The sequence below is a fragment of the Coregonus lavaretus genome, assembly GCF_964263955.1.
Source record: "Coregonus lavaretus genome assembly, contig: HAP1_SCAFFOLD_851, whole genome shotgun sequence".
NCBI classification, from domain to species: domain Eukaryota; kingdom Metazoa; phylum Chordata; class Actinopteri; order Salmoniformes; family Salmonidae; genus Coregonus; species Coregonus lavaretus.
Genome location: NW_028158128.1, coordinates 77595 through 221684, shown reverse-complemented (window position 1 = coordinate 221684; position 144090 = coordinate 77595). Strand labels below are relative to the sequence as shown.

The following is a 144090-nucleotide window of genomic DNA, read 5'->3' as shown; positions in this document are numbered from 1 at the left end:
GGGGGAAAAAAGTATTTAGTCAGCCACCAATTGTGCAAGTTCTCCCACTTAAAAAGATGAGAGAGGCCTGTAATTTTCATCATATGTACACGTCAACTATGACAGACAAATTGAGAGAAAACCCCCCCAGAAAATCACATTGTAGGATTTTTTATGAATTTATTTGCAAATTATGGTGGAAAATAAGTATTTGGTCACCTACAAACAAGCAAGATTTCTGGCTCTCACAGACCTGTAACTTCTTCTTTAAGAGGCTCCTCTGTCCTCCACTCGTTACCTGTATTAATGGCACCTGTTTGAACTTGTTATCAGTATAAAAGACACCTGTCCACAACCTCAAACAGTCACACTACAAACTCCACTATGGCCAAGACCAAAGAGCTGTCAAAGGACACCAGAAACAAAATTGTAGACCTGCACCAGGCTGGGAAGACTGAATCTGCAATAGGTAAGCAGCTTGGTTTGAAGAAATCAACTGTGGGAGCAATTATTAGGAAATGGAAGACATACAAGACCACTGATAATCTCCCTCGATCTGGGGCTCCACGCAAGATCTCACCCCGTGGGGTCAAAATGATCACAAGAACGGTGAGCAAAAATCCCAGAACCACACAGGGGGACCTAGTGAATGACCTGCAGAGAGCTGGGACCAAAGTAACAAAGCCTACCATCAGTAACACACTACGCCGCCAGGGACTCAAATCCTGCAGTGCCAGACGTGTCCTCCTGCTTAAGCCAGTACATGTCCAGGCCCATCTGAAGTTTGCTAGAGTGCATTTGGATGATCCAGAAGAGGATTGGGAGAATGTCATATGGTCAGATGAAACCAAAATATAACTTTTTGGTAAAAACTCAACTCGTCGTGTTTGGAGGACAATGAATGCTGAGTTGCATCCAAAGAACACCATACCTACTGTGAATCATTGGGGTGGAAACATCATGCTTTGGGGCTGTTTTTTTGCAAAGGGACCAGGACGACTGATCCGTGTAAAGGAAAGAATGAATGGGGCCATGTATCGTGAGATTTTGAGTGAAAACCTCCTTCCATCAGCAAGGGCATTGAAGATGAAACGTGGCTGGGTCTTTCAGCATGACAATGATCCCAAACACACCGCCCGGGCAACGAAGGAGTGGCTTCGTAAGAAGCATTTCAAGGTCCTGGAGTGGCCTAGCCAGTCTCCAGATCTCAACCCCATAGAAAATCTTTGGAGGGAGTTGAAAGTCCGTGTTGCCCAGCGACAGCCCCAAAACATCACTGCTCTAGAGGAGATCTGCATGGAGGAATGTGCCAAAATACCAGCAACATTGTGTGAAAACCTTGTGAAGACTTACAGAAACTTTTGACCTGTGTCATTGCCAACAAAGGGTATATAACAAAGTATTGAGAAACTTTTGTTATTGACCAAATACTTATTTTCCACCATAATCTGCAAATAAATTCATAAAAAATCCTACAATGTGATTTTCTGGATTTTTTTTCTTCTCATTTTGTCTGTCATAGTTGACGTGTACCTATGATGAAAATTACAGGCCTCTCTCATCTTTTTAAGTGGGAGAACTTGCACAATTGGTGGCTGACTAAATACTTTTTTTCCCCACTGTATATATATATATATATATACACACATACACACACATACATATCCTATAAAAAAATATATATTCCCCTTTATTACTTTCCAACCCCGCCACCCTTTCCCTACGTGGAGTAAACTAATGAACAACATTTACATTTACATTTTAGTCATTTAGCAGACGCTCTTATCCAGAGCGACTTACAGGAGCAATTAGGGTTAAGTGCCTTGCTCAAGGGCACATTTACGTCATTTAGCAGACGCTCTAGTCCAGAGCGACTCACAAATTGATGCATTCACCCTATAGCCAGTGGGATAACCACTTTACAATTTTTTTTTGGGGGGGGTGGGGGGGGTAGAAGGATTACTTTATCCTATCCCAGGTATTCCTTAAAGAGGTGTGGTTTCAAATGTCTCCGGAAGGTGGTGAGCGACTCCGCTGTGTGTGTGTGGGGGGGGGGGGGGGGGGGGGGGTAGAAGGATTGCTTTATCCTATCCCAGGTATTCCTTAAAGAGGTGGGGTTTCAAATGTCTCCGGAAGGTGGTGAGTGACTCCGCTGTCCTGGCGTCGTGAGGGAGCTTGTTCCACCATTGGGGTGCCAGAGCAGCGAACAGTTTTGACTGGGCTGAGCGGGAACTATGCTTCCGCAGAGGAAGGGGAGCCAGCAGGCCAGAGGTGGATGAACGCAATGCCCTCGTTTGGGTGTAGGTCTGATCAGAGCCCGAAGGTACAGAGGTGCCGTTCCCCTCGCTGCTCCAAAGGCAAGCACCATGGTCTTGTAACGGATGCGAGCTTCAACTGGAAGCCAGTGGAGTGTGCGGAGGAGGGGGGTGACGTGAGAGAACTTGGGAAGGTTGAACACCAGACGGGCTGCGGCATTCTGGATGAGTTGTAGGGGTTTAATGGCACATGCAGGGAGGCCAGCCAACAGCGAGTTGCAGTAATCCAGACGGGAGATGACAAGTGCCTGGATTAGGACCTGTGCCGCTTCCTGTGTAAGGCAGGGTCGTACTCTCCGAATGTTGTAGAGCATGAACCTGCAGGAGCGGGTCACCGCCTTGATGTTAGCGGAGAACGACAGGGTGTTGTCCAGGGTCACGCCAAGGCTCTTCGCACTCTGGGAGGAGGACACAACGGAGTTGTCAACCGTGATGGCGAGATCATGGAACGGGCAGTCCTTCCCCGGGAGGAAGAGCAGCTCCGTCTTGCCAGGGTTCAGCTTGAGGTGGTGATCCGTCATCCATACTGATATGTCTGCCAGACATGCAGAGATGCGATTCGCCACCTGGTTATCAGAAGGGGGAAAGGAGAAGATTAGTTGTGTATCGTCAGCGTAGCAATGATAGGAGAGGCCGTGTGAGGATATGACAGAGCCAAGTGACTTGGTGTATAGGGAGAAAAGGAGAGGGCCTAGAACTGAGCCCTGGGGGACACCAGTGGTGAGAGCACGTGGTGCGGAGACAGCTTCTCGCCACGCCACTTGGTAGGAGCGACCGGTCAGGTAGGACGCAATCCAGGAGTGAGCCGCGCCGGAGATGCCCAGCTCGGAGAGGGTGGAGAGGAGGATCTGATGGTTCACAGTATCAAAGGCAGCAGACAGGTCTAGAAGGACAAGAGCAGAGGAGAGAGAGTTAGCTTTAGCAGTGCGGAGAGCCTCCGTGACACAGAGAAGAGCAGTCTCAGTTGAATGACCAGTCCTGAAACCTGATTGGTTTGGATCAAGAAGGTCATTCTGAGAGAGATAGCAAGAGAGTTGGCTAAAGACGGCACGCTCAATAGTTTTGGAAAGAAAAGAAAGAAGGGATACTGGTCTGTAGTTGTTGACATCAGTGGGGTCGAGTGTTGGTTTTTTGAGAAGGGGAGCAACTCTCGCTCTCTTGAAGACGGAAGGGACATGGCCAGCGGTCAAGGATGAGTTGATCAGCGAGGTGAGGTAGGGGAGAAGGTCACCGGAGATGGTCTGGAGAAGAGAGGAGGGGATGGGGTCAAGCGGGCAGGTTGTTGGGCGGCCTGCAGTCACAAGTCGCAGGATTTTATCTGGAGAGAGAGGGGAGAAAGAAGTCAAAGCATAGGGTAGGGCAGTGTGAGCAGGACCAGCAGTGTCATTAGACTTAACAAACGAGGATCGGATGTCGTCAACCTTCTTTTCAAAGTGGTTGACGAAGTCATCCACAGAGAGAGAGGAGGGGGGGGGGGGGGGGGGATTCAGGAGGGAGGAAAATGTGGCAAAGAGCTTCCTAGGGTTAGAGGCAGATGCTTGGAATTTAGAGTGGTAGAAGGTGGCCTTAGCAGCAGAAACAGATGAAGAAAATGTAGAGAGGAGGGAGTGAAAAGATGCCAGGTCGGCAGGGAGTTTAGTTTTCTTCCATTTCCGCTCCGCTGCCCGGACCTCTGTTCTGTGAGCTCGCAATGAGTCATCAAGCCACGGAGCTGGAGGGGAGGACCGAGCCGGCCGGGAGGATAGGGGACACAGAGAGTCAAAGGATGCAGAAAGGGAGGAGAGGAGGGTTGAGGAGGCAGAATCAGGAGATTGGAGGGAGAAGGATTGAGCAGAGGGAAGAGATGATAGGATGGAAGAGGAGAGAGTAGTGGGAGAGAGAGAGCGAAGGTTGCGGCGGCGCATTACCATCTGTGTAGGGGCAGAGTGAGTAGTGTGGGAGGAGAGCGAGAGAGAAAAGGAAACAAAGTAGTGGTCGGAGACATGGAGGGGAGTTGCAGTGAGATTAGTAGAGGAGCAGCATCTAGTGAAGATGAGGTCAAGCGTATTGCCTGCCTTGTGAGTAGGGGGGGACGGTGAGAGGGTGAGGTCAAAAGAGGAGAGGAGTGGAAAGAAGGAGGCAGAGAGAAATGAGTCAAATGTGGACATAGGGAGGTTGAAATCCCCCAAAACTGTGAGGGGTGAGCCATCCTCAGGAAAGGAACTTATCAAGGCGTCAAGCTCATTGATGAACTCTCCAAGGGAACCTGGAGGGCGATAGATGACAAGGATATTAAGCTTAAATGGGCTAGTGACTGTGACAGCATGGAATTCAAATGAGGAGATAGACAGATGGGTTAGGGGAAAAATTGAGAATGTCCACTTGGGAGAGATGAGGATTCCTGTACCACCACCCCTCTGACCAGATGCTCTCGGGGTATGCGAGAACACATGGTCAGACGAGGAGAGAGCAGTAGGAGTAGCAGTGTTTTCAGTGGTAATCCATGTTTCCGTCAGCGCCAGGAAGTCGAGGGACTGGAGGTTGGCATAGGCTGGGATGAAGTCAGCTTTGTTGGCAGCAGAACGGCAGTTCCAGAGGCTGCCTGAGACCTGGAACTCCAGGTGTGGGGTGCGTGCAGGGACCACCAGGTTAGAGAGGCAGCAGCCACGCGGTGTGGTGCGTTTGTGTAGCCTGTGCAGAGAGGAGAGAACAGGGATAGGCAGAGGCATAGTTGACAGGCTGTAGCAAATGGCTACAAAAATGCAGAGGAGATCGGAATGAAATGAGCTAAGCATCTGGGAGAGGAGAGAGCAGGGCCTCCCTCACCAAAAACTTCTACCTCAGAAACTAAAATTGTTTCACTGAACCACCCGAACAAAAACTCTCCCAACTTCCACCTTTAGAAATCAGAATTGTTGTGAACCACAGCGGTTCAATGTTTAAAGGAATAGACTCAACCCACTTTATTCAGCTAGCTAACTATGACACCATAGCTAACTAGCATGATAGCATCCAATAACAATAACACACAGTTTAGCACCAACACTTGGTCACAACAAACCACCAATAGTGTGTTAACTAGCTAACTAGCATGCTAGCATCCAGTAACACACAGTTTAGCACCAATACTTGGTCACAACAAACCACCAATAGTGTGTTAACACACTAAACAGATCATTCGTGTCTATGTCAAGTTCCTTTCATGACGCAGCAATGATTAAACGTTGGCTAGCTAGGACAAGTATATTGTATTTAGCTACTACAGTACAGTTAGCTGGTCGTGTTGGGTAGCTAGCAATGGCCACTGTGTTGACTTTGTTTGAAGAACGGCTAGCTAGCTAGCTTCGTGCTACACCCGGCACACAATGGCTACTGTGTTGACTCTGACTCTGTTCGAAAAACGGCTAGTTAGCTCGCTTCGTGCTACAGCCGGCACGGCCGAAGACACTGCCAACCTACAGTAACTACCCACAACAACCCACGATGCCTAGCTATGACGCCATAGCTAACTAGCATGCTAGCATCCATTAACACACAGTTTAGCACCAATACTTGGTTACAACAAACTGCCAAGAGTGTGTTAACACACTAAACAGATAATTCATGTCCGTGTCTAGTTCCTTTCATAACGCATAACGCAGCAAAAATTAAACGTTGGCTAGCAGCACATTAACATTGGAAACAGCTCTCCACCGTTGCTAAACGTTACCAGTAGCTACCCGCTAGCTAGCTAGCCTCGTGCTTCGATACTAACCTACAATAATTACCTACGGAAACCTACAATAACAACAATACTAACCTACAATAACTACAATACCTAACTACAACTAACTACCTACCTACGATCTAATACATGGTTTAAGCTTTACTCAACACCATATGAGAAGCTTACCTCCTGCTAGAGAAAACCACAACCTCTCCCGATGGCTCTCATGTTCCAAATGCTTAGGCCTCTACTTCCAGCTTATACTTACTATCTACATTTTATGGACATAGTCAATTTCACAATAATTATATTTTGTTTCCTTTTTCTCCTGAACTTCTTCTACTCTCAACCTCTCCGATCATTTTCATGATGTCCATCCGGTTTGCTTCTATATGCCATATCTTTCTAACTGTGCTCTTTCACAAAAGCTCCCAACCTACAACCTATATACTTATTATGGACACCGTATGCTTACATTATTAGTTATCTTGTTATTATTTGTTGTTAGTTGTTATTAGTCCCATCCTTCAATTCCATTCAACACCTCCCATCTATCTCTTAACACCATCCATATATGATTTCTATTTGCCATATATATTTAAACTGAACTGTGATGTCTTACAAAAGTTCTGAACCTTTCCATTCTCATTGTTTCTACAGATTGTGAATTGAAACATATTTTTTTTGCTAAAAGTAGTATTATATTATTGATCGATTGACTGACTTTTCAGATCACCCAGTAATGCTATCTGCAAGGTTAGCTCCAGGTAAATATTGCAATCTTTTAGCCATTCCTAGACTTGTGTCCAAAAACAAGCTACAAATGGACAGTACCAAAACAAATGATCTAATGATTCTGTCTCTTCGCAGCAAAATCTGCAGCGGTGGGAAGATTGTATCCCCCATATAAATAACATTCTAGTGGTAGCAAGAATTTTATATAATAATTTAAATTTAAAGATTCTAAGTTTTGAATCCGGTGTCTTTTTGCGTATCAGTTCATAAACACTATGCCATGGGATCAGTACGTCAAAAATCTCTTTCCAACTATTTTGCAATCTATATGGGACGGCTGTCAATCCTTTGGTCCTTAAATGAAACTGATATACTTTTTTATTTATCACAGTTTTCCTTAACCAATTATGTTCTTTAATGCAAGGCCGACATACAAGTTCCTTACTTTCTCCCCTCCTCTGCTAAACAGCGGAACCGCTCTATCGCGGCCTCCTGCTGCCTCGTCGTCCACGGCGTGAGCCCCCACCTACATTTTTTTGGGGATTGTCTCTCCCCCGTGATCATGGCCTCCATCCCTCTTGCCAGACTCTCGCTCATCTCCTCCCAAGTCCATCCTCTCTCCTCGTCACGCTGCTTGATCCAGGATTGGTGGGATCTTCTGTCACGATCGTTTACGGACGAGACGGACCAAGGCGCAGCGTGATATGCATTCTTGTTTATTTAATGAGTAAATGCACAACCAAAACAACAATGAAACGTGAAGTCCAAGGTAGACAAATAACATACCTCACACGGAACAAGATCCCACAACCCACTAGTGCCAACAGGCTACCTAAGTATGGACCCCAATCAGAGACAACGAGCTACAGCTGCCTCTGATTGGGAACCACCCTGGCCAACATAGATCTAAACGATCTAGAAACTAAACATAGAAAACACAACATAGAAACTACACACCCTGGCTCAACATTTAAGAGTCCCCAGAGCCAGGGCGTGACAGAGTTTAACCACAATATTTGATGCATTATTTGTTCTGTCGTTTCTGGAGGATTAAATTGAAATTGCAACCAACTTTCTATGGCTTGTTTTAGAAATATTGATATTTGGGAGATAATGTCCTTTTCAAATAACTGAAAGTGAGTGGTTGTAATCTGAATAAAGGGAAAAAGGCCATTCTTGAACATTGGGTGAGACAATCTTACTAATTTGCTAGAGAACCAGTTCAGATTTAAGTATAACTTTTGTATGACTAAAGCTTTTAGTGATAGGTCTAATTCTTTAATATTTAATCATTTCTGTCCTCCGAATTCATATTCATTATATAAATAGGCCTGTTTAATTTTGTCTGGCTTGCCGTTCCAAATAAAATTAAATATTTTTTTCTCATATAATTTAAAAAACTGTTCGCTAGGCGTAGGCAAGACCATAAGCAAATAGGTAAACTGGGATAATACTAAAGAGTTAATCAGGGTGATTTTTCCACAAATTGACAGGTATTTACCTTTCCATGGTAGCAAGATCTTATCTATTTTTGCTAACTTTCTATTAAAATGTATTGGAGTGAGATCATTTATTTCATTTGGGATATGTATTTCCGAGTATATCCACATCACCATCAGACCATTTTATTGGTAAACTACAGTGGGGAAAAAAAGTATTTAGTCAGCCACCAATTGTGCAAGTTCTCCCACTTAAAAAGATGAGAGAGAACTGTAATTTTCATCATAGGTACACGTCAACTATGAAAGACAAAATGAGAATTTCTTTCCAGAAAACCACATTGTAGGATTTTTTATGAATTTATTTGCAAATTATGGTGGAAAATAAGTATTTGGTCAATAACAAAAGTTTCTCAATACTTTGTTATACACCCTTTGTTGGCAATGACACAGGTCAAACGTTTTCTGTAAGTCATCACAAGGTTTTCACACAATGTTGCTGGTATTTTGGCCCATTCCTCCATGCAGATCTCCTCTAGAGCAGTGATGTTTTGGGGCTGTCGCTGGGCAACACAGACTTTCAACTCCCTCCAAAGATGTTCTATGGGGTTGAGATCTGGAGACTGGCTAGGCCACTCCAGGACCTTGAAATGCTTCTTACGAAGCCACTCATTCGTTGCCCGGGCGGTGTGTTTGGGATCATTGTCATGCTGAAAGACCCAGCCACGTTTAATCTTCAATGCCCTTGCTGATGGAAGGAGGTTTTCACTCAAAATCTCACGATAAATGGCCCCATTCATTCTTTCCTTTACACGGATCAGTCGTCCTGGTCCCTTTGCAGAAAAACAGCCCCAAAGCATGATGTTTCCACCCCCATGCTTCACAGTAGGTATGGTGTTCTTTGGATGCAACTCAGCATTCTTTGTCCTCCAAACACGACGAGTTGAGTTTTTACCAAAAAGTTCTATTTTGGTTTCATCTGACCATATGACATTCTCCCAATCCTCTTCTGGATCATCCAAATGCACTCTAGCAAACTTCAGACGGGCCTGGACATGTACTGGCTTAAGCAGGGGGACACGTCTGGCACTGCAGGATTTGAGTCCCTGGCAGCGTAGTGTGTTACTGATGGTAGGCTTTGTTACTTTGGTCCCAGCTCTCTGCAGGTCATTCACTAGGTCCCCCCGTGTGGTTCTGGGATTTTTGCTCACCGTTCTTGTGATCATTTTGACCCCACGGGGTGAGATCTTGCGTGGAGCCCCAGATCGAGGGAGATTATCAGTGGTCTTGTATGTCTTCCATTTCCTAATAATTGCTCCCACAGTTGATTTCTTCAAACCAAGCTGCTTACCTATTGCAGATTCAGTCTTCCCAGCCTGGTGCAGGTCTACAATTTTGTTTCTGGTGTCCTTTGACAGCTCTTTGGTCTTGGCCATAGTGGAGTTTGTAGTGTGACTGTTTGAGGTTGTGGACAGGTGTCTTTTATACTGATAACAAGTTCAAACAGGTGCCATTAATACAGGTAACGAGTGGAGGAAAGAGGAGCCTATTAAAGAAGAAGTTACAGGTCTGTGAGAGCCAGAAATCTTGCTTGTTTGTAGGTGACCAAATACTTATTTTCCACCATAATTTGCAAATAAATTCATTAAAAATCCTACAATGTGATTTTCTGGATTTTCTTTTCTCAATTTGTCTGTCATAGTTGACGTGTACCTATGATGAAAATTACAGGCCTCTCTCATCTTTTTAAGTGGGAGAACTTGCACAATTGGTGGCTGACTAAATACTTTTTCCCCCACTGCACATGGTAATGTAAATTTTTAAGTTTTTAGTGATCCAATACGTAATATAGTACATTTGTCATAATTTGGTTGTAATCCAGAGAGGTCAGAAAATGTATCTAGATCCTCTATGAGGCTGTGGAGGGATTTTAGTTGTGGATTTAAAAGAAAACATGAATCATCAGCGTACAATGACGCCTTTGTTTTTAAGCCCTGGATTTCTAATCCCCTGATATTATTGTTGGATCTGATTTTAATAGCTAACATCTCGATGGCCACAATAAATAGATATGCCGATAGTTGACAACCTTGTTTCACTCCTCTTGACAGTTTAACACTTTCGGAGAAATAGCCATTATTTACTATTTTACACCTAGGGTTACTATACATGATTTTGACCCATTTCATAAGAGATTCTCCAAAATAGAAATGCTCCAGGCATTTATATATAAACCCCAGTCGTACTTTATCAAATGCCTTTTCAAAGTCTGCAATGAATAGCAGGCCTGGTTTCCCAGATTTTCCATAGTGTTCTATTGTTTCCAATACTTGCCTTATATTATCTCCAATGTATCTTCCATGTAAAAAACCTGTCTGATTAGAATGAATAATATCCGACAATACCTTTTTAATTCTATGCGCTATACATTTTGATAGAATTTTTGCATCACAACACTGAAGTGTAAGGGGCCTCCAATTTTTTTAATTGGATCTTTATATTTTCCACGTGTATCCTGTTTCAGTAACGAGATCAGACCTATCTGCTGTTTTTTGTTTACCATCAGTTCCTGTTTTTATCCAAACACACACTGTGGGAGATTGGTATACACCCATAACATGTGAGAGATTGGCATACAACCACTAGTAGTATTGCTTTTGTAGTTGTGTCTGCTAGGTTGTGACCGTATTAGTATAACAAGAACTCTCACTAACATTACTGACACAGGGTGACACAACCCTCATTACCCCCCCTCCACACACACACACACTCCAGCTACCATCCCTACCCTCCAGTCTCAATGTCTATGCAAATCACTCCTCTTATGCCATGGGCTAGCACCATCCTTGAGCAGTGAGTGGTCTGGTCACACAGACAGAACACACACACAGTGTGCCCCCATACACACGTACACACATACACACACAGCATGCCAGGGGGGTGTTTCATCCTTGAGTGGTGTGTGTGTGTCGGTGGTGGTCTGTGCACAGTGGGGACCCGGGGCCATTAATTCCTGGAGATCGGTGGGCAGGGCCGGCAGGCAGAGATTTATGGGAGAGGCAGACAGCTGTGGATGATTAATGTATGTGTCATCAAGGGCCCCACTCAGCCCAGACGCATACAAACACACACACCAATGCAGGGGCCAGGAGCACGATATGGTGTGTGTGTGTGTGTGATTGTGTTTGAGGGCCAGAAGAGGGCCAGAGGAGAATGGAGTCCTTTTGGAAATATGGAGGCAGTGCCTTAGAATACACACATACACACACGATTGCTTTAGTATCCTTGTGGGGACCAAACAATTGATTCCCATTCAAAATCCTATTTTCCCTAAACCTAACCCTAATCCTTAACCTAACCCTAACCTTAACCCCTAACCCTAAATCTAACCTTAACACCTAACCATAACCCTAAACCTATCCCCTAATTCTAACCCTAACCCTAATTGTAACCCTAAACTTAACCCATAAGCCTAAAATAGCCTTTTTCCTTGTGGGGACCAACTTTTCCTTGTTTTACTATCCTTGTGAGGACTTCTGATAGTAAAACCCAAAAAAAAAACACACACATGCCCCTGTTAGTAAAGCTGTAATATGAATACTGTGAGTTGTATGGAGATGTTTGGCCTTGGTTATACCCCTGTGTCATTTCTCACACAGCCAGACAGTGTGTTGATGTCCGTCTCTCTCTCTGTCAGTCAGAGAGAGAGACGGACAGTTGTGTTTGTGTCACCCCCCATCCCACACACACACACACACACACACACACACACGCCTCTGAATCAGTCGTGTGGGCATACCTACAGTATGTCACACAGACGATTTTGAATAGACAGAAGCTCAGTCTGTGTTTGTGCCTTCTGTCTCGGCACAAATCAGAGACCACTCACTTACTATCAGTTTGATTCACTTCTAATGCTTTATTCAGCTGGGAAACCTGCCCTCTGCATCTGTACTACCCTGATAAAACACCTACCGTGTGGTGAGACCGGCGAGACGTGTTACTATATTGTTTGTAGATGCCTTGCTAAAAGTGACTTGTCATCTTGTCAAGGTTTTCCCTCCGCGAGCTGATCGTTATTTGTATCCAACAGTAATATATTCAGCATTTTATCAGGAGGCAATTGGAGGAATGGGATTATTAATGTGTAGCTATTGTACTGGTAAAATCAACTGGTCCCCAAGTGCAGGTAGCCTATTGTGCTGCGGCTCAGTTTCAAATGTGCCTGAACAGATTGTCTCATAGTAATTTCTCTCTGTCAACCTCTGTAATCAGTCATACAGACGGGTCGGATGTTAGAATATGAAAGATTGTAGGGAAGGGTAGTGCTACTGTGTATCATATTGCATAAATCTCAAATATTTCCGTGTGAGACAGGTGGTACCAAAAGAGAAAGCAGTCTAAGGAGAATACTAAAACAGAGGATCCTTGTGTTTTTAATAATACATTCAGAGAAGTTACCAAGACAGACAAACAGACAGAGAGAGAGAAAGAGAGACAGACAGAGAAAGAGTGAGAGAGGGGAGTTGAAATGTCACCGGGCACTGCCTGACGCCTCATCACCGGCTCGGCAGGAATTAGCTAGCTGACATTTTACGTAGACGTCCGCCACCACTCCAGATGACAACGTCGCCTGGCGACCAAATTGCAAAGTGTCACTTTGTGTCAGACACAGGGAGATGTCTGAGTGTCTCACGGCTTGTGATGTCTGGAAATTACAGAGAAGCCGGCGGTTGAAACTTGATTTAGATAATGAAAAATGCTTCAGGTCGACGTGACAATGCGGATAAACGACGACAAATGACAGTGATAATATCACAAATAATGATAATCACTGTCCAATCAGTGCGGGGGGATTTGCAGTGCTCTAGCTGGGGATCTTCAAGGTCGCAGTGAGAGGGCCGCGGGTGACAGCTACAGATATCTGACTGAAAGGGATTTAGAGGGAAGCATATGTTGGTTGTTTAGTCTGGGGACTTCAGGGGACAATTTGATAGATTTATTGTTTGTATCTGTATTCTGTGTTGTGATTTGTAGCACAGTTTGTGTATTATTTGATGTAGCATGTTTATTAGGTTATAGAGTTTGTCTATTGTTTCGGTAACACTTTACTTGACACCCAGCGTCATAACATGTTATGACACGGTCATAGCCATGTTATAATGTCATAACAGCTGACATAACTTGTCATAACCTGTCATAATATGGTCATAACACTGTCATGACCCATATATTTACACCTGTTGTGACATATATTGTGTTATTTTATGGCTGGTTATGACACCTACAAAAGAGTGTCAAAACCCACATTTATTCAAATGTATTTTTTAACTACTGTGGTAGGTTTTGTGCGTTTTGACACTCTTATGTAGGTGTCATAACCAGCCATAAAATAACTACCATGATATGTTTTGTGGGTTTTTACACTCTTATGTAGTTGTCATAACCAGTATACGCAGTATATGTCACAACAGGTCTAACTATATGTGTCATGACAGGTTATGACAAGTTATGTCAGCTGTTATGAAATATTATGACACGGTTATGACCGTGTCATAACATGTTATGACATTGGGTGTCAAGTAAAGTATTACCATTGTTTCATGTCTATACATCTTCATATCTGTGTATTTCATCGAGTTGTGAATTGGTAAGCTGCTGCTCATGCCTTATGTTGCTCCCACCTAGCTTCCATCTATGAGAAAGCTACATAATGTCTGCCTGTGTACAGCAGTGTACCATGAATGTGTCGGCATACAGAATTCTAGCGGGGGTGTTGCATTTTTCATGCTCCTGTCTCGTCTTTGTGTGTTTGTTCTCTGACCTGAACTAATCTCACAACAATTACATTTTACCTCTCTTTCAACTATCAACCACTGAAACTTTAAACAAGTTACAGTGAATGTGTCATGGCTCATATCAACTGAGGCTCATGAAGGAAAAAAGAGAGTTTTACATTTGATTGCACCAAATATCGCAGTGAGTTTGTGAGATAATGATGGTTCTGAATGAAAGTATAGATTACTATATGACATAGTACCATCCAGATTTAGCCTTAATGCCAAATCTGACCTCGACTTCACCTGTCAACACCACCGACTTTAAACAACTCACTGTTCTTATAGTGACTCTTACGGAGCAACTCAGGTCATGCTTTCTCACCACGGAGTTGTGAAGGTTTTCCAACAAAGCACATTCTCAGTGCATTGATGAATGGCTGAGGCCGAGGTGTTTTGGGATGAAATCCTGGCCGGTGGCAGTAACGTATGAGTGTATTAGGAAAGAGAAAATCAGGGTGGGGGGATGGAGAGATCGATAGAATTTCAGGTGCGGAGGGCAGCAGATAAAAACCTCGGAACCCAGGAGGAGATGAAGAGGTCTGTGGGCCTCATCTGAAGATCGATAATGGATCTATGCTGGCATATGGGACATTTTATTTCACTTTTTTATTGGAATATTTCTGTGGGATAAAACCTCCTTGAGATTAATCATCTTATTACCAGAGACAACAATAGTTATACCTTCATAGAGTCATTATAGCCAAAAGTTGGATTACATTCAAAGGCCCTGTTTCGTGATCTAACTACAATATCAATACTGTATAACAGGTCCTAGGGATGGAGAAAATTATATATTTTAAAGCAATGTCATGTTACTGTGTTCCTTCGGTCAGATTAATCTCCACATTGAACTGTGTATCGACAGATAAGTCAACCTAATATCCACCATACATGCACATCCCTCTGCATCCCACTGTCTTTCTATACAGTTAATAAACAGACACTATGGTTCTACCAACTCCTTAGTGAGAGAAACAGTCTGCCTCAGCAGTATTTTACTGTCAGCCCTGGTTAGGAAATGACTGTAGGGACGTTGTCATGTCTGACTGCTAATAAAAACATACCGGGCATTAACTTACAGCAGCACTTACATAACTTACACAAACTCCATTAGGATGTGAAGGCGTGAGCGGCACAACCACTTATCTTGTGTGTGTATGTGTGTGTTTGTGTGTGTGTGTGTGTGTTTACGAGCTATAGGAGCGGAGACAGAATGAGAGCAGCAGAGTAGCCACAGTAATCTGCTCTCTGTCCCTATACGTTCCTCTGGAATGGGGACTGAGGTAGGGCAACTAATTTGGACCAACTTAAAGCCTTTAAGCTAACATCATCACAAAATGGCCACTGTTTACAGTTGATGACACACAAACATGCACACTACTTAGGTACTAATTAGATAACCTAGTGGTTAAGAGCGTTGGGCCAGTAACCGAAAGGTCTCTGGCTCAAATCCCCGAGCCGAGTAGGTAAAAGGTCTGTCTATGTGCCTTTGAGCAAGGCAATTAACGCTAATTGCTCATGTAAGTCTCTCTGGATAAGAGTGTCTGCTAAATGACTAAAATGTTAAGACTGTTTCAGAGGCAGTGTTGTCTTATTTTAGTTCCTTGGGTGCTATATACAGTGGGGAAAAAAAGTATTTAGTCAGCCACCAATTGTGCAAGTTCTCCCACTTAAAAAGATGAGAGAGGCCTGTAATTTTCATCATAGGTACACGTCAACTATGACAGACAAAATGAGAAAAAAAAATCCAGAAAATCACATTGTAGGATTTTTAATGAATTTATTGGCATATGATGGTGGAAAATAAGTATTTGGTCAATAACAAAAGTTTCTCAATGCTTTGTTATATACCCTTTGTTGGCAATGACACAGGTCAAACGTTTTCTGTAAGTCTTCACAAGGTTTTCACACACTGTTGCTGGTATTTTGGCCCATTCATCCATGCAGATCTCCTCTAGAGCAGTGATGTTTTGGGGCTGTCGCTGGGCAACACAGACTTTCAACTCCCTCCAAAGATTTTCTATGGGGTTGAGATCTGGAGACTGGCTAGGCCACTCCAGGACCTTGAAATGCTTCTTACGAAGCCACTCCTTCGTTGCCCGGGCGGTGTGTTTGGGATCATTGTCATGCTGAAAGACCCAGCCACGTTTCATCTTCAATGCCCTTGCTGATGGAAGGAGGGTTTCACTCAAAATCTCACGATACATGGCCCCATTCATTCTTTCCTTTACACGGATCAGTCGTCCTGGTCCCTTTGCAGAAAAACAGCCCAAAAGCATGATGTTTCCAACCCCATGCTTCACAGTAGGTATGGTGTTCTTTGGATGCAACTCAGCATTCTTTGTCCTCCAAACATGACGAGTTGAGTTTTTACCAAAAAGTTATATTTTGGTTTCATCTGACCATATGACATTCTCCCAATCCTCTTCTGGATCATCCAAATGCACTTCAGGATTTGAGTCCCTGGCGGCGTAGTGTGTCACTGATGGTAGGCTTTGTTACTTTGGTCCCAGCTCTCTGCAGGTCATTCACTAGGTCCCCCCGTGTGGTTCTGGGATTTTTGCTCACCGTTCTTGTGATCATTTTGACCCCACTGGGTGAGATCTTGCGTGGAGTCCCAGATCGAGGGAGATTATCAGTGGTCTTTTATGTCTTCCATTTCCTAATAATTGCTCCCACAGTTGATTTCTTCAAACCAAGCTGCTTACCTATTGCAGATTCAGTCTTCCCAGCCTGGTGCAGGTCTACAATTTTGTTTTTGGTGTCCTTTGACAGCTCTTTGGTCTTGGCCATTGTGGAGTTTGGAGTGTGACTGTTTGAGGTTGTGGACAGGTGTGTTTTATACTGATAACAAGTTCAAACAGGTGCCATTAATACAGGTAACGAGTGGAGGACAGAGGAGCCTATTAAAGAAGAAGTTACAGGTCTGTGAGAGCCAGAAATCTTGCTTGTTTGTAGGTGACCAAATACTTATTTTCCACCATAATTTGCAAATAAATTCATTAAAAATCCTACAATGGGATTTTCTGGAAAAAAAATTCTCAACTTGTCTGTCATAGTTGACGTGTACCTATGATGAAAATTACAGGCCTCTCTCATCTTTTTAAGTGGGAGAACTTGCACAATTGGTGGCTGACTAAATACTTTTTTCCCCCACTGTAAATTACTTTAATTGTCAGTAAAAAAAAAATGTTTAGAACTACAGTGCATTCGGAAAGTATTCAGACCCCTTGACTTTTTCCACATTTTGTTATGTTACAGCCTTATTTTGAAATTTATTGAATAGTTTTTTCCCCTCATCAATCTACACACAATACCCAATAATGACAAAGCAAAAACAGGTTTTTAGAAATTTTTGCAAATGTATAAATAGTAAAAAACGGAAATATTACATTTACATAAGTATTGAGACCCTTTAATCAGTACTTTGTTGAAACACCTTTGCCAGCAATTACAGCCTCGAGTCTTCTTGGGTATGACGCTACAAGCTTGGAACACCTGAATTTGGGGACTTTCTCCCATTCTTCTCTGTAGATCCTCTCAAGCTCTGTCAGGTTGGATGGGGAGCGTCGCTGCACAGCTATTTTCAGGTCTCTCCAGAGATGTTTGATCGGGTTCAAGTCTGGGCTCTGGCTGGGCCACTCAAGGACATTCAGAGACTTGTCCCGAAGCCACTCCTGCGTTGTCTTGGCTGTGTGCTTAGGGTCATTGTCCTGTTGGAAGGTGAACCTTCACCCCAGTCTGAGGTCCTGAGCGCTCTGGAGCAGGTTTTCATCAAGGATCTCTCTGTACTTTGCTCCTTTCATCTTTGCCTCGATCCTGACTAGTCTCCCAGTCCCTGCCGGTGAAAAACATCCCCACAGCATGATGCTGCCACCACCATGCTTCACCTTAGGGATGGTGCCAGGTTTCCTCCAGACTTGACACTTGTCATTCAGGCCAAAGAGTTCAATCTTGGTTTCATCAGACCAGAGAATCTTGTTTCTCATGGTTTGAGAGTGCTTTAGGTGCCTTTTGGCAAACTCCAAGCAGGCTGTCATGTGTGTTTTACTGAGGAGTGGCTTCCGTCTGGCCACTCTACCATAAAAGCCTGATTGGTGTAGTGCTGCAGAGATGGTTGTTCTTCTGGAATGTTCTCCTATCTCCACAGAGATACTCTGGAGCTCTGTCAGAGTTACCATTGGGTTCTTGGTTACCTCCCTGACCAAGGCCCTTCTCCCCCGATTGCTCAGTTTGGCCGGGCGGCCAGCTCTAGGAAGAGTCTTGGTGGGTCCAAACTGCTTCCATTTAAGAATGGCTTGGTTTTTGCTTTGACATGCACTGTCAACTGTGGGACCTTATAAAGACAGATGTGTGCCTTTCCAAATCATGTCCAATCAATTGAATTGACCACAGGTGGACTACAATCAAGTTGTAGAAACATCTCAAGGATGATCAATGGAAACAGGATGCACCTGAGCTCAACTTTGAGTTTCATAGCAAAGGGTCTGAATACTTATGTAAATAAGGTATTTCTGTTTTAAATTTTTTATACATTTGGAAACATTTCTAAAAACCTGTTTTGACTTTGTCATTATGGGGTATTATGTGTAGATTGATGAGAAAAAAACATATATTTCATCAATTTTAGAATAAGGCTGTAACGTAACAAGATGTGGAAAAGGTCAAGGGGTCTGAATACTTTCCGAGTGCAGCTAGTTGCCGATACAGTGGGAGTTGCAGTGTAAAACTGTAACCCTGGGAGGATGGCATTTATGATCACTGGGATAAACCCTCTAGATTCCGGAAAGGATGGGAGCATTACACACACACACACACACACACACACACACACACACACACACACACACACACACACACACACACACACACACACAGAGCATAGGGATTTTTGACATCTCTTGGGCTCCTTTAGAGAGAGAGGAATAGGAAATACTATCTCCTGGTCGGTGGGTCGGGTGGTGGGACGTATCTCCTTCAGGCACTTGAGGGATGAGTTGATTTACTGTCAAATCTGCCGGATTATCAAAAGTTTCAAACAGACCCCAATCTACTCACAGAGAGCTGTATACACACACACCCAGAGAGAGAGAGAGGTTGTGTGTGTGTTTGTGAGCGTTTGTGTGTGTACAGTCGTGGTCAAAAGTTTTGAGAATGACACAAATATTAATTTTCACAGTCTGCTGCCTCAGTTTTTATGATGGCAATTTACACATACTACAGAATGTTATGAAGAGTGATCAGATGAATTGCAATTAATTGCAAAGTCCCTCTTTGCCATGAAAATTAACTTAATCTCCAGAAAACATTTCCACTGAATTTCAGCCCTGCCACAAAAGGACCAGCTGATCATGTCAGTTATTCTCTCGTTAACACACGTGAGAGTGTTGACGAGGACAAGGCTGGAGATCACTCTGTCATGCTGATTGAGTTAGAATAACAGACTGGAAGCTTTAAAAGGAGGGTGGTGCTTGAAATCATTGTTCTTCCTCTGTTAACCATGGTTACCTGCAAGGAAACATGTGCCGTCATCATTGCTTTGCACAAAAAGGGCTTCACAGGCAAGGATATTGCTGCTAGTAAGATTGCACCTAAATCAACCATTTATCGGATCATCAAGAACTTCAAGAACTTCAAGGACAGAGGTTCAATTGTTGTGAAAAAGGCTTCAGGGCGCCCAAGAAAGTCCAGCAAGCGCCAGGACCGTCTCCTAAAGTTTATTCAGCTGCGGGATCGGGGCACCACCAGTGCAGAGCTTGCTCAGGAATGGCAGCAGGCAGGTGTGAGTGCATCTGCACACACAGTGAGGTGAAGACTTTTGGAGGATGGCCTGGGGTCAAGAAAGGCAGCGTGGAAGCCACTTCTCTCCAGGAAAAACATCAGGGACAGACTGATACTCTGCAAAAGGTACAGGGATTGGACTGCTGAGGACTGGGGAAAGTAATTTTCTCTGATGAATCCCCTTTCCGATTGTTTGGGGCATCCGGAAAAAAGCTTGTCCGGAGAAGACAAGGTGAGCGCTACCATCAGTCCTGTGTCATGCCAACAGTAAAGCATCCTGAGACCATTCATGTGTAAGGTTGCTTCTCAGCCAAGGGAGTGGGCTCACTCACAATTTTGCCTAAGAACACAGCCATGAATAAAGAATGGTACCAACACATCCTCCGAGAGCAACTTCTCCCAACCATCCAAGAACAGTTTGGTGATGAACAATGCCTATTCCAGCATGATGGAGCACCTTGCCATAAGGCAAAAGTGATAACTAAGTGGCTCGGGGAACAAAACATCAACATTTTGGGTCCATGGCCGGGAAACTCCCCAGACCTTAATCCCATTGAGAACTTGTGGTCAATCATTTACATTACATTTGACATTTTAGTCATTTAGCAGACGCTCTTATCCAGAGCGACTTACAGTTAGTGAGTGCATACATATTTTTTTTATATATATATTTTTTCATACCCCCCATGGGAATCTAACCCACAACCCTGGCGTTGCAAACACCATGCTCTACCAACTGAGCTACATCCCTGGCGGCCATTCCCTCCCCTACCCTGGACGACGCTGGGCCAATTGTGCGCCGCCCCATGGGTCTCCCGGTCGCGGCCGGCTACGACAGAGCCTGGCCTCCTCAAGAGGCGGGTGGACAAACAAAACCCCACAAATTCTGACAAACTCCAAGCATTGATTATGCAAGAATGGGCTGCCATCAGTCAGGATGTGGCACAGAAGTTAATTGACAGCATGCCAAGGCGGATTGCAGAGGTCTTCAAATATTGACTCTTTGCATGAACTTAATGTAATTGTCAATAAAAGCCTTTGACACTTATGGAATGCTTGTAATTATACTTCAGTATACCATAGTAACATCTGACAAAAACATCTAAAAACACAGAAGCAGCAAACTTTGTGAAGACCAATACTTGTGTCATTCTCAAAACTTTTGACCACGACTGTATGTGTGCAAATGTGTGTACGCATGTTCGTACTTTGCTCCAAATAGGCTACCCAAGAAAGACAGAAGGGCTTCTGCCCAGAGAACCAAAAAAATGCTTCAATTTTCCACTTGAGCAGATTTCAATTTACACACACATCTCTCTCTGTCCTCTGGGTTATTGACAGCATTAAGACTGCTGTGATAAAAGATTGGCCACTTAGTGGGACTCAGACTTTGTTTTTCTCTGCTAAGGACACTCACTCACAGAATGGCGAGGGTGGCTATAGTGAACTGTCACTTTTGTCACTGGTGGGTGTACCTCTCCGATGAAGGATCTTATGCCCAAATAGGTTGGTTTTTAGTTGATGAAGAAACATTTTCCTATTTAATTTATATTTCTGGATATTTCTTAAGGAGGTGTGGTGCCTAGAATCATTGTGTTTATGTGTGGCAGACATACTGTGTGTAGGGCCAGAGCATTACAAAGCAGCCAAGGGCAGCCAGCTACTCTATCCCCTAGCCTTTAAAACAAAGAGTGTGTGTGTGTGTGTGTGTGTGTGTGTGTGTGTGTGTGTGTGTGTGTGTGTGTGTGTGTGTGTGTGTGTGTGTGCGCGCGCTCTCCTGCATGTGTGTGTGTGTCTGTGTGTGTGCGGGCGCTACTGTGTAGTTGTGTGTTTGTGCGCTCCTGTGCGTATGTGTGCGCGCTCCTGAATTCACATGTCTGTGTCTCCCACCCTTTTGTGGAGCCATTAGCATTGCTATCAGGAAGAGCAGACCCAGATGCATATGTCAGGCCACTGAGAGTCAATTACCTCAGCCAGAGACAGCCATTGTGTTTGTCTGTGTGCCCTGGCCTATTGGTATTTAAGACAGATATATTAATATAGCCGACTCACTGATCAACATGAACTTTACCTGGCACTTTATGGAGAGACGACACCACCCCGAAAGTCTGACATTAACAAATTGTTATCTTTGAGTGTTTTATTATACACTGAGTGTACAAAACATTAGGAACACCTTCCTAATATTGAGTTGCAGCCCCTTTTGCCCTCAGAACAGCCTCAATTCATCTGTGCATGGACTCTACAAGGTGTCGAAAGCGTTCCATAGGGATGCCCATGTTGACTCCAATGCTTCCCACAGTTGTGTCAAGTTGGCTGGATGTCCTTTGGGTGGTGGACCATTCTTGACACACACGGGAGACTGTTCAGCGAGAAAAACCCAGCAGCATTGCAGTTCTTGACACACTCAAACCGGTGCGCCTGGTACCTACTACCATACCCCGTTCAAAGGCACTTAAATATTTTGTCTTGCCCATTTACCCTCTGAACGCCACACATACACAATCCATGTCTCAAGGCTTAAAAATCCTTCTTTAACCTGTCTCCTCCCCTTCATCTACACTGATTGAAGTGGATTTAACAAGTGACATCAATAAGGGATCATAGCTTTCACCTGGATTCACCTGGTCAGTCTATTTCATGGAAAGAGTAAGTGTTCTTAATGTTTTGTACACTCAGTGTGTATTTGTTTAGATCTGTTAAAGATAGCAGTGGTATTTATTTACAGTGCAGGTGATGATGAAGACTGGATACAGAGGTTGAAGACAAAAAAGGTTTGCAGTAACTTACTTGACCATACCTTGAAAATGACCATAACTTCTGCCTCCCTTCTGACAATCTCTCCGTCCAGGTGGTCTACAAGAATAACGACATCCGTCTGGAGCTCTCCCGTCTGGCCCGCATCGTAGACCCTAAGATGAAGATCCAGGGGGACGTGGTGTTTAAGTGTGAGAACGTGGCCACCCTGGACCCTATCTCCTTCGAGACCCCCGAGGCCTTTATCAGCCTGCCCAAGTGGAACACCAAGAGGATGGGCTCCATCTCCTTTGATTTCAGGACCTCGGAACCCAACGGACTCATCTTATTCACCCACGGCAAGCCCCAGGAACGCAAGGAGGCCCAACGCAGCCAGAAGAACACCAAGGTAAGCCAATGAATGATGAATGGATCAAACAAACAATTCACCTTAGCCTTTAGGCAAAGCTGTGTCTAAACTTGTAAAGAATCCATTCAATAGTGTAATAAGAAACCAAAGATCTGTATTCAAGGATTTTGTAAAGTCTTGGATTTATATATCCTGTTTTGTAAAGATATCTGTTGTACCCCTATGATGAACTGAACACCTTGACGATCTCCCTTAGGTCGACTTCTTTGCAGTGGAGCTGCTGGATGGCAGTCTATACCTACTGTTAGACATGGGCTCTGGGACCATCAAGGTCAAAGCCACCCAGAACAAGGTCAATGACGGGGCCTGGTACCACGTAGACATACAGAGGGATGGACGCTCAGGTGAGTCCTCTTACCTAATACCCTGTTCCTGCTGCCCCACTCTCTACTTCCCTATCCCCATCTCTCTATCACTCCCTTCTCTCGCTCTCTCTCCTTCCCCTTTCTCTCCATCTTCAGGACCCTTTATCTATCACTCTTGCCCTTGAGTGTGTGTGTGTGTGTGTGTGAGTGAGTGTCTGTGTGTGTGTGTGTGTGTGTTGTTGTATCGATGTGAGTGCAGCGTATCACTCTCTGCCCAGTGCTGGGCCTGTGGGGGTCTCAGAGTGCAGACAGCCTGTTAGACAATGCTGGGATGGCATGGCCAGGTGACTCACTGCAGCACATATTACTGCTACTGATATACCACTGCCGCCATACACACATTGGCATACACACACTCACACACACACACATGGGTGCACACATACACACACATGGGCGTACACATAGACGAACACAGAAGCACGTTTACACACTGTTCAAGCGCACTCTGGATCTGAGTGAAGGACACACAGAGAGGCCACAGACACACTCTGCTGCTTGGCTTGAGACATAAACAGAGATAAGCCTGTCATACAGAAGTGTCTGCGCTGTAACTGTCTCAATGTTCTCTCTCTCTTGTTCTATCCCTCTCTCCCTCTCTCTGAGGGATACTTACAATCACAAATCTCATATATCTTCTCTAAGCTGTGAGACTCTATTTGAGTGAGAGCATCAGGAAACCCTGTGCCCTCTATCGATCCCTTATACAGACAATGGCTTACCAATACGTTATGCTATACTCAATATCTTCAAGGCTGTCAGCCTTCAAAACTCTACCATCATTGTAGATGAGTGTGGAAAAGTAAAGCTACGCTGGCCTAGTAAAGTACAATTTTTGAATATATTTATTGAGCACACAGATTCCAATTGGGCCCACATAGGCTAGAGCAGGGGTATTCAACTCTGACCCTACGAGGTCCGGAGCCTGCTGGTTTTCTCTTCTACCTGATCATTAATTGCACCCACCTGGTGTACCAGGTCTAAATCAGTCCTTGATGAGAGGGGAACAATGGAAAAAAAGCAGTGGAACTGGCTTCGAGGTCCAGATTTGTGTTTGAGGGTGCTAGTTTGGAAATCCCTGTCCTACAGTGCAAGGGAGTACTGTCTTATCTAACAATGGTAGAGATACAATGTAAAAATGTTTGATTTAATAATGTGGTTTTAAACCATCTCCTCTCCCTCTCCAGGCACCATCTCAGTCAACAGCCGGCGCACCCCGTTCACAGCCAGCGGTGAGAGTGAGATCCTGGACCTGGAAGGAGACATGTACCTTGGGGGTCTACCCTCGGACCGTGCCAACCTCATCCTGCCCACCGAGCTGTGGACCGCCATGCTCAACTACGGCTACGTGGGCTGCGTGCGCGACCTCTTCATCGACGGGCGCAGCAAGGACATCCGGCAGATCGCTGAGGCCCAGAACGGGGCGGGCATCAAGCCGTCGTGCAACAAGGTGGTGGGGAAACAGTGCGAGAGCTACCCATGTAAGAACAGAGGCGTCTGTAAGGAGGGATGGAACCGGTTTATCTGTGATTGTACCGGCACGGGGTACTGGTCACGCACCTGCGAGAGAGGTAGGTGGAAGCGATTGGTTTGTGTGTTTTGCATGCATGCTTGTGTGTGTGTGTTCCAACTGTGTACAGTGCATTCGGAAAGTATTCAGACCCCTTTACTTTTTCCACACTTATTCTAAAATGGATTAAATAGTTTTTCCCCCCACATCAATCTACACACAATACCCCATAATGACAATGCAAAAACAGGTTTTTAGAAATTTGTGCAAATGTATAAAAAAACAAACAGGAAATAACACATTTACATAAGTATTCAGACCGTTTACTCAGTACTTTGTTGAAGCACCTTTTGCAGCAATTACAGCCTCGAGTCTTCTTGGGTATGACGCTACAGGCTTGGCACACCTGTATTTGCGGAGTTTCTCCCATTCTTCTCTGCTGATCCTCTCAAGCTCTGTCAGGTTGGATGGGGAGCGTCACTGCACAGCTATTTTCAGGTCTCTCCAGAGATGTTCGATCGGGTTCAAGTCCGGGCTCTTGCTGGGCCACTCAAGGACATTTAGAGACTTGCGTTGTCTTGGCTGTGTGCTTAGTGTCGTTGTCCTGTTGGAAGGTGAACCTTTGCCCCAGTCTGAGGTCCTGAGTGCTCTGGAGCAGGTTTTTAACAAGGATCTCTCTGTACGTTGCTACGTTCATCTTTCCCTCAATCCTGACTAGTCTCCCAGTCCCTGCCGCTGAAAAACATCCCCACAGCATGATGCTGCAACTACCATGCTTCACCATAGGGATGGTGCCAGGTTTCCTCCAGACGTGACGCTTGGCATTCAGGCCAAAGAGTTCAATCTTGGTTTCATCAGACCAGAGAATCTTCTTTCTCATGGTCTAAGAGTACTTTAGGTGCTTTTTGGCAAACTCCAAACGGGCTGTCATGTGCCTTTTACTGAGGAGTGGCTTCCGTCTGGCCACTCTACCGTAAAGGCCTGATTGGTGGATTGCTGCAGAGATGGTTGTCCTTCTGGAAGGTTCTCCCATCTCTACAGAGGATCTCTGGAGCTCTGTCAGAGTGACCATCGGGTTCTTGGTCACCTCCCTGACCAAGGCCTTCTCCCCCGATTGGTCAGTTTGGCTGGGCGGCCAGCTCTAGGAAGAGTCTTTTTTTATTTAATTTAATTTTCGTATTTATTTAAATTTATATAAAAAAAAAATAATAATCTGCTTTAATATTGCAGATAGATTGTTACTTCCATCGATGTAATTGTCTGCATCACTTTCAATTCCACATTTGTTTTTTTCCCCCTCAAATATATATACAGTGGGGAACAAAAGTATTTAGTCAGCCACCAATTGTGCAAGTTCTCCCACTTAAAAAGATGAGAGAGGCCTGTAATTTTCATCATAGGTACACGTCAACTATGACAGACAAAATGAGAAAAAAAAATCCAGAAAATCACATTGTAGGATTTTTTATGAATTTATTTGCAAATTATGGTGGAAAATAAGTATTTGGTCACCTACAAACAAGCAAGATATCTGGCTCTCACAGACCTGTAACTTCTTCTTTAAGAGGCTCCTCTGTCCTCCACTCGTTACCTGTATTAATGGCACCTGTTTGAACTTGTTATCAGTATAAAAGACACCTGTCCACAACCTCAAACAGTCACACTCCAAACTCCACTATGGCCAAGACCAAAGAGCTGTCAAAGGACACCAGAAACAAAATTGTAGACCTGCACCAGGCTGGGAAGACTGAATCTGCAATAGGTAAGCAGCTTGGTTTGAAGAAATCAACTGTGGGAGCAATTATTAGGAAATGGAAGACATACAAGACCACTGATAATCTCCCTCGATCTGGGGCTCCACGCAAGATCTCACCCTGTGGGGTCAAAATGATCACAAGAACGGTGAGCAAAAATCCCAGAACCACACGGGGCGACCTAGTGAATGACCTGCAGAGAGCTGGGACCAAAGTAACAAAGCCTACCATCAGTAACACACTACGCCGCCAGGGACTCAAATCCTGCAGTGCCAGACGTGTCCCCCTGCTTAAGCCAGTACATGTCCAGGCCCGTCTGAAGTTTGCTAGAGTGCATTTGGATGATCCAGAAGAGGATTGGGAGAATGTCATATGGTCAGATGAAACCAAAATATAACTTTTTGGTAAAAACTCAACTCGTCGTGTTTGGAGGACAAAGAATGCTGAGTTGCATCCAAAGAACACCATACCTACTGTGAAGCATGGGTGTGGAAACATCATGCTTTGGGGCTGTTTTTCTGCAAAGGGACCTGGACGACTGATCCGTGTAAAGGAAAGAATGAATGGGGCCATGTATCGTGAGATTTTGAGTGAAAACCTCCTTCCATCAGCAAGGGCATTGAAGATGAAACGTGGCTGGGTCTTTCAGCATGACAATGATCCCAAACACACCGCCCGGGCAACGAAGGAGTGGCTTCGTAAGAAGCATTTCAAGGTCCTGGAGTGGCCTAGCCAGTCTCCAGATCTCAACCCCATAGAAAATCTTTGGAGGGAGTTGAAAGTCTGTGTTGCCCAGCGACAGCACCAAAACACCACTGCTCTAGAGGAGATCTGCATGGAGGAATGGGCCAAAATACCAGCAACAGTGTGTGAAAACCTTGTGAAGACTTACAGAAAACATTTGACCTGTGTCATTGCCAACAAAGGGTATATAACAAAGTATTGAGAAACTTTTGTTATTGACCAAATACTTATTTTCCACCATAATTTGCAAATAAATTCATTAAAAATCCTACAATGTGATTTTCTGGAGAAAAAAAATCTCATTTTGTCTGTCATAGTTGACGTGTACCTATGATGAAAATTACAGGCCTCTCTCATCTTTTTAAGTGGGAGAACTTGCACAATTGGTGGCTGACTAAATACTTTTTTCCCCCACTGTATATATACATACATACACATACATATACACATACATACATATAAATACATATCCTTTAAAAAATATATTTCCCTTTATTACTTTCCAACCCCAACACCCCTTCCCTAATTTGTGTAAACTAGTGAACAACAATGCTTAGGCCTCTATTCCAGCTTATACATACTATATACATTTTATGGACACAGTCAATTTTACAATAATTCTATTGTATTTTTATTTTTTTTGAACTTCCTCTACCCTCAACCTCTCCGATCATTTTCATGATGTCCATCCGGTTTGCTTCTATATGTCATATCTTTCAAACTCTGCTCTTTCACAAAAGCTGTCAACCTATAACATATATACTTATTATGGACACAGTATGCTTTACATTAGTTATCTTGGTGTTATTAGTTTTTGTTGTTATTTGTCCCATCCTTCAACTCCATTCAACACTACCCATCTGTCTCTTAACACCATCCATATTGGATTTCTATTTGCCATATATTTTTCAACTGTACTGTGATGTTTTACAAAAGTTATGAACCCTTTTATTCTCATTGTTTATACAGATTGTAAATTGAAAATATAAATTTTTTGCTAAAAGTATTATTATATTATTGATCGATTGACTCTGACTTTTCAGATCACCCAGTAGTGCTATCTGCAGGGTTAGCTCCAGGTAAATATTGCAATCCTTTAGCCATTCCTAGACCTGTATCCAAAAACAAGCTACAAATGGACAGTACCAAAACTCTCTCTTCGCAGCAAAATCTGCAGAGGTGGGAAGATTGTATCCCCCATATAAATAACATTCTATTGGTAGCAAGAATTTTGAATAATAATTTAAATTGAACAATTCTACATTTTGAATCCGGCGTCGTTTTGCACTATGCCATCGAATCGGTACGTCAAAAATCTCTTCCCAACTATTTTGCAATCTATATGGGACGGCTGTCAATCCTTTCGTCCTTAAATGAAACTGGTATACTTTTTTATTTATCACAATTTTCTTTAACCAATTATGTTCTTTAATGCAGGGCCGACAGACAAGTTCCTTACTTTTACCCCCTTCCACTTTCCTCTTCCATTTTTGCGGTAATGCTGCAATTATTTGGTTGTAATTTTGGGTAGAGTCTAGGAAGAATCTTGGTGGTTCCAAACTTCTTCCATTTAAGAATGATGGAGGCTCCTGTGTTCTTGGGGACCTTCATTGCTGCAGAATTTTTTTGGTACCCTTCCCCAGATTTGTGCCTTGACACAATCCTGTCTCGGAGCTCTAGGGACAATTCCTTCGACCTCATGGCTTGGTTTTTGCTCTGACATGCACTTTCAACTGTGTGATCTTCTATCGACAGGTGTTTGCCTTTCCATATCATGTCCAATCAATAGAATTTACCACAGGTGGACTCCAATCAAGTTGTAGAAACATCTCAAGGATGATCAATGGAAACAGGATGCACCTGAGCTCAAGTTCGAGTCTCATAGCAATGGGTTAGAATAGTTATGTAAATAAGATATTTCCGTTTTTTATCTTTAATACATGTGCAAAAATGTCTAAAAACCTGTTTTGCTCTGTCATTATGGGGTATTGTGTGTAGATTGATGAGATTTTATATTTATTTAATCCATTTTAGAAGACTGTTATGTAACAAAATGTGGAAAAAGGGAAGGGGTCTGAATACTTTACGAATGCACTGTATGTGCGTGTGTGTTTTGCATGTATTGTTGTATGGATTTGATTTGCATTTACGTCATTTAGCAGACTCTCTTAACCAGAGCGACTTACAGGAGCAAATAGGGTTAAGTGCCTTGCTCAAGGGCACATCGACAGATTTTTCACTTAGTCTGCTCAGGGATTAGAACCAGCAACCTTTTGGTTAGTGGCCCAACGCTCTTAATCGCTAGGGTGCCTCTGCTGCCCAGAGGTTAAGAACTCACTGGTCCTTGTTGACTGCGTTTACTGTTTTCTTCCTGTGAAATGGTTTATTAAAACATTAGTGGACCTTTGGCCATGCTCCGCGTGTCAGAGGGAGGTTAAGGCTCTAGAGGAGGTTGTGGTGAATGCTTTATTGTTGACACTGTTGAAAGATTAATGTGGTTTTTGCCCTTTTCTTGTGAACTTTACTCTGCCCAAGGCAACCCAGCGTTAAAGTTTTATGACCAGTTTCCAAATTGCATCGCTTGTTTTCAAAGTGTTCAAAGAAAACAGTACTTTTAAATTATTTTCCCCGTTTTCTTTTTTTTTTTTTTTGTCAGGACTTGAGAGTGTTACATGTGACCCTATCACACAATCACAGCCAGAGGATATACAGTACAAACCCATTACAGAAGATGATATACCACAGTAATACACTATTCTGTAAACCTACTGCTTATGAATGGAAACACATACTTATCAATCCCCTCCATCCCTCCCTCCCTCCCTCCTTTTATCTCCCTCCGTTACAGACACATACTGTAAATCAGGCCATCTTTGGCTCTATTCTTAGGGTCAACCCGCCAAAGACCTGCACTTGTGAGGGAAAACACTTATTGAAAACACCAGCGAAAGGGTGTGAATTACAGCTGTGTGACCATAACGATATCTATTATGGAATCTATTCATCTAATGTGGGAGATAAAAGGTTCCAGAGTCTGTGGAACTGCCTGTTTACAAGGTCACCTGAATAAGACACCTCTGAAAACACACAGGATCAGTAGGTTTCTTTTAACATGTGCTCGTCTTGCAGTATCAGTAGAATAGATCAGTGAAATGTATTTAATATGAACCTGTTCTGCATGACCAACATCGAGAAATGAGAGGAGATGTCTAATGAAGGATTACTGTGCTAGGGGTATTTCTTTTAGCCCTTAGGTTACGCAATCTTGTGCAATATAAGCTGTTTTGAAGTATATCATTGGAATCAGCTATGCTGACGTAATGTTTTGGTATGAAACAGAGTACTCTGGTAATAAAGTTGAAGACGAGAGCATTTGGCTTGACTAATTCGATTAGAACAGAATGCAAGACATGAAAGTACGTTCCTCCACTTCGATTATCATTCTTGTGCGTGTGTTAGTGTGTCTGTGTGTGCATGCGTGCACGTGTGTGTGTGTGTATGAGATATCAGTGTGTGTGTTCAGTGTGTGTGTTCAGTGTTGATGTTATGAGTGATTATGGGTAGGCAGAGCCCAGGCAGGCGATAGCAGTGCTAGAGCTATATGTCACAGCCGGCTGGCTACAGCCCTGGAGTTAATGGCTGTTGACTCAGGCACTGTAAAGGTCACCTAACCCAGGCCTTGGGAGAGAGAGGCCACGGCCAGGACCCCATGGCTCCACAACAACATCACAGTGCCATGCACACAGCCAAACATACACACACACACACACACACACACACGGACACACGCACGCACGCACATACACACACACTCTTCTCTCCCAGTTTGTCAGATAGAGATAGTGATGTATGTTATTACTCATGCATGGAGAAGTCCTGGGGTTAGAGAAAAGTATCCTATTTCAACGGGTTTCAAAAGATTCCAGGAGATTTCGTATGGATTGATCAAAAGCATGGCTGAAAACCAATTAATGCATTTTACAAATTATTCCAGACGCTTTTACCATATCTAATAATGGCTTGGAGATAACATCTCTATCCAGCTCCGTTCCACTATTCATCCTCCAGTTTCAGTTTAATCTCATTTTGACTTTGGAGGAAAACTTTGTGTGTGTGAGAGAGAGAGAGAGAGAGAGAGAGCGAGAGAGAGAGAGAGAGAGAGAGAGAGAGAGAGAGAGAGAGAGAGAGAGAGAGAGAGAGAGAGAGAGAGAGAGAGAGAGAGAGAGAGAGAGAGAGCGCGAGAGAGAGCGCGAGAGAGAGAGCGAGAGAGAGCGCGAGAGAGAGAGAGAGAGAGAGAGAGAGAGAGAGGAGAGAGAGAGAGAGAGAGAGAGAGGCAGAGAGAGATGGAGGGAGGGAGCGAGAGAGAGAGAGGGGAGGGATAGAGAGAGTGTGTGAAGAGAGAGAGCGAGGGGAGTGAGAGAGAGTGTGAAGAGAGAGAGAGGGAAAGAGAGAGAGAGAGGTCAATCAGATATGAAAGCTAACTGTTCACCTCTAATCAGTGTGTAAGGGATATTGGTCTATTGAAATACTAACATAAAGAACTGAGAAATGCAGGGAGGTCTGTATGAGTCAGTTTATTAACATCATGTTATTTTCAGTCATTTCAGGGTACAAACAATATTTAAATAGTCTGTATTTTCTCTCCTTAGCTGTGCAGTGAGTACTCTCCCTTTTCTAGTAATGCATGTCTTAATTGTGAAGGTAAATTATGCAATGTAACTAGTTTACTTAAGCTTCCATTTTCATGACAGCATGCACACGCACTTACGCACACACACACACACACACACACACACAGACACACACACACACACACACACACACACACACACACACACACACACACACACACACACACACCCTGTCCTTCCACTCCACAGGGCTTCCGTTTGTCAGATGGTTATCAGCTTGGACAGAGGTTATGACACCTCAAGGTCCGGCTGAAGTAATGACCCCCGCCACAGCTTCCTGTTTCCTGTGGTGTCACAGTGTGCACCGACTGACAAATCGTTGGCTACACCAGCGTGAGGGATATGCTACCCAGCAGGCTGACACTCTCTCAGTTTACCCAACAAATGATTGTTGTTCTGCATCGCATTATCTCCCATATGTCTTCTTTTCTATAAACCTCTCTCTACCATAACATTCTTCTTCTCTTACACTGCTCTATGGAGCACTGTCCTTTACCTAACAGCTAACAACCATATCACAGCATAGAAGGCTTTTGAAACCTGAACTCTTGATCTTATCCCTGTGTTTTTGTCTGTAGTCGGAGTATTGGGACTTTCGACCAAACTTCTAACTGTAGTTACCCTTACCCACAATCTCAGGGTTTAGATATGAGTTTATGAGACTTTCAAGGTCTGAATATTCTGGTTTACTTTGCTTGATTTTAACCAAGCAACAGAAGATTGTATCTATGCTTTTAAGTATATTGGTTCTAGTTAGTTTATAGAGGATCATATATCTCTGACGGATCCTGCAGTTTGAAAAATATATATATACACAACTTGCAACAATTTCAAAGATTTTACTGAGTTACAGTTCATATAAGGAAATCAGTCAATTGAAATAAATTCATTATGCCCTATATCACGTTTCAGGAGAAGACCCAGATGCAGACAGTGTCGAAGTAACAAAAGTTTATTACAAAAACAGGGGGCAGGCAAACGACAGGTCAAGGGCAGGCAGAGGTCTGTAATCCAGATCAGAGTCCAAAAGGTACAGAATGGCAGGCAGAATGGTCAAAACTGGGAAAAAACAGAAACTTGAGAAAGACAGGAGCAAGGGGAAAACTGCTGGTAGGCTTGACGAAACAAAACGAGCTGGCAACAGACAAACAGAAAACACAGGTATAAATACACTGGGGATAATGGGGAAGATGGGCGACACCTGGAGGGGGTGGAGACAATCACAAAGACAGGTGAAACAGATCAGGGTGTGACACCCTAATCTATGGATTTCACATGACTGGGCACGGGCCAGTGGCAACCCATCATTCAGGGCAGGTGGGCCCCACATTTTTGGTTAAAAAAAAAAAATATTTATATATATATATATATATATATATATATACACACTACCAGTCAAAAGTTTGGACACAACTACTAATTCAATGGTTTTTCTTTATTTTTTTATTATTTTTTACATTGTAGAATAATAGTGAAGACATATGGAATCATGTAGTAACCCAAAAAGTGTGTTGTGACAAGGTATACAGAAGATAGCCCTATTTGGTAAAAGACCAAGTCCATATTATGGCAAGAACAGCTCAAATAAGAAAAGAGAAACGACAGGCCATCATTACTTTAAGACATTAAGGGCAGTCAATAAGGAACACTTCAAGAACTTTGAAAGTTTCTTCAAGTGCAGTCGCAAAAACCATCAAGCGCTATAATGAAACTGGCTCTCATGAGGACCGTCACAGGAATGGAAGACCCAGAGTTACCTCTGCTGCAGAGGATAAATTCATTAGATTTACCAGCCTCAGAAATTGAAGCCCAAATAAGTGCGTCAGAGAGTTCAAGTAACAGACACATCTCAACATCAACTGTTCAGAGGAGACTGCGTGAATCAGGCCTTCATGGTCGAATTGCTCCAAAGAAACCACTACTAAAGGACACCAATAAGAAGAAGAGACTTGCTTGGGCCAAGAAACACGAACAATGGACATTAGACCGGTGGAAATGTGTCCTTTGGTCTGGAGTCCAAATTGGCGATTTTTGGTTCCAACTGCTGTGTCATTGTGAGACGCAGTGTAGGTGAACGGATGATCTCCAGAAGTGTAGTTCCCACCGTGAAGCATGGAGGAGAAGGTGTGATGGTGTGGGGGTGCATTGCTGGTGACACTGTCAGTGATTTATTTATAATTCAAGCCACACTTAACCAGCATGGCAACCACAGCATTCTGCAGTGATATGCCATCCCATCTGGTTTGCGCTTAGTGGGATAATCATTTATTTTTCAACAGAACAATGACCCAACACACCTCCAGGCTGTGTAAGAGCTATTTGACCAAGAAGGATAGTGATGGAGTGCTGCATCAGATGACCTGGCCTCCACAATCCCCCGACCTCAACCCAATTGAGATGGTTTGGGATAAGTTGGACCGCAGAGTGAATGATAAGCAGCCAACAAGTGCGCAGCATATGTGGGAACTCCTTCAAGACTTTTGGAAAAGCATTCCAGGTGAAGCTGGTTGAGAGAATGCCAATAGTGTACAAAGCTGTCATCAAGGCAAAGGGTGGATACTTTGAAGAATCTCAAATATAACATATATTTTTATTTGTTTAACACGTTTTTGGTTACTACTTTTGCATGTTATTTTGGCATTAATACATGTCACATATCAGTTTGCAAACAATGTAAAAAATAATAATTTAGTTAATAAAGCCGAATATAAACATGGTCTCTTTTTTGCTTTCTTGAATAAGGCAGCTCCAAAATGCAGGTATTTCCGCCTATCTCAGTGCTTTCTGTGGTGATGGGGCAGCCAGGGGAAAATGCGGAGCATAGGTGTTGGTCATGTTCTCTAGTTGCACCATTATTAGCTCAGTGTTCTCTCACTCTTGGGGACAGTATGTCAACGCCAAGTCTAAGGGTAGAGCTCGAAAATTCAAGCCCATTGGGTGCTGCCATAGAGTTACATTAGATGTTCCCATCTAAGAAGGCTCAAGGCCATTGGCCACAGATAAAATGACCTCAAATCACATTATATCTACAGTAGCTTTGATTGGACAGATCATGTAAACATCATTAGTTTTATTATTTTTTTTAGGTCATTTAGCAGACGTTCTTATCCAGTGCGACTTACAGGAGCAATTAGGGTTAAAAACCTTGCTCAAAGGCACATCGACAGATTTTTCACCTAGTCGGCTCGGGGATTAGAACCAGTGACCTTTCGGTTATTGGCACAACGCTCTTAACCACTAAGCTACCTGCTGCCCCATCATACTTTCAAAATCTTAGCTAGCAGTCATCATCATGAATCAAGTCGACACTCTACTGGCAAATCCTTTTTAATCCTTGTCATATGAAGAGAAATAATGAAGAGAAATTATAGATAAAACGTATCGGTGCTCATCGGCCATTGGACATAAACATTACACAACAAGTTGGAAATAGCAAATTCAACAATTAGTGGTTTGGAAGGAATCAGTGACAGTGGCTAACTGCAAGCACTGCAAAGCAATCATTAACCTGCTATTCAGTGGAGTGGCTGTGTGGTCCCAAATCTGGGATTGAGGGTCTCTTTTATAAGTTTAAAATGATAAACATTCAACATTGGCCATGCTGTCAATGAAGCATGATTTGTGCTGCGCTCAAAATAACTGTTACCTCGGAACTGCGAAAACTTGACTTATTAGTCATTTAGCAGATGCTATTATCCAGAGCGACTTACAGTTAGAGAGTGCATAAATTTTTCATACTGGCCCCCTGTGGGAATCGAACCCACAACCCTGGCATTGCAAGCACCATGCTCTACCAACTGAGCTACAGGAGACTTCAGTGAGTCCAAGACAACTGGGATGTTGGGAAAGAATGAGCTCCGACTGGGAATATATGTTTTGTAAGGTCATCCAACTCGCAATTGTAAATCCGGAACTCGGGCCTCTTTCTAGAGCTACGACCTGAAGATCAATGACGTCATTATGATTCGACCTTGATTTTTTCTGAGTTCCCAGTTTTCTTGAAAGCACCAGAAATCCAGAGAATGCCAGACTTTGATGACAAAATTTGCCCACGAAGGACCACCGTGACACCTTCCTGTTCAAGTGAGCGCAGCACAACAAGGTGAATCCAAAAATGTATTGTATGCTGCTGCATAAATGATGTAATATACCAGGGAGATATGTATACTGTAGCTAAGAAAGTAACATGTTGTGTAGTAAGCTGTTAGTTGCCCCTCTGCTGCAACTTGCCCATGCCCCCCCCCCCCCCCCCCGCTTCTCCTTCACACAAATTCAGACAGCTGATGTTCTGAAAGAGCTGAAAAATCTGGACCTCTACAAATCAGCTGGGCTAGACAATCTGTACCCTTTCTTTCTAAAATTAGCCGCCAAAATTGTTGCAACCCCTATTACTAGCCTGTTCAACCTCTCTTTCATAACGTCTGAGATCCCCAGAGATTGGAAAGCTGCCGCGGTCATCCCCCTCTTCAAAGGGGGTGACGCTCTAGATCTTAACTGTTATAGACCTATATCCATCCTGCCCTGCCTTTCGATAGTATTTGAAAGCCAAGTTAACAAACAGATCACCGACCATTTCGAATCCCACCGTACCTTCTCCGCTATGCAATCCGGTTTCCGAGCTGGTCATGGGTGCACCTCAGCCACGCTCAAGGTCCTAAACAATATTATAAACGCGATCGATAAAAAACAGTACTGCGCAGCCGTCTTCATCGACCTGGCCAATGCTTTCGACTCTGTCAACCACCGCATTCTTATTGGCAGACTAAATAGCCTTGGTTTCTCTAATGACTGCCTCGCCTGGTTCACCAACTACTTCTCAGATAGAGTTCAATGTGTCAAATCGGAGGGCTGGTTGTCTGGACCTCTGGCCGTCTCTATGGGGGTGCCACAGGGTTCAAATCCCGGGCGAACTCTATTCTCTGTGTATATCAATGATGTCGCTCTTGCTGCTGGTGACGCTCGGATCCACCTCTATGCGGACGACACCATTTTGTATACATCTGGCCCTTCATTGGACACTGTGTTAACAGTTAACACTCCTTCCGTAGCCTCCAACTGCTCTTAAACACTAGTAAAACTAAATGCATGCTCTTCAACCGAACGCTGCTTGCACCCGCCCACCCGACTAGAATCACTACTCTCGGCGGGTCTGACCTAGAATATGTGGACAACTACAAATACCTAGGTGTCTGGTTAGACTGTAAACTCTCCTTCCAGACTCACATTAAGCATCTCCAATCAAAAGTTAGATCTAGAATCGGCTTCCTATTTCGCAACAAAGCCTCCTTCACTCATGCTGCCAAACATGCCCTCGTAAAACTGACTTTCCTACCGATCCTTGACTTTGGCGATGTCATTTACAAAATAGCCTCCAACACTTTACTCAGCAAATTGGATGTAGTCTATCACAGTGCCATCCGTTTTGTCACCAAAGCCCCATATACTACCCACAATTGTATCTATAAATCACTGCTAGGCAAATCCCTGTCTTATCTTAGTTCACTGGTCACCATAGCGACACCCACCCGTAGTCTGCGCTCCAGCAGGTATATCTCACTGGTCATCCCCAAAGCCAACACCTCCTTTGGCCGCCATTCCTTCCAGTTCTCTGCTGCCAATGACTGGAACGAACTGCAAAAATCTCTGACGCTGGAGACTCTTATCTCCCTCACTAACTTTAAGCGTCAGTTGTCAGAGCAGCTTACCGATCACTGCATCTGTACACAGCCTTTCTGAAATTAGCCCACCCAACTACCTCATCCCCATATTGTTATTTATTTTGCTAATTTGCACCCCAGTATCTCTATTTGCACATCATCTTTTGCACATCTATCATTCCAGTGTTAATACGAAATTGTAACTATTTTGCACAATGGCCTATTTATTGCCTTACCTCCATAACTTACTACATTCGCACACACTGTATATATATTTTCTATTGTATTTTTGACTTTATGTTTTGTTTACCCAATATGTAACTCTGTGTTGTTGTTTTTATCGCACTGCTTTGCTTTATCTTGGCCAGGTCGCAGTTGTAAATGTGAACTTGTTCTCAACTGACTTACCTGGTTAAATAAAGGTGAAATAAAAAATAAAAAATGTGTCTCACCCTAATAATTTGGTATATTTACCCCTCTTAATTTCGCCTACTGTTCTGACTTGGTGTACAGGGAGAACACTGTAAGAACGGCCCATGTTCTGAATTCTGTCGCTGTACATTTCAAAAGTGCTAAACAAATAGTTTTGTTGACTACGTCTGTTCTAGCTCGCTCATTAATATCTTAATCGACATTACGGATTGACTCTTATCCGATTGTCGTCCCCTTATATAGTTTGAATAGTTTGTACATCTCAATTGTCATTAGAAACCACATTTGTTTAAGCAAGTCAGCCATATCAGCTATGTTTTTTTAAAGGCAGTAAATGAGGCTGAATGAACTGTTTCGCTGCCAAACAAGGCGCCGCTAATAGCCAGCTGGAGCAGTGGTAAAATGTTGGGACTGCTGTTGGGACAGCTTTATATAGGCCTAAGAGTTGGTTTTTACCGTTCTAGTGCAATTAATGTATTGTTTAGTGTTGTGTTGTGTAGTGGCTTTGCTGACATGCATCCCACGTATTAATTGTTTTGCCCCACCAAGATTTACATGCTAAAATCGCCACTGGCAGGGGCGCAGCCATGGGTGGGCTTGGGAGGGCATAGGCCCACCCACTGGAAAGCCAGGCCCAGCCAATCAGAATTAGTTTTTCCCCACAAAAGTGCTTCATTACAGACAGAAATACTCCTCAGTTTCATCAGGCTGGCTGATCCAGCAGTGAAGAAGCCGGATGTGGAAGTCCTGGGCTGGTGTGGTTACATGTGGTCTGCGGTTGTGAGCCGGTTGGACATACTGCCAAATTCTCTAAAATGACATTGAAGGCAGCTTATAGTAAAGAAATTAACATTACATTCTCTGGCAACAGCTCTGGTGGACATTCCTGCAGTCAGCATGCCAATTGCACGCTCCCTCAAAACTTGAGACATCTATGGCATTGTGTTGTGTGACAAAACTGCACATTTTAGAATGGCCTTTTATTGTTCCCAGCACAAGGTGCACCTGTGTAATGATCATGCTGTTTAATCAGCTTCTTGATATGTCACACCTGTCAGGTGGATGGATTATCTTGGCAAAGGAGAAATGCTCACTAACAGGGATTTGTGCTCAAAATTTGAGAGAAATAAGCTTTTTGTGCGTATGGAAAATGTCTTGGATTTTTTATTTCAGCTCATGAAACATGGGTCCAACACTTTACATGTTGCGTTTATATTTTTGTTAAGTATAGATGAAGCAGTTCTTAAAAAGGCCTTTGAGTTGTGGCTTCATCCGCCACTGTTTTCCAGGGTTATAAGAGAGAATCATAAAAAAGACAAGATACTTTTTTTTACTCGGGGCAAATATTTGAATAAATTGATCTGGGTTGAGTTGAGGTAAAGTGATGATTGCAGTTGAGTTGAAATTGCAAAAGGAGATACATCCAATGCTCAAGACTGTTTTCTACCTGTCTTTGTTTCTCTCTCTTTCGCTCTTTCCAACCATCTCCCCCTGTTTCTCCGTATTTCTGTTGCTCCATCTCTCTCTTCATCTCTCTTTCGTTCTCTCCATCTCATTCTTTCTCTCTCTGCTTCTTCTGTTTATTCCCTCAGCTCTTATCTGTTTCATTGACTAGAGCAGGCTTCAGTCGATATATGTGATAAATGAAAAGGTAATCCCTGTCCTCCTCCTCTATCCCTCCCCTATCCCCCCCCCCCTCTCTCTCTCTCTCTCTCTCTCTAACTCTCTCTCTCTCTCTCTCTCTCTCTCTCTCTCTCTCTCTCTCTCTCTCTCTCTCTCTCTCTCTCTCCCCCTCTGTTTTAACATCTACAGTAATTCAGTGTCAAGGTTATTTTCTGATGTATTACATGGACCTTTTATCAGGCAACGATACATGCAAGGTTTGTATGTGTTTGTGAGAGAGTGATCATGTGGGTATGTCAATATGAGTGTGACTGTGGGTGTTGTGTATTGTTATTTGTGGATCCGAAGATTCCCACACAGCTGAAGTGTGTGTAGGACACAAACAGAGCAGTCTCTCCATTGTAGAGTGGGTAACATACTGCTTCGTCAATGTGTATCGACCCTGTAAAAGGAAATGGACCTGCCCAAGAGAGAGAAGCCTGGGACTGTGACACACACACACGCATGCACACACGCATGGACGCACAGGCAGACATATTGACTAGCTTCCTTTACCAGTTTAGGGCCATAATAGGCCTAGCAACCTTGGCATGTTTGTGTTGATACTGGTTGGATACAGGTTTATTTCTGGTTGCTGAAGAAGTGTTGTGCAGTGTTATTCCAGTCTCCCTAATCCTGCCTTTGTAGTGTGTGTGTGTGTGTGTGTGTGTGTGTGTGTGTGTGTGTGTGTGTGTGTGTGTGTGTGCGCGTGCGTGTAGCTGAACGTGTGTTTAGGAGCCAGTCATCCAGCTCGTTACATAAACACCACAAATTCCTCTGTGTTGCCCAAGGAACGAGAGCACGTGGGGGAGGATGAGTCTCTCTCCATCCCTCCCTTCATCCCCTAAACATCTCCCTTCATGCCCTCTAAATGTCTTCTTCCCAGTCCTTTATCCAGTCTTTCATCCTCTCCTCTGCCCATTCCAGTGTCTCAGTTACTCTTTCTTCTCTGCTTCTGTCTCCTCATCCCTCTCTCTCCACCTCTCTTCCTCCATCCCTTACCAGGGTTCTACCCCATAATGTACCTGCATTCTGTACAGAACCAGGCTAATAATGACTTGCGATCTTTAAAATTATCATGCCCTTGTGTTCTTATGTTGAGTTTGATAGATTTACTGTAACAGCAAAGAAAAGAGACTGTTAAAATACAGTGCAAAATGTATTTATTGCAGATTTCAAATTGCCATGTGTTTTTTTCTGCAAAATTTGGAAAAAAAAACTATACTTGATACCAAAATGATACCATGGCTACCATGTCAACAACAACAAAAGCGGGGAGAGGGACTGAATTAAAGTTACCCTTTAATTCAGATGCACACCAGCCAGACAGTTGTGTTTGGCTTGCAGTGTGTCACGATCGTCTAATGAGGGAGACCAAGGTGCAGCGTTGCGAGTGAACATATTCTATTTATTAAATGCTCACACGAACAAAACAATAAACAACGAATGCGTGACGTCTATGGTACCACACGAACACACACGAACAAAATCCCACAACCCGAAAGAAAAACAGACAGATTAAATATGGCTCCCAATCAGAGACAACCAGCCGACAGCTGACACTCGTTGCCTCTGATTGGGAGTCACACCGGCAAACATAGAAAATAGACAACCTAGAACACCCACCAAAGAAACAGAAAACATAGAATGAACACACCCTGGCTCAACATAATGAGTCCCCGAGCCAGGGTGTGACACAGTGTTTCTGTAGAGCACTTGTGAGGGTGTTTTCAAAACAAATGGCCTCTGGATTGATGCCAATAATCATGATTCTGCCAGATAGGCTACTATGTAGTGGTAGCAAGTAGCCTATACAGGGTTCATACAGACATTGGCAAGTCAAATTCAAGGACTTTCAGGGACTTTTTCAAGCACTTAATTGTAATTTTTAAGGACTTACATTGTATATTTAATTGTTGTAATGGCCTAAAGAAAAAAACTAAATGTATGCAAAAACATATGCATTACCACTTTAAGAATAATGTATTATTTTTTTATAGGCCTAGCCAGTGGCATTATGCATTGACATTCACATAATTTTTACATTCTAAAATATGTCAGAATAATGTGGGTATTGCCTGACTAAATAGACAGCATGCTCCTGACACAAATTCAGTCTGTCCATTTGGTAGCTTGTCAGTCTCGCCATTCGAGATGTTGAAGAGTTGTTAATAGTTTTTGTATCATGTTTTAAAACGAGAAAGCGACCAAAAACAGGGTTCCTTTGTAATGGAACGCATTGTATGGAAAACCAAGTTGAAGGCAACATTTGATGTTGCCTTCAACTTATAACAGACTATCGCGACACCCTTCAATTGAAACGTCAAGAAACAAACGAAAGTGGCTACATCTTTCATAAAAATAAATCACATAATAATTATATTGGAGCAGTAGAACTTCTAAATCGTCTTCAATTACTTTTCAAGGACCAAATAGCCTAGAGGAAATGTTTGATTTTCAAGGTAGTTCTATTCCATGATGACTGAATTGCGCATTGCAAATATTCAACCAAGACTTTGAACTTTTTAAATACCTGGTTTGCGTACCCATTCTTGCCTTAGTATTTACTGGTAGATATCATAATTTGGAACATCTTTCCTACCGTTTTCCCACCCATACCGCTGTCTGTCTTCGGTAAACTGCTCCATGCAACAACCAGTAGTTTGAGAGCTGCGCGCTCTCTTTGCCTAACAAATTATCTATAGGCTATAGGCCTATGTGTGCAGCGCCCGTGTGCCAAATAATCAATTATAAAGCCTAGATTCAAAATAACATTATTGCAATATTTTTTTCACTGGCCCGAGCAGGCCACTTACAGGGATGTTCGACTGGCCCGGAGTGTTTCCAAAACCTCTGCTGTACGTCGAGCCCTGACACACACAGACAGGGGCATTCCCATGCCGTTGTTGCCTCTTCAAAAAGTGTGTTTATTTTTGGTTAATTGCACATTACTGTTTGAATAAATCATGATGATAAAAACAAAAAACTAACGTGACCAGATATATTCTTTTCATAGGCACCCTTGGGACTAATGAAACATCTGTGTCGCACTGCCAAATCAAACGGTTGCAAATGCAAACAATGCTATCTCAGTCCCTCCATCTCCAGTCCTTTCACATCACTATCACGCTCCTGATATGAAGTAGCATGTCAAGTCAGGAGCTCCAGAATTCCCTTACAGAAATGTCCATCTTCTGAAAAAAAGTATTGCTACCAAATGTGGCTTCCGTGTGCTTGTTTCTGTGTGCTCCACTGGCTGCAGTGTGAGGAATGACAATACCTTATTAAATGAATGTTGATGGTGTTAATATTGCAAGTAGGTGCTATGCTATGCCAATGCCCATGGATTTCAGATTGTACCGACTGCTATATGACTGAACTTGAATGAAGGGAGTTTGTAGTGTATTGTGGTCTAGTGAAGCCAGTGAACTAGCACTGCTGGATTATGTGACTAACCCAACAAGTTGGGTTACCTGATTTACCTCAGAATGTGGTTATTTTGACCCAGCAGTGGGTTATTTCTTACTTTATTGCTGGGTTATTATTTTCTACCTTCTCTCTATTACAGAATCTGTTCATTTTCTAAAGGTTCAAATAATTCTAACAATAACAATCAATGTTATGATGTTACTACACAGTCTATGAAATTCTTAAAATGGTCTATGAAATTCTTAAAATGACATATGGCCAAACATGACAAATTGTAGATAAAATACAAAATGTTTATTTTCAGATATTCATTTCAGATAAAATGTAGTCAAGGCAAAAGATAAATAACAAATAAGGAACACACAAATAAACAAAAACAAAGGGTTCGGCCGCCTGGCAGAGATATTCCACCATATTGGTTCCAACCTGGGGATTAGAGAATATTATTATAAAATGTTGAACACAAATCAAGACACTCCTCACACAAGCCCACACACACAAATTGTGGCCTTTACTATTGCTCTGAACATGCTATACTACTACTATACAGTCTGTTGCTATGTGAAGGAAGTTCATGTGCATTGAGTTGAGTCCAGCCACTTTGTGTGTGGTTTACAGCAGGGGTGGGAAGAGTACTGAAATATCCTACTCAAGTAGAAGTACTGTTACTTCAATGACATTTTACTCAAGTAGAAGGAAAACTACTTTTGTAAAAAAAACAACAAAAGTAAAAGAAAAAAGTAGCTAATTAAAAAAGTAATTTAGTAACGCTGTGTGAACACAGGTTATTGCCATACACTCTAAAAATTAGGGGTTCAACAAGGGTTCTTCTAAGATCCTCAAAGTTCTTCAAAGAACCTTAGGGTTCTTGGCACTAAAATATTATTCCAAAAACCCCATAGGTGGGGTTCATCGAGGAACCTCCTTAGTTGGTGGGGGTTCTTGCAGGAACCTAACTGCCCAACTGAAACATTTGGATTTGAAAGGACTGCAGGTGCAGGCACTTCACTGAAATTTAAGGTAAGGTTTGTCCCTTGTATGATCTAAATTGATATTGTTTTATGACGATACCATCTATCTTTTCATATTTGTGCAAATCTTTCTAAAACAGAAAATTGACACAATTCAATGGATATCAATCAACAAAGAGGTAAGAATATGTATGCTATGAGAATATGTTGAAGGCTAGCTGTATTGGGTGCAGATGACTGAACTGCTCACTTTTGTGTCTGTGTCTGCAGGTATACAGACGAGGAGGCATACAAAGGTATGTCAATTGGTATTGGTATGTTATGCTGATCAAATTTACCATCCTCCTACCTTACATCTTCAACGAATATCCCATAGGCCTCTACATTATGGACAAGTAATGAAAACCATTATCCATTTTTTTTTTTTCATTCACATTCTCCACTAAAAACAAAATATGAATTATGTCGTGTGCATGTTTTGTTAATCAACTGTATAATTACTATTTTTGGGATTCACAGACTTCACCCTCCCTACACCTCTGATGAATATAACAGGAAATTTGTTCAATCACCATGCACTGCAAAAATCTTTCTGGCTATGGATACGGAGAACATCAACACATTAACATCAACACGCCAGAGGATATATCCATTGGACTTGGGGCTCTGCTGGGAGTTTTAATTCTGCTTTGCCACTGAAATCATAATAAACACTGAGAACTAAAATAATGTGTTATTGTTGTTATTGTTATTATTGTTATGCGTATTATTATTATTATTATTATTATTATTATTAATAATAATAATAATAGGGGAGGGGGGGAGTAGTTAAAAACAAAATGGATAAATGTGGATGAACATTTGAGAGACTACTTTCATTTCAATATGTAGCTACCTGCACTCAGTACACTGGTGGTGGCCAAAGCACTCTCAGGGCCATGCAGCCTCTAGTATCATAACTTCAACACAGTTTAAGTGGAGAGTCAAAATGGATAACGTTAGCCTAAACTTGGATGAACAATTGAGACATTACTTTATGTCATAGAAACAATTAAGCTAGAAAACATAGCTACAGTTACTGAACCACAATAAAAGCATGAGTTATAAGCTTGCCAACTAGCTACAAACAGGGAATAGGCCTAGCTTAGTCAAATCTGGTCTAGCTAGCCAAACCGGGTGAGAAACCTAGTTTGAGCTAGCTAGCTAAGCTAAGTTATCTAGCTAGCTAGCTACCTGAAGTGATTCAGGTCATTGAAGTCAAGTCATTGCACCACACAGTAAAGTTAAAGTTAAGCTTACAGAAGACAAGCTTTCTAACTACAGGCACTGATATAGCTAGCTAGCTAGTAAAACTTCAACAAAATGTTACCTTTCTGCTAACACACACAGCACAGGAAAATAGTTTGCTAGCTAGCTAAGTAGCTAGCTAGTGTTTGAGCTAGAAAGCATGCAGTTGTTTACTTGCTAGCATTCTAGCTAACATTGTCTAAAATTGTCAATGACTGAGATAGTATGTCATTATGATAGCTAGGTCTTTTTAACCTGAATGGATCATTAGTAATGTTAGCTAGCGTTTTAGTCACAGTTTTTGGTCAGCCACAACGCCATGCCCATTTGTTTGTCAAAAAGTAATTCCACTCAGCGCTGGCTGCACTGTCTGGTAGACTTGCTACAGTTGCAACAATCCTCATTCATGAGCTTGCTGGATCACTTCGATCTTCTGGATTTGGCGGGAGAATTAACCCACCCACTGGGTCATATCTCCACAACCCAACATCAATAACCCAGCATTAACAACCCAACATAGCTATTTTTTAAGAAAACAACCCAAATATGTGACCCAATGCCTGCAACCCAGCAAACGGGTCATCCAAACAACCCAGCATGTTTTAGTGTACCTACAAACCTTGACTTCTTTGATAGTAGCTTTAAACTCTCTCTGGATGCACAAACATATCTGCATGACTAACCCCCCACACACACACCACCCACCACCCTTCAGAGTGCAGTGTAGTGTATTGTGACTGTGGACTCTGCTGCCACAATGTGGTTGTTTGTGAGAACTGCAGTCTCTCTCCACAGCACAGCTGAGAGACTCCGAGGACATTTTAAGGGCATGTAACGTCTCAACGCATTATGGGCCCATTTATCATATTTGGTCCTCTGTGGGCGCCGTGCCACAAATAATCACCACTGGTTGACGTCAACTGAGGGGGATACAATGATACAATAACTTAGAGAATGTTTATCGCGGTATCGTGGTGAGAATGTTTATCATGGTAGAAGACTTCAAATCAGACTCTGATTCCAAGACAATTGAATATGGGTGAATGCAGTTCCATTTCATAAAAACAGTGAGTGAGACATTTGTCTCTTATGACTGCCTCTGCAGTGGTTTGGAACTATGTCTGTTCTCTAAAGGTTTCTTATTTATTTATTTATTTCTGTGTGGGGTGGGGGGCAGGTTTGTTCTTATTTCATCTCATTTAATTCACTGGCGGGCACTCAGGACTGGGGCCTTGAAATAGCTGAGGTGTTTTTCTGTTGCTTTGAAAGGCTAGCACTTGTGAAGGTGCTCTAGCTAGATTCCCTTAAGAGGTTAGGCTAGAGGAGAACAGCTACAGGCACTGTATAGTCTCTCTCTGTGTGTGTGTGTGTGTGTGTGTGTGTGTGTGTGTGTGTGTGTGTGTGTGTGTGTGTGTGTGTGTGTGTGTGTGTGTGTGTGTGTGTGTGTGCGTGTGCGTGTGCGTGTGTGTTTATGTGCCCACACGCGTGCTTTCGTGTGTGCGTATGTGTATATGCGTGTGTTCCTGTGTGTGTGTGTGTGTGTGTGTGTTTGTTTTGCTAGATTAATGTTAGATGAGCACACCTGTTAGATAAACCTCATGCTACTCCTCGGCTGCCCTCACATCTGCTAGTAGATTGCAGCAAAACTCTTTCCTTTTCAAGTGAAATCCTCCAAGCTTTCATCCTAATGGCACCTTCTCTTTCCTGTGTAATTTGTGTGGTAATTATGTAAAGTGGAGCTGACTTTAAAATCAGTCAGCCTTCCCATCCTTCTCATCTTCTTCATCAGCAATTACAATGAGCTGCACCGAGTTACTGATTCACTTTCACACTCTCAGACAAACACACACATATGCACACACACACAGGCGTGCATATACACAGGCGCACGCATGCAAGCGCCCATGCACAAGCACGCACACATACACACTCACAGGCACACACAGGCTCACACAGTTTGTGTGTACATTTGTGTAGGTGAGTGTGTGTATGTGTGTGTGCACCGTCAGTGAAATTGAAAAACGCAGTGGGGTTCAGCAGAGCTGAAGGGGACATCTGAGATTCACTCAGCTGTTTGCTTCACTATTTGGGGGGGGGGGCATGGTTAAATTACAGTTAGTATGCTTTTGTCAATGTCAAAAACACTCCACACATCACACTTTCACCATTTCAAACCAAGCAAGGACAAAGAGTGTAATAAAGAATCAAACCAAGGACAAGGGTAATAGAGAATCAAAGCAGTATAAGTACTCTATTCTAGAGCGGCTGAGCCAGGGGAAACAAGTGTTTACCATGTCCCGTTGAGGTGTCAAATCAAGGACATGAACACAATGCAGTGTAGAAGCACAACTCAGACAATAAAATAGAGGTGTACAGTGTCCTCAGCAGGTGTCATAACAAACAGAGCACAGTGAAAGGTGTGGATACTCCTGTCCTGTTCTCTCCGTGGTTATAAAAGATCAAAATGAGATGGTTTAGGTGCTAGTACACTCTGTTCAAAGCTTTTGTCACCGCACGCACACTCACATGCACGCACACAAGCGGTCAACAGGACAGGGTAGTCAGTGGGAACATTTGAGTGCAGTCGTCATGGCGTCAGTGCCGTGCCCTTGTCATTGGGAGATAGCAGCTCTTTATCTATTGGGGAGATTGACAGTATAATGAACATTGATTGGCTCTTAATGCATGCCAAGTTTTTCATTACCGGAGAGCACAGTGGCAGCAGTGTCCTTTAAACAGAGCAGGTCATCTGAATACATATCTCAGAGAGGCTGACTCACACCGACACGCTCACAAAACAAAACACACACACACATACATGCTCAAAGATGATCACATTCAACTAGGGTTTTACACAGATGAAATACAAAGGACAATATAATCAGATAGTTATAAATGGATGATTGAAAGTCACAATGACATACCTCTGTCACCCAATCACATCCTCAGATCCATTCTCCAACTTCCTGATTAAGTATTCCATCCTGGTCTACCTCATCATCGATAGGTCAGATGGAATGTCAATTAAAGCTCTTTGTTGATTTAAGTGCCCAAATTCCTGGCGGTAGGGCAGCTTTGTCACCTCATTACTGGCTTTAATTAACACTTTCAGTCAGCTGCGGGATTGGATATGCTTTGTGTTTATGATGTATAGACAGTGAGGGAAAACTCCTTGGTTAATTTAATGGGACTATAATGTTCAGGATGTAACATGGACAGTAACAGAGAACAGAAAAAAAACAGAATAACATAACATTATGGTAGCTGCAGTAGAATATTGGAGTAGAGGAGTTTCCATTTTCCATACTCTCCCATCACATCCTCTCCCTACAGTACATATTTTCCTTCATATTAAATATATGTTTTAACCATTTCGGTTAAGCCAAGATTAGGGCCCCTTTTCACAAAGTATCTCAATCAGAGTGCTGATCCAGGATCAGGCCCTTCCCTTTTATTCATTATGTTTTAAAAGGCTAAACTGATCCTAGATCAGCACTCCTATTCTGAGATGCTTTCTGAATACCATCCCAATTGTGATAAATGAAAAGATTAAAGTGAAGGAACTAATCCCTGACTATTGTGTGTGGCTTGCCTGCGGAAGACAACCTGCCACCATGTCTATGTGAACACACTATAGTGACATGTCTGTCTGTCCCTCAGGGGTCTGTAGCTCTGTCAGTTAGTATCAGCCTGACAGTCACTTACTGGGATATTAAACCTCCCTGATCTCTCTTCACACCTCACACTCAACCGTAGACATTCTGTCTGGAGGTGTTCCCCCTCTCCCAACTACATTCTGTTAGTTCTCCCTCTCTTTCTCTATCTTTCTCTCTTACTTTGTCTTTATCACTCTCTCTTTTTCACTCTATCCACCTTACCTCTTTCTTTCTCTCTCCTCTCTCCTCCCTCTTCCCCTCTCTCTTCCTGGTTCTGTCTTCATTGTACTCAGAGGTGTTCCCCCTGTCCTCGTCCAGCCTATACCTGTTATGCTGTGTATAAATGAAGCCTTGGCAGAAGCTTGGAAGGGAGGAGGGTGAGAAGCATCTAATCGTACATAATAACATATTGATCGGGACGTAATTGTAGAGTTTGTCAGCAATTTCTTTGCCACTGCGTCAAAGGAGGGTGTGTGTGTGTGTGTGTGTTTTCCAGATGGAGTTTTCACAGCTGTGAGGACTAAAAGAGTGTTTGTGTCTACTGGCTGAATGCCGGGAAGCAATTAATGGAGAGAAAAAGAGAGAGAAAGAGAGAGGAGGAGAGCGAGCAGAGTGGGCCTGTAATATCAGTGGATTCAGATTCCAGCAGATGTAGGGTATCACAGTCTGTCTCCTTTTGTTTCCCTCTCGTGTTCTTCCTCTCTGCTTTAAACCCGGCTCTGCCAGAGTAGCTATTTCATGGCCGATTTAACGCATTTTTATACAGCGCTCTCTCCCTCTCATCTCTACTGTGAGACAGGTATAGAAGTGTGCTGTGAGGTATGAGTGTATGTGTGTGTTCCATCTTGAGCCCTTCCCTTGTACCTCAGCCATCATCTGTGTGTAAACGAGTACGGTTGGATACACTCTAGGGGAGTCTACAGCATGCTGTAGGTACAGTATGTACTTAACATTTGTTATGGCAAGAAAAATGAAAGAGAAAAAATACAGAGAGAGTCTCACCTGAAGAGAGCGGTGATGGGAAACCAGCAAGGGACAATAGCATGGGGAGCATGTGTGTGTGTCTGTGTGTGAGCGTGCACGTGTGCTGAAAACCTGATGTAGTTACGATGTACATTTCTCCACCTAAACAAGATGTGTGACAGCAGATATTGTGACTAACACATTTCTGTCTTCTCTCTCTCTCTCTCTCTCTCTCTCTCTCTATCTCTCTCTCTCTCTCTCTCCCTCCATCTCTCTGGTATTTATTTCTATTTTCTCTCTCTCTCTCTCTCTCTCTTTCTCTCTCTCTCTCTCTCTCTCTCTCTCTCTCTCTCTCTCTCTCTCTCTCTCTCTCTCTCTCTCTCTCTCTCTCTCTCTCTCTCTCTCTCTCTCTCTCTCTCTTTCTCTCTCTTTCTCCCCCCGACAGAGGCGTCCATCTTGAGTTATGACGGCAGTATGTACATGAAGGTGGTGATGCCTCAGGTGATGCACACAGAGGCTGAGGACGTGTCTCTACGTTTCATGTCCCAGCGGGCCTACGGCCTGCTCATGGCCACCACCTCGCGGGACTCGGCTGACACGCTGCGTCTCGAGCTGGACGGTGGCCGGGTCAAGCTCACGGTCAACCTAGGTATCGTATGACATTACAGACTACGCCACGTGTTAAAAAACGTGGCACTCTCTTTCTCTCTTCGTTTAATGTCTCTATCCCTCCATCATTATTCTTTTATTTCTTTTTTGGTTTGGTTAATAGAGTAAAGGATCGCAATAATATAAGGAGTAGTGATAAAAAAATATATATATTTTATTTGCATGGACTTTATTGTGATCTGTGTCATTAGATATAGATTGAGTAACACTCTTTATAGACATTGCTATACTTTTTAACTAAACTTTTTTGGCTTTATTTAAGCTATTTCATTCTGAAAGTTCTTGTCATTGATAAATATGCTGTCTGGCCCATCTTTTGAACAGATAAACCATAGCCATTGTCATTTTGAGACAGTCACAGCACCAGTAGATATCATTATTTATAAAGTACATCTTAAATTGTCATTTAAAGTCTGAATACTATACACACTATTGCTGATTAGCACACTATTGTTATTATAATATATTATATCAAATACATCTTTATAAACATTGTGTAGTGCTGTGACTTTCTAAGAGGTGACTTACTCCAACTGATTCTCAGTTCATCATCTACAGGAAATTGAGAAAGAAAAATCTCAACTTTACATTTTCAACTAACATCATCTTCTTGTCTTCAAGTTGAAACTTCTTGGCTTTTGATTTTGGGTTTGTTCTCCTTCTCTTTGTTTATGGTGTACACATACTATATACAATCTCTATGTACATCTCCTAGCTATCAACTCCATTTCCCATCATGCTTTGTCAAAAGATGGTATTCACCCCTTCAAAGGCCTTAAGCCTGCGGCCCGTCAGGCGAACAGCCCGAGAACAGAGCCCAGCCAAACCTGCAGCTGGCTGCCCCCCAGGCAACCTTCCTTCTCTCTTTTTTTACAAACACACCACTGTGTTACAAAAAGGAAAGAAGCACTAGTGTACATAACCTATATTTACACACAATTTGTCTTTAAGATTGATTAAAGCTTTAATAAAGCTGGATATTTGTCATAATAGTTTGTAGTGTGCTTCGTCATTATAATACCTATAGTAGCAATTGATAGACTATGTTATGCACACTAAATATTACTTTAGTCATCAAAGTATTTTATTAAGAATTGCAACTACAAAAATTGGCTACACAAAACTACCCTACACAATTCACTTTTTGTATCAAGTACAATATCAATAACGAGCATCACATATCCACATTTAAGTGTTGAAGAGATACATATTCTTAATGTGTTTATCTAAACCCATATGATACATTGTTTCATAGAAACTACCTACAGTATATATAATATATATGTTATTTAGCAGACACTTACAGTCATGCGTGCATACGTTTTACATATGGGTGGCCCCAGCGGGAATCGAACCCACACCCCTTGCAAGCGCTATGCTCTACCAACTGAGCAACACAGTCTCTATACTGTACTGTTAGATATGAGGGTCTTGTGCCTCTGCATGGTGCTGGTGCTGATTGGATCGTGGCTGTTCGCTCCCACTTTTCTGTTGCGGTTGACGACACATGAACCCACTAGCCACATGGTGACCAACCCAGAATGTCCCTTGCAGGATCCCATAGGCCGACTCAAAATGTCCGTCACAGAAACCTGTAGGCCTATAACAGGTAGGAATCTGTTGTCAGCGAAGGAACTAGTCAATTATCTTTCACTAGTCCATTCGCTTTTTTTAATTGATAATCTTGGAAATATTTCTCCAAAATAATAAAAGTGTTGTAACACTTTTTTATATATTTAAGTTTATTCAACTGTCAAGTAGAATAGTATTGCACTGTTTCAAAGATCTGTGGCTCCAATATGAATAGCTAACACCACCTTCTTGCTAATATCAGATATATGATTTTAATAGCCTGTTTAGTCAACAAGTTGGTGTGAAGGCTTTGGAGCTGGAGACTTTGAGTTTTAAATCAAAATGAAAACTATTCCAAAATGGAAGTCTATGCTGGGTTGGAGAATCTATGTGGTTGGTAAAATAAAAGCGGCCATTTTAAAAAATGTTGACAGCCAATGTCCTTGTTATGCAGCTTTAAATAAATTACATTTGCCCTTATGTGTATAATCTAAGTGTTATAACTTAGTAGTGGTCACAAAACTAAGTTAATTTCATAACTTTAACAAGTGCTGCAAAAGCGCTATGTACATTTTACCATACAACACCCAACTAATCCCCATGTCAGTCATAACTATTGTATATGGACCAACGATTTGACATTTGTGAATATATTCATTCTACCTCATACTTATTGCTACATTACCAGTTATTACAATCATATTGAAATTGCAGTAGCACTTGTAGAATACAAGCCAGCCATTTGTAATCTAAGCTAACACGCTAGCACCTGAAAGTCAATATAGGACCCCCCACCTCCCCCTTACAAAATGGCCGCCTCTCTGCATGTGGACGTCCCCGGAAGGGTGGAATTCTTGTTTTTGGATGTCTGCAGCTATAACCTTGAAGGATGCAATTTCATCTGTCATTTATTCTTCCCCATCTAGACTGTATCAGGATAAACTGTACTTCCAGTAAGTTAACACTCAAGTTTCATTTTGCTCTTGTATTATTATACTCTGCTGTTTAAAGGAATGTGTTATTTTAAGTGTGCCTTTCTCTTATCCCTATGGTGTTGGTTGGAGAAGGGGTGTGTCTGTCAGTTCAACTGGTCAGACCATCAGTAGATCACGGACAACAGAAACACCCAAACTGGAAACAGACAGTCAGGGTGGTGATTTGTTAATCTCTTAGGTTTTAGTTTTATTTCAGACCATATTTTATTAAATAAGAACGTTTCATGTTATAAGGTCCTGTGACAGATTTCTTTCCCTGTATGAATGTATTTTAGTGATATAGGAAGTTCCACTGTAATGAAAGTTTAATTTACCGTTTTGGCTGCATTATGCATTCCCTTTTTAGAGACGGATAATTATATAACCCTTTTCATAATTATATATGGCAGATATTTTGGTTTTCATCACGAAGTTGAGATTAAGAAATCACCACTTGTTACATAACTAAACATTTGAAAATTCTTACATGAAAGAGCTTCGTCATAGGTGGACAACGTAGAATACATATACATATATACAGTAGAATAAGTAGCTTGAACATACAACATGATTACCAGATATATATAAAGATGTTATACTATTCATTTAGTGTAGGTCCTCTTCAAGTGTATTGCGACAAATTAGTTAATGGTTTTATTATGATTATATCAGTATCATGATACTGTACGATTTATTTAATGTGTGAATTTGGTGAGCTCTGTTTGCATCTAAACGTGTGTCTCTAAGTCTGAGCTTTAGTTTGACACTATAATACACTCAGATATATGAAGTGTCCATACTGTTGGGGAGTAGGTCAACATTAACTGCTTTTACTCATGAATAGGGCTCGGAAACCTTTAGTGTACTGTCTGTCTGTCTGTGTGTGCGTGAAGGAGTCAGCATGCTATTTCCATGGATGATGTATTCACAGGTGAACAAAAACACATTTTTCTCTGTAGTCAGAGGCCTTATGAGGTTTTTTAATTGTCAGACACAAGAATGAAAAGTACATTTTAAGTGTTGCACATTCGTTTCAAAGCTCTCAACAGACTAAGACCATGTGAGGACTGAGGTCTTTTATGTAAGAGACACATTCAGTGTGTGTGTATGTGAATCAATGTGTGTGTGTGTGTGTGTGTGTGTGTGTGTGTGTGTGTGTTTGTGTGTGTGTGTGTGCACGCGTTCCTGCATGCGTGTGTGTTGTTTGTGAGTGACAGATATGTTTACTGTTATTGTATATTCAGCTCCTATAATGTCTGATACTAATTGCTGCAGTAAATTGCTCTGGCATTTCAGGACAAAGAGTGGAATCCAGATTTTACATAATGTCTTCTGCTGGGTAGCCCACCTGGAGAAGAAAATCCGGGTGGTCTCAGACATAATCGAGCAGCACCTTTCCAACCACTTCTATTTTTTCCCCCCATATTGTGTAATACCTGAAAATGAGGCCTATTTTGTGATTTATGAGCTACTCTGAGCTAATAGCCTAGTTGTTAACACTCCACAATGACAGCACAAGGAAACAAGAAACTGTCCAAATCAATGCAGCATCCCTCCAGGTGTTTCTGAGCTCATCTGGTTGTGTCTGCCAGACTCTGTTTGTGTCGGCTGCTTTAAATCAACAGCACACCCATGACAGGGTGAGAACACACAGAAGTGTCCCGGAGAATATCGCTCCTGCTGAAGCTCCTGTATCTCCTGTCATTACAGAGGCCAGATAAGTAGGGTCAGACACACACACCCACACAAACGCTCACGGTAGTGCAGTAGGCTGTCTAGATCACTGGGCTTTATTTGGTACTTAGAGGGATTCTGGTAAAACCAAGCTGAAGTTCAAGCGATCAGCTCTGGGGCTTTACCTGGCTGTGAAAGATACAGTAATAACCTAGTATACACGTAGGTAACACTACAGTCCTCTTTGAACTAGTATTAATTTACTAACAACAGATTTTGAAGGAAGGTATTTCCAGACCCTATGATGAGTAAAAGCTGTGTAATTGTTGAATTGACTGCAGTGTTTTTCTGCTGAATACATGATGGTGCTATTCCTGTGTGCTATCACAATTTAAGAAATATTGTTGTAGAAAAATGTATTCGTTGTTGCTTTTTACCAAAATAACCAAACCTTTGTTTTCCACATGCAATTTGAAAAGTGAAAGAATATGTGAAAATGCAAAAATGATCCCAATTGAAAATGAATCAGAAGACAAATCAAGTTGACATGTCAAGGTGCTCTGCTATCATCATCCCCAATATATAATAATATAATAATAATAATAATAATAATAATAATAATAATAATAATATGCCATTTAGCAGACGCTTTTATCCAAAGTGACTTACAGTCATGTGTGCATACATTTTTACGTATGGGTGGTCCCGGGGATCGAACCCACTACCCTGGCGTTACAAGCGCCATTGTCTACCAATTGAATTACACCTGCTCCTTAGATTGGTTACAAATAAGCCCATTATATCACCTCCTTCTATTGGAAAAGGCCCAATATAACAGCCCCTATTGGAAAGTGGAAAGCAACTGGAAAGCAAAGGTTTGGTTGGTGAGGCAGGACAACTTTAACTTTGTGACCAACCATCGTTCTCAGGCAAGGGACCAGAGACCCTGTATGCTGGGCAAAAACTCAATGATAATGAGTGGCATACGGTCCGCGTGGTCCGCCGGGGCAAAACCTACAAGCTCACGGTGGACGATGACATAGCAGAAGGTACTATACTAGCTACAGTCTGAGAGAAAGTTCCTCATCTGCTACTGTTTGTATGGGTGATATGTCTGGTGTTCTCATTTAGTTTAAGGCTTACGTGAATTACAAAATTAGCTAATAAAGATGAACTATCCTTATAGTGGTTTTGAATGTTATTTGAAAACATTATTTGAGAAAGGTGACTATAAACTGTTGACATCTATTGATATGTCTGAATTGTTCTTGCTGAGTTTATTCATTTGTACTATTACATTGTATTTACCCATATTGTAACGAAAATTCACCACCTCTTTATATTCAGCCCTTTTGTGTTAGTATCAGACAGTGTTTTCTTTTTCTTTTTTCTTTTCGTTCTTTTCACTCCATCCCCTACTCCAGGCCAGATGGCGGGTGACCACACCCGTCTGGAGTTCCACAACATCGAGACGGGCATCATGACGGAGAGACGCTTCGTCTCGGCCATCCCCTCTAGCTTCATTGGACACCTGCAGAGCCTCAGGTTCCTCTTCTCTCATATACTTTGTTATATACTTTCTGCTATATACTGTTATAAACGTTGTTATTTCACCCAGAAATACATAACAGTATACAAGCTACAAGCTCTTTACAGGCAATGCAAACGGTTTTGAATGTGACTACTACGCCATCAGATTGGATATGTTGACATTGTTGACATGATGTCAGTTTTGGAGAAACCCGATCTAAATCAGTTAACATGGCTGTTTTGTTTTGCTTAACTTCAGCAGATCTTGTTGATAAGTTTGCCGCTAGCGAATGACAAGTCCTTCCAGTTAACAAGAAAGGGATGTAGTTGATCTGTTTTAATGTATCAGATAATATATTTTTCAAATATAACTTTATTCCCCTTTATTGACTCCAGGTTCAATGGTATGCTGTACATCGATCTCTGTAAGAACGGAGACATCGACTTCTGCGAGCTAAACGCCCGCTTTGGCATGCGCTCCATCATCGCTGACCCTGTGACCTTCAAGTCCAAGAGCAGCTACCTGAGCCTGGCCACCCTGCAGGCCTACACCTCTATGCACCTGTTCTTCCAGTTCAAGACCACCTCCCCGGACGGCTTCATAATGTTCAACAGTGGAGACGGAAACGACTTCATTGCTGTGGAGCTGGTCAAAGGGTGAGTGGGTTCGACCTGGTCTTAGACTTTGTTGTTTGTTTACGTTATTTATTTTTGTCACCATGTGGTGGCCGAACAACGATGCTGATATGCTGTGTTAATAAGAATTCCGCTGACACTGTACTTTGATTATAAAGGTTTATTATATCAAAAGATTTCAGCGTCAATTTACAGATTTCTGCAGAATCTGGAGAACAACTAACCCAATCTCAAATATGATTATTCTCCCCGTCCTTTGTTGAAAACCTGGTATAGATCCATAAGATGGGTGTTTTGAATAGACCAATCCCTGGCTTCCACATATCCAAGTCTCCTCTGTTTCAGGGGGCCCCTATAGTGATGCTTTCCAGATGTTTCAGCAAGGCAGAGTAAAGTTCATCTAACACACCATTTGCAAACGTCAGCCAAAATTATAAACTGTTCAGATACTGCATATTTCCCCCCTTCGAGACTAATTAAGTCTCGAAAACAAAAATAATAGGATTATGACAAATAACAATTTTTATTACATCAGGCTTCTTGAGTAACTTTAGCAATAAAACAACATGTATGGAGAATAAACAAATTTTTATGTAAACAAATTTTCATGGAGTGTAAACAAATTTTTATGGAGTGTGAGAGACCTGTCTGGCAGCTTTCATTCCAAATATCCATCAATCAATCAAGACAGGCGACCACCTAAGTACTCCAGATAAATTTATAAACGTTATCAATGCATTTTAAGCTATGATGCAATTGAATACACATGAAAACCTCAGAAAACAAAATACAATCAAAAATGTCCACATTCAGGCTGGTCGACCCATCGGACCCTCCTGTGGATTCTCTCTGTCCCTGCCTAGACCCAATATCCCTAAGCATCCCCACATGTACCCAACAACAGAAAACATAATTCTTCAAAAAATGTATACAGAAAGAATATGACATAAATTATGTATTACACATGCAAATATGTATATAAATCATTGCAGACACTGAAATGTAGTCCCCTGCACTGCATCTCCTCAGCAGTGTCGACTTTCAATGCAACGTCGATAATGGAATCTGAACATTTCCACACCGTCCTTGTTCAACTTCCTCCAGTCCATTCATATTGTCCATGTTTGAGTATTTTAATCCCACTCTACACATTCCCCCATATGCTTCTGGAAGAAAAGAAAACACCAACCAGTATATTTTGCAAAGCAACACATGCAAATTAAAACATCAATATCAACAATAATATAAAAATGATATATAAAATGAATCACATTCCATTTCCCCCCTTTGATTCATAAGAAAATACTAAATTTCACAATAATATGTAAAGAAATGTGAAAAATTATCACACAATCAGATATTCAAAATGGATATCTATCCATCAATACTCCATCCAGTCCCACTTGTTCATCTCCATCTAGATCAGTAACAGTTAACAACGGCATCTGAGTGTTTTCTCCAGGCATCACAACTCCAACCGATCTCAATATCATAGCCTTCGCAAAAGTCAATAACAAAGTACAAAAGCAAAACATCACACACAGCACTACAAGGGCCGCTACTAAAATCTGAACTATCACTGCTCCCACTGGGCCTAACTGATCTTGCAACCAAGCCTTCGCTGACCATCCAGCTCCTTCAGATTGACCAAACGCATCCCTTATACTCTTCAATGCATCTATAACACTAGTGATATTATCGGAACTATCGGGGATCAAAGTATAACAATCGTCCCCCGTCAAGTTCATAGCCACACATAAGCCACCCTGTTTGGCTAAAATATAGTCAAGAGCCATGTCATGTTTCAACAGCGTCAGTCTGTGACTTCTTTGAGTATTTGACAGAAGGTTAAACCCTCGTATCGTTTCGTTTGCAAAACCCTGCAAAGTATAGGTAATATTATCAATGTGATCTGCCAAAAATGTTACACCATACCATGGAAAAAGTCCAAGTCCCCACTTCTCTCCTAGACTTATCCTCCAATGGTGGGATTCCAGATTATGAAATTGCGCCATTTCCCTTTTCACCCTATTTCCAGACCTAGAATCAGATTGAGCTGTGTCCGGTGCTTCCCCCTTTTGAATGGTATAAACCTCATATGGAAGCTTCAACGTCGACATGTAACAACATCCTGACCATCCATAGGGTAAGAATATATAGGCTTTATCACCACAAACTCACCAAATATCTCGAAAATTCCCTATAGTCACATTGCCAGGCAAAAGCTGATCTTTTACCATCAAAGTCCTGCTCTTCTTACTAAATGGAACAGACAAAGTTACTTTATATATCTCATCCCTAACCTTACGTTCATGCATACCCAAAGTCATCATATAATCATCACAATCTGATATTCCCATAAAAATACCCGGTCCATCATATGTTTTATTTGAACAAAAACTGCTTTTAGCCTTCACGGGTTTTACCTCCAGTGCTTCAGGAATCGCTGTTAACTTATTTTCCTTCCGATCTAACAAATTCACATAGGGTAATTCATTTAACCAAGAACAATTAAACCTAGGCCTAAACAAGTGCTTCGACAACGACATCATTATATCTGTTAATGATTGTTGCTGATACAACAGCCATGATAAAGCATAAGATTGACACGCAGTTGATAGAGGTTGAGCCACCGTCTCTAAGATTGAACCCCATGTGCCTGGTGCTGGAATTCTCAACAGACATGGACCCTCCAGATTCCTCACTGATCTTACAGAATGAGTTAACTGCTGGAACCATAGATTCCTACCTGCCCATCCATCTTTAATTTGCAAAACAGAAGAATCAAATCCATATGCCTTCCATTTAGTTTCTCTCTTCCCTAACGAGCGGTATTGATCAGATATATCTTCTGGTGTTCCATCAAAATTAAAGAACTCATCCTGTACCTCTGGGATAGAATTCTGCACTATTTCAGATGAATCTTCATCATTCTCTGCTACCATCTGCTCTCCTATTTCAACACTGTCCTTACTACCATTTACACCAATCTCCAACTGTATCATAGACTTCTGAGTCACATTTACTACATCCTTTAATTTCAGAAAATGTGTTGTTGGTGTCTGTGTCACATTTCCGAAATGTGTTATCGCCGTCGTAACATTAATCTCTTTCAGAGTTACTGTTAAAATAGTGGCTTTAGTTGATGTATTAACACTCTTAATTATTTCCAAGGGCAAAGTGGCAGATATACTCTGTGTATTATTTGCTCTTGGAGTGACTACTGTAATATACTGCTCCTGAACTCCTTTGGTGACTGTGGAAACTTCAACAGACTTTAAATCTTTCATCATAAGCGTCACCTTACGAGTTTCATAGCCTTCTAACCAGTAATTCTTAACCGGAACAAATTTGAACGCTGGCTCTAAATAAGTACAAGTATATTCTCCCTGATCTTCCCATGTAACATTATGCAAAAGAAGTGAGCAATCACTCATAACCCTCTTCCACTTCATATCGTTGTACAAAATATACTTACTTTGATAAGGGGGCACAGCTTCTACTTCTGGTCCTGATAACAACACTTCTTCTCCATAATTATCTCTCCACGTGGGAGGAATGTCACCACCCCCACTCCGTCTCTCACATCTACAAGGAAGATGAGCTGTACCACCCATCCTAACCCTAATCACAGTCTTTTCTAAAATTGGTGTTGGAGCGATTTTCTGAGGCGCCATTGTATTCAAATGTGATACATTTATAGCTTTAATAACTGTCAAAGTTAAAAGAGTTGAATTGCTTCTCATTGTTGTTGTATTAGGCTGAAATGTTGATGTCATTGTTGTTGATTCATCTATTATCCCTACAGCTTGGAGCTCTTTACTTGTATTTCCATCTATCACCACTAGTGTCACTACATTAACTCTCAGTCCCGACTCTAATCCCTCACTTTCAAACTGTGGATTATAAAAACTACATATATAATCACCTTGATCCTCCTGCTGGGAATTGTACACATAGAGACTGCAATCACCCTCAATCTTCAGTCTTCTTTTATCATTCAGCAACGCATACTTTCTCAATGCAACTGCTCCTAACAGATCTAAACTCATGCCATAGCTATCTTCCCACTGAACTCTAAATTTCCCTTCACCACTGTTCTCTCTCGTACACTGACATGGAAGCTGAGCTGACTTTCCTAGAGTTACTTCAACCCTAGTTTTCGTAACGTTTTGGTCTGACTTTTTTCCTAACTGGTCTGGGGCTACTTTGTCTAACCGAATCACCAGCTTCTCCTGTAACAGAGTTGCCCTTGGTGATCTCTGCGGTTTCACATTCCACTGAAATATGCCCTGTTGTTACTGGGACGCATTGAAAATCAATGTCCCCAAATCTCCTTTCCTGTCCATCCATTGCAGAGTCATCTCTGGCATCATCAGAAGTGTACACATGATCATCAACGTTCTCCACAGCATGGACAATCTCTCCTTCTGGGTTTTGACTCTGGATATTGTCATGCATCTCTCCTTCTGCCTGTTCTTCCCTATCTCCATCCTGCTCTCTTGAGCCTTCAACATCCTGTCTCTCTGCGCGTGACACCTCTTCTCTAGTCACTTTAACACAATGTGACAAATGATACCACGTTGGAGACCCTTTAACCTGGACAGCCGTTCCAGTACTACGAACAACTTCAAATGGTCCTTCACGATGTTCGTTATACCACTTCCTTCTAAATACCTTCACGAACACCTTGTCCCCAGGTTGCACTGTACTCCTTTTTTTGCTCATCGAGCTTCTCCTGCACCTCTTCTTTTCTTTGCCTGTCAGAAACATATGTGGACAACTTTTTATGAAAATTGGCCATATATGTAACGTACGCTCTCATTTCATCTTCCAAAAGAGCCAAACTTGGACCCTTTCCGCTTGTTCACAAACAAGGCGTAGGCATCCTTCTTCCTGTGAGCAGTTCATGGGGTGTCATACGTAGATCACGCAACTCACTTGAGCGACACACCATTAATGCTAAAGGAAGCGCCGCTATCCAGTTTAGACCCGTATGCTGGCAAATTTTGACAATGCAATTTTTCAAAACACCGTTCATTTTTTCACAAATCCCTTTGACTTTGTGTGTGATAAACTGCTCCAAGACGTTGCTTAATTCCCAATCCATTTCACTGATTTATCCACAAATTATTTCCCATTATCTGAGGATATTCGATCAGGAAGTCCCCACCTGCTTATGACATCTTTACACAAGAACTTGGCAACCGATTGAGCTTCTTTTCACTTGGTTGGACAGGCCTCCGGCCATCGTGAAAATCTATCGACAACCACCAGCATATATCTCTTCCCTTCAACTGGTTTTATCATATCAACAAAGTCGATAACCAACTCACGCATAGGACCTCTCGGTGTAGGAATGTGACCAGGAAGAACAGTCAAACCCCTGCGAACATTATTTTTCAGACAGATTGTGCACCTGCCTATGACATAGTCAACCTGTTCAAGCAAATATGGTGCCCAAAAACCATACTCCTTTGTGATCTTTCTCCTAACCTCCCCCCTTGCAACATGAGCTAACCCATGTGCTTCCTGAATCATCAGGCCTAATAGGTCTAGAGGCGCTACTATCAACCCCTCATGGTTTCTCCAAAGACCAGAAGCATCTTTGACGGCACCTCGGTCTAGCCATAACTGTTTGTCAATCGTAGAAGCAGCTTCCTGCATCAAAATCACATCCTTAAGCGTAATTTTGTCTTCCAAGTCCACTCCATGAGTGACCAGAAAAACCTTGCCCAATTTGTCCGCTCCTGTGACGGCTTTTGCAGCTTCATCAGCAGCTTTGTTCCCTTGTGTGACTTTTGACACATCTGTTTTATGGGCTGCACACTTAGCTATCGCTATCTCTTTAGGCTTCATCATAGCATGCTACAGTTTCATTATTTGCGCATGATGTTGTATCGGAGAACCATCCTTTTTTTAAAACCCTCAACCTTTCCACACTGCTCCAAACAAATGACATACACTATGTGCATATGCAGAATCAGTATATATTGTCACTCGCTTTCCTTCTGCTAACAAACACGCTTCTGTTAGCCCCCCCAAGTTCAGCAAGTTGTGCGGACGCAGGCTGTGGTATTACTTCAGCCTTTTCAACAACAAATCCAATTCCTTGGGCTTTAACTACCGCATAGCCAGCACACAATTTATCTCCCACACGATAACAAGACCCATCAGTCCAATACTCCAGGTCTGCCTCACGTAATGGAAAGGCTTGCAAATCTGATCTAAGCCTTGAGTATTTCTCTGCTTCTTGAACACAATCATGTGGCTCACCATCCTCTGAAGTTGGCAAGTTCTTGGCTGGATTCACCGTATCACACCTCACTAGGGTGACATCTTCCTGCTCTAAGAGCCTATGATAGTCTCTGAGCCTAGGCATAGTCAATGTATATTTTCCATAGTTCAGAAGATTTCTGAGACTATGATGGGTAAGAATTGTTACTGGGTAACCCATCGTAACAGATTATGCTTTGTCATACATTGAATATACTCCCACCATTGCTCTGTAGCACAGTGGTAGCCCTAGTTCTACTTCTGAATAGGCAGTAGAGTAGTAGGAAATAGGTTGAGGATTCGTCCCTGTACCTGTCGGCTGACAAAGAACTGCAGATGCATATTTACCTCCAGTAGAAGTAGACACATATAGCAAGAAATTCTTAGAGTAGTCTGGTAGTGTGAGTGCAGGTGCCTCCTGTAGCCTCTGTTTGATCGTTTCAAATGCCACAAGGCCTTCCTGTGTCCAGGAAAGATTGCTATGGAGTTGACCACTCCCAGTATCTTTAACTATAGCTCTCAAAGGTCCCGTCAAACTAGCATAGCTCTCAACCCAAGCTGAAGAATAACCAGCAATACCAAGAAATGTCATCATCTGTCTGACAATACTTATTTTCCACCATAATTTGCAAATAAATTCATTAAAAATCCTACAATGTGATTTTCTGGATTTCTTTTTCTCATTTTGTCTGTCATAGTTGACGTGTACCTATGATGAAAATTACAGGCCTCTCTCATCTTTTTAAGTGGGAGAACTTGCACAATTGGTGGCTGACTAAATACTTTTTTTCTCCACTGTATCTATTAAATCCTGTAAGGGAAAGTACGTTTGTGGATAGAACAGTACTGGCCTTAATTGGACTGGATCCGGGGCAGCACACGCTGTCGTGTGACGCACTGGTCAGCACCTCCTCTCTCTCTGTCTCCTCCTTCTCGTTTCTCACATCACTGAAGAACAAAAGAAACAGACAAGAATTTGGTATTTTATGCACTCACTGAGTTATTTCAACCATACAATACCCTTTTAAACATACCTATGTTCACATTCGCGCTAAGAAAAAAGCAAACAGCTTAACTCAGGAATATTATAAATAGCGCAATAATATTTATTTTTATTTTTATTTTTTTAATCTGTCAACATAACTCTTAATTATAAATTCAATGGATCTCAATCAAATAGTTTCATAATTAAGCAACAGCCACTTAACAAACAGAATACTTTATTTGTGTGTATTCAAAGTCCCCCTCCTTCTTTTTCAGCCCTAAGTCTGCGTCTCCCAGCAGCTCAGTGCTGGCAGGGGAGTGGCATATTTGCTCTGTTTAACTCTAAACTCATAAAATCCCACGCATGCGCAGCTCATTTACTAGTGCGATGTCAAGGTGAGAGGAGCTCTCCCACAGTAACTTTTCTCTAAGTCAGACAGCAGACAGACCAGCTGTCCCTCCGTTCTTTCCAACACAGACAAACAGTAACACTGAACAAAATGCACAAACCAACACAAAACATAGAACACAAATCCTACTTCGAAGTCTCTTAACTTTACTGTCTTCACTTATTCTAATCTGCAGATTTATAGTTATTTTCTTATCCATTACAAATCCTCTCTATACAATCATAACGTCCTCCCGGGGGCTCATAGTTTTTTTTAACAAAGTTTAAAACGTTCTCTCAAATGGAGACTCATAAGGTTTTAACCGTAATTAACATATTTCCTTACAAAAACTAAAACCCCTGTTCTCAACCAAAACATATATATGTATATATCTCTAACATAAATCTTATCATAGCATGAGTCGACACACAGCTGTGTGACACTCTGGCTCCAGGACTTTTGTATTTGAGCCAGGGTGTATTGTGTTTTGTTGGGTTTTGGCTGATTTTCTATGGTTGCATTTCTGTCACGTTTATTTCTAGGTTTGGTCATTGACTCCCAATCGGAGGTAACGAGTGTCAGCTGTCGGCTCGTTATCTCTGATTGGGAGCCATATTTATACTGTGTGTTTTCTCTTGGGTGTTGTGGGTTTTTGTTCCGTTTCAGTCATAGTCACTGTTGGACTTCACTATCGTCTTTTGTTTTGTATTTACGTGCTTTATCTATTAAAGTCATCATGTTCACTCAACGCGCTGCGTATTGGTCCGCTTCCTCAGACGATCGTGACAGAAAAACCCACCTTAAAAGGACCAAGCAGCGTGTCAAGCGGCAACAGGATTTATGGACGCCTATCAAGGATTCATGGACATGGGAGGAGATACTGGATGGAAAGGGTCCTTGGGCACAACCGGGAGAATATCGCCGCCCTCGTGAAGAGCTGGAGGCAGCTAAAGCCGAGAGGAGGTGGTATGAGGAGGCAGCACGGAGTCGAGGCTGGAAGCCCGTGGGTACTACCCAAAAATTTCTTGGGGGGGGGCTAAAAGGGAGTGTGGCGAAGTCAGGTAGGAGACCTGCGCCTACTCCCTGGACTTACCGTGGAGAGCGAGAGTACGGGCAGACACCGTGTTACGCAGTAGAGCGCATGGTGTCTCCTGTACGCAGGCATAGCCCGGTTCGGTACAGTCCAGCTCCACGTATCGGCCGGGTTAGAGTGAGCGTTGAGCCAGATGTCATGAAGCCGGCCCAACGCATCCGGCTACCAGTGCGTCTTCTCGGGCCGGCGTACATGGCACCAGCCTTATGCATGGTGTTCCCGGTTCGCCCACATAGGCCGGTGCGGGTTATTCCACCTCCCCGTACTGGTCGGGCGACGGGGAGCATCAACCCAGGTAAGGTTGGTCAGGCTCAGTGCTCAAGGGAGCCAGTAAGCCTGCACGGTCCGGTATTTCCGGCGCCACCTCCCCGCTCCAGCCCAGTACCACCAGGGCCTACACCACGCACTAGGCTTCCTGTACGTCTGCAGAGCCCTGTGTCTCCTCCACGCACTAGCTGTATGGTGCGTGTCTCCAGCCTTTTCCCACCAGTGCCTACACCACGCACCAAGCCTCCTGTGTGTCCCCCGAGTCCTGTGCGTCCTGTTGCTGCTCTCCGCACTAGGCCTTATGTGCGTCCCCAGGGTCCAGCATGCCCTGTTCCGGCTCTCCGCACTAGGCCTTATGTGCGTCCCCAGGGTCCAGCATGCCCTGTTGCTTCTCCCCGCACTAGCCCTGAGATGCGTGTCCTCAGCCCGGTACCTCCAGTTCCGGCACCACGCACCAGGCCTACGGTGCGCCTCAGACGGCCAGAGTCTGCCGTCTGCCCAACGGGGCCTGAACTGCCCGTCTGCCCTAAGGCGCTTAAGCCGCCCGTCTGCCATGAGCCGTCAGAGCCGTCCGCCAGACCGGAGCCGCTAGAGCCTTCCGCCAGACAGGATCAGCCAGAGCCTTCCGCCAGACAGGATCAGCCAGAGCCTTCCGCCAGACAGGATCAGCCAGAGCCTTCCGCCAGCCATGAGCAGCCAGATCCGTCAGCCAGCCATGAGCAGCCAGATCCGTCAGCCAGCCATGAGCAGCCAGATCCGTCAGCCAGCCATGAGCAGCCAGATCCGTCGGCCAGCCATGAGCAGCCAGATCCGTCAGCCAGCCATGAGCAGCCAGATCCGTCAGCCAGCCATGAGCAGCCAGATCCGTCGGCCAGCCATGAGCAGCCAGATCCGTCGGCCAGCCATGAGCAGCCAGATCCGTCGGCCAGCCATGAGCAGCCAGATCCGTCAGCCAGCCATGAGCAGCCAGATCCGTCAGCCAGCCATGAGCAGCCAGATCCTTCAGCCAGCCATGAGCCGTCCAGCCAGGATCCGCCAGAGCCGTCCAGCCAGGATCCGCCAGAGCCGTCCAGCCAGGACCCGCCAGAGCCAGCCAGCCAGGATCTGCCATTGAGTCCGGTGCTGTCCCTTAGCCCGGTGCTGCCCCTTAGTCCGGTGCTGCCCCTTAGTCCGGTACTGCCCCTTAGTCCGGTGCTGCCCCTTAGTCCGGTGCTGCCCGTTAGTCCGGTGCCGCCCCTTAATCCAGTGGGGTTTAGTTGGGGGGTGGTCATGTGGAGGAGGCTACGGAAGCGGATAGTGACTAAGGTGGGGTGGGGACCACGACCAGGGCCAGAACCGCCACCGTGGACAGACGCCCACCCAGACCCTCCCCTAGACTGTATGCTGGTGCGCCCGGAGTTCGCACCTTTAGGGGGGGGTACTGTGACACTCTGGCTCCAGGACTTTTGTATTTGAGCCAGGGTGTATTGTGTTTTGTTGGGTTTTGGGTGATTTTCTATGGTTGCATTTCTGTCACGTTTATTTCTAGGTTTGGTCATTGACTCCCAATCGGAGGTAACGAGTGTCAGCTGTCGGCTCGTTATCTCTGATTGGGAGCCATATTTATACTGTGTGTTTTCTCTTGGGTGTTGTGGGTTTTTGTTCCATTTCAGTCATAGTCACTGTTGGACTTCACTATCGTCTTTTGTTTTGTATTTACGTGCTTTATCTATTAAAGTCATCATGTTCACTCAACGCGCTGCGTATTGGTCCGCTTCCTCAGACGATCGTGACAAGCTGAAACACAGCAGAAACCTCTTTATTTACTCAAACACACGCTCTCTTTCTCTCACACACACACATAATCAACAAGAATGCATCCATTCATACCGCATGCTTCCATCGCTCCTATTTCCTTTATATTCCTTCCTAAATTTCTGCTACCTTGAGTTGCAGATATTCAATGAGAGGCTACTTCGGACATATACCTCGTCAACTATATACCGAGAGGTAACATACAATTTAATGTGTATTCTACAATCTCACAGTTCCTTGAACTGACCTGAAAATTCACCTAGTGACTCTCCAGGATTTATGGCCCATCTTAATGATCGCCTCGTTTGAGGGCTTCCGTAGATCAGCGACGTCCTAACAGTATACTTTTTTCCTTAGTTCCTTGTTCCTTATTTCTTCATTCTAGTCCTTTTTCCCTTTAATTCTATTCAAGCCAAATTTCCCTGGGCCCAGTGTTATCAATTCCTATAGACACTTTTATCTTGTATTATATTCTCACTCCCCCCTGTTTGCGTTGTTTTCAACGCAAACAACTTTAGAAATTTAGAACGGATTCTCATCCCACAGCAAATAACAGCAAGGCGCACACACAAGTTCTAAACGGTGCATCCCCCAACGCACACACAGTCACATGAACTGACCAGCGCCCAAAGTTGTGAGAAAGCTCACCTTATCTGCCGGCCTCTTGAGCGGGAGTCATTTCGGAGCCCATGATGAAACGCTGAACAGACGCAACTCGTCCCAAAATCCTCGTCGCCAATTTTCTGTGGTGGCCGAACAACGATGCTGATATGCTGTGTTGATAAGAAATCCGCTGACACTGTACTTTGATTATAAAGGTTTATTATATCAAAAGATTTCAGTGTCAATTTACAGATTTCTGCAGAATCTGGAGAACAACTAACCCAATCTCAAATATGATTATTCTCCCCGTCCTTTGTTGAAAACCTGGTACATATCCTATGTAACATAAGATGGGTGTTTTGAATAGACCAATCCCTGGCTTCCACATATCCAAGTCTCCTCTGTTTCAGGGGGGCCCTATAGTGATGCTTTCCAGATGTTTCAGCAAGGCAGAGTAAAGTTCATCTAACACACCATTTGCAAACGTCAGCCAAAATTATAAACTGTTCAGATACTACAACCACCACTATGAAGGACAGTAGGTACACACAGGGATGGTATTACAGTAGCAGAAATGCAATATGTCACAGTAAGTGACATATACTGTAATAAATATGTATGTGGACACCCCTTCAAATTAGTGGATTCGGCTATTTCAGCCACACCCGTTGCTGACAGATGTATAGAATCGAGCACACAGCCATGCAATCTCCATAGACAAACATTGGCAGTAGAATGGCCTGTACTGAAGAGCTCAGTGACTTTCAACGTGGCACCGTCATAGGATGGCACCTTTCCATCAAGTAAGTTTGTCAAATTTCTGCCCTGCTAGAGCTGCCCCGGTCAACTGTAAGTGCTGTTATTGTGAAGTGGAAACATCTAGGAGCAACAACGTCTCAGCCGCGAAGTGGTAGGCCACACAAGCTCACAGAACGGGACCGCCGAGTGCTGAAGCGAGTAGCGCGTAAAAATAGTCTGTCCTCGGTTGCAACACTCACTACCGAGTTCCAAACTGCCTCTGGAAGCAACATCAGCACAATTACTGTTTGTCAGTCAAACAGGCGTTCTATTCAATGACCAGACTGACCTTTGACCTCCTCAGGTACATCCACTACGTGTTTGACCTTGGCAATGGGCCTAACGTCATCAAGGGTAACAGCGACCGGGCTCTCCATGACAACCAGTGGCACAATGTGGTCATCACCCGTGACAACAGCAACATCCACACGCTGAAGGTGGACGCCAAGGCAACCAGCCAGGTGGTCAATGGAGCCAAAAACCTCGACCTGAAAGGTAGAGTATATAGCAGAGGTGGTTCAGTGAACCATGTGGGATGACTAACCTTGCTTGAGACCTGAATATCCATGTCCCAGAGCTAATGCCTAGGCTTTACCTCAATGGGCTATTGTGGTTTTGAGTCGCACACATACACCCTGGTTGATTATGTAGAATTTGTTGAATTAATTATCGTAAAACACTCTTTAAAAACATAATGTATTTGCAAATAACAGCTTAAACAGGACTGTAAAACAAAGCATTACCAGGACTGTAAAATAAAATACTTGGTGATAAAGCTTGACTCTGTCAGTACATGTCGGTGTCCTCTCTCCTCCTCCCTCCAGGTGACCTGTTTATCGCTGGACTGGGCCCTGGTATGTACAATAGCCTGCCCAAGCTGGTGGCGTCCCGGGATGGCTTCCAGGGCTGCCTGGCCTCTGTGGACCTCAACGGCCGCCTCCCAGATCTCCTCCAAGACGCGCTGTTCCGCAGCGGGCAGATCGAGCGAGGATGCGAAGGTACACCCTCCCTCAAAACCATGTCCGACTCGGACTTCAGCTCAAACTCAAACTACAACCCAAACTACAACCCCAGAAACAACAAAAACTTCAACGACAGCTCAGGGAGCCCATTCTTCCTCCTTAACTCCAACAGTAGCTCCACCTCCCTTGTACCTTACGCGCCCTCGTCCATCCTACTAACCCTGCTGGTCACCTCACTCACCACCCAGACAGCCCTCTGTTAGTTAGAGCAGGGCTGGACATTTACAACCATCACCAACTGCCATCTTTACAGTAGGTACAGTAGATGTTGACCCTAACCAATGGTCCAGGGTCAGTATTAATTCATCCTAATGTATAAGGTTAGGGTTTGAAGTTGGGAAATCATAGATATGTGGTGATGGGCTCTTATCGGCCACATTGGTCGCACGTTGATGATGTCACATCAGCACAGCTCAAAGCAGCAGTACAGTAACATCAGTAAACATTAGCACAAGCACAACCCGGTGCTCCATTGTTTTGAGATTTTTCCCTTTTTTATTGGTGTTTTAGGAGCTCGTCATGATTGATAATTACAGTCATGTTTCAGAAAGACAGAAAATACATAAAAAACTTTTAAAAAACTTGAGTAACATCTTGGCAGATTGTGTAGAAGTGTTTCTGAACATACAACACAGGGAGCTACTGGTATGTTGATTATGTCCGTTTTGTATACAAAACTTTTGATTGTGTGGGCATATAAGTGATCAATTACTATTTTGTTCTGTATAATAAGTCCTTATTATACATAGCTAAGATTGGCTATTTGTTGGTTTAACGCACTATACTGTACAACCCAAATTTACATACAGGTTGTACTAATCTTCAGATTAGAAATGTAATCGGCTATTCTTGCCCAAGCAACAATACAACTATAGAGAATAGTATGAATAAGAATTGTAATATCTCTATGGAGCCATATGAAAACCCCAGTCAGATATGGTACAAGAGCTTGTATACAATGTGCGCACAAAACTAAAATGCCAAAGGTTTCAGTTTGTTTAGTGTTTATTTTAAATATTCCATGCATATCAACTAGCTGAAGATGGCCTATAGAAATATTTTTGCACTAGCATCAAATTTCATTCAAATTAAGAATTATTGCTGCAAATACGCTATGCTCTTTTGACCTTGATTATTCTTAAAATATAATTTCTAGTTACTATAGTTTTTGGTTTGTGGGCAAGTTTCCTGAGTCATAACTGTTTGCATGTGAATCACTTTGTTTTCTGAACATTTATTTCCTTTTTCTTTTGTGTGAGTGTTTTCTCATCCTGTATTTAATATCAACCTATCTGTTGTGTATCTGTTTTTGTTATGTTGAAATGACCGTATCAGAGAGCCACATAATGGTGCAGTATATACCTTATATACCTTTAACATTATGACTATTGTAACTCAATATTTATAACCCCATAAGTCTTCCAATCATTACAAGTCTGAATGTTACTTTGGGAGATACAGTATACACTGTGATGTATGTGTATGTGTGAATCCGTTTATTTATTTTTCACAATAAAAGCTCATAAATCATATTTATTTGGTCTTCTGTTGTATCACATCCATGACATTTCTTCTTTATTGTAATTTTGTTTGTCTGTAAGTGGTTATGAGAATGTGTGCACACATATTTGCATCTGTGTGTGTATTTTCACTTATAATTTTTCTAAATCATTGTCATGTAATGAACTTTCCTGTCAACAAAAATGGCAGTGTAGTCAGTTGGGTTTTGGAGCACACAGTTGAACAGCAGATGGAGAAGCATGGTCAAAAATGATGATTTTATTAACAGTCTTGTAGGCAAACAAAAACATTTACAGTCCAGGAATTCAAGGCAAAAGTTGTTGTAGTTCAAAAAGTTTTTGTGGAAAAAATGAACCAAAGTAGCCTAATTACTAGCAACCTAACGGCGGGCAAAACAGCCAAACACTGCAAAAACTGCAGAAAGACTCACAGCTGAGTCTATATTAGGGATCATCAACTAGATTCTGCTGCAAGCCGATTTTTTTAATATAATTTTTTAAAATGACAATTAATTAATTAATTTGTAGACTGCAAATTGACCGCAAAAAGCCCAAACAGATATCATATTTGACATAATCATATCAAACCTTGCTTACATTTGTATACAATCACATTATGCATGGGAATACTTGGGAACAGATATGCAAAATTCAAATCACTTGGAGCTGATTTCCTGTTGTTTTTACAGTCTTTTATGTCCAACAATGAAAATGGTAAAAATCATAAATACATTTGCTCAGAATACTTGGGTCGTCAAATAAAACCAAGCCAAATTCGGCCTGCGGGCCACCAGTTGGGGAACCCTGGTCTATAGCCTACCTTAGATGCTAAAACAACAGCACATTGTCTACACACAACCAACAACATCCCCCACTATCAGAATTAATTATCCCAAACAATCCGTGGGAACTACCCTGGGCCCAGTTTCCCATAAGCATGTTAAGGCTAAGTTCATCTTAGAACCTTCATAGGAGCATTGTTAAATCTCCGAGCTGTTTCCCAAAACCATCCTTACTAAAGTTGTACTTGAAAACGAAATGTTCATTTTTACCGACTGCCTTAGGCCACTTGTACAAAAGCTAACGCCTCCATCACACCGACATTGTTTTACATTTCGGTACATCAGAAGTACATTCATTTCTAATGGAACGCTGCATTTGCCTTGCAGCAGTGCGTTACAGAGGCAATTGCAGTGTGTTCTGTGTGGTGCACGTTGGATTTATCGAATGTATGCATCAAATTGTATGCATATATGGCTTGACAGAAATGGTAGCAGAAGGTGAATGTTTAACTTTTGTTGCACACATATCCAGATGATGCTGCGTACCATTTTGTGCAATGGTGCTGTAGGTGTGATCGAGGTGTATGCGATGCCCTTTTGCATCACTTTATACACAGAAGATCTCCCTGCTAAACATACAATCAAGCTGTTTATCTGTCTCTCTGTGACTGCTGATAACTTCGGAATGAAGTTGACCACAAGGTTGCCAATGTCTTTGCTATTGTTACAAACAAGCGAAGAATAAAAATATGCTTAAATGAAAACCGAGATCGCTGCATAAAACAATTATGGTAGGCCTATAGGTTAGGCTACATAGTCCTATATAGTTCAATCATATTGAAATCAATTTCATGTTCAGTCAATTGAGTTCTATTTGGCAAATTCTATGCTACACTGTCACATTTTTTCACAATTATATGCCCAATCCGTTATTTCAGTACATTATTATAGGGTAGGCCTAGGCATTATAATAAGCTGCCTCAATATTTGCAACTACAGTTGAAGTCGGAAGTTTACATACACTTAGGTTGGAGTCATTAAAACTTGTTTTTCAACCACTCCACACATTTCTTTTTAACAAACTATAGTTTTGGCAAGTCGGTTAGGACATCTACTTTGTGCATGACTCAAGAAATGTTTCCAACAATTGTTTACAGACAGATTATTTCACTTATAATTAATTCACTATCAGAATTCCAGTGGGTCAGAAGTTTACATACACTAAATTGACTGTGCCTTTAAACAGCTTGGAAAATTCCATAAAACGATGTCATGGCTTTAGAAGCTGCTTATTGACATAATTTGAGTCAATTGGAGGTGTACATGTGGATGTATTTCAAGGCCTACCTTCAAACTCAGTGCCTCTTTGCTTGACATCATAGGAAAATCAAAAGAAATCAGCCAAGACCTCAGAAAACAAATGGTAGACCTCCACAAGTCTGGTTCATCCTTGGGAGCAATTTCCAAACGCCTGAAGGTACCATGTTCATCTGTACAAACAATAGTACGCAAGTATAAACACCAAGGGACCACGCAGCCGTCATACTGCTCAGGAAGGAGACGTGTTCTTTCTCCTAGAGTTGAACATACTTTGGTGCGAAAAGTGCAAATAAATCCCAGATCAACAGCAAAGGACCTTGTGAAGATGCTGGAGGAAACAGGTACAAAAGTATCTATATCCACAGTAAAACAAGTCCTATATCGACATAACCTGAAAGGCCGCTCAGCAAGGAAGAATACACTGCTCCAAAACCGCCATAAAAAAGCCAGACTACGGTTTGCAACTGCACATGGGGACAAAGATTGTACTTTTTGGAGAAATTTCCTCTAGTCTGATGAAACAAAAATAGAACTGTTTGGCCATAATGACCATCGTTATGTTTGGAGGAAAAAGGGGGTTGCTTGCAAGCCGAAGAACACCATCCCAACCGTGAAGCACGGGGGTGGCAGCATCATGCTGTGGGGGTGCTTTGCTGCAGGAGGGACTGGTGCACTTCACAAAATAGATGGCATCATGAGGAAGGAATATTATGTGAATATATTGAAGCAACATCTCAAGACATCAGTCAGGAAGTTAAAGCTTAGTCGCAAATGGGTCTTCCAAATGGACAATGACCCCAAGAATACTTCCAAAGTTGTGGCAAAATGGCTTAAGAACAACAAAGTCAAGGTATTGGAGTGGCCATCACAAAGCCCTGACCTCAATCCTATAGAAAATGTGTGGGCAGATCTGAAAAAGTGTGTGTGAGCAAGGAGGCCTACAAACCTGACTCAGTTACACCAGCTCTGTCAGGAGGAATGGGCCAAAATTCACCCAACTTATTGTGGGAAGCTTGTGGAAGCCTACCCGAAACGTTTGACCCAAGTTAAAGAATTGAAAGGCAATGCTACCAAATACTAATTGAGTGTGTGTCAACTTCTGACCCACTGGGAATGTGATGAAAGAAATAAAAGCTGAAATAAATCATTCTCTCTACTATTATTCTGACATTTCACATTCTTAAAATGAAGTGGTGATCCTAACTGACCTAAGACAGGGAATTTTTACTAGGATTAAATTACGGGAATTGTGAAAAACTGAGTTTAAATGTATTTGGCTAAGATGAATGTAAACTTCCGAATTCAACTATATATGTGGTAGGCCTTATATGAGCTGATCCGTCGTCAGTAGGCCTATTGTGGAATAATTAGGCCTATAATGTAAGATTTGAATGGAGAAAGCTTATCAGAGAGCAGCGCTGCCTTTCTTTCAAGCCTATCAGTATCTACCCATGCTCGAACAACACACTAAAAGACGGTACATGGTCAATCCGATGTCTTCATTGGCTGTGCAGCATTTACTGTGATATGGTCTCAGCAGAAGTCAGGGCATTCATACTTCTTGCGTTTCGCGGAGCAGTGCAGAGCTGTTGTGGAGTGAGTTTGTTAATACAGGATCCCCCGCCCTCACCTATTGTCAACCAAGCATTGTTACAAAATTTGAGAGGAGCGCAGCATGAGGTATGGAGCTCAATTTGGCCTCTGCGTGCCTCTGGAGGCCACGAAATTGCATCACAACATCCATTCCGCGCCTCCGACCACATTTTCAGATCAAGCACAAATTGGCGCTTAGCAAACTTTTTTTCTGCGCGGTGTCTTGGGAAAAGATGCATAATTAAAACACTGTTAAGCCTAAATTCCATCACTATTGGAAACCAGATCCAGGTAAAGTAGTGTATGAGATTGGCCCAACATGAAGACCCAGAAGCATGGTGAGTTGACAGAAATGTTACAAACTAAACAGTGGTTTCTATGCAAAATAAGCAATGTGATGACTTGGTCTAAGCATGCATGTAAAGAAGCACTTTTGCTAACTCATACAATTGTGAGCTCTCATCAGAACATGAATAAATGGTCCGTTCTATCCGTGTTGCTTGGGACATCCATACCCCATTTAAGTTTACATTTTATATGGTTAAGGTAAGGGTTAAGGTTAGGGTTAGGTAAGGTTAGTGGTTAGGGTTATGGTTAGGGACATCCCAAGGATCCCGGATAGCATTGACCATTAATAAATAGGCAACTTTAATTACACACGAAATAACAAAATAGGTTCGAATCCGATTTAAACTCTAGGCTCCCCTATTGATAATCACAAAACAATGTGACAGTTTAATGATAATATTGTCATGCAGTTTTAATCAGGGATTAACAATGGACTTTTAGTAGGCTATGTTACAACAAAGTCAATAAGTCAACAAAGTTACAAATCAATTTGGGGAGCATCATAATCCTAAACTTCGAATTTAAGCCATAGCTTATTGTAATTGAAGAAAACTCTCACTAGATGGTGCTAATGCCTCTACCATTGGGGGACAGCTGAAAGCTGAGAACTACAGGCGTTGAAGAGCATTAGTGGGTAAATGTCCAATGCAGCTCTCATTCACTACTGTAGGCAACAATGCAATCAAGTTCATTCTGAAGGAAAACAAAATGAGTGTTAAACTGTATTTCATTGTTTCTGTGACTCATGTCATCCCTGAACCATCTTGTGTCGTTTGTCCTCATTCCTTCATGGTAAAACATATTCATACTAACCTTTGTGTTTTCATCACTCTTGAGCAGCAACGGTCCATACATACATCTACAAAATGTTAAAAAATCCTAATTGGGTTTGATTAAATACCTTATTCATTTAAAATAAAAATATTGCCTTCATCGTATTCCTTTGCAGGTTTCCATGCAGATGTCTGTTTGTTATTTCCTGTTGTCATTTTCACTTGAATATTAATATTTTAGCAAAGTGTGTCTGAATTATGTGCAATGACTGAATAGGTAAACATGTAGCTAAACCAATGGTGCAGTGCCCTTCCGAATAGGCCTTCATTTGTTGAAGTGACAATATACAATGTGTCTCAATAGGCCCAGAAATCTCCAATCCATAACCATCTTCACCTACATGTTTTTTCTGTACTGTTCCCATCTATTTAATGTATCCTTATAGTTTGGTTGTCATGGTAGTGTAGCCCTGACCCCTGACCCCTTCCTTAGAGAGGTTAAAGGGCATGTCTATGTTAGTAAAGCGCTTGCTTTATTAACCGACAGTCATTGGCCACCTACTAACCTTATTTTATCGTTTTTCGCTTTCTGTTCTTTTCGCTAACAAAGTTGGTTTCACCAAAGCTGACCTACAAGGTAGAAGGTTCAAATTCCATTCTGAGCTTGGCCCAAAGATGCTGTGTGTAATGTTATGTGTCACCACTCACTAAATAATAATGCCTTGGCTTGAAGGTACTCTCAGCAAGATGACATCATCATATACAGCGGGGTGACTTCCTGTTTACAGAAATCAACAACAAAAACATTGTAATTTGCCAAGATTCCACATTTTGGCATGCCTCAAGGTAGAGCGCAATTAGGTAGAGCCAATAGCAGTCTTGGTTGATTTAAAGTCTGATGACGTTGGTGGTAAAGCAAGAAGTCTCTCCGTTGTGTATGATGATGTCACCTTGCAGAGTTTACATTTAAGCACAATCCACTGCAAACACGGCCAGGTATTGAAAGCTTCTCTGTGGCTGGCTATGTGCTTGTAATAAAATGGTTCACTTCTGGAGAATGGTAGGTAGGGGCTGCTAGTGCTATGGCATACCCTCACTTCGCAGGGCAGGCAGGGAGACAGACTAATGATTGCGATGGAGAGCTTTTGCATAAATAAAACATTAGCCGGCCTGTATAATTATGTCTGCAGATCTTGTTTTTCTGTATCGAGCCGTGTACTTGTTTTATGCTAATGTTGTTAGACGGAGAGCGTCGCTGTTACTGCCTGTCTGGGCAGCGCCACAGAAGAATCCATTAAGTCTTGCACCGTGGGTCGGCACACGGACACACACACACAAACACACACACACACACAGGCATACACATACACAGGCATACACACACACACACACACACACACACACACACACACACCCACACACACACACACACACCCACGCACACACACACACACAATCCCCCTTCCCCCTCAGATGCTTTTAGGCCCAGAGTGTGGATGCTCCCTGATAGGCCAGTGTGATTAGCACACTAATTAAAGAGACGGTCGCCTACATTCAATCTGAGATTCCGACAGTCTGACAGCTAATTTCATTAGAATGCGAAAGCAGCTTTTACATGCAATCAATGCAGGCTGGTTTTAGAGAAATGTATACATATCAAAAGTCCACTCCAAGGTGTTTTCGGCCATATTTTGGAGGGGAAATGATTCCCACCCAGATGAAAAAATGTATCTACTGCTACAGATGAGCAATATTAATAATGTTTCCCCTGAGCATGTGTTCAGGTTGATTAATAGATCATAGATTTAAACAGGGAAGCTGACTTGCCATAATGCTTACAATCATCACATACGGCTTGTATTATTACACATTTTTTATAGATAGATTTATTTCAGGTTACTGAAAAAATCGATGTCTGTAGCTAATTTGGTGCCTGTAGAAAAAATATATGAAGTGAATCATTTTATCTTGCATAGATCTAAGTTCCGCTGCACTTTGCATTACACAATAAATGCACTTTTAGCCTACTATGATTTTGATCTCTTTCTAGTACTTTTTTGTTTCATTATGGTCTTGCACAAGAAAATTGCACTTAAACCCAGTTTATTTGCAGTTATCTTTTTTCACATGGTTTTCCGTTTCCGGTGGGAATATTGTCCCGATTCCCACTTAATTGGTTTTGCACTACTGCACAGTAGAGACTGCATTCCCTCTTAAATAAACGTGCAAAAACATGGGATGAGTCTGTAGAAGGTGGTGAGCCTCAAGTCCTCATTTAGGCTGCGTTTCACTCCACCTAGATGCATCCTCCGATATTCCCTCACTCACTCCCTTTCACAGAACTGGATAGGGTCTGACCCGTTGTCTTGGATCCGTGAAGGGGAGTGGACGAGGGCAGAGGGGAAGGGAACACCTTTCTGGAATGAAACACAGCCCTGGACTTAACTTGACACCACCACACCAACATTTATATAACAAAAACACATATCCTAGCTATGTGCTCCACTTTGCTATAAAATGTTTTGTCTCTTATCTCGGATCTTCTTTCCTGTCCATGTTGTTCCCATGTGGTAACTCTTCCCCAGTGTCTCTGTACATTAGACTGGTTTTGGCTAGAGCAAGGAGAGGGAGGAGGGAGAATGGGAGAGCTTACACCCGGGTCACACTTCATATTAACTTCTGGTGGCTCTAAAACTGTGTATTCACATGGGGCTGACATGAACAGGTGCAATGGATTTACAGTATATAGCTACATCTTGTTCCACAGTATTTACATATTGAATAAGGTTGTGGCTTGCACAATGAAAAAGACTGGCAAATACACTAACAATTCCTCACATATAACTATAATCAAATAACATTGTTATAGTCATTGTAACTACTATTTAAGAACATGTACCTACACTGTGGACAGTGCCTGTGTACAGTTAGTACTTACCATGTAATATCACTGTTACAGAGCCACTCAATATGAGAGAACGGGACCCTAGTCAGTTTGTCTGAATCCACCAGTTCTCTCTCATCAACCAGCCATGTTGAAAACACGTCCAGTACTCTGTTCAATGTCTGTGCACTAAAAGTCTTACTAAAACCTACTTGGAAGGAATGCCGTGTGTTTTTGTTTTTCTTCAGTTTGGTGTACTTCAACGGTACTATAACGCCTTTGGAAGTAATGTAATGTACTGTAACCTATACTAACCTGACTAGTGCATGGCCCACTGATGTGCACTGACACCTCTGCATGGCACCTGTTGGGGAGCTGTTGGCTAGTCCTCACACCTGTGCCCGGGTATCACATGGCTCTGCTCTGCCACCTGTAGGTCCTAGCACCACCTGCCAAGAGGACTCATGTGCCAACATGGGTATCTGTATCCAGCAGTGGGAGAACTACACCTGCGACTGCTCCATGACCTCCTACACCGGCACTCAGTGCAATGATCGTGAGTACTGTTCATTGTCTATCTATACACACAAATGCACGGAAACACATGCATGTGCAACACACACACACACACACACTGTACATCAGTGGAGGCTGCTGAGGGGAGGACGGCTCATAATAATGGCTAGAACGGAGTCTTATTAACTCCACTCCAGCCATTATTATGAGCCGTCCTCCCCTTAGCAGCCTCCACTGCTGTACACACACACACACTTTGAAGAATCCTCTGAAGACATCTAAAGGTAATTGCTGTTTCTTTCCTTTCTGAAGTGTATTCAGCGATTTCACAGCCACTAGTGGTGCTAGAGACAGTCTGACTACAAGTGCTAAATTCAATCAAATCCACATTGTAGTATTTACACAATAATCTGAATTATTTAATGGAAACTAGTCCTACCCAAGATGCCCTCTATGTCAGGTAACCTATCAGGTAACCATAAGCTGACCTGTCACCTGACCTTATAAAGATGGCCGACAAGCACACATAATAGCCATTTTCCCAAATAAGTGGGCAGTTCCCAAATAAGTGGGCAGTTTGCAGCATCTGTTTATAAGTAACCTTATAAACAGATGCTGCATAAACATCAAATCTGATTAAATCCAGCCCTGAGTCTTCTTAGAAAGTAACACACACTAAATGCCTAAGATGCAAATTTGAATAATAGTTGAGCTTTACCTCGACATCGAGCTTCATGACGTGTGAGTAATTTACATTTCATTGGCCTGCGCAAATCCATCGGTTTAACCACTAAATTGCTCTCAAACATGCACTAGAGGAATCTCAGCCAGAAGAAAATGGAAGAGTATAATGCTGTATAATGCAGCGCCAGAGGCCCCGTGGAGGCTGTGTGTTATTAAGTATAATATCTTATTGATGTTTGGTATTAGTCGGAGTATATCTTACTTAGATAATGGTTTCATCAAGGCTTGGAAAAGGCTGTTTAGCTACAAGGTCATGTTGGAGTAACACTGACTAAGTCACTGACTCTGTCTCTGATGTCTGTGTCCTTCTAATTAACAACTGACTCAAGTGCCAGTAAGTCTCAAGGAGGTTGAATGGTGTCTTTGAAAAGAGATGGGAAGAAGCCAAGGGTGAACTTCAAGTGTTATTATTAGGTTTACTATACAGTGTGTGCTGTATCTCTCTCTCTCTCTCTCTCTCTCTCTCGCTCTCTCTCTCTCTCTCTCTCTCTCTCTCTCTCTCTCTCTCTCTCTCTCTCTCTCTCTCTCTCTCTCTCTCTCTCTCTCTCTCTCTCTCTCTCTATCTCTCTCTCTTCTCTCTCTCTCTCTCTCTCTCTCTCTCTCTCTCTCTCTCTCTCTCTCTCTCTCTCTCTCTCTCTCTCTCTCTCTCTCTCTCTCTCTCTCTCTCTCTCTCTCTCACACACACACACACTCACACACACACACACACACACACTCACACTCACACCTACTCTCACTCTAACTCTCACTCCTACTCTCACTCTCACTCTCACTCCTACACTCACAATCACACACACACACCAGGGGTGAAAGTAGATGTAATTTCTTCCCGGTACGGGACCTCCTATGTGTGCACACGCTTCACCAAAACATTCCCAGTACGGGACATTTGAATCATAGAATTACATATAGAATCCCTATTAATTCAACAGGATCTCTGTGGGCCTAGTCATAAAGATTTGTCATTTCACTTTTAAAATGTATAACCTTTTATTGTGGCGAAACATCAGTCATCATCAGTCATGTTTTTATCTGATTGTCAAACGATCACTTCAAAGGGCTCCTTTACTAGGCTATCCACACATGGTCATCCACTCGCAACATATTTCCAGCCTCCAAACAGTGGTGTAATGACATTTGGTGTAATATCCTACAGTTTTCTAGATAATTTTGTTTCAATTATTGTGACAGGCTCATGTTTTACTGGTACGGTGTACCCCCACTATTTATTTTGCCAGGACGTCGTACCGGACCGCCTTACTTTCACCCTTGACACACACACACACACACACACACACACACACACACACACACACACACACACACACACACACACACACACACACACACACACACACACACACACACACACACACACACACACACACACACACACACACACACACACACACACACACACACACACACATACACACACACACTCTCCCCCTTTACAACCTCAGTCCTATGAGCTATGTCCACAGTAAAGCAGAGAGATGGCTAAAGGTGATTGGCCTTTCTCTTTGGTTCTGAAGTGCACACCAGCCAAGTTGACCTTCTTGTGATTTAAGAATGGTGCTCCTTTGTTGTCTCTCGCCCCTCCCTCCCCCCTCCTCTTCTTTCCCTCTCTCCTCTCTCCTCCCCCTCCCCTTCATTCCCTCTCTCCTCCCCCTCCCCTTCTTTCCCTCTCTCCTCCCCCTCCCCTTGTTTCCCTCCCTCCCTCCGTGACAGAGGTTTTGCCTTGTCGTATTTCCGCTAGCCACTGTATTAAAAGTGCGTTAGTGGAGATACGGAGTGACTTAATTAAATAATGCGAGGAGAGTAATTCATGTGTCAGATCTGCCAGTCCACACAAATATCTGTCTTTCCCGCTGCTCTCCGCTCTATCGGATAAGATGGGAAATTACCGGGAATGACAGGAAGAGATGTTGCCGTGCTATTGTTGGGCACACACGTACACACATAACACACACCAGACACCACACACACAGTGTGCGCATGGGTGTGTGTGTGTTTGGCTGGGCTGATCCATTGATCTGAGTGCCTCTGACAGTGACTAATGGGGGCCTAGTGAACCAATTAACTGTTCTTTCTTTCATAATTACAACTCAAAATGCTCCCAATGATTTTAAGAGGCCATTTCTTACTGTGCCGCAACAATGTTTCACCACCAGGTGGCAGTAGAGTATCATCCTGTCAGAGGTAGTACTGGGAAACAGAACCGGAGTCCAGCTGGAGAGAAATCAAACAGACTCTCCTCTCCCCTCTCCCACAGGCTTAGACCGATTTGAGTAATTCCCCCTGAATTCCACTAGATTGACTGAAATTATTCCACATTTCGATATTCATTTCTTATCTTACAACAATGTGTTTCTTCTCTTATCCTTTATGGATTTCATTAGTATATTCTTATGCTCCTGTATGGACTACAGTAAATTATTCTCAGAAGTATGAAATCTTACAGTTTGTGGTACCTGACTAATTTCTCATTGAATGTACCCTGAAGGGAGTACAATAGAGCCAATGTCCTTAATTTACCTCAAGTCATATAGCTAAGAATCTATATGGCTTTCTTTACCTGCTTGTGAAAGTCGCTTACAAACCCACTTCATATTGGCTTTAATACAGCAGGGAACTGTGACTGTACAGCTAATCAGACAGGGACCTTGAAGATGAAAGTGGTTCGTGCTCAAAACACTGGAGCAGACGAGCTGCCTGCCACTGCAAAGGTTTCCTCAGAAAAGTAAGGTGAAGTATTGACTGATTTCAAATCATGTATTTATATGTGAGAGAAAGACAGAGGGTGTCATAAGCGATGGATAGGTGGCTGGCCCAAATCCAATGCTAACCTATTTACTTTCCCTTTATAACGAGCCCTTGGATTAGCTAGCAGGTTTCTCCATTGGCTTTATTCCTTAGGGCTAGGGTTAATCTAAGAGGTGTGGGGTTTTAGACCTGGGGCCAGTTTATTCACCCTGGTTCGACCTGGAACCAGAGGTGTCGGGGTGACACACACACACACGCACACACGCACAAACACACACACACACACACACACACACACACACACACACACGCACACACGCACACACACACACGGATGCACACATGCACTCGCACTCGCACCCACACACTTTCTTTGTAAAAATGACAATACACATTTTATTTCAAGGACTCCTGTTCTTGGGCTGTTGTTGTGAGGGCTAGCCAAGGCCTTAGGCTCGTTGACAAGTCTCATTATTCAATGAATGTAATTAAATTAGTAGCTTGGCTTGTTATCATTTATCCCTCAAAGGTCACACTGGCATTGTTAATAGATAGGACAAAAAAACACTCAGAAACCTGCATCAAACCACACACACACACCACACACCACACACACATACATGTACTCATGCACGCACACATACACATACTGCATGCACACACATCCACACACATATTTAATGGCGTTCGAGTTTTCATTGTTTAATCACTTAGATTCTTTGTTGTGTTTGATAAGAATGCAATTCACGGAACAGGTTGTTGATTCATGATGGAAGCACTCTGTGCCTGCCTGCGTACAAACCTGCAAGGCTCTATGTGTATTTCAGTGCCCACCATCATTACTTTACCTTCTGGTGACTCCACTGTTCCTCTGTAGGGAAAAAAAACATAAACAAGCACTGATTCATTTTCTCATTCGTTCTCTCTCTGTCCATCTACAGTGAGGGAAAAAAGTATTTGATCCCCTGCTGATTTTGTACGTTTGCCCACTGACAAAGACATGATCAGTCTATAATTTTAATGGTAGGATTATTTGAACAGTGAGAGACAGAATAACAAGAAACAAATCCAGAAAAACGCATGTCAAAAATGTTATAAATTGATTTGCATTTTAATGAGGGAAATAAGTATTTGACCCCTCTGCAAAACATGACTTAGTACTTGATGGCAAAACCCTTGTTGGCAATCACAGTGGTCAGATGTTTCTTGTAGTTGGCCACCATGTTTGCACACATCTCAGGAGGGATTTTGTCCCACTCCTCTTTGCAGATCTTCTCCAAGTCATTAAGGTTTTGAGGCTGACATTTGGCAACTCGAACCTTCAGCTCCCTCCACAGATTTTCTATGGGATTAAGGTCTGGAGACTGGCTAGGCCACTCCAGGACCTTAATGTGCTTCTTCTTGAGCCACTCCTTTGTTGCCTTGGCCGTGTGTTTTGGGTCATTGTCATGCTGGAATACCCATCCACGACCCATTTTCAATGCCTGGCTGAGGGAAGGAGGTTCTCACCCAAGATTTTATGGTACATGGCCCCGTCCATCGTCCCTTTGATGCGGTGAAGTTGTCCTGTCCCCTTAGCAGAAAAACACCCCCAAAGCATAATGTTTCTACCTCCATGTTTGACGGTGTGGATGGTGTTCTTGGGGGTCATAGGCAGCATTCCTCCTCCTCCAAACACGGCGAGTTGAGTTGATGCCAAAGAGCTCGATTTTGGTCTCATCTGACCACAACACTTTCACCCAGTTCTCCTGGCAAACTTCAGACGGGCCTGTATATGTGCTTTCTTGAGCAGGGGGACCTTGCGGGCGCTGTAGGATTTCAGTCCTTCACGGCGTAGTTTGTTACCAATTGTTTTCTTGGTGACTATGGTCCCAGCTGCCTTGAGATCATTGACAAGATCCTCCCGTGTAGTTCTGGGCTGATTCCTCACCGTTCTCATGATCATTGCAACTTCACGAGGTGAGATCTTGCATGGAGCCCCAGGCCGAGGGAGATTGACAGTTCTTTTGTGTTTCTTCCATTTGCGAATAATCGCACCAACTGTTGTCACCTTCTCACCAAGCTGCTTGGCAATGGTCTTGTAGCCCATTCCAGCCTTGTGTAGGTCTACAATCTTGTCCCTGACATCCTTGGAGAGCTCTTTGGTCTTGGCCATGGTGGCGAGTTTGGAATCTGATTGATTGATTGGGTCTGTGGACAGGTGTCTTTTATACAGGTAACAAGCTGAGATTAGGAGCACTCCCTTTAAGAGTGTGCTCCTAATCTCAGCTCGTTACCTGTATAAAAGACACCTGGGAGCCAGAAATCTTTCTGATTGAGAGGGGGTCAAATACTTATTTCCCTCATTAAAATGCAAATCAATTTATAACATTTTTGAAATGCGTTTTTCTGGATTGTTTTGTTGTTATTCTGTCTCTCACTGTTCAAATAAACCTACCATTAAAATTATAGACTGATCATTTCTTTGTCAGTGGGCAAACGTACAAAATCAGCAGGGGATCAAATACTTTTTTCCCTCACTGTATCTCTCTTTCTCAGAAATTGTTTTGTATTATGGGGCCATACTTTCTTGGAAGGCCATACATTATTGACCTTATTATGATGACAACTATGACACTTAAAGAGAACGTTTCATGAATAATGTACAGTACACAGAAGCATGCAAGCACATGTACACGCAAACACATATCTACCCATCTTTTCCTGACACACACAAGCCATCTGTTGTTGCGGTGTCTATTTACAGAAAGTTGCATCATCCGACAGTCCAACAGCAGGAGATATGTCTTCCTCTGCAGTACCAGACACACCAGTCATGTGTACCCAGTCCCTACATAGCTACACAGCTAGCTATGTACACCAGGCTAGGCAGCCACGTTGATTGAGCCATACTAATAAATGAGTTGTTAGCAGCTCCATTGCCTGTTAAATGATCTTGCTGTAAATTAATGCCAGTACATTAGAGAGGGAACTGGCAGGGAAGTTGTGGAGACTGTGAGTGTGTTGCTGCCATAGGTCTAGTTGATAAGAGTGTGGCGCTGGAAATGGCAAGCTTGTGGGTTCAATTGCACTCTCTCTCTTCTCTCTTCTCTCTCTGTCTCTCTCTCTCTCTCTCTCTCTCTCTCTCTCTCACGCTCTCTCTCTCTCTCTCTCTCTCTCTCTCTCTCTCTCTCTCTCTCTCTCTCTCTCTCTCTCTCACGCTCTCTCTCTCTCTCTCTCTCTCTCTCTCTCACTCTCTCTCTCTCTCTCTCTCTCTCTCTCTCTCTCTCTCTCTCTCTCTCTCGCTGAGTGGTAATTTGAGGTGTCTGGACTCTCCGTTTGTGTTGAGTTCCCATTGCGACCAGACAGATATTGTAAGATGGCTGTAATTTTCCCTTCCGAGAAACAGAAGATTTCTGGGAAACTCCTCTCTCTTCCTCTTCCCCATGTCCTCTTCTCTCTCTGTCTCTTTCACTCATCTCTCTCGCTCCCTCCTCTCTGGTTCCTAGTTTAGATCATGATTACAGAGTTAAACTCCTTAAAGATGGGGGGGGAATAAATGATATGTTAAAAGATAGATTGATTCCACATCTAAGGTGGGAGAATCAATTGAGAAGGTTAATATGAAATATTACTTCTTACAAAATTTGCCTTTGGGTGTTTTTTTTCATAGTTCTCTGTTTGGAATAAATAATAGAAGAAGCAAATAAACATAAGCAAGCTGCAGGGATGGATATATCTAACTCTATCTCTCCCTCCATCGCTCTGGTATTTATTTATATTCTCTCTCTCTCTCTCGCTCTCTCTCTCTCTCTCTCTCTCTCTCTCTCTCTCTCTCTCTCTCTCTCTCTCTCTCTCTCTCTCTCTCTCTCTCTCTCTCTCTCTCTCTCTCTCTCTATGTTCATGCTTTGTCTAAGATCTCCGTTCACTCTAGTTGTCTGAGCACATCTGAATGAATAGGGCCATTCAGCTGAAGGATGGAGGGATAGAGAGATGGAAGAGTTGAGAGTTGAGAGTTGAGAGATGGAGATGGATCCCTCGTTTGGCTTCATATCCATCTTGCGGCTGTCAGGGCCTTATGATGGACCCTGACAAAAGATGAAGAGGTGTGATACGCAAGCAATGACCTCACCTGACAGGCCCGGAGAAAAGCAGGAAATGGATTTGAATACGAGCAGGAATTATGACTGGGCGTCCTATTCATGATGATTGTCATGGGGGGGGGGGGGAGGCCGGAGATGGAGATTGGAATCATTGACTATTTCATTTTCCTTTTTGGTTTGAGTGAGGGAGAAAGAGCCGATCATAGGCGGTGCATTGAGGGATGTAAGACCCCTTCTCAAAAATATATATGGCTCAATCGATTGATGAGAGTTTAATGTCTTTCATTTGTTTCAATCGACCAAGCAGGCCCTCTTTTTGTTAGTGGTGTAATATGTTATATATGGTGTGTGTGCGTGCATGTGTGTGCAAAGTGTCCAGATTTCATCTTCGGTCGTTAATGCTCTCTTTGTTCTCCGTCATCTTCTACGATAAAGTGTCAGCTGTCACGCTCATTAAAATGGCCGTTCTCCAACCATATTGAATTGGCCCTATGTAGAAAATATAGCGAGTGCTAAAAAAGGCAATAGTTTGCGGAGGCAAGGTGACCTTGGAGCAATTAGAATGTTCTCTTCTCTGTGCAAGTTCCTCCATCCATCACCACAGTGTTTCTAGGAAGTAGAGAAGGTAGAGAAATTATGAGATGTCTGGGTCCATAAACATAGCATATCGATATCTCTGTCATAAAGTGATTTTAGATCATTTCTAATCATCAGTGTGTGTATGTGTGTGCCTGTGTATGTGTGCATGCCTGCCTGTGTTTGAAACTCTTCTTTCTCTGACTGAAATAGATTAAGCTGATGTGACTCTGAACTCAAAGTGTTATCAGATTTCACCAGTCGCTCCTCGTCCCAGTTTGAAAGGCTGCTCTCGCAGTCGATAATGAGGTGTTTTTGTGGGGTTCTTTTTTTTTTTTTTTGTTAGGCTCTAGCTGTGGGTGTTTCGCTTCAGTTCATTTGTATAAATGGGAATGAGGCCGCCGTGATGGCATGGGGCGGCATGAAATTAATTTGAGCAAACTCTCTGAAAGCGATCGCCGTCAATACCGGCCAGATGAATTCCGAGTGACATTCATAGAATTACACATTGATTATAATTATGAATAACATCGATGGAACCCCCCTCCACACTTCTCACTCCCTCCACCATCACTTAAACTGTGAAAATGAATTTACAGATGACACAAACACATAGTTGAAATATGCCATTAAACCAGGGTGTTGATGCAGTCAAAGCATCTCTTGTTTTCACTCAACGATCTCCCATACATCCTTCAACTGAGGACAGTTGTACTGGTTTACTTTAGAAGCCAAAGTCATCAATAAACTGCCATTGTTACAGCATTTGATTGCTTACAACACCACCACCAACACGCATGCTGTATGTGTTCGTCTCTCTGTCTCCCACCTTCCCTCTATGCACCCCAAAAGCCTGCTGACTTTGCTGCAGCGATTTGTGTTTTTCCTCCCATCGCCATTGGCCTGCCATTGTGTGTGGCAGTGCAGGGAGAAATGGTTTTGGGAATGGAGGCAGCAGGACTTTTGGAAAGCAGTTAATTAGTGTGGACAAAAGACCATCAATCGAGGGGTGGACAGATTGAGAGATGGTTGCTGTGGCGCTCCCCTACTGTCTCTCGCTCACCTTCTCGTTTGCTCTTTCTTGAGCTCCCTCGTTCTACCTTTCTCTCTCTATACCTTACCTTCTCACTCTTTTTCTTGTGTTTTCTCTCATTCTTTTTATTTTCTTTTCGCTCTACATTTCCTTCTCTCACTCTCTTCCATATCTCTCTCCTCTTCCTCTCTCTTTCTCATTTTTTCTGCCTCGTTCTTTCTCCCCTTGTCTTTTTATTTCTCTCTCTCTTTCTTTTGCTCTTTGTTTCGCTTCGTTCACATGCACTCGTTCCCCACAGCACACCGAGCCAATGCCACTAAACTAGGACACAGATATAATTAAGACAGATAGGTTTTGGGGAACGGTACACTCTTAGAAAAAAGGGTTCCAAAAGGGTTCTTCAGCTATCCCCACAGGAGAAGCCTTTAGGTAGAACCCTTTTGGGTTCCATGTAGAACCCTCTGTGGAAGGGGTTCTACTTGGAACCGAAAAGGGTTCTTCAAAGGGTTCTCGTATGGGGACAGCCGAAGAACCCTTTTAGGTTCTAGGTGGCAGCTTTTTTTCTAAGAGTGTAGTTTTATCATATGTACCCAGCCAACAACAGATTGAGAGCAGCTGAGAGCTTTGGCGTTCATATGTGCATTTCTCTTTCTATTAAGTCATTTCATTTGCATCAGAGGAAAGAGATAGGGGGATAGGAGGGTCTCTAATAAATCATTGTAGGGGAAGCTGAAGACCTGTTAGCTGTCCACATGCATGAAGGCCTATGGATCTAAAACCACATAGATGTCAATAGGAGTTGAAGGCTTGACATGGCAAGAGGAGCAATTGACTCTGGAAACGGTGTGCGCAAACATTGATCCTCTGTGGGACCTTACATCAAATGGATACACATGTATGAAAACAGATGTACACTTTCTTCTTCTTGGAAATATTCATCAAAAAGTATTCCGTCTTTCTTTCTGTGATCTCAACTGGCTTTCATTTTATACAGTAGCACACAGAGCCACTCCTTGCTGACAGCAACCACTCTTAATCCCTGTACACTTTATTGATGACTGGGTAGGTGAGGGGTTGATGAAGCACCTCTATACAGACCCATATTGAGCCGCGTGGCCTTCCTTAGTCACGCTAAAGCCAATTAACTTCCCTGATGCAGTCCCTGACACCACACCAGTGATGTGACACTTTGGGCAGTACATAGTCATGCTGCATCTTCCTTTATAAATGCCTGTCTCCACCTGAGCCATTAACGCTGAAGACTCTCTCAGAGAAGAGTGTTCTCACATCTGTCTCCATTTGTCACTCATAGGACTCTTCTTCTGACCCTATCTCTCCTTATGTCATACAATACATCACATATGCAAACAGGTAACTAATGAGGGCTATCTGGTTCAGTTCAGTGTGGCACAGGTTTAATCTTTAATCTTTAATCTGGGGCGGCAGGTAGCTTAGTGGTTAAGAGCGTTGTGCCAGTAACCGAAAGGTCGCTGGTTCTAATCCCCGAGCCGACTAGGTGAAAAATCTGTCGATGTGCACTTGAGCAAGGCACTTAACCCTAATTGCTCCTGTAAGTCGCTCTGGATAAGAGCGTCTGCTAAATGACCAATTTATTTATTTATTATTTATTTATCTTTAAGGTTAGCTGTTTTGTTCTCTGCTCCCAGAAAAATAAAACATTATTCCGCCATTTTGTATTCTAGGACAGCCATTCATGTATACTGAACAAAAATATAAAATCAACATGTAAAGTGTTGGTCCCATGTTTCATGAGCTGAAATAAAAGATCCCAGATATTTTACATACGCACAAAAAGCGTATTTATCTCAAATTTTGTGCACAAATTTGTTTACATCCCTGTTAGTGAGCATCTGTCCTTTGCCAAGATAATCCATCCACCTGACACGTGTGGTATATCAAGAAGCTGATTAAACAGCATAATTATTACACAGGTGCACCTTGTGCTGGGGACAAGTGTGCAATTGGCATGCTGACTGCAGGAATGTCAACCAGAACTATTGCCAGATAATTTGTTAATTTCTCTACCATAAGCCACCTCCAACGTCGTTTAGAGAATTTGGTAATACGTCCAACTGGCCTCACAACTGCAGACCACGTAACCACGCCAGCCCAGGACCTCCACATCCGGCTTCTTCACCTGCGGAATCTTCTGTGACCAGCCACCCGGACAGCTGATGAAACTGAGGAGTATTTCTGTCTGTAATAAAGCCCTTTTGTGGGGAAAAACCCATTCTGATTGGCTGGGCCTGGCTCCCCAGTGTTTGGGCCTGGCTCCCAAGTGGGTGGGCCTATACCCTCCCAGGCCCACCCATGGCTGCGGCCCTGCCCAATCATGTGAAATCTATAGATTAGGGCCTAATTCATTTATTCCAATTGACTGATTTCCTGATATGAACTGTAATTGCTGAAATTGTTGTATGTTGCGTTTATATTTTTGTTCAGTATATTTATTGTTGTCGTCATTTAATGGTTGATGTGTAACTGTACAATATAAACTTCAAAGCTGAAACACAGAACAGGAATACCCATAAAACTGGCTTCACTACTTTCACTTCTTTCCTTTATGTTTTTTATTTTATTTTGAAGCGAATAATTATATTTCAAAATAGAGGCATTACAGTACCTTATACAATGGCATTGTTGATTGGCTTGAAGGGCATTCTAAAATGTGCACTATTTCCCTATAAAGCACGGTATATCAGCACGGTAGAATTCAATGCCTATAGTTAATTCTTACATGTTCGATGTTTGAGCTGTATTTGAAAGCAAAAGTCGAATTGAAAACATTATTGGCAGTGGCATCATTAGGCCTGGGCTTCTGGGGCTTCAGCACCGGATGATTTTGATCCAACCCCGAACCTTTTGATGGTCCCAAAAGTTTTTGTTTTTTTTACATTTCAGTCTGATATCAGTTTCCATAACCACACCACTTGCACTATGCAGTATAAAAAAAAATGTACTGACACATTTTTATGATAAAAATTAACAACACAATATACTGCAAGAAGACCCTGGAGCGACGAAGTGCCTGCTGGGATTGGTCAAGATTTCATAACGCAGTGGACCGCTCATGATTACATTGGTGAAATTATTTCATTTAGCTTTTATTTGTATTACTCTTTTTATTTACTTAGCTACTTACCTTTTCTATTGTTGTTGCATTGTTGAGAGGTGAACCTGCAAGTAAGCATTTCATTGCACTGTGTACTCCATGTATATCACGTGAACTTGAATTTAGAATGGAAAGGGGGATGGCAGCCAGAAAGAAACAGGAAAATATGGCCAGCTTTGTGGCTAGACTGTAGGTGAACAAAACATAGAAAATACATAGGCACTTAAGTTGTGTCCTGAAATATGATGTAATATTTAAATCTCACATTAGCTGGTAGAGACTGATGTAATGAAATTAATCATAGAGGTCTTTTAACTTAATCAATTTATTTGGGTTCATATTCATATAGCCTAGGGGCTATGTAGGTTCTTATCTGTCATGTTTGGAGTTGTGTTGCGCTGTTATGCGGGCATTTGCATGTTTCTTTACAGTTGAGTTGCCCTGGTCATGTCAGTATACAGTAACTTTAAAGAGCATCTGCCCCTAAAAACCAACTTCTCATTTAGAAAACAGCCTATATAAGTCAGAAACATTTATTCTACTGTAAAAATGTACTACAAAGTGTAAATAGGATAATTTTGGTCATATAGTCCAAAACTGAGTTTTGTGAGACTTGTGGTCATGACTGCATCACAACGTAAATGAATGCTGGGTTCGTTTCAATTCTGCCCACATGCCCACAGCTGACAGCACACAAGTAATCATCAATTTGGAGTGCAGCTGCACGCGACACAATGGTAATGCATGTGGTAAATTTGGATTGACTTATCCTTATGGGGCTAGTTAGGGACCATCAGTAAATTACACAATGTACATGGGACAATATGTTTAAGAGGGATTAGAAATGATGCATTCAATTAAATATTAAAGCTAAATTCCTATAGCTCCAAATTTCAATGACTTCAAAACCTCAAACCAACTATAAATTGTAGAAATTCAAATACAAATATTGAAAACATTTAATCAGAAAACTGCAACATTAAAATATTGTCTCATTTACATTGTGTAATTTATTGACGGTCCCTAACTAGCCCCGCAGATAGGCTATCTAAAGTCAAAGTCAGGTTGCACACCAGCTGGCTGAAGCTAATTGGCGAACACACACACACACACACACACACACACACACACACACACACACACACACACACACACACAAGACACCCACATCAAACCACACCCCGAAACCAACTCACATTTGAAATACGTTATTTACATAAGTATTCAGACCCTTTGCTATGAGACTCGAAATTGAGCTCAGGTGCATCCTGTTTTCATTGATCATCCTTGAGATGTTTCTACAACTTGATTGGAGTCCACCTGTGGTAAATTAAATTGATTGGACATGATTTATAAAGTTCCACAGTTGACAGTGCATGTCAGAGCAAAAACCAAGCCATGAGGTCAAAGAAATTGTCTGTAGAGTTCAGAGACAGGATTGTGTCGAGACACAAATGAGGGGAACGGTACCAAAACATTTCTGCATCATTGAAGGTTCTCAAGAAAACAGTGGCCTCCATCATTCTTAAATGGAAGAAGTTTGGACCCACCAAGACTTTACCTAGAGCTGGCCGCCCGGCCAAACTGAGCAATCGGGGGAGAAGGGCCTTGGTCAGGGAGGTGACCAAGAATCCGATGGTCACTCTAACAGCGCTCCAGAGTTCCTCTGTGGAGATGGGAGAACCTTCCAGAAGGACAATCATCTCTGCAGCACTCCACCAACCATGCATTTATGGTAGAGTGACCAGATGGAAGCCACTTCTCAATAAAAAGGCACATGACAGCCCACTTGGAATTTGCGAAAAGGCACCTAAAGACTCTCAGCCCATGAGAAACAACATTCTCCAGTCTGATGAAACCAAGATTGAACTATTTTGCCTGAATGCCAAGCGTCACATCTGGAGGAAACCTGGCACCATCCCTATGGTGAAACATTGTGGTGGCAGCATCATGCTGTGGGTATGTTTTTCAGCAGCAGGGACTGGGAGACTAGTCAGGATCGAGGCAAAGATGAACGGAGCAAAGTATAGAGAGATCCTTGATGAAAACCTGCTCCAGAGCGCTCAGGATCTCAGACTGGGGTGAAGGTTCACCTTCCAACAGGACAAGGACCCTAAGCACACAGCCAAGACAATACAACAGTGGCTTCAGGACAGTCTCTGAATGTCCTTGAGTGGCCCAGCCAGAGCCCGGACTTGAACCCGATCTAACATCTCTGGAGAGACCTGAAAATAGCTGTGCAGCAATGCTCCTCATCCAACCTGACAGAGCTTGAGAGGATCTGCAGAGATGAATGGGAGAAACTCCCCATGTACAGGTGTTTCAAGCTTGTAGCATCATACCCAAGAAGACTCAAGGCTGTAATCGTTGCCAAAGGTGCTTCAACAAAGTACTGAGGAAAGAGTCTGAAGACTTATGTAAATGTGATGTTTCAGTTTTTTTCAGTTCATCTCAAAGTGCACCAAATTCATGCATTTAGCTGTTGAAATTCCTTCTTTTTTTGTCGGGGTGAGAATGCCCCTGGACCCCTGTACTGGCTTTGGGATAGGCCCCTAACGTCTTCTAATTCTAGAAACGCCCCTGTGATTATCCCTTACGTAGTAGAGGTCTTGAATGTTTACAGTGATTTATATGAAGCAGAAGCCATGGAAACCAGTGGAATACAGAAAATGTGAGTGGAAAATCAAACATTTATTTCCCACAGTTGGATTTTGTCTTTGTGTTGCAATTCATGACTTCAAAGGACTTAAAGGTGAGTCATTGATTTAGTGTTATAAGGTGATGTAGTCCTTTTGTTATATATTTTACTTTAACAGAAAAAGTCAGAGTAAAGAAAAGATAGAGAAGAAAACTATAAAGCTACAAACATCCCATTCCATGCAACGCTTTTCTATTATCCATCGAAGGTTAGCGAAGATGCTATTGTATTGTTCTTGACTGCATGGACCACAGTGTTATTCACCATTTTAAATAGAAAGCCCATCTATTTCTTCCACAGTCTGCCTGTAGTGTTCAGTTTGGCTGTGTTTAATGTAGCGTCTTCTCTCTGCTCTTTATTATGGGGCTTTATTCCTGGCCTGGCTTGATTAGTCTGCTTCAGGTCCTCCACAGGCTAATTAGCAGTTTACTGTCAGGGCCTCTGAAAACTGTGTTTAAGCTAAAACAAGACTCTTTAACAAAGCTCTTTAAACCCATATCGTTTGAGTTCGAATACTTACACTGTAACATAACAAGCTGTTTCTTGGATGTTAATGTTAAAGATATGGTGGGGTAAATAATCCGAAAGGATACTTTTAGAGACTTTAGGTAAATGCAAAACAGCAATATTGCCTGTTTCTTCATTCAGAGAGAGGACAGGGTGGATCCTTCTTATTTGGCTGTCTGCTTCCTTGCCTGTTCCAGCTCTGTGTCATTCCCCACTGATTACAGATTTACTTCAGGCAGTTTGACGGTCACCCCGTTCTGTGCCGAGTCCTGATAATGAGAGTGCTGTCATTAGTAGAGCTCTACTGAGCGCGCTCACTAAAAGGCCAACTGCTCTGAGTAATTAAGAAGGTGTTCATGCTCTTTACAGCATCTTATCTTTTGATCTCGCCCTCTACTACTTAACCTGAACGAAGGGGCCATCAAAACCTCCCAAGGCCCCCAATGGCTTCCTTCACTACCTCCCCTCACCAGAACAGCGGGGTTATGGATCCATTTTGTATAACAATGGCAGGTTATATGCATGGCTTTATATTTGACAACTGCCACTTTAACTTAACATAAGAGTCTAAGTCCTGTCTAAGCTATATGGAATAGTTTTAAGAAGGTCATACCAAGGATCATTTAGCTATTTGATTTGGAATTTTAAGACCCCTTGAAGTATGTAAAAAATATATAAACAAGTTATTTGATTAAACATTTTATTTGGCCTTACTGCTATTAGCCCACACAAACGCATTGAATAAGAGATTCACTACATGGAACAACGGATAGTCCACCAAAAATAATCTAAAGGAAGTTTGTTCTGAAGTGTCGGTCCTATATCTTAGAGCTATTAGAAAGATCAGGAAACATATTTTAAATGTTTTACTTGTGTATTATATATACTTCCATTCATTCTTTCAACTGGTACCGGGGGACCTTCAGATGAGTCTTGTGAGGCCTGTGGGCGTCCTATAGCAAAACAACCGACATGTAGGTGTTCGTGAGAGTCTCACCTTTGCACATATTAGTGTGTAGCCCAAACTGTTCGGACGCTACAGACAGAAGTTGACAGATCGGCTGTACCCAAGACGCTTGTGGGTAGTAGAGCAAAGAGGGGTCATAATAGTTTTGTAGGCCAAACCGTTCGGATGCTACAGACAATTTTGTAAGAAGACCGATTTTCAGGATGTTTCATGGTCCGATAAACACCGCACTAGCTCTGTCACGTTTCACCGCAGATGCAGAAGTGCGATATATGCGGTGGATTGAGACGCAACCAATGCAAAAAAACATATATATCTAGCTTAAACTGACGGATTTTGATGGGATTTTTGTAAATCAACCGTATTAATTGGTTGAACAGGAAACTATATATTTATAGATGTGAAGTTGGGAGATGAAAGATGAAGAAAGATCAAAGTGGGCTCCTCAGTGTCTCTCTTATCTAAAGAGAGGTCTGGTTTACCTAAGCAGAGTGTATAATAACAAGTCTATTTGCTACTCATGGAGCCTTCTAGATGATGATGTAATGTAAAGATTTTCCCATGAATATATTCACTCATTGATATCAGACGTAGCCAAGTAGCCAGTCTTCAGACATCGTCAAACAGGGATGAATTATTGAATAAATAATCAAATAGCATCTATTGACAGCCTACTCTTTGATAGACACAGAATATACGGCTGAGTTCGCAGGTTCTTTTTTCAGGGATGTGGTGAAACAAGTTAAGATGAAAGCGGCTGTTCCCCCTCCAGTATCATGTCACATTAATAATTGAGGAGGCAAAAAGGGAGCTTGATTCAGTTAACCTTGTGAGTTATTTATTGTGTTTTTAAGATGGCTGTCATGTTTGCTAAAAAAAAGGGTAATTTCTTCGGAGGTTGCTTTAGGGATGTGGGTTGAGGTTCAAACTGACAGTGAGTCAGGGAATGTTGGACTGGGTTTTCATTCCAGTGCACTTGAACACTTCCCCCCTCCCCATCCTGGTAATTACTATATTTAAAGGGGCAATCTGCAGTTCATACAACAACAAAGGGACACCCCGCCACTGTTTCTGTAAACAGCTGAGGGTTGAGGCTGGAGAAATGTAACCACTCTCAAATTCATAGACAGAGGAAGGAATACAACAAGCTTATTTTGGGTTCTGATGGGGTACGTCAGTTTAACTAAGCTCATGAGACATTTATAAGTTATATTCTCCAAGAATCAATGTATAAATATATCACAAATTTATAAGCGCAAAAATTGATGTAGAAATCACAGATTGACCTTTTTTTCAATAATTAAGAACGGGGAATATTGAGGATGGTATTTTCTCCTGTCTATGTTACATTTCTAGAAGCAATAGGGGAGAGTGGGTTAAGTTGAGCAATTGTTTACTTTCAGCATCACTCCTTCAAGGGAAATATAGTATTCTTTCTAACAAATATATCTACATATATTTCAGAATGTTGTGTATCCCTGGAAATATTCAGACTTAATGTAAACATTACAGTTTTGAAAACATAGCTTGTCCAACAAAAATGGTATTTTGGCACAACTTACCCTGGGTACAAATGTCTGTACTGAATGAGATATGTGACCGACCGGCTCGATTCAGTCTTATGTAGCAAAATTTGAAATTGTGTTTTTTATATTGTATAAAAATAGAAAATAGTATATCATTCACTACGGTTGAGGAACAATGGGAAAGTAATTCTGCTTTGAAAGTTGATGAACTTGTAACCTCACTTCTGAGAAAATGGCCCTTGAATGTTTTGGTACACCTACTGGAGAGCTCTTCTTTGTCTACACCCATTCAGCAGCGTTCACACCCTCTAAAGCCTTAGCCCCACACATATCTTTAAGGATTCACATGTGAGGCCATGTACTAAACAACCAAAGATTTCAAGACTAAAGGCTGGTTTATACTACGGGTGTTTTCGTAAATGTAATCTGGAGTGCCAGAGTGTGCTCAGAGTACGCTCTGGGCGTTCATAAACTCAGAGCATTGTCAGATTGTCCGTTCATAAATTCAGAGCGTTTCGCTCTGAGCGTTCATAGCGCACATTGGACGCTCTGGCCAAGGAATAGGGTTGATCTGAGCGTTCTGACCTAACAACAGCAGTCAAGCACCCAATCTAACTGGCTAACATTGGCTAGCTTGCTAGCTACTTCCAGACCCAAATGACATAACAGCTCACTCTGACCATTTACTCGCCCTAGCAGAGCTGTTTAGGCTGTTTTTATGTTATCCAGAGCGTTGGTGACTGAAACTGTGCTGCTGGCAACAATTGAATTACGCTTTCTTGCCAACGTTTACTGACACCGGCCATATTCAACGGGTGTTGAGCGTTCGTAAATTTGTCAGTTATTCTGACGAATTTAGCGAATTTACCCGCTACGTCTATTGACAGTTGTCGCAGTGACATCATGAACATTCTATTAAAATGGTTACTTGCATAGTGGAGTCTGTTGTTTAAACATGTAGCTAGCTAGCTAAACAATGAAGCATAATCCCAACTCATAACGTTACTAGCCTGCATGAATCTGCAGGTAGCTAACCAACCAGGTTCAATGTTAGCTAGCTAACATTAGGCTATAACTAGCAATGCAAATGGCTCAGAGATATGAATAATATAACTACACAGATCATACACATAACGTTAGCGAGCAAGCCAGCCAGCTATCGTTAGCTAGCTAGCTAACAGCACACCTTAACTTGAAATGAAAACGACTTTCTGACAAAATGAGAAACGTGTAATATCTGAAAATGTAGCTAGCACGACTATCTTACCCGAATACATGGATAGACACTTCACCCTCTCTGTCATGGATGCCATGGTTGCCCTTAGTTTGAAGATGTAATCCGGAGACAGGTGTTTTATACAATAGCCTTCTGTGTTTTCTCCTTTCGACTCCGTCTGCATATTTGCAATCAAACGCCATAATGTTCTCCATCTCCTTAGCTATCATACTCTAATTCCACTGATTAGAAAACTCGGTCCTCCAGAAAGTGGAGAGCAACACTTCTACTACGTGATATCGTTCAAAAAAGCTGAGTTAGAAAGGATTACTTACACATATTGACCAGCTCATGTTATAGACAGAAGCTTGCTATGTGGCAGACCAATCCGAACTCATCTCTCGGCATGTCCAGCCCACTCATTATCTCAGCCAATCATGGCTAGCGGAAAGGTTGCTGTCTTTTTCTGTGGCTAAACCAACTAGGCTCGTAATTTAACAATTTTATTCGTATTTACAGATGGCATACAAGTTTGTTATTAAGGCACATGAAAGTTAATATATTAAAGTTCACTTGTTCCAGAAGGCATTTCTGCCCAAAAACGGATTTTGATTTTTAAATAAAGTTTACGTTCAAATGGCTCTCCTGTGAAGTAGTGACACACGACATACGCCTAGTTTCCTGAAACGAGTCACATATTACCTCTACCTACCTTTATTTCCCAAACACAATTCAACACAATCACAATCGTTTAACATGGGCATAAAGGGGAAGTTCACCCAAAAACTCTTCTGGGCCCTTTATAACACTTTGCTGACTGTTTGTCAGTACCCCAGACAGTTTTTAGGTCCATTGTTTGAGTATATAGATTTCTGTATATTTATATCAAAATGCTGAATTTCCGAAATGACCTAAAATGCATTAAAAACTGTGTATTTATTGTTACATAAACAACGATTGGTGTCTCTGCATTTCATTTCCAAATTAATGTGGTGTTTAATGTAAAAAGTATAAAAAACGAAGACCTACTTTGTGCTAGCGCATAGGTGTTCTATAAAATCTGTAGATACTCTTCTTCGTGGTCCTAAGATGGATAATTGGATCCATCCAATGTGTTTTGAGGAGAGAGACAGCAAAGAGAATGCAATTGGGATCTTCCCTGTGTTTTACATAACCCCACCGTTCTCAAACCTTGTATCTAGAGAGCTACTGTCCTACAGGCTTTCTTTCCAACCCAACCCTAATCAAGCTCACCTGTTGGAGTGAAACATGTTTGTAAATCCCTGGTATAACTAATGCTGAGTGGCAGTGTGAATGGCATAGTAACTGTGTAATTGTTGTTTTATAATAACATAAAATTGTTTATTATAAAACATTTAACTACAATGTTATTTCTTTATATTTTTGGTACTTTTTACTCCTTTTCATGATATCCAATTGGTAGTTACAGTCTTGTCCCATCGCTGCAACTCCCATTACAGACTCGGGAGAGGTGAAGGTCGAGAGCCATGCATCCTCCGCAACACAACCCCGCCAAGCCGCACTGCTTCTTGACACACTGCTCGCTTAACCCGGAAGCCAGCCGCACCAATGTGTCGAAGGAAACACTGTATAGCTGGCGACTGAAGTCAGTGTGCATGCGCCTGGCCTCCACAAGGAGTCGCTAGAGCGCGATGGGACAAGGGCATCCCAGGCGGCCAAACCCTCCCCTAACTCGGACAACGCTGGACCAATTGTGTGCCTGGGACACAGCCCGGGATCGAATCCGGATCTGTAGTGACGCCTCTAGCACTGCAATGCAGTGCCTTAGACCGCTGAGCCACTTGGGAGGCGCTACAATGTTATTTCTTGACAATGTTATTCGTATAAGATGCTATGAGCCTCCTAAGAGACCAGTCTCTATTGCCTAGAGAGATTCGGGGAGTCGAACCAGCACATTTTTGGTTACTGGCCCAAAACTCTAACCGAAAGGTTACCTGCCACAATACTTTTTGTTGGCTCTCTTGGTCTTGTATACTTGAAGACTGTATAGCCAAGTCATTGTTCAAAGGGTGTTAGTAGTCAAGTGTGAGGCTGTTTTTCTTCCTCTTGTGTGTGGGTTTACCGGCTAATTAGGATGTTATTGGTATAAAAGCTAGACTGGCAATTGCCATTTTTGTTCATTGATTTCACCTGTGTTAGTTAGTCACCTGGTCTCATCAGCTCCTTATTTAGTTCAGTTCATTCTGTTTGTGCCTTGTGAGGTATTGTTCGTTTTGACTAAACTAAGCCTTTTCCTAGCTTGTTTGTGAGAACCAGTTATAGCCTTCAGTCCTAGTTTTTGATTCTCCTGCCTGTTTGCCTACCTGTGTATGACCATTGCCTGCCTGTGACCACGATTCCTGCCTTCTGCAAAGGTGTAATAAACACCTGCCGCGCTCTGCGCGTGAATCTACACCTTTTTCTCCCTGAGTATTCATTACACTCATATTGAAGCTTATAGAGACCTCAACTGATGTGGGTCTTTCTAAAAAATAATGGGGCCAATGTGTGACATTGGGATCAACATTTCAAAATGGTTTGAAACAAAAATAAAATGGATTTTCATACAGTTCCACATGTGTACTTAGAGGAATAAAAGTGAATATAAGCAAATTAGCCCGTAACGCCATCTATATAATAACATAGGCCTAGGACTATACATCCTTTAAGCAGGGTTCATACAGACATTGGCAAGTCAAATTCAAGAACTTTTCATTATAATTTTCAAGGACCTCAATGTTATACAATTGTATAAATGTACATATAGGGCCTAATATAGAACCCGATGTTCAAATTATTATAAAACTCTAAAATATGTGAGAGTAATGTGGACATTGCCTGACTAAGTAGATTGGCTGAATGCATGGCGATGTTTCTGTAGCCTATGTGGCTGATGCAGGGACACACAATAAAGCCATGAATAGCAGTATCTTTAATCTCACCAGTTGAATCTCACCATCGCTGTTTTTATAATGAGAAAGTGACCAAAACCTGGTTCCTTTTTAATGGAAGGATTTGTATGGAAAGCCAAGTTGAAGCCAACATTATGTTGTCGTCCTCATAATAACCGCATGTGATTTTTCCCGCAACACCCTTCAATTGAAGTGGTGGGAAACAAACAAAAGTGGCCACATCTCACAAAAACGGATCAAAAATGAAATCACGGATAATTATAAGGGAGCAGGGGAGCAGGGGAACTTAGAAATTGGCTACAATAATTACAAGGACGTTTCAAGCACCAAATTGAGGAAATGTCAGATGTTTAAGGTAGATCTATTCCAGTACTTGAATTTCTGAGCTCCAAATTCAAGTTCAAGTAAGCTACTTCAAGCCTCTTGTATTGTTTAAAATTGCAGGTGTAACATGGAAAACAAAATGTATTTCTAGTGTTATTTCATTACCAGATCATAACATTTACATTTTAGTAATTTATCAGACGCTCTTATCCAGAGCGACTTATAGTTAGTGAGTGCATACATTTTTCATACTGGCCCCCGAGGGAATCGAACCCACAACCCTGGCGTTACTAGTGCCATTCTCTACCAACTGAGCTACAGGAGGGCCTGTTGTGAAGAAGCCCACTAGGCTATGTAATTTGTTGTCATTATATCCAGAATAATTAATAGGAATAGCGTTAGGTGTTGTGTAATAGTCTATCCTACACAATTGCGCACAGTAGACTCGGTGTCCAATCCAAGGCACCCAAAAATATAAAAACATGAACACATTACCTTGATGCTTTCTCTTAAATCTACCTAGACCTTGCTGTAAATCAAGTAGACAACAATAGATGATCAACATTAATTCGCTAGAGATATTAGATCCAACGTTGATCCAGGCACAACTGTCTTCACCGGCGTAATGAATGAGACACCAAAATATTCTGGACAGCATTTGGCTGTTGTTGCATCGCATGCGCCATCACAACAGCTGTTCATCACTTGACTGTCATCCTGGATCAGATGATGATGTGTGAAAATATCATGGCGTAAACCAATCAGCTGCACACCAAATGCGCATCCAACAAGTATTATGCATAATTATTGAAGAACCACTTTAATGACAATATCGATTTAGGTTTTATGTTTCAAGGTAAGGTGACTCTTTCAGTTAGAAGCATTCGATTTTGCAATCGCATTTATTATTTGGGATTTGTGTGCCCATGAAAACTGTTTTCACCCGGTAACATAAGGAGACACAAAATGTTGCGTAGTTACACTGCATTTCTGAGATCTCTATACAAAAAACTGTCTGACAGCTAGAGCCAGGATTCTTACAGGGTTCAAGTTCAATGTCTAATTTAACTGATTAATGCTTAATATGTAATATAGCAACAATTTACACTGCCATAAATGCAAGGACAGAAAACTATTTTTTTATGTCACACAATTTTGGACAAATCCGTTAAGACACCAACCATGATAAAGGGTTAAACAACTCATTACTTTTATTGAATATACTGTAGCCTTAGATCTGTAATGACATGAAAATAATTGGCAGATTATCATCAACAGCTGTTACAAGTTGTCCAGTGTAGGAAGTCCTCACTGGTAGTTTATAGAAAGTCCCATGTATAGAACAATCTTAAAATGATCTACTTTGATTTAGATACAAGAATCATTAAACCTCTAACACAATAAATTCATTTGACTTGGTGAAAATCAGTTTTTTTGCTTACCACTTTTCCCACATGATTTCTTCCTTCACAGACTCCATGAAATTATAACCTCTTCCTAAATATTTGGTCAAATGATTACATTTGTGTATGGTTTCCTAGAAATAAGGCGTGGCTCAACTTACCCCACTCTCCCCTAAAATGCTCTTCATTCTTAAAGGAAAACTCCTCCCTAAAACGATTTTTTGGTATTGTTTCATTTCCTTTAATCTTCCCTCAGATTTCCTTACACAATTAAACTAGCTAAATAGAGTTGGATACATTGCTATTCTTTTAGTTCTCACATTAAATTCTGTGCAGTTTACAGTAGGGAGCCTTTTCTATAGCCTGGCTGAGTTGAATGGGTATCCCTCCATTATGTGTCAAAGTTGACAGAAGTGAAAGTTGAAAGTAAGCCTGCTCTTTGTTCATTTCAACTTTTCAGTACAAGGTGAGCTTTTTGAAGTTCAAACTTTCTCTCCTCTTCCTCTCTCCTCCTCTCCTCCCATGATAATAGATCAGCTGTTGGAGAGACGTTCAGAAGCAGCTCTCTGACAGATGGTGTCTTATATGCCTGGGCCCCTGCTAAATGAAATGTGAGATGAAAGGTGAAACAGGCACTCCAACCAACCGAGGTTAACTTTTCTCAGAAACACTTAGGAGGAGATAGAAACCCCATCCAGGTCAACCTGATCTGAGTTTGTGACAAGTGACCCATTTAATGGGTGAAGCCCATATTGGGTGCTTTGTTTATGATAAATATGACAGAGGGAGGTAGAAAAAGATAGAAGGTTTACAAGAAGTAAGAGAGTGAGTGAGAGCACATGGGGAGGCAGAGTGAGAAAGTGAGAGAGCGGCAGAGAGGGAGGAAGTGAGAGGAGGAAGGAAGGGATCAGTTAAAGTGGATGTGATTTGTGGGTTACCTGCTACTGTTGTTATTTTAATACAGTGAACAGGAAAGGTCAAGTGAGTGTAAGTTCTCCGGCTTGGCTCGTCTCCCAGAAAACACAGAGTGAAGCAGACTCTCTTTCTCTCCATAATTGTATTCCCCCACTGTTTAACCCAAGGTTGGCCATGACATTATGTTCATCTAACAGCTTTCTGATCAGACTGTTGTAGCTCTGCTCTCTGTAGGGTGTTTTACACCTCAGTGTTTTGTATTCAGGCCGTGTTGTTTTGTTAGATGTGTCAGTCAGTGGTCATTCTGCTGTAACCTCAGCACAGATTGATATGGAGTGAAAAAGTTATCACATGCAGAAACACACACACACACACACACACACACATTAGCCATTAGATAACCCATACTTCCTGGGCAGTAAAACCCATTGTGTTCAATTCCCTGCTGGCACACTCACACACAGGTTGTGGAGGAATAAAGAGAACAGGACCCACTGCCTGTATCTGTAAGCCTCTCTCCTCTAATGCTCTCATTGTTGCTGTTGTTTATTTCTCTCTCCTGTGATCGAGCGGGAGGCAACACTCCACTGAAGGGCTTTGTGGAGATACTGGCTGGCGGGTCCCTTGATAGATCTTTGTTTAAGCTTTATTGCTTTCAGTCTCTTTGAAGATGGTTTTGGGGGAGATTGTTGGAGGTTCTCATCAGGGACATATTGGAGGCTTTCTTGGAACTCACGTTTGGTAATGTCGTCAAGGTTTTCTTGGAAGGTGTTTTGGAAGGTGTTGGGGTTTCTCTAGGAATCGATAGTTGTGTAGGTGAGGTTTCGGAATTGACGGTTGGAAAGGTGCTGAAGATTGTTTTAAGAGAGGTGTTCGTGGAGCAAATGGTTAGGAAAGTGTTGGAGGTTCCCTTTAAGAAAATGTTTGCTAGGGTGTTTTAGAGTATCAAAGGTTTCTCTGTTTTGTGATTTGGAGCGTTGTGAAGAGGTTTCCCATTGCTGTGCCTATCTACCTCAGCCTCTGCATTACTCATATTGTTTCCTCTCCCTGCTCTATGTGAGTTCATTCACAGTCACAGTCATGACTATGTATGAATGTGTGTGACCATGCATGTGCAATAGTCCAAATGTGGGGCAGTCTACATGCTTTCCCTGCAGATGGAATCAGAGCCAGGTGGGGATGAGTTTGGAAAAGAGGCACAGTGAGAGACAAAGCTTCTCAAATAGATTCAAAGCTCACCCTCTGTCTACCATGGAACCACTGTGAGACAACACAGAGAGAGCACCAGGGCTAAATGTTCCTCTGTATTTCTCACACAGAGAGACACACTGCATTGTAAATACATCAGAACAACTGTGTTAGTAGCCTAGTCTTTAGAGAGAGGCTTATCTTCAGTGTTTGTATTCTTGTAGATCCTCCAAGTCATGCTTTGGATCAATGTCAATGTTATTTTTTATTCTGACATTCAGAAACAGATGCACAAAGAGTAGGACATGGGCTCTTTTATCAGCTATTTTATGGCGTCAGATCAATAGTAAAGACTGTGGATAAGAGAGGTTCAAGAAGGCTCTAGAAACATGAGGTCATGGCTCTGGAAATATACACTCAGTTGGCAGTTTATAAGGTACACCTAGTACCGGGTCGGACCCCCCTTTGCCTCCAGAACAGCCTGAATTCTTTGGGGCATGGAAACGTTGGTCAATTGGTATTAAGGGACCTAACGTGTGCCAGGAAAACATTCCCCACACAATTACACCACCGCCACCAGCCTGTATCATTGACACCAGGCAGGATGGGTCCATGGACTCATGCTGCTTACGCTAAATCCTGACTCTGCCATCAGCATGACGCAACAGGAACCAGGATTCGTCAAACCAGGGGATGTTTTTCCACTCCTCAATTGTCCAGTGTTGGTGATCGCGTGCCCACTGGAGCCACTTCTTCTTGTTTTTAGCTGATAGAAGTGGAACCCAGTGTGGTCGTTTGCTGCAATAGCCCATCCGTGACAAGGACTTACGAGTTGTGCATTCCGAGATGTCGTTCTGCACACCACTGTTGTACTGCACCGTTATTTGCCTGTTTGTGGCCCGCCTATTAGATTGCACAATTCTTGGCCTTCTCTCACGACCTCTCATCAACAAGCTGTTTTTGCCCACAGGACTGCTGCTGACTGGATGTTTTTTGTTTGTTGCACCATTCTCTGTAAACCCTAGACACTGTTGTGTGTGAAAAGGAGGCCAGACGTTTCTGAGATACTGGAACCGTCACGCCTGGCACCGACAATCATACCATGCTCAAAGTTGCTTAGGTCACTCATTTTGCCCATTCTAATGTTAAATCGAACAGTAACTGAATGCCTCGATGCCTGTCTGCCTGCTTTATATTGCAATCCATGACCAGGTGACTCACTACCTGTAGGAGCGAACAATTTTCGTGAACGGGTTGGTGTACCTAATAAACTAAGTGTAGGATGTTCTAGAAAGTTAAATCAACCCAATGAAATGAAGAGTTCGCTGAATTGCCATCACTGATATTGATATCAGTGGAGACTGATGGTGTGAGTGTGTAATGCAAAGTGACACTAGTAATGAAGCTAAATTATGTAACCAACTTGAGGCCAGAAACATGGGGTGAAAAGAACAAGGGAGGGACACATTTGAGCCATAATCAATCTCGTTTTCAGTAACCATGATTTCCTTACAACAAATATCCCCATTACTTTTCAATAGCCCTGATTCTGTCTCGTCTCACAGCAAACCTCAGCTGACTATTTTGATCTTGTAAAAATGAGGCATCTAGGGGCTATCTGGTGATTTCTGTTGTATGCCCACAGCTTTACTTGTCTAGACATACCCTTTCATATCGACACTCGTACTCTCAGTGTCCTTTCTGCTTTTCATAACGCATTTCTGGGGGACACATTCTGGTGTGACACCAAAATAGACTTTTCTCCCCATGTAGGTTTCTACCTAGACACTACTGTCCTTTTGTCTTCTCCTCCTTAGTCTGACAGTTTTGCGACAACATTGACAATGCACTCTGTTACATCTTAGATCTAACTTTTGTGTAGAGCCAGACTGCATTTGTTTAAATGTCATTTACAGGCACATTTGTGATAGATTACTTCGAAACTAATTGCGATCTAGATATTTGACGACACTTTAAACAGAGACACTTTTAGATATTTCCTCAAACTTACGGTAGTTATGTGTCCTCTGTCATAAAGTATCACACTTGTCACAGTGTGATCAGTATTAAACTGCCACGTTATCTGAGATTTTGACCTGAGCTAGTAATCACTCTTGGAAAATAAGAGCTTATTCTCATTGAATAGAGTTGAAGTAGACGTATCGGGACAAAATTTCAATTGACATAACATGTTGTGATGAGTGATTTGAAGGAGTCAGGCGCAGGAGGGTAAATCACAGAATAAAAGGTTTATTTCGAAAACACAGAGGGACGCAGCAATGCGTCAAACACTCCAGTGCGGAAAATCAGGAACACTGGGAAAAAATAGGCACACGGGTGAAATGACACGGCGATACAAAATACAAGGAGCTCCACTGAGCTAATCTAAGGTCCATAATAAACAATCACACACAAAGACAAGGGGGCAGAGGGAACACTTATACAGGTACTGATGAGGGGATATGAACCAGGTGTGTGTAATAAACAAGACAAATCAAATGAAATGATGAGATGATGAGCGGCAGTGGCTAGAAGGCTGGTGACGACGAACGCCGAAGCCTGCCTGAGCAAGGAGGGGAGGCAGCTTCGGAGAAAGTCGTGACAGTACCCCCACCCCTTGACACGCAGCTCCAGCAGCACGCCGTCACCGGCCTCGGGGACGACCAGTAGGACGCGGAGCAGGGTGAGCCGGATGGCGACGGTGGAAATCCCGCAACAGGGAGGGATCGAGGATATCCCTCACCGGTTTCAGCCTGCTCGCTGCCCGGATGTACTCCAGGTTACGGTGGTCCGTCCAGACGAGGAAAGGGCGTTTTGCCCCCTCGAGCCAGTGCCTCCATTCGGTCAGTGCTCTGAAAACAGCCAACAGCTTCTGAACACCACTGTCGTAGTTCTGCTCCGCCGGGCTGAGCTTCTTGGAGAAGAAGGCACAGGGGCAGAGCTTGGGTGGCGTGCCCGAGCGTTGAGATAGGACAGCACCTATCCCTACCTCGGACGCATCCACCTCCACTACGAAAGGTAGTGATGGATCGGGATGGGCCAGTACCGGGGCTGAGGTGAACAGAACCCTCAGGTTACTGAAGGCCCTGTCAGCCTCAGCAGACCAGCGGAGCCGGGACAGCCCACCCTTCAACAGAGAGGTGATGGGAGCTGAGACCTTGCCAAAGCCCCGGATAAACCTCTGATAGTAGTTGGCAAAGCCAATAAAGCGTTGCACCTCCTTTACCGTGGTTGTAGTCGGCCAATTACGCATGGCTGAAATGCGATCTCCCTCCATCTACACACCTGAGGTGGTAATGTGGTATCTGAGGAAGGAGACGGACTGTTGGAAAAACAGACACTTTTCTGCCTTGGCATGAAGGTTATGTTCCAACAGTCGGCCCAGCACTTTCCGAACCAGGGACACATGCTCGGTGCGTGTAGCGGAATACACCAGAATGTCATCGATGTAGACCACTACACCACAACCAAGCATGTCCCGAAACAGAGGATAACTATAACGTATTGTCCCCTTGATCAGTGCTCGGTAATCAATGCAAGGGCGCAGACCTCCGTCTTTCTTCTTCACAAAAAAGAAACTTGAGGAGGCGGGCGAAGTGGAGGGACGTATATGAACCCCTGGCACAGGGACTCGGAGACATATGTCGCCATCGCCTGCGACAGGGGATATACATGACTCCTGGGAGGCACAGCGTCTACCCGGAGGTTTATCGTGCAATCACCCGCTCAATGAGGTGGTAATTTGGTCACCTGCATTTTGGAAACCATGGTTGCACCAACGGAAACAGCTAGACACCTACCCTGACACTCTCGCGACCACCACGTGAAAACCTTCTGCGGCCATGAAAAGGTGGGGTTGTGTAGCGCTAACCAGGGAAGACCCAACACAACAGGGAAATCAGGGGACTCAATAATAAAAATGGTGACTTGCTCTCTATGGGTCTCGTGCATAACCATTGTGACTGGTGCTGTAACTTCCCTAACGAACCCTGACCCTAATGGTCGACTGCCAAGTGCTTTGATGGGCAGTGGAATGGATAGGGGAACCACTGGAATACCTATACTATGCGCTAACGACCTGTCCATAAAGTTCCCAGCTGCGCCTGAATCGACCAGCGCCTTACACTAGAAACTACTGTGTGATCAGGGAAGGTGACGTGTATGGTGCAGTGCGCAGCAGAGGGCTCTGAATGAGTGTGGGTCTGCGCTACCTGGGGTGACGCGAGAGTGCCCCGCCTGCTGCCTCCAGACCCGGAAGAACCCTGATGACAGCGTGCAGCCTAATGTCCTCTCCTGCCACAAGAGTGACACTGGAGCTGTCGTCCTCCGTTCTCCCGGATCGCTGCTCCATCGGAACTGAATTCGGGTTGAGGGGGGGTGAAATGGGCAGGCCCCCTCCAGCTAGCAGGTTGTCCAACCGGATGGCCATGTCCACCAGCTGGTCAAAAGTCAACATGGTATCCCGGCAGACTAGCTCTCTTCGGACGTCCTCTCGCAGGCTGCACCGGAAACGGTCGATGAGGGCCCGCTCGTTCCACCCGGATCCAGCCGCTAGAGTACGAAACTCCAAGGCAAAGTCCTGCGCGGTCCTTGTCCCCTGCCTCAGTTGGACCAGCCGCTCGCCCGCATCGAAAACTGCCCAGAAGAGGCGAGCGAACTCCCCGTAGTTGTCCAACGCGGCTCCTCCTTCACTCCAGACCACGTTGGCCCACTCCAGGGCTTTCCCCGAGAGGCAGGAGACGAGGGCGGACACCTTCTCCCGCTCCGATGGAGCCGGGCTGATGGATGAGAAGTAGATCGCCAGCTGCAGGAGAAATCCCTGGCAGCGGGCAGCTGTCCCGTCATAATCCCTCAGTCGGGAGAGATGAATCCATCTGGGTGCTGGGTTGTGGGTGGCTGGATCCGGTCGCTCAGCTGGTCCCGACGGGTCGGGTCCTCTCCTCTCCAGGTGTTGGACGACCTGGAGAACCCGATCCATCGCTTCTCCCAAGCTGGCTAACATCGTAGAATGCTCCCGGACCTGTGCCACAACTCCAGGCATGTGCTCTTCTCCTGCTGACTCCATGACGGGTGTGTGATTCTATGATGAGTGATTTGAAGGAGTTAGGCGCAGTAGGGTAAATCACAGAATAAAAGGTTTATTCCGAAAACACAACTGGACGCAGCAATGCGTCAAACACTCATGTGCGGAAAATCAGGCGCACTGGAAAACAACAAGGAACACGGGTGAAATATCCCGGCGATACAAAATACAAAGAGCTCCACGGAGCTCATCTAACCTCCACAATAAACACACAAAGACAAGGGGGCAGAGGGAACACTTATACAGATACTGATGAGGGGATATGAACCAGGTGTGTGTAATAAACAAGACAAAATAAATAGATTGATGAGATGAGGAGCGGCAGTGGCGAGAAGGCCGGTGGAGGCAGCTACGGAGGAACACATGTACATAATCTTTCCAATTCACATTAGCAATGGGAATGTCACGAGCCGAGAGAGGGTTCAGATTACGTTTTTGCTTAGCAGCTCAAATGTACCGTAAACGTCACAGTAGCCGCTAGACAGTAAGCTAAGCATGCAAACTATTCAACTAACTATGCAAGCAACTTTTCATACATCTACCATATTACACTCTTGATTAATGCAACAAAACCATATTACAAAACCATATTAATGCAACAATTCACAAGCATGTGCAGACATTTAAATGGTTTACTTTCACAGCCAAAGTGACACATCTGCTAGCTTGCTAACACTAGCTAACAACATTTGCTTCATCAAGTAAGTTTACCCCTCTCATACGAATATAAAAGTACATCTAGCAACCTAAACAAAATGTCTGCATCCCCCTCGCATACTAACTTACTAGCTAAATTAGCTAGCTCTGCAAAATGTTAGCTGAATCATAGCTAGATTACTTTTCGAACTACCTTAGAATAACCATGTTTCATTTAATCAAAATCATGCAAATCATTACATGAAAAAAAGCTAATTGTGACTGAAAATGTTGTTAATTCACTGGGCAGTTGATGCTTTTGTTCCTGCTCACTTTCGCATTGAAAAAGATTACGGTGTTCTGAGATTCCCTTAAAGCTACTGCGTCAATTTCAGAGTAACCAGCTTTAACTGCAATTTCTGGTAAAAACAAATAAAAAAAGTATCGGAAAATGCCTATACATTTGAGGTGTTTCAAAAACATTGCTCTGCTATTACGATTTTTGCATATATGTTTGTTATAATAAGTATTTTATGGTTTGTTTAACATGATGTGTTAAACAAACGAAAACAAGCTGAGTCTCTGGGGCTGTTGAGGGAAGTGTTCTTCTATAATTAATGTTACATGTTCTTAGATGACTGATTTAGCTGCAGGTGCCTCAGGTTATTCAGTCATGAAGGGTAACTATCCATATAACAATGGAAAGAGGGCTGAGAAAATGAGTTCAAGAATGACTTGGGAATAAAAAGTAAAGACTAGAAAATATATAATGTAACTGAATGGTAAACAATCCCCCATGAAGAACAAGGAACGTTTGCTCATGCAGAGGAAAGAAAGAAAGCGATAGACAGAAATATTTGTATAACCCCTGCCTCTCAATTGCAGAGGACTACAGTACCAATGGCCTGCCTATAATGTCTCTAGAATTAATAGACATTTTAAGCACTGCAAAGTAAAAATGTTTTGGGTTAAAAAATATCACCCACCACAAACCTTTTAAAGAATGTGGCATCATTGATTCATATGAAGGCTTGAAGGCACTTGCAATCACCTCACAATTGTCCGGCGTGGTTTGAGAGCTGGTGTGAGAATGATGTGTGGCATGTGAAGTGCTCAGTCAAGGATTGTCCACCCACACACACATGCACACACACACATTCACCGCCACACACACCTCCACCACACACAGCCTTAAAACACCCACAGGCACTCCACCTCAGCTCCTCTATATTCTATATACACACCCGACCCCCCTCCACACTCACATTTTTGTTGTATCGAGTCGATATCTCAGCCATAACCGCCTAACAGTATGTCTATGTCTTAGCTTTGACCTTGTGAGTGATTAGAACCGCCAGCGTAGCTAACAGAACTCTGTTAGACCGGAAACCTTCTGTACGTTCATCAACTTTTCATCACCGGGCTGTCTCAGTGGACCTCTATAGCCAAGCTGTCTGTGTTTTGGTTTCATAGGCTTTTATAGGGGGTTAAATCTACCTTTATCTCCCTGATGGGCTGTTACACACACACACACACACACACACACGCACACACACACACACACACACACACACACACACACGACTCATAGCAGTGCATCACTCCCATTGCAGAACAAATCAAAACGTTCACACTGTAATCTCAGATCAAAGACAGCACTCCTGACAGTCTTCTCTCTCCAACAGACCTGGTCTCCTCCCCTCCTTTCATCCATCTGGATTGTCTGTCTGATTGACTTAGCTCATACTGATATACAATACCATACCATGATTGACTTTATCTTATCTCGTTATCTTAAATTTGGTGTCAGATTAAGTTCATCAGGTTTTAGAAGATTTACAGACCCAATATGGTCGTTTCAGGCTCTTCTCACTCACTGTGGGATTGTGGGTGTTTGAATGTAAGATGATGGACAAAGCAGATTTGGTGTGAATGCCATTCATACAAAGTGGCGCCTGTCTTTTTCATTTTCTGTATGTTTTCCATGTGGTTCTTATCTTTCAATAGTGTATTTTTGTCTTTGGAGGCGTGTGTCAATAGCGGTTATTCAAAAATGTGATCATAGAAGTGTCAGTTATCCTTCTCTGATCTGCTGGTCTGATATGTTTGTACAGTACACTGCAATAGTGTAAGAGAAGGAAGAGGCAAACCAAACAGCCTTGTATGGAGATTACAGGATACGGATGCAGAGACGCTGTAGCTTCTCCCTTGATAGAGAGCTTTAAAATGATCAGTCATTTTCAGAAGAAATACACTGAACACCTTCCTAATATTGAGTTGTCTCAAGGCAATCCTTCTTTAAGCTGTCTCCTCCCCTTCATCTACACTGATTGAAGTGGATTTAACAAGTGACATCAATAAGGGATCATAGCTTTCACCTATATTCACCTAGTCAGTCTATGTCATGGAAAGAGCAGGTGTTCTTAATGTTTTGTACACTCAGTGTGTATTTATTGTTCCGTCATTTGAAAATGAATATGCATCTGTATTTAAAGGGACAATGCACTGCAACAAACATCATCTAAACACAGAGCTGGCTATACGAGCTCTCAAGAGAAGAGTCAACCTGACTGTCCCTTGAATGAAAGTCTCTCTGTCCCCTTCTCTAGTCAGAGAGGAGCTGCAGGCAAGGTGAAACCCCTCCCCTGTACACAGGACCAGTGATAAAGTGAACCTGGTGTAATTGAGTAGACAAATGATTCCGTCGTTAGGAATCCGGGCGCATATGAATTACAGCTAATGAATGACCCTGTAGGAATGTACGTTTAGAATGGAGGAGCGGAGGAGATGGGAGAGAGGGGAGAGAAGAGAATGGATGTTGCTCTCAAAAAGGGATGGGAAGATAGGATGACAGAGAAAGATGAGGGAGAAGCGGGTTGAGAGTGAAGGAGATGGAGATGCAGATAAAGGAAAAGAGAGAGAGAGAGGAGAGAAATAAACGTAAAAAGAGAATATACAGTGGGGGAAAAAAGTATTTAGTCAGCCACCAATTGTGCAAGTTCTTCCACTTAAAAAGATGAGAGAAGCCTGTAATTTTCATCATAGGTACACGTCAACTATGACAGACAAAATGAGAGAAAAAAATTCCAGAAAATCACATTGTAGGATTTTTTATGAATTTATTTGCAAATTATGGTGGACAATAAGTATTTGGTCAATAACAAAAGTTTCTCAATACTTTGTTATATACCCTTTGTTGGCAATGACACAGGTCAAACGTTTTCTGTAAGTCTTCACAAGGTTTTCACACACTGTTGCTGGTATTTTGGCCAATTCCTCCATGCAGATCTCCTCTAGAGCAGTGATGTTTTGGTGCTGTCGCTGGGCAACACGGACTTTCAACTCCCTCCAACGATTTTCTATGGGGTTGAGATCTGGAGACTGGCTAAGCCACTCCAGGACCTTGAAATGCTTCTTACGAAGCCACTCCTTCGTTGCCCGGGCGGTGTGTTTGGGATCATTGTCATGCTGAAAGACCCAGCCACGTTTCATCTTCAATGCCCTTGCTGATGGAAGGAGGTTTTCACTCAAAATCTCACGATACATGGCCCCATGCTTCACAGTAGGTATGGTGTTCTTTGGATGCAACTCAGCATTCTTTGTCCTCCAAACACGCCGAGTTGAGTTTTTACCAATAAGTTCTATTTTGGTTTCATCTGACCATATGACATTCTCCCAATCCTCTTCTGGATCATCCAAATGCACTCTAGCACACTCCGCCAACCCTGATGTTCTAGCAGTGTCTGAATCCTGGCTTAGGATTCAGAAATGTCCTTCCCCAACTACAACTTTTTCCGTCTAGATAGAACTGCCAAAGGGGGTGGAGTTGCAATCCACTGTAGAGATAGCCTGCAGAGCTCTATCATACTATCCAGATCTGTGCCCAAACAGTTTGAGCTACTACTTCTAAAAATCCACCTTTCCAGACATAAGTCTCTCACTGTTGCCGCTTGCTACAGACCCCTTCAGCCCCCAGCTGTGCCCTGGACACCATATATTAATTGATTGCCCCCCATCTATCCTCAGAGTTCGTACTGCTTGGTGACCTAAACTGGGATATGCTTAACACCCCAGCCATCCTACAATCCAAACTAGATGCCCTCAATCTCACACAAATTATCAAGGAACCTACCAGGTACAACCCTAAATCCGTAAACATGGGCACCCTCATAGATATCATCCTGACTAACTTACCCTCTAAATACACCTCTGTCTTCAACCAGGATCTCAGTGATCACTGCCTTTTTGCCTGCATCCGTAATGGGTCCGCAGTAAAATGACCACCCCTCATCACTGTCAAATGCTCCCTAAAACACTTTAGCGAGCAGGCCTTCCTAATTGACCTGGCCCAGGTATCCTGGATGGATATCAATCTCATTCCGTCAGTAGAGGATGCCTGGTTGTTCTTTAAAAGTGCTTTCTCTCAATCTTAAATAAGCATGCCCCATTCAAAAAATGCAGAACTAAGAACAGATGTAGCCCCTGGTTCTCCTCAGACTTTATTTTCCTTGACCAGCACAAACACATCCTGTGGCGTACTGCATTAGCATCGAATAGCCCCCGCGATGTGCAACTTTTCAGGGAAGTTAAGAACCAATATACACAAGCAGTTAGGAAAGCAAAGGCTAGCTTTTTCAAACAGAAATTTGCATCCTGTAGCACTAACTCCAAAAAGTTTTGGGACACTGTAAAGTCCATGGAGAATAAGAGCACCTCCTAGGAAACACTATCACCACCGATAAATCTACAATAATCGAGAATTTCAACAAGCATTTTGCTACGGCTGGCCATGCTTTCCACCTGGCTACCACTACCCCGGCCACCAGCTCTGCACCCTCCGCTGCAACTTGCCCATGCCCCCCCCCCCCCCCCCCCCACTTCTCCTTCACACAAATTCAGACAGCTGATGGTCTGAAAGAGCTGCAAAATCTGGACCCCTACAAATCATCTGGGCTAGACAATCTGGACCCTTTCTTTCTAAAATTAGCAGCCGAAATTGTCGCAACCCCTATTACTAGCCTGTTCAACCTCTCTTTCGTAACGTCTGAGATCCCCAGAGATTAGAAAGCTGCCGCGGTCATCCCCCTCTTCAAAGGGGGAAAGCAGCGACAGCCCCAAAACATCACTGCTCTAGAGGAGATCTGCATGGAGGAATGGGCCAAAATACCAGCAACAGTGTGTGAAAACCTTGTGAAGACTTACAGAAAACGTTTGACCTGTGTCATTGCCAATTTCTTTTTCTCATTTTGTCTGTCATAGTTGACGTGTACCTATGATGAAAATTACAGGCCTCTCTCCTCTTTTTAAGTGGGAGAACTTACACAATTGGTGGCTGACTAAATACTTTTTCCCCCACTGTAGGTTTATTCTATTCTACTGAACCATTTACTTTATCTTACTATTCTTATCTTGTATTATTTCTTATTGTTGTTGCATTGTTGAGAAGGAACCTGCAAGTAGCAAGTAAGCACCATGTGTATCCTGTACTTACAACTAATAAAGCTTGAAACAGAAAAACTGCGTCATCAGTCTAATCTGGTGTGGTGCTGAGGGGGAGTAGAGTAGTCTGGGTAGAGTATGTTGTCACCCACCCAGTGTCGAAGCATCATTGGAGTACTCAATCACACCGAGCCACAGCAGGTCCAGAAAACACCCAGGCAGTCACTCAAATACACGCACACACACACACGCACACACACGCACACACACATCCCCACCCCTACCTACCTACAGTCTAGGAATACAAAGCCTCTGGACCAGTTCTCTCTCCTCTTCTGTCTGTGTCTGCGTAACCATGCCGATTCGCAGGCCAGTGATGCAGCATGCATAATCAATAGAGATCCTGAGATAGAGTCCGCTGCTGGCTTTTACACATCAAAGCAACCGGCCTGGGTAGGAGGGAGAGGAGAGGAGAGGAGAGCTAGTTGTCCATGGGGAGTAGGTTTGACGCAGCTTTGTCAGAATGTTTATAGAGGGAATGTCTCCTAATTAGTAATTGTGCTTTCTTCTGCTAACGGAATGAAGGTGGTAACTAATGAACATCTGCGGTGTGGGGAAGTCAGTTAGAGAGAGAAATGAAAGAGGGAGGGGAAAAAAATGTATTTTCTGAAGCTTCTGGCGTAGAAGACCCACATTCTCAAATGTACACTCTCTTAGACACACAACGTTTACCTCTGTCTTGAGGGTCTTGTATCATAGCAGATATCTGTCCTGAGGGTCTCGTCTCATATCGAGAGGTCTATATTTGCAGAGGACATCTACTTTCCTCTCTGTCATTAATGCGAGCCCTCATATCAATACGCCTCTACACTGGAGAGGTGACACTATAACATACAGATGGTCTTTCATTTCCACTGTCCCACTCCAGACCTCAGGAGACACACAAAACCCCATCTCCCTCTAATAAGCCCATCCCATCTGCCTTCACAGTCACACTGTCTGCTCCCCTCCATATTATCAGGGTCATTTAACTCTGGGTCAGGATGAACCCATTCAATATAGAAAGAGAAACTACCATATCGTACTCCAGTCACCCAGCCCACTGAGCCTATAAGCTAAAAGAGTAATTGATATCCCCCTCCACTTTTCTCCCTCCCTCTTTTTTTCTCTCTCCTTCGGTAACAGCAGGGCTAAACTGGCGCGTTCTGTTGACGTCGCTTCCAGAGACTTAGCTCTGTAAATACATCCCGGGAAAATGACACGCTCCTGGATTTAATTCCTCCATTCTGTGTCAAACTGGGATTAATTCCCTTCAAGTTCTGCTGGGAGTGGCTGGATGAGTCTGAGTTCTGGACAGGGAAGGTAATGACGACAGAATCGTGACATGAGTTATGATGCCACAAGTTTTGGGGTGTCTGTTTTTGTCCCCGCATATCTCTTTTCAGGTTGTTATTGTAAAATATATGTTTTAAAAATAAATATTTTTCTCAGTGAATAACTAAATACAGCTCCTAATTCATTTATATTCTCTTTGTGGTGCCAAGGTGTTTCTGTCACATTTTAATACGTGTAAAAAGGCACAGGTGCCAGAACATTATATTTTAAACTGTTTATATTTAATCGGGTGCTATTTTACCTGAAGCAGCAGTCCTCGCCAGCAGAACTCTGAACCCACTCAAATGTACTTACCGGAGATGATATCATGAATAAACATTCATTCCAGCCTGAGAAGAGCGTAGTCTCTTCGCCAAACTCTTCCTAATAGATATTTAAATTGTCAAACATGCCGGGGACAATTCTTCGCATAAAAGATTCAATTGAGTTAACATTACATATAAAGTGAATTACCAATCAATCAATTTTTTCATCAATTTTATTTTATATAGCCCTTCTTACATCAGCTAATATCTCGAAGTGCTGTACAGAAACCCAGCCTAAAACCCCAAACAGCTAGTAATGCAGGTGTAGAAGCACGGTGGCTAGGAAAAACTCCCTAGAAAGGCAAAACCTAGGAAGAAACCTAGAGAGGAACCAGGCTATGAGGGGTGGCCAGTCCTCTTCTGGCTGTGCCGGGTGGAGATTATAACAGAACCATGCCAAGATGTTCAAAAATGTTCATAAGTGACAAGCATGGTCAAATAATAATCAGGAATAAATCTCAGTTGGCTTTTCATAGCCGATCATTAGAGTTTAAAACAGCAGGTCTGGGACAGGTAGGGGTTCCATAACCGCAGGCAGAACAGTTTAAACTGGAATAGCAGCAAGGCCAGGCGGACTGGGGATAGCAAGGAGTCACCACGGCCGGTAGTCCCGACGTATGGTCCTAGGGCTCAGGTCTCTCAGTTGGCTTTTCATAGCCGATCATTTAGAGTTGAAAACAGCAGGTCTGGGACAGGTAGGGGTTTCGTAGCCGCAGGCAGAACAGTTGAAACTGGAATAGCAGCAAGGCCAGGCGGACTGGGGGCAGCAGGGTGTCATCATGCCCGGTAGTCCTGACGTATGGTCCTAGGGCTCAGGTTCTCAGAGAGAAAGAGAGAACGAGAGAATTAGAGAGAGCATACTTAAATTCACACAGGACACTGGATAAGACAGGAGAAGTACTCCAGGTATAACCAACTAACCCCAGCCCCCCGACACATAAACTACTGCAGCATAAATACTGGAGGCTGAGACAGGAGCGGTCCGGAGACACTGTGGCCCCATCCGAAGAAACCCCCGGACAGGGCCAAACAGGAAGGATATAACCCCACCCACTCCGCCAAAGCACAGCCCCCGCACCACTAGAGGGATATCCCCAACCACCAACTTACAATCCTGAGACAAGGCCGAGTATAGCCCACAGAGGTCTCCACCACAGCACAAACCAAGGGGGGGGGGGGGCGCCAACCCAGACAGGAAGATCACGTCAGTAACTCAACCCACTCAAGTGACGCACCCCTCCCAGGGACGGCATGAAAGAGCACCAGCAGGCCAGTGACTCAGCCCCTGCAACAGGGTTAGAGGCAGAGAACCCCAGTGGAGAGGGGAACCGGCCTGGCAGAGACAGCAAGGGCTGTTCGTTGCTCCAGCCTTTCCGTTCACCTTCACACTCCTGGGCCAGACTACACTCAATCATATGACCTACTGAAGAGATAAGTCTTCAGTAAAGACTTAAAGGTTGAGACCGAGTCTGCGTCTCTCACATGGGTAGGCAGACTGTTCCATAAAAATGGAGATCTATAGGAGAAAGCCCTGCCTCCCGCTGTTTGCTTAGAAATTCTAGGGACAATTAGGAGGCCTGCGTCTTGTGACCGTAGCGTACGTATTGGTATGTACGGCAGGACCAACTCGGAAAGATAGGTAGGAGCAAGCCCATGTAACGCTTTATAGGTTAACAGTAAAACCTTGAAATCAGCCCTTGCCTTAACAGGAAGCCAGTGTAGGGAAGCTAGCACTGGAGTAATATGATCAAATTTCTTGGTTCTAGTCAGGATTCTAGCAGCCGTATTTAGCACTAACTGAAGTTTATTTAGTGCTTTATCCGGGTAGCCGGAAAATAGAGCATTGCAGTAGTCTAATCTAGAAGTAACAAATGCATGGATTAATTTTTCTGCATCATTTTTGGACAGAAAATTTCTGATTTTTGCAATGTTACGTAGATGGAAAAAAGCTGTCCTTGAAACAGTCTTGATATGTTCGTCAAAAGAGAGATCAGGGTCAAGAGTAACGCCTAGGTCCTTCACAGTTTTATTTGAGACGACTTTACAACCATCAAGATGAATTGTCAGATTTAACAGAAGATCTCTTTGTTTCTTGGGACCTAGAACAAGCATCTCTGTTTTGTCCGAGTTTAAAAGTAAAAAGTTTTCAGCCATCCACTTCCTTATGTCTGAAACACAGGCTTCTAGCGAGGGCAATTTTGGGGCTTCACCATGCTTCATTGAAATGTACAGCTGTGTGTCATCCGCATAGCAGTGAAAGTTAACATTATGTTTTCGAATAACATCCCCAAGAGGTAAAATATATAGTGAAAACAATAGTGGTCCTAAAACGGAACCTTGAGGAACACCGAAATGTACAGTTGATTTGTCGGAGGACAGACCATTCACAGAGACAAACTGATATCTTTCCGACAGGTAGGATCTAAACCAGGCCAGAACTTGTCCGTGTAGACCAATTTGGGTTTCCAGTCTCTCCAAAAGAATGTGGTGATCGATGGTGTCAAAGGCAGCACTAAGGTCTAGTAGCACGAGGACAGATGCAGAGCCTCGGTCTGACGCCATTAAAAGGTCATTTACCACCTTCACAAGTGCAGTCTCAGTGCTATGATGGGGTCTAAAACCAGACTGAAGCATTTCGTATACATTGTTTGTCTTCAGAAAAGCAGTGAGTTGCTGCGCAACAGCTTTTTCTAAAATTTTTGAGAGGAATGGAAGATTCGATATTGGCCGATAGTTTTTTATATTTTCCGGGTCAAGGTTTGGCTTTTTCAAGAGAGGCTTTATCACTGCCACTTTTAGTGAGTTTGGTACACATCCGGTGGATAGAGAGCTGTTTATTATGTTCAACATAGGAGGGCCAAGCACAGGAAGCAGCTCCTTCAGCAGCCCTGCTTGTTAGTATAATCTCATTTAGCAAGACTATTTGATTGTCCCACTGCGAGACAAGTTGGAAATCATTTTCCATTAACTGATATCAGTGTCAGAAAGAAGACGTTCTACCACTAAGAATAAACATCGGTGGGTTTACACTCAAGCGATGCCAGCCTCACAGAGCAAGTAAACAAACCGTCTTTCTCTGTTCCCCTTTCTTCTTTCTCCTCGTCTGGGTTTTTGAGGAATAATCTTGAGGAAGAGGGATTTAGTTAAGCAAAGGGATTGGGCTCCCCTGCTGTTCTCCCTAATGTTCTCCTTTGATGTCCAGGGGAAGACAGGACACCGCAAAAATAAATAAAAATTATACTCTCCCCCATACCATCATTTTTTAAATTTGCTGAAATTGCTCACACAGGCACTTCGAAAAAGATATTTCTCATCAGTTTCTCCTCCTTTTCTTCTACCTGTAGAAGAAGATTCCTCAGGGGCTGAAAAATCAGGCGCTGAGGTGTTTTCGCTCCAGGCTAGAACCTTCCTTTGACATTGTGATGAGGTGTGAATGACGGAGTCAGGCGCAGGAGGTAAAACACAGAAATCCAGAGTTGATTCAGTGTACATGAATAAAGCGCAGCAAGCATCAAAACGAAACTAGCACAAGGGAAAAATCCACCTTGGCTACATACAAGGAAAGAGTAGCTCAACCGGGCTACTCTCTCTCACAATGAACAATCACTCACAAAGGACAAGGGGGCAGAGGGAACACTTATACACAGACTAATGAGGGAATGAGTACCAGGTGTGTGTGATTGACAAGACAAGACAAGACAAGACAAATGGAGTGATGATAAATGGAGCGGTAGTGGCTAGTAAGCCGGTGACGATGAATGCCGAAACCTGCCCGAGCAAGGAGGAGGGGCAGCCTCGGCCCGAATTCGTGACAGACATAATCTCCTGACATTCGCTGGAAGGTGAATTCCCCCTTTTCTGGAATTCCAGGGGTGCGATTATGATCAGATTTGTGAGCTTTAGCAGCCTGATTATCTCTGATGGCCAAGAAGGGGTGCTGATGAGGTACTCAGGGGACTGCTTTAGGGGGAGTCATGGTCTGTGTAGTTCACGAGTTCTGAGGTGTCAGAACCTTTGAGGCACAAGTGTGCTATTTCGTCTATACTTTGAAATCTGCATCGCTTTAGGGACTTATTAAAATATGAATCTTGATATCTACTTTAATCAAGGAAATAGGAAGACCACAAAATGCCCTGCACTCTAAACTAGTGTAAAAAAAAACTCCCATTTAGGTGTGAATTGCAAATAAGTGCAATTAACATTTCTCTGGGGTCCCGTTATGCGGAAAAGTTTATCTGGAGAGACTTGATCATGCATGATCAAAATACACCGTTTTCACCACTCGCACATTATTAGCAATCTCCTCCTCCAATAAACCAGCATAATAAACTCCTAAGGCCCTGCTTTGTCCAGGCAGATCCAGGCTGGATTTACTTGCAGCTACGGCCAGGCAGATCGATGGCATTCGTTTTAATTACACTTATCCAAAGCCATTATAACACTTGGCGCTGCCATTTTGGTCGACGGATCCCTGATTTATTGTGTGACAGAGGCTTTTGATTAGATGGCAGGGCTCCAGCTAACGCTTCAGTGTTTCCTGTAGACACGGATCAATAGGCCAGGCTGAACAGCCAATCACTGCAGTCTAAAGATTGGCTTTTAGACCTGGAAGGGAATCTCACTCAGTAAATAACCAGTGTTGATTTTTGTGTTTGCATTTTGTCGTTTTTAGGACTTTTTGTTATAGTTACTGCCGCTTGGGAAAATTATGTTCATCTGTAAGAATTGTAAGGCGGATGAGGCAATTCTGGTTTAAACAGTAAATATGGGCATTGTTTGGTGGTTGAGCAGAAAGCCTTTTTCAATGTCAACAGTTTAACTACATTTTGCCTCTTAGGTTGATATAGTTGCCGGTTATCCTATAAGTTGTTATCAGATTGATGTTTTCTAATTTAATTCCTGCTAGCAACTGTTAAACACCCAAGTCAGCTTTCCGTTTTCCTCAGTCATAGTAATCGATGTGAGTTCAATCAGTTAGCAGAGCTGCTTGATACACTCAACCTTTTCAATGTGATTTGAGTTGAGGTTGGATTACCCTGCGTCCGCCTCATTCTCCTCACCTCAGGGTCTGCTTCTCTATAATGCAGTCTCTAACAACCAGAAAATGCCAATCAATGTATGCAGCATCTATGTTACACACAATCTTCTCTATTAAAATCTGCTGAGGCGGCTGGCAGGGGGTAAAGTTTCCCTTTTATAAGGAAAAGAGTGGAAGCGATATACATGTGTGTGTTAGACACTCTCTCATCTCTCCATCACCTATGCCCCTGTGAACCCACCAGCAGTCTGTTTGGATCCAAACTCTAATTAGATGAAACTCATTAATCCTCATCACATCTGTGTTACACTCTGAAGGTATTCTGACAGGCCCCAGCACAAGTTCATTTCCATGTAAAAGGACCGATGAGCGCCAACATGTGAAGTTCATAGGAGCATATCAAATTGGGTGTCAAATAAAAGCTAAGTTATGTTGGGGAAATGAAGGCATAGATACATTTTCAACCATTTTCCATCTTAAAAATTAGGCATAAGTAATGGATTTGATATCTGGTCAATCAAATGGAAAAGGGTCTTAGAAAACATCTACCAGAAAAAGTCATAAATGGTATTAGAAATACATCAAAACACAATAATGTTGATGTAAATACCCCTGCCAACTAATATCAACACTTATATTTCATTTTGGATCAATTACTTGCCTTCTGTAAGTTTAAGAAACATTAACTTGTGCCTTGTACAGTGGGGGAAAAAAGTATTTAGTCAGCCACCAATTGTGCAAGTTCTCCCACTTAAAAAGATGAGAGAGGCCTGTAATTTTCATCATAGGTACACGTCAACTATGACAGACAAATTGAGAAAAACAATTCCAGAAAATCACATTGTAGGATTTTTTATGAATTTATTTGCAAATTATGGTGGAAAATAAGTATTTGGTCACCTACAAACAAGCAAGATTTCTGGCTCTCACAGACCTGTAACTTCTTCTTTAAGAGGCTCCTCTGTCCTCCACTTGTTACCTGTATTAATGGTACCTGTTTGAACTTGTTATCAGTATAAAACACACCTGTTCACAACCTCAAACAGTCACACTCCAAACTCCACTATGGCGAAGACCAAAGAGCTGTCAAAGGACACCGGAAAACAAAATTGTAGACCTGCACCAGGCTGGGAAGACTGAATCTGCAATAGGTAAGCAGCTTGGTTTGAAGAAATCAACTGTGGGAGCAATTATTAGGAAATGGAAGACATACAAGACCACTGATAATCTCCCTCGATCTGGGGCTCCACGCAAGATCTCACCCCGTGGGGTCAAAATGATCACAAGAACGGTGAGCAAAAATCCCAGAACCACACGGGGGGACCTAGTGAATGACCTGCAGAGAGCTGGGACCAAAGTAACAAAGCCTACCATCAGTAACACACTACGCCGCCAGGGACTCAAATCCTGCAGTGCCAGACGTGTCCCCCTGCTTAAGCCAGTACATATCCAGGCCCGTCTGAAGTTTGCTAGAGTGCATTTGGATGATCCAGAAGAGGATTGGGAGAATGTCATATGAAACCAAAATAGAACTTTTTGGTAAAAACTCAACTCGTCGTGTTTGGAGGACAAATAATGCTGAGTTGCATCCAAAGAACACCATACCTACTGTGAAGCATGGGGGTGGAAACATCATGCTTTGGGGCTGTTTTTCTGCAAAGGGACCAGGACGACTGATCCGTGTAAAGGAAAGAATGAATGGGGCCATGTATCGTGAGATTTTGAGTGAAAACCTCCTTCCGTCAGCAAGGGCATTGAAGATGAAACGTGGCTGGGTCTTTCAGCATGACAATGATCCCAAACACACCGCCCGGGCAACGAAGGAGTGGCTTCGTACGAAGCATTTCAAGGTCCTGGAGTGGCCTAGCCAGTCTCCAGATCTCAACCCCATAGAAAATCTTTGGAGGGAGTTGAAAGTCTGTGTTGCCCAGCGACAGCCCCAAAACATCACTGCTCTAGAGGAGATCTGCATGGAGGAATGGGCCAAAATACCAGCAACAGTGTGTGACAACCTTGTGAAGACTTACAGAAAACGTTTGACCTGTGTCATTGCCAACAAAGGGTATATAACAAAGTATTGAGAAACTTTTGTTATTGACCAAATACTTATTTTCCACCATAATTTGCAAATAAATTCATAAAAAATCCTACAATGTGATTTTCTGGATTTTTGTTCCTCATTTTGTCTGTCCTAGTTGACTTGTTCCTATGATGAAAATTACAGGCCTCTCTCATCTTTTTAAGTGGGAGAACTTGCACAATTGGTGGCTGACTAAATACTTTTTTTCCCCACTGTAATTTTGTTACCAAAAACCAACATACCTTTACCATATTTTCACATTTCTCTCCCTCATGAAGTAACACGTACAGGTTGACCTACCAATTAGTTATAGTGTTTTTACTGATATACATTTTTGTTTATTAATTATAAAGTGATTAAAACTCGTAATTCTGTACCAAATCGGTAACGGAATTACCGCAATTGAGTTGGCTACAATGGGAAATCATAGTAGTCACAAACCACAGTTGAGTCACCTGCTACTGTCCTCCCTTCCACGGGCATACTGTTATGTTCAGTTCCTTTTTTCTTTCTTTCTGTCGTCGGATGGTCAAAGCGAGAGTGTGAAAACAGTCTGGACAACTCCTTCCTCTCTCTCTCTCTCTCTCTCTCTCTCTCTCTCTCTCTCTCTCTCTCTCTCTCTCTCTCTGCCTCCCTCTCCTCGCTTTCTCTCCAGTTAACATTACCTCTCCCGGCTCTTACTGAAACCTACCCATGAGCCCCCTCTCTTTCCATTTATCAGTACTGTAACCAGCATCTGCACCCACTGAGCACCCTCCGACACCGGACCAGGGTTTTTCTGCATAGAAAGTATTGGGCGGACCACCTAAGTGTTCTTTTCGGGCTGCCTATGTCCAAACAGTTCTTCCAGTAAATGTGTTTTTGTGAAATGTTCTGTGTAAGTTGGTCAAAGCAGTCCTTGTGCATAGAGTTGTATGGTTTTGAAATCAATGGTTTTTGTTGTCATACATTTTAAAGTGAAAAGTCTGAGTCTCAGCGTAATTCTGCTACGGTGGAATTGCCCATGAGGAAACAAAGCCAGGATGGTCAGAATGTGTTTAGCTGTACTGCTTTGGCTTTCTGGTTTTGTTACTTAGTCTTTCTCCAAAAAACAGAGCTAGAGACAGAGGAGGTGGAGGGAAGAGAGAGGAGGTGGAGGAGAGAAAAAGAAAGTGGGATAACGAGAGAGAGAGAGAGAGTGTGATAGAAGGAAGCGCGAGGGAGTGAGTGAGAGGAAGTGGGTGAGAAAAAAGGAGATAAGACTGAAAGAGGAGAGAATGACAAAAAGCGAAGGAGAGAGAGGGGGGTTTACAGGGCCAGGGCACTTGTGTCGCTTCCGTCCTAGCCTTCCTCCAGTCTTATCAGATCCAGTGATAATGGAATATGCCAGATTACAGCTATCGGGCGCAAGTTACTTGTTGAGCAGGCTTATCAATTTAAGCTGCATAATTATTCTCCCTGTTCAACATGTTTTGCATGATTAATAATTCCATTGTGGAAGGATTTGTTTTTTCTCTGGCTTGCTCTTTATTTTTCTATTTAACACTTTTTATAAAAAAAATTATTTCCTTCCCCAGTCTCATAGAAGGTTCCACGTGCAGGCGAAGTCACGTTCCCTGATGATTGGCCCTATTACATTAAAGACACTATTCAATATACTTTGTCTTTAAAGTTATTCAGAGAGCAAATGTGCATTACAGAGACTATTTATGATATACCGTATGTTGGCTATACAACATTACATGTCGGATACACAGAATGTAATGTAAATGTTTATAGGTTATTGAAGCCACATCGGGGTAATTGGCTCTGGCTTGGATCCAACCAGTGACATTTGTTCCTAAGATGGGCACACTAACATCAGTGTCAATTAACTCATTTGGAAGTCATGGTTGTGTGTTCACCAAGAGTAGTATCCCTACGATACAGTATTAGGGTTGGGCGGTATTTCTTTCCAGACACACAAAACAAATTTAGGCAGCAGGGATCATGATCCAGGAGGGGACTGATTGTCTTCTGTAACCAAGAAGCTTGATCTTGCAAGCTAGCCACAATAGCTTGCAAGATGGCAAACAAAATGCATAGCTGGAGCCCATTTTTTTGGCAGTACTGAAAATCTTACCGTCGGTATTTGTAAATACCCTGGTATACGGTATATACGGTGTACCGCCCAAGCCTGTACAGTTTCACTGTTACAGTAACAATTTGTGATGACAATGGAGTCAGATCTAATGCACTCAGAGGGGGCCTTCTCTCTCCCTGAACACAACTGTATGTTAATCTCACCATCAGATACATAGCTTTACACACAACCTACATAAGAGATCTGGGCCATGTACCATTACAAGCGTGGTAGGTGTCAGCATTTCAGTCCCGGTTCCCTCTGTAATCGGGAAAGCAGTGCAGAATACGGAATTTGACAACTTTCCAGAATGTGACCGGAATATTGAAGGGAATTCCGATGCATTGCTGCATCTACAGTGCATTGGGAAAGTATTCAGACCCCTTCACTTTTCCACATTTTGTTACATTACAGTCTTATTCTAAAATGGATTAAATTGTTTTTTCCCCCTCATCAATCTACACACAATACCCCATAATGACAATGCAAAAACAGTTTTGGGGAATTTATTTGGGAAAAAACTGGCAGCGATTACAGCCTTGAGTCTTCTTGGGTATGAGGCTACAAGCTTGGCACACCTGTATTTGGGGAGTTTCTCCCATTCTTCTCTGCATATCCTCTCAAGATCTGTCAGGTTGGATGGGGAGCGTCGCTGCACAGCTATTTTCAGGTCTCTCCAGAGATGTTCGATCGGGTTCAAGTCCGGGCTCTGGCTGGGCCACTCAATGACATTCAGAGACTTGTCCGAAGCCACTCCTGTGTTGTCTTGGCTGTGTGCTTCTCCCCCGATTGCTCAGTTTGGCCGGGCGGCCAGCTCTAGGAAGAGTCTTGGTGCTTCCAAACTTCTTCCATTTAAGAATGATGGAGACCACTGTGTTCTTAGGGACCTTAAATGCTGCAGACACTTTTTTGTACCCTTACCCCAATCCTGTCTCGGAGCTCTACAGACAATTCCTTCAACTTCATGGATGGGTTTTGCTCTGACATGCACTGTCAACTGTGGGACCTTATATAGACAGGTGTGTGCCTTTCCAAATCATATCCAATCAATTTAATTTATCACAGGTGGACTCCAATGAAGTTGTGGAAACATCTCAAGGATGATCAATTTCGAGTCTCATAGCAAAGGGTCTGAATACTTATGTAAATGTGATATTTCAGTTTTTGCTTTGTCTTTATGGGGTATTGTGTGTAGATATGATGAGGGGGAAAAAACTATTTAATCCATAAGGCTGTAACGTAACAAAATGTGGAAAAAGTCAAGGGGTCTGAATACTTTTCGAATGCACTGTAAGTTTGGAAGAGTTCCTAGTTGGCAAACAGTACTTCCACTGAGAATACACACTCTCAAATGTTTGATATCGTTTTTTTGTTTCCTGCGTCCATCACGGAGTTGTAAAGATCCTCTCTAATGTCAAGTATATCATAATATGAATGAGTTGGATACATAATGCATGAGTGGGTTATTGAACCCTTTGGAGACAAAGTTAATAAATACAGGACTGATTTTAGAGCCCACACGGTAGTCTGGAATGATTTTAGTAGCCTGTCGTGTGCGAGAGGGAAAGTGCAGTGGTGGTGCGTCCTCGCCTGTCTGTGAAGCTCAGAAATAGCTACTTGAATATTTAATTTCCCACCTTATTAACGGCTTATTCTGTTCTCTGTTGCTATTGTTAGCATATGGCTACAGACAGCGAGGACAGGACCCTCAGCCAGTGAAAAAGCATCAGTACTTATGTCAGAGAAGATCATTGTTAAAAGTCATGTAGTTTTTTTAGCAATGAGAGAAAGAGGAATTTGATGTTCACTTCACATGCTGACATGTACTCCTCTCCGGATTGTCTTTTTAACATCTCTCTTGGAGACTGAAATGTCTTTGAATAGTCTGAATATTTCATCAACACTAATGCAGCTTTGTCTCTCTCTCGCTCTCTCTCTCTCTCTCTCTCTCTCTCTCTCTCTCTCTCTCTCTCTCTCTCTCTCTCTCTCTCTCTCTCGATTGAATGTCTAATTTCATTAAAACAATGAACTAAAAATCTGGATGACCTTGTTTTGCATTGGTCTATAACATATGGAAGTGGAAGGGCCAGTCTAATCATCTGGAGTGTCATGGCTTTCAGGGACCCTCTGTTGTCCCATAGATTCTCACCAACATCTTCATGACTTGCTCAACCATAGGCATTTATCCGTCCCCTATCAGCCTATTACTCTTCATCATCTCTTGTCTGAACCACAGGGTGTGTGTTCAGTGGGTGTGAGTTCAGGTAGTTTACTCCAGGTAGAAAATAAATGAGTCGACAGCTGCTCATTCATGTTAGTTTTGCACCCAACAGTTGTGGTGAGCTATGTCAGTTCCTTATACTCTATTTCTATCTGGAACATTCAAGAACATTGACCCTAGAACATAAACTGCTACTGACAACCAGGCAGGGACGATGAGAGCCACGTCATTGTCAATCTCTGGCACTGTTGGTAGAATAGGAGCCTTCGTATCCTTTCTAACATGTTCATGTCATCAATGATACCCGTATTATCCTTTTTGACATGGTCATCTAGTAGATATGGCCTTTTTATCCTTTCTATAATGTCCGTCTAGCTCAGCCATCTGCCAATCCAGCCACATGGGACCCAGTGGGGAGGTCCTGCAGGTAATGGTTGCAGTTGATGGAGGCGGCTGGTGGGGCGAGTGGACGGTCAGGGTGGTCGGCGGGGTGACAGTCTATTTTCCCCATGACTGCTCTTTATATCTGTCCTGCTGCGCGCTAGATCACTCTCATTGATTTTCCTCCCCACCGACGCCATAAAGACATGTCGTTATGCACAGCGGCCAAAAACTTTAATCACAGCTAGCTACGTTTCTTAATCCATTCCCCTTGCACTGGGGGTTGGTCATGGTCACTGGTCCGGGATAGAACAGAGGTGGAGACCGTGTAATCAGAATGAGATGAGCTTAATTTCATAATATCATGTCAGGGTTTTGCCCCTTCGTAGGGTGGCGATGGGGGGTGGGTGAGGGAGTGGTGTAGTAGAGAGACAATGGAGAGGGCATCAGTGTGAGTCCGTCTCAGGTGTAATGTTAGCGTGGTTTGTGCTGCGTTAATGCAGTATTGATAAGCAGAGGGATAATGTGTTGGTTGACCTTCAACAGCCTGCCTGCTGTTTGTGTAGAATTCACACTGGAGTTAAGGCTCCAGCCCTCCGATTAGTCTGTGCCTCTCTATTCTAGCTCACATTAATCTGGAGAGAGAGAGAGAGAGAGAGAGAGAGAGAGAGAGAGAGAGAGAGAGAGAGAGAGAGAGAGAGAGAGAGAGAGAGAGAGAGAGAGAGAGAGAGAGAGAGAGAGAGAGAGAGAGAGAGAAGAGAGAGAGAAAACTGAGCAGGAGACAGAGAGAGAGAGAGAGAGAGAGAGAGAGAGAGAGAGAGAGAGAGAGAGAGAGAGAGAGAGAGAGAGAGAGAGAGAAAACTGAGCAGGAGAGAGACAGAGAGAGAGAGAGAGAGAGAGAGAGAGAGAGAGAGAGAGAGAGAGAGAGAGAGAGAGAGAAAAAACTGAGCAGGAGAGAGACAGAAAGAGAGAGAGAGAGAGAGAGAGAGAGAGAGAGAGAGAGAGAGAGAGAGAGAGAGAGAGAGAGAGAGATAGGGAGGTATGTGTGGAAAAAACAGCGATGCATCACCGTGGACAGGTCATTTGAACAGTGTAATGCTGCGTCTGAGTGTTCCGAGATTAGAGAGGCTAATAATTTCTGAGGGCTATGCTTTATGTTAATGTGACATGCCACGCTGTATATTTCTGCTGAGGCGAACGCCTTTGTGGCGCTTAATTTTGCTTTAATGGAACTGTTGTGTTAGTATCTGCAGCGGGCTCCGAGATTTAGACCCCCCTGGAATTAACTGACTTTATTGCAGAGGACGTCCTCGGATTATTTATCACGTCTATGGACATCAGGAAGGACGTGTCAAACACAACAACCCAAAAAAGAGAAGAATGTCATTTAGCATTGCTGTGGATGGGATGGGGAGGTGTTGGGAGGTGGACTGTAATGTAGGTTGTTGTTGGAAGGTTAAAAATAAAGTTTTGAGATAACGACAATCTCTGAGGTAACCATTTATTCGATTCTGTTGCTGATTCTTTCCTTTAGGTTTAGTGTGGGAAAAGTTGAAAAGCAAAACGTTGTTCAAGCACAGTATTTTCTTCCAATTCTCTGAGATTACTATTTCAATCCTATATATATTTAATCTGTTGGTTTGATTGTTTTGAATGTGTAGCTCTGGAGTAGGCTTTAGTGCAGTTCACTTTGTACCTGCATTGTGAAAAGGTTGAAGTAAAAATCACTTGTGGGATACAGAGACAAAAATGTGTCATCATGCTACTTACTTGACTTATTACACACTGTTTATGAACATCAGATGCTGCATGAGTCTGAATGGGTAATCAACATGATGCGGCTGTCAGGTTTTGTAGAGTTCTAAAAAACAAACTCACAGACGAGGAACTGAGTGTCTTTTGTATTGAAAAAAAGAAAGGAATAGAAGCAGATTCACATTTTGTGAACAAGTTGCTTTAACCAATCAGCTTTGTCATTACTGCTGTGTCATAGAATGCACATGTTTAAAATCAAATCAAATCAAATTGTATTTGTCACATGCGCCGAATACAACAGTTGTAGACCTTACAGTGAAATGCTTACTTACAAGCCCTTAACCAACAATGCAGTTTTAAGAAGAATAAGTGTTAAGTAAAAAATTGAAAAGTAAAAAATAACAAATAATTAAAGAGCAGCAGTAAAATAACAGTAGCGAGGCTATAAACAGGGGGTACCAGTACAGAGTCAATGTGCAGGGGCACAGGTTAGTCGAGGTAATTGTGGTAATATGTACAGTTGAAGTCGGAAGTTTACATACACCTTTTCACAATTCCTGACATTTAATCCTAGTAAAAATTCCCTGTTTTAGGTCAGTTAGGATCACCACTTTTTTTAAGAATGTGAAATGTCAGAATAATAGTAGAGATAATGATTTATTTCAGCTTTTATTTCTTTCATCACATTCCCAGTGGGTCAGAAGTTTGCATACACTCAATTATTATTTGGTAGCATTGCCTTTAAATTGTTTAACTTGTGACAAACGTTTCGGGTAGGCTTCCACAAGCTTCCCACAATAAGTTGGGTGAATTTTGGCCCATTCCTCCTGACAGAGCTGGTGTAACTGAATCAGGTTTGTAGGCCTCCTTGCTCGCACATGCTTTTTCAGTTCTGCCGACATATTTTCTATAGGACTAAGGTCAGGGCTTTGTGATGGCCACTCCAATACCTTGACTTTGTTGTCCTTAAGCCATTTTGCCACAACTTTGGAAGTATGCTTGGGGTCATTGTCCATTTGGAAGACCCATTTGCGACCAAGCTTTAACATCCTGACTGATGTCTTGAGATGTTGCTTCAATATATCCACATAATTTTCCTTCCTCATGATGCCATCTATTTTGTGAAGTGCACCAGTCTCTCCTGCAGCAAAGCACCCCCACAGCATGATGCTGCCACCCCGTGCTTCACGGTTGGGATGGTGTTCTTCGGCTTGCAAGGCACCCCCTTTTTCCTCCAAACATAACGATGGTCATTATGGCCAAACAGTTCTATTTATGTTTCATCAGACCAGAGGACATTTCTCCAAAAAGTACGATCTTTGTCCCCATGTGCAGTTGCAAACCGTAGTTTGGCTTTTTTATGTCGGTTTTGGAGCAGTGCCTTCTTCCTTGCTGAGCGGCCTTTCAGGTTATGTCGATATAGGACTAGTTATACTGTGGATATAGATACTTTTGTACCTATTTTCTCCAGCATCTTCACAAGGTCCTTTGCTGTTGTTCTGGGATTGATTTGCACTTTTCACACCAAAGTACGTTCATTACATTTACATTTTAGTCATTTAGCAGACGCTCTTATCCAGAGCGACTTACAGTTAGTGAATACATATTTTTTTATACTGGCCCCCTGTGGGAATCGAACCCACAACCCTGGCATTGCAAACACCATGCTCTATCAACTGAGCTACATCCCTGCCGGCCATTCCCTCCCCTACCCTGGACGATGCTGGGCCAATTGTGCGCCGCCCATGAGTCTCTAGGAGACAGAACGCGTCTCCTTCCTGAGCGGTATGATGACTGTGTGGTCCCATGGTGTTTTTACTTGCGTACTATTGTTTGTACATATGAATGTGGTACCTTCAGGCATTTGGAAATTGCTCCCAAGGATGAACCAGACTTGTGGAGGTCTAAAACCATTTTTCGGAGGTCTTGGCTGATTTCTTTTGATTTTCCCATGATGTCAAGCAAAGAGGCACAGAGTTTGAAGGTAGGCCTTGAAATACATCCACAGGTACACCTACAATTGACTCAAATTATGTCAATTAGCCTATCAGAAGCTTCTAAAGCCATGACATAATTTTCTGGAATTTTCCAAGCTGTTTAAAGGCACCGTCAACTTAGTGTATGAAAACTTCTGACCCACTGTAATTGTGATACAGTGAATAATAAGTGAAATAATCTGTCTGTAAACAATTGTTGGAAAAATGACTTGTGTCATGCACAAAGTAGATGTCCTAACCGACTTGCCAAAACTATAGTTTGTTAACAAGAGATTTGTGAGGTGGTTGAAAAACAAGTTTTAATGACTCCAACCTAAGTGTATGTAAACTTCCGACTTCAACTGTACATGTAGGTAGAGTTAAAGTGTCTATGCATAGATAATAAACAGAGAGTAGCAGCAGCATAAAAGAAGGGGTGGGGGAGAAAGAGGTTAAGAAGCCTTTTGGACCTAGACTTGGCGCTCCGGTACCGGTTGCCGTGCGGTAGCAGAGAGAACAGTCTTTGACAATTTATAGGGCCTTCCTCTGACACCGCCTGGTATAGAGGTCCTGGATGGCAGGAAGCTTGGCCCGAGTGATGTTCTGGGCCGTACGCACTACCCTCTGTAGTGCCTTATGGTCGAAGGCCGAGCAGTTGCCATACCAGGCAGTGATGCAACCAGTCAGGATGCTCTCAATGGTGCAGCTGTATAACGTTTTGAGGATCTGAGGACCCATGCCAACTCTTTTCAGTCTCCTGAGGGTGAATAGGCTTTGTCGTGCCCTCTTCACGACTGTCTTGGTGTGTTTGGACCATGATAGTTTGTTGGTGATGTGGACACCAAGGAACTTGAAGCTCTCAACCTGCTCCACTTCAGCCCCATCGATGAGAATGGGGCCGTGCTCTGTCCTATTTTTCCTGTAGTCCACAATCATCTCCTTCGGTAGTCATTTAGGCAGGTTACATTAGTGTTCTTGGGCACAGGGACTATGGTGGTCTGCTTGAAACATGTGGTATTACAGACTTTGTCAGGGACAGGTTGAAAATGTCAGTGAAGACACTTGCCAGTTGGTCAGCGCATGCTCAGAGTACACGTCCTGGTAATCCTTCTGGCCCTGCGGCCTTGTGAATGTTGACCTGTTTAAAGGTTTTACGGAGAGCGTGATCACACAGTTGTCCGGAACAGCTGATGCGCTCATGTATGCTTCAGTGTTGCTTGCCTCGAAGTGAGCATAGAAGTAATTTAGCTCGTCTGGTAGGCTCGTGTCACTGGGCAGCTCGCAGCTGTGCTTCCCTTTGCAGTCCGTAATAGTTTGCAAACCCTGACACATCCGACGAGCGTCAGAGCCAGTGTAGTACGATTCAATCTTAGTCCTGTATTGACGCTTTGCCTGTTTGATGGCTCGTCGGAGGGCATAGTGGGATTTCTTATAAGGGTCCGGGTTAGAGTCCCGTTCCTTGAAAGCAGCAGCTCTCCCCTTTAACTCAGTGCAGATGTTGCCTGTAATCCATGGCTTCTGGTTGGGGTATGTACGTACCCCAAGCCACACTTCCTCCTCCTTTTTCAGATGTTTACCAAGTTTCTTCTGTTTTTTTGTGTATTCAGAGCTGGACCGGATCCAACGATAACAAAATAACTTGGAACATTGGAACATCAGTCAATAAAAATCACATTGAAGACTTGAGCATTGGAACATCAGCTAACAGAATACAAATGAACATCTGAAGTTGAGAACATCAGGTAGCAATAGAAAATGGAACACTATAACACATTACGTTGTCAGGGGTGAGAAGGCTGAATTGAGTTGAGGTGAATGAGTCCTCACGACACCTCTGACTCAACCTTTAGCCAGTGAAGAAATCAGTAGGAGGAAGAAGGGAAGTAGAGAGTGTTAATGACATCCACGTTATGTCACTCACCCCAGGACATGACCACTGCTGCTGTGAACTCAGCAGCTCCTCTCTCAGTTCTGAGAACTAACACAAATAAGAACAAATATCAGATTCATTATAACTCATCATTTGGAGCAAGACCATGGGAAATGGCCTCCAGTTAAAGACATCAGCTAATTCTAAAGTTTGTTGACTGAACAAGACACATACGGTATAACATACAGTAAGTGTATGAATTGATTCTGTTTCTAAATAATTCTTACATGGAATGTAAAGACATTGAACACTGTCAACCAAACACAAGAAAATGAAGTAAATAGTACAAACTCGATTCTAGAATCCTAATGTAATCACCCCGGCTCTGAAAGTGCCATTTCACCACCATGTGACAAAGATGCAAATGAGTCATGCTTTAACAAACTCCTCTTTCTGTTCTATTTGTTAAAATGGTTTTCAAGATAAGTGTCTCAACTTATTTTTTAATGTCAGTATTCTTAAAAAGGCCCTGATGTTGACTGTAGTCCATGGTTGATTGCTCTGGTAATTGTATTGGAGTCGTAGTGAACCCTACAGTGCTACCCTAGCTACCCACAGCCCCTCTATCCCTCTCTGTCAGAACTGTGTTTTTTGTATTACCAACCATAAATTATTCATATTGCAACATTAATAATGCATCGGTAATGATAATACATGCGTCACCTAAATGGTCATTAAATTATGTAGTCTATCTTAAAATGTAGAGTGCCAACTGGCATTTGAACTAGTTATTAATATGCGAAAGGATTTTACATTAATCAGTCATGATTTCTTTATTACCACAGACTTCGAAAAAACACTTTTTTTATGTGGATTTCTGCCTTGTAGCATTTTTAAAGTGGAACCTTAGAGTATAGTCCTGCACCGGTCCATTTTTTGGAGCCGCACCCACCCCATGCCGGCCACATCAATTCCGAGTCCCACCCGATATCCGACATCAGCACCGATTTTTCTCCGCAACCCCGACCCACCTGCATAGAGTTGTTCCGAGAGCCTATTTATTTGATTGTTTTTATGACTCCAGAGTAGTGTTCTATCATTCGCCTCCCTGCATGAATTAATTTGTCTGCATGTCTATTCAACATTTGGATAAAATGAAATTATGCCATGAATGAAGAACTATATCTTTTTATTTTCACAATGAGATGCGGCACATTGACAACTCAAATCGCTCTGAAAAAAAGGGGCCTTCTAATTAGCCTTCTTACCTAATGAGAGCCTATAGGCGACATAACAAAACAAGACCATTACATTCAATATTGTTTAGATAAACTAATAGTTTAATTGAAACTTAAATAAACAATTCCCAGAATCGAATATAAGATGCAAAAATACATTTAAACTTTTACCAGCCGCACCGGTTTAAACTTTATATGGCCTGTGGTCTAAATGAATGAAAGCCTGAATTAACATAATAATTAACTGATAATAAACTGAATTAGCCTATTGTAAACAAATACCTGCTTTGACTTTTTGTAGGCTGTGTATCCATCTACCGGGTTGTTGTCCTTGTCCACAATGGCTCCAAAATCCTTCCAAATCAAACCAGAGATGTCACTCGCGCAGCACCTGTTTCCACTATGTATTTCATAATCTTTTTATTTCTCTGGTAATGTTAGCTATTTTTGCGTGAGCTAGGCTAGCCAGGGAAAGTAGGCTAAACCTGGCAACGTATTCTCACGTAGGGGTATAAAACATACTTTCAGCACCACACAAATAATGGACAGTTCCCTGATTCACTGCATGTGTGGCTGGTAGCCTATATGTCTGCACACAGAATAGCTCTTGGGTTTGTAAAAAAAAAATATGATATTGACTTAAAACTTTTCCGACCCGCATATAATTGTTCTGAACCGTGAGCCGACCCGCGGGTTGAAAGAATGTTTTCATTCCACCCGCCAGCTGATCTTTTTTGCGGGTCAACCGCGGGGAACCGTGGATATCTGACCAGATGCAGGACTTTACCTAACAGTGGGCAGGTTGCCACTATTTGGTACCAAATTCTTTCGCTCTATTGATTTAGCCCAGTTAGAGGACTGTCAGAACAATAAAACAGGTATTAATAGGTTATTACAGTATATAATTTGTCATATCTCTAAGAGTAAGTACCAGAGGAATGCTGAAATAGTCTACCTGTTCAAGAAAGCAAGTTTTCATCTTATCCTTAAAGCCCGGTCTCTGAGTTTGATTGTAAATTTTTACATTTTACATTTTAGTCATTTAGCAGACGCTCTTATCCAGAGCGACTTACAGTTAGTGAGTGCATACATTTTACTTTTTTTATACTGGAATCGAACCCACAACCCTGGCATTACAAATGCCATGCTCTACCAACTGAGCTACATCCCTGCCGGCCATTCCCTCCCCTACCCTGGACGACGCTGGGCCAATTGTGCGCCGCCCCATGGGTCTCCCGGTCGCGGCCGGCTACGACAGAGCCTGGATTCGAACCAGCATCTCTAGTGGCACAGCTAGCACTGCAATGCAGTGCCTTAGACCACTGCGCCACTCGGGGTGAGAGAGTTTTGCTGCGGAGTTGTAGTGGACAATCTGCTGTTTTTGGGACAGAGAGCTTCCCTATTATCGGCTTGCAATTGTTGGTGGAATTGGTGGAGAAAAGGTGTAGAGGACATTATTTTTCATTGACGTTGGCATTGAATCAGACCCTGAATACACAGAACCCAGTCCTTACCGTCACACACACACACACACAAACACACTCACACACACACCTGCCCAGTCGTGACCCGACGGCTTTTTAGAAAAGCCAGGCTGAAAAAGGTCAGCTGCTCTGAGACCATTTCATTAGCTACTGAACCAATGTCGCCTGTTAAATTTAAATAAATGGAAAAACCATTATATGGGCCACCCTGGGTTTGTTCCTCTAACATTGTTGTATTCTCATTCATTTGCAAATGTACCATTGGGGAAATAATTTTACAATGCCTAAACACAATATGCAGTGGCAGAGATAATATTTCTCTCTTTCTAACGTTCTATTTTTTTATTTTCTCTCTCTCTCTCGCTTTCTCTCTCACTCTCTCTCTAGCTCGCCCGCTCTTCCACCCAAATAGTGTTTTTCCTCTATTATGTGTATTTGCACACTTGCTGCAGACAACATTTTGAAAAGCATTAATGTAAAAATTGCAAATGGCTCTGAAGTTCAATTTGTATGGAACTTTATCAGTGAGTAGCAAATTGAGCGTATCATGACAGTGTTTTAGTAGGCCAGTGGTGTGCTTGGGGTGGGTATAAATACAACAATACTGTGGGTTGAACAGTTCACGGATGACTGAGAAATAAATACCTCAGCTTTCCTTTCACTGACGAGACAGTCCCAACCTGGTAGACAGGGAAGTTTGTAGCGCTTTTATCGTTCTGTCTCCTGGATTTGTATTATGAGCTCTAAGGAGGTAAATAAAGCTGGAGAGAGAGAAGGAAGGAATGGACACAGAGGGAGAGAGTTACCTCTGAAGAAAAATCATTTTCAGAAGTGTGTGGACCTGCTGAATTGGAACATATTTCAATCACTTCTTCTTGATCTTATTTTTTTTCGCCCGTTTTTTCTCCCTCCCTGTCTCGTTGTCGGCGGTGAGGGCAGAGCTGTCCGACGGAGGCCACCTTTCCACTCCTGACAAGTTGTCAGCCATTACATTTAATCTGCTCTATAATAAAGAAGTCTTTGTCCTCCCTGCCTCCAGATAAAGGCTGTCTCAATTGTGTATCAGGGTCTGTGGCCTCACTTTTGAAAGACTTTCTCATGTTCGACTCTGACCATGACCCATTTCTTCTCCTCTCTTTCTTTTCCACTGTCTTTTGGTTAAAAAAAACATTTGATTGCATGAACTGCTGATGTTGACAAATTTTTGCATTTACCATTTTTTCAGTTTAGCAGACACTCTTATCCAGAGCGACTTACAGTAGTGAGTGCCCACATTTTTCGTACTTAAAAAATAAAAATAAAGTACTTGTTCCTCACAGGAATCGAACCCACAACCCTGGCGATGCAAGCATCATGCTCTACCAACTAAGTTACAGGGGACTCAATCTTATAGTTGATTCTCAACCAGGTTTTGTGTCTTCTTCCAATGATGCACATTAGGGGTGTGAACATTTAAACGTTAAAAACATTAACATTAAGAAAAAATCCCTAACCGAAAAACAGTGTGGTTTATTTCTTCCACAAAATTTTTATCACAGTGCAGTTGTCACAAAACTACCACTAAAAGATCCCGATCATAATCATAAAGGGAAAAATGTTAATGTAATACCTAACACAACAATGCTGTAATGTTAGTAGGAGATATGTATCCATGGCAAATCATCGTCCTTAAGTTGGAAAAATGGCAGAAAAAGGTTAGCGACAGCAGCGAACTGCCTGCTCTGCCCTGAGTCAGTACAGAATCAAGTCTGCTGCTGTGCTTTTAGCTGACCCAACATTACAATGTAGCGATTGTTGCTTTGGAAACACGCTGAAGTATGGACTGACTGCTGGGTACATGTCTACAACTTCATCAGCAAGCTGTCAAACTATCGTAAATAAGTGACAAGCTACAGTACATACTGTTTATCAATGCAGTGCCCAACATCCTTAGCTAGCAAACATTCAATCTCTGTGTTTGTCAGTGAAGTTAGCTAGTAGCAGGCAGGCTACAACAAGCTAAATCATCTGATGAAATCACTGGCGACCTGTATACTTTCTCACTGTCTATCAGACTATGCGTCTGTGTCTGCTGCGGTGCACATGTTTCATAGCGAGTGAGTCATAAACAACACAGGTCGCGGGAGACAATGCTCGCGAATGGATTTAAAATGTTTGAATATTGATAAGTGGCAGTTGGGACTTCAAGTGCGCATCGTCTCAATGCAAATGTTGTCCAAAACACTTGCAGACTCGAGTGATCACTATCGAACACAACTGCAAGTGGCCACTCGATAAAGGGCTTAGGGGCCAAGTGTTCGGTTTGAGATTCAGCCTATGACTGCGGTAGATAGAACTTTATTGCCCCCTAGTGGTCATACGCAATGGGACCACCATACGCAATAGGGCCATATTCTGCATTGTGAATTTTATGAGTTGTTGTTATTGTTTAAATGGAAAACCGATAACAAAATGGCTGTTTAAACGTTACGGAAATGTTTCCATTTGTCACATCACTAATGCACATGCTTATAAACATCTCTCTTCCTCTCCTCCTTTTTCTCTTTCTAGTTTTCTTCACTCTTTCTCTCTTCAGTCCTTTTTGACTGTGCCTAAGCTTGAGTTAAAGTAGAGAGTAAAAGGGTTATGGTTGATTGAGTCAATCGATTTTAGCAGGAGTTGTTTGGACAGCCCTATCTTGGGGCCTTTTGTTTCGATACAAGACCACAGTGGCCAATCAAGGAATCTCTCAGTGCAGAGAATGGTATTGTGGGTAGCGAGAGGGCCCCAAGGAACACACACCAACACACAGCAGACATTGAATCCTAATGAAACACAGAAGCAAATATATGAGAAAGAAAATTGTGATTTTGTAGTTGGTGTGTTTTGGGGGTACATATGTTAAAATGTCAAACTATTTATTGTTTCAATACTTACAACCAAAGGTTGTATAAGCTGCATGGGGATAGCTACTGTGGTCTTCCATTATTTTCTGGCCCCAGAGAATTGATCCCTCTACTCCTGATTAGTCCAGTTAGATTGACCGCCCCGGCCCAAGGAAGATCCATCCCCTTCCTGTCTTTAATGAGCAACTTCCTCTAATCTACGACTCAATTTCATGTAATTTCTGACTAATTTAAAGGGATATAGGGCCACTTCTGGCTGCACTAACTCCAGCCTGACCCATAGCTCCTCAGTGTCCGAGCACACAGAATAACATTATCTATTGATGGGCTGTCTTCTCCACTGTTCTGCTATTGGACAGAGGGAATCTTTAATTAGTGTTCTGTGTTCTGTCCAGAATGTTTATTACGGCCATCTGTTTTGCACAGTTTGTGCACACATGGTCCAGAAAATCTCTAACTCTGAATGTATAGGCTACTGAGATTTTGTCGGAGCAGCTATTAGCTGCTAACCAGTTACCATGGCAATATTTTACATAAGGCATTATTATATACGATAAAGGAGTAATTTGTGTTATCCACTTGTAGCAAATGCTTACAGGTAGTTATAAAGCACTTACCGCATTCCAATTCTGCCTTCCGAGTATAGAGACAGATGTGATTGTGAAATAGGAACGTTTTGCATATTGTAATTGCATGTACTTACTAGCCTGTTATAAGGGAATTATGTAGGTTTTTCTCCTGCCAGCTATCGACATGACAGAAAGAATGACAGACATTATAATGGTGAAAGAATGGCCTGTGTCTAAGGATAACTTGTGCATTGGACTGGAAGCAAAATGCTGTTATTTGTCATGAAAAGCCCTCGAAGTTAGAACAAACAGTCCGGCCTGTTTGCTAAAGAGCATTGCTGTGAAATTGCAGTGAATTGATGAGAAATATGCAAATTGCTGTGAAAAAGCTAAGCGTACGCTCCCTTGGCATTACACCAAGCCGTTCTCTAAATAAAATGGATGAATTTGGCATTTCCTATAATAAAGCTAGTGAGCTGCAGTGGTCACGACTGTTTTACATTCATTGTATGTTGTATAGAAGTTATGATTCGTATAGGAGTTATGATTCCAATTGGCTAATTCATCCCCCCTCCTCTCCCCTGTAACTATTCCCCAGGTCGTTGCTGTAAATGAAAAAAATTAAAAAGATGTACAAGGCTGAGTCACTGTTCAAATGAGCAGATCCTTCAAAGAGCCTGATGTGTTTAGTATTGTAACTAAAACTGGTTTAAGACAGAGGACCTAGCCATACATATAATTGAAATGTGATCAGAAATCCAATCCAAATTGCAAAAGTTGCTTTACCATCAGAATTACTTTAGACTCTGCTTTGAAATTCCAGCTGAGTTCCACGAAAAGATCAAGCTGGGATTTTAGTGGAAAGAGATAGCTTAGCTGGTTGACAGTTTATTATGTAGGCCTATGTACATCATGCTCTTTAAAGTGTTCTTCTGAGACCTACCAGATTTCAAATGTAATATTTAAATAAGCCTTGCAGGTATGTACAGTGAGGGGAAAAAGTATTTGATCCCCTCCCTGCTGATTTTGTACGTTTGCCCACTGACAAAGAAATGATCAGTCTATAATTGTAATGGTAGGTTTATTTGAACAGTGAGAGACAGAATAACAACAACAAAATCCAGAAAAACGCATGTCAAAAATGTTATAAATTGATTTGCATTTTAATGAGGGAAATAAGTATTTGACCCCTCTGCAAAACATGACTTACTACTTGGTGGCAAAACCCTTGTTGGCAATCACAGAGGTCAGACGATTATTGTAGTTGGCCACCAGGTTTGCACACATCTCAGGAGGGATTTTGTCCCACTCCTCTTTGCAGATTTTCTCCAAGTCATTAAGGTTTCGAGCCTGACGTTTGGCAACACGAACCTTCAGCTCCCTCCACAGATTTTCTATGGGATTAAGGTCTGGAGACTGGCTAGGCCACTCCAGGACCTTAATGTGCTTCTTCTTGAGCCACTCCTTTGTTGCCTTGGCCGTGTGTTTTGGGTCATTGTCATGCTGGAATACCCATCTACGACCCATTTTCAATGCCCTGGCTGA

General features: G+C 42.8%; 1 protein-coding gene across 1 annotated transcript; it reads left to right on the top strand.

Annotated features, from left to right (window-relative positions):
• Positions 1–22625: 22625 nt before the first annotated feature.
• Positions 22626–80118, top strand: LOC311124383 (neurexin-3a; the record flags this gene model as incomplete). Its single annotated transcript, XM_084198546.1, has 12 exons — positions 22626–22919; positions 23137–23284; positions 24493–24876; positions 50507–50710; positions 53229–53255; positions 55880–55999; positions 56375–56495; positions 56877–57137; positions 69625–69815; positions 70145–70318; positions 77289–77315; positions 79999–80118. Coding segments are annotated over 12 exons (2071 nt in total), but the record flags the coding sequence as incomplete, so codon positions are not given.
• Between the last annotated feature and the right edge of the window lie 63972 nt (positions 80119–144090).